This window comes from Heterodontus francisci, chromosome 38 (genome assembly GCF_036365525.1).
Source record: "Heterodontus francisci isolate sHetFra1 chromosome 38, sHetFra1.hap1, whole genome shotgun sequence".
Lineage (NCBI taxonomy): Eukaryota > Metazoa > Chordata > Chondrichthyes > Heterodontiformes > Heterodontidae > Heterodontus > Heterodontus francisci.
In genome coordinates, this window is record NC_090408.1 from 15,024,085 (window position 1) to 15,129,868 (window position 105,784).

The following is a 105,784-nucleotide window of genomic DNA, read 5'->3' on the forward strand; positions in this document are numbered from 1 at the left end:
CTAAGATTAGCCTGGGTATTCCTGGGTTCAAGGAAGGATAATTAGCTGGAGTTTGACTGCTGATGGGTATCCAATGACACACTGGAAAGTGAACACAGGATGATGCTCCACTGTTAGGCTGTTGTGGTTGATAACATATGAAAATGTCAGGGCTAATATACAGTAGTCAGCCCATGGGCAGAGTGTACTTGGTACCGTATCAGTTACTTAAGAATTAGATAAGGGGAAATACAATCTTATAAAGATTTATATCTATCCATTTATTCCGTTAACTCACATTCACTTCCTTGAAGAATGGATTATTGATTGGGCACGTTCCTTGCGGTGACAAACAAAACGATAGCTGGACAGGACGCACGTTGGTTAAAAGTAAGCGCGGTAATAGTGGAGCTCAGATTAGTTTTTGAATTTGTTTTTGAAATCTATATTCCTCACATCGTTTCGGGTTCAAGTGTTATTGCTGGTGATCTTGAACGTGTCGCTGCTGTTGCTGATCGGAATATTTTTTGACTTGTTTGGAGATAAGTTGGATTCGAGCTGCACTTTCTCCAGTACATCAGGGTTGGCGGGAGGCAAGAAGAGGACGGATCTGTGCAGTAACACCCACACAACTTCACTACAACTTCAGTATCCACTCCAACACTGGGGGAGCGCACGGTTTGAGGACTCGCCCCGGACCTCGGAGCTCCAATAGCCCAGTGTGCAGTTTGGACGGGTTGGTGCAGTTCTGGAGTAGCTGCAATGTAAAAGAAAAGGTGACAGTGATAGGTGGAGGAAATTTATTGCACTGCACTTTAGATAATTCGGCTGCGAATCTGTAGCCTTAGGAGCTGCTCAGTGAAGCCCCGAAAAATAAATGCATTGGTGGGAAAACGTCCTAACTCAATTGAAAGGTGAGAGTTTAGTGTTTTATTATAAAAATGTTTTTGTTTGCAAGATTTTGGAATCGGTATCTAGAATGCATTGACGCACGACTGGCGGACGATTAACATGAGAATTGATTGTCAAAGCCACATACATCTTGTGTACGTTAAAGAAATTTAAATAGTAAATTAATCGGGCAGTTTCACTAGGCATGAAGAGGCTCGGTGAGGGCGCTGATGCTTTACGAGTAGTTTCCAACCTATCTGATTATTGGTGGACAGTAAAACGTGTTGCGTACAATGTTTACTGTTAAAATGACAAATGTATTGTAAGCTTCTGAATTATCAACGAGATAATTGTTTCTTGTAAAAGACGCGCCTGCCAGTTTTGGTATAATTGTGCACAAACAGCATAGAGGCTGCAACAGCGGTTGTACACAACTGTAGTTAGCTTAAAAACAAAACTTAAAAAAAATAAAAGAAACAAGTTCGTAGATTTTTTTTTTTGGGGGGGGGGGGGGGACGTATTAATACCAGCAGGGATGTTATAAGTTGTAATCTTTTTAAGGATTTCGATAAATTGATTGACACACGCTTCCAAGATTTCCCCATATCAGCATTATTTGGCAATCTCACTCAGAGAATGTTTGGTATGGGAAATTCAGAAAAATGTCTGATATAATAGATGCTGAGTTTAAGGTATGCGGTTGAGGTTTATGTTGGATTTAATGTACAGTTGAATTGGGTGACCTTGATGGTGACTGGCAGATGCCTGAATAGATTATGATAGCATTTTGATAAAAATTAAAAATGATAACCATTTCAGTTTAATTGGAGGTGTTTCTTTGATCTGATAATGTTGCAGGCCCTCTTTTGGCACTAGTCCCTTACTTTGACTGGTCCAAGTTGGCAGCAGCAGGTTATACTGCTGGCTGCACATTGGGGCGGCGCAGTGGCGTAGTGGTTAGCACCGCAGCCTCACAGCTCCAGGGACCCGGGTTCGATTCTGGGTACTGCCTGTGCGGAGTTTGCAAGTTCTCCCTGTGACCGCGTGGGTTTTCGCCGGGTGCTCCAGTTTCCTCCCACAGCTAAAGACTTGCAGGTTAATAGATTGGCCATTATAAATTGCCCCTAGTGTAGGTAGGTGGTAGGGAATATGGGATTGTTGCAGGGTTAGTATAAATGGGTGGTTGTTGGTCGGCACAGACTCGAAGGGCCTGTTTCAGTGCTGTATCTCTAAATAAATAAAATAAAAATAAAATATTTTTTAATGCAGAGGAGTTTTCAACATGTACTTGAATGCATACGCCGAGCTCCCCTCACTGGTGTAGGGTTTTTTGAAAGAGTTGATATTTATTTAGTACTTTGGGATTTTCTCAGGTCACGAAAGGCACTTCACAGCCAATGAGCTTTTTCTTTGAAGTGTGGTCACTTTCAATGTAGGGTTTAAGGTCACATGCAAAAGACAACACCTCTAACAGTGCAACCCTTCCTCAGTACTGCACTGAAGTACCCGCCTTGATATTGTGCTCAAGACTCCGGAGTGGGGTTGGACCCAGGGCTTTCTGACTTAAAGGTTCTGAGTGCTCTTCTTTGGCCTCCTTGTCTCAAGAGACAATGGGTAAGCGCCTGGAGGTGGTCTGTGGTTTGTGAGGCAGTGCCTGGAGTGGCTATAAAGGCCAATTCTAGAGTGACAGACTCTTCCACAGGTGCTGCAGATAAAATTGGTTGTCGGGGCTGATACACAGTTGGTTCTCTCCTTGCGCTTTTGTCTTTTTTCCTGCCAACTGCTAAGTCTCTTTGACTCGCCACGCTTTAGCCCCGCCTTTATGATTGCCCGCCAGCTCTGGCGATCGCTGGCAAGTGACTCCCACGACTTGTGATCAATGTCACAGGACTTCATGTCACGTTTGCAGACGTCTTTAAAGCGGAGACATGGACGGCCGGTGGGTCTGGTACCAGTGACGAGCTTGCTGTACAATGTGTCCTTGGGGATCCTACCATCTTCCATGCGGCTCACATGGCCAAGCCATCTCAAGTGCCGCTGGATTAGTAGGGTGTATATGCTGGGGATGTTGGCCGCCTCGAGGACTTCTGTGTTGGAGATACGGTCCTGCCACCTGATGCCAAGGATTCTTCGCAGGCAGCGAAGATGGAATGAATTAAGATGTCACTCTTGGCTGACGTACGTTGTCCAGGCCTCGCTGCCGTAGAGCAAGGTACTGAGGACACAGGTTTGATACACTTGGACTTTTGTGTTCTGTGTCAGTGCGCCATTTTCGCACACTCTCTTGGCCAGTCTGGACATAGCAGAGGAAGCCTTTCCCATGCGCTTGTTGAATTCTGCATCGAGAGACAGGTTACTGGTGATAGTTGAGCCTAGGTCGGTGAACTCATGAACCACTTCCAGAGTGTGGTCGCCGATATTGATAGATGGGGCATTTCTGACTTCCTGTCCCATGATGTTCGTTTTCTTGAGGCTGATGGTTAGGCCAGATTCATTGTAGGCAGCCGTAATCCTGTCGATGAGTCTCTGCAGACATTTTTCAGTGTGAGATATTAATGCAGCATCGTCAGCAAAGAGGAGTTCCCTGATGAGGACTTTCCGTATTTTGGTCTTCGCTCTTAGATGGGCAAGGTTGAACAACCTGCCACCTGATCTTGTGTGGAGGAAAATTCCTTCTTCTGAAGACTTGAACGCATGTGAAAGCAGCAGGGAGAAGAAAATCCCAAATAGTGTAGGTGCGAGACCACAGCCCTGTTTCACGCCACTCAGGATAGGAAAGGGGTCTGATGAGGCACCGCTGTGCTGAATTGTGCCTTTCATATTGTCATGGAATGAGGTGATGATACTTAGTAGCTTTGGTGGGCATCCAATCTTTTCCAGTAGTCTGAAGAGACCACGTCTGCTGACGAGGTCAAAGGCTTTGGTGAGATCAATGAAAGCAACGCAGAGGGGCATCTGTTGTTCACGGAATTTCTCCTGTAGCTGGCAAAGGGAGAACAGCATGTCAATGGTGGATCTCTTTGCTCGAAAGCCACACTGTGCCTCAGGGTAGACACGCTCAGCCAGCTTCTGGAGCCTGTTTAAAGAGACTCGAGCGAAGACTTTCCCCACTATGCTGAGCAGGGAGATTCCACGGTAGATGTTGCAGTCACCACGGTCACCCTCGTTCTTCTCGAGGGTGATGATATTGGCATCGTGTATGTCCTGTGGTACTGCTCCCTCGTCCCAGCACAGGCAAAGCAGTTCGTACAGTGCTGAAAGTATAGCAGGCTTGGCACTCTTGATTATTTCAGAGGTAATGCCATCCTTCCCAGGGGAATTTCCACTGGCCAGAGAATCAATGGCATCACTGAGTTCTCATTTTGTTGGCTGTACGTCCAGCTCATCCATGACTGGCAGAGACTGGGCTACATTGAGGGCGGTCTCAGTGACAGCATTTTTTCTGGAGTACAGTTCTAGGTAGTGTTCCACCCAGTGGTCCATTTGCTTGCGTTGGTCAGTGATTGTGTCCCCTGATGTAGATTTGAGGGGGGCAATCTTCTTGATGGTTGGCCCAATATCTCTCTTCATGCCATCATACATTCCTCTGATATTTTCGGTGTCAGAGGCCAGCTGAATATGACTGCATAGGTGTTGCCAGTAGTCATTTGCGCAGCGCCTGGCTGTTCTTTGTGCAACGCTTCTGGCTGCTTTAAGTGCTACGGTTGTTAACTCTGAGTGCTGTCATTGAGCTAACACTGACAGCTTTAATAATTTTAAGAAAGGAATCTTATCAGCTGTTTATTGATAAAATGTATAGCCTGCTTAGCAATTTTCAAATGTTGGCTTTGCATTGTTTTGGAGTCATATTGCAATTTGATGTGACAAATACCTTTTAGAGGTAACCTTTCAGTGCTTGTCCAAATTTGGATTATACCGTGATCAGTGACAGATTAGAATTAATGTATCAATATATTCCATTGCGTTGCTGAAATTGCAGATTAGCTGCCCAATTTCTTTAGTTTGTCAGTTTGTCAATTTTCACACTTGAACAAGGGAAGGTGTAATTCCATGATCTGTGCCAATTACAGGATCTTGTGCTCCCAGTGAGTATGGGTTGGAGGCAGGAGGCAGGAGGCAATGTAGTTGTGACTCTCTTGACTCTTGGCTTCTCCTGCTGGGAGTCTATGGTGGCAAATTGTCCTTAAAATTATCATATACACATTTAAAAGTAGCAAAAGAGCACCAATTAGGAATAAATAGCCAGCAGAAACTGAGCAACTAAATCCCTCAATTTACTTTTCCAAAGCTGTAAACTAATAAATGTCATAAAACCGATTGATCAAATGAACATTGTCATGCAGAGAGTGGTTAGAATGTGGAACTCACTACAACAACGAGTAATTGAGGCGAACAGCATAGATTCATTTAAGGGGAAGTTAGATAAACACAGGAGGGAGAAAGGGCTAGAAGGTTATGCTGACAAGGTTTGATGAACAGGGGTGGGAGGAGACTCACGTGGAGCATAAATGCTAGCACAGACCAGTTGGGCTAAATGGCCTGTTTCTGTGGTTACATTCTATGTGAATTGTTTTTGTAATTTTCTCACGTTTTGGCTGTGATTTTCCCTTTTTTGCTCATCACATTATCCAACTGGAAGTAACATCGGTGAGATTAAAATTTAGGTGGATTAAAATATCATGACTTGCCTATAAAATTCTTCTTTTAACATGAGAAATTCCTGCAAGACATTTTCCCATGTAGGCCTGTGGTGCTGTCTGGAACCAGAGCTTGAATTGGAAAATTCACCTGGGCTCTGGGTTCCAGGGATTTCCAGTAACCAGAAAGATTCGGTGTATGTGAGAGGAATCATGGAAATTGTTGACTTTAATCCTGCTGCTGTGGAATGTACCATCTGGCAACCAGGTTGAAAAGACATAGAGAGTTCTACATTCTATTGGTAGGTTTGTGTGTATGTGTGTGTGTGAGAGAGAGAGAGGTAATCCTGGGCCTTTGAACTATGTTACCAAGGAATGCACTGTGATAACCAAACAAAATATTCACAAATAACAAATTCAAGGTGCATGTGGCTCAGTTTGGTCGCATTCTTTCCTCTGCGACCAGAAGGTTGTGGGTTCAAGCCTCATTCAAGTCCAGGGCTTGAGTACAAAGTGCAAAAGTTAAGGTTGATAGTAGTACTGAGAGAGTGCTACTTTCAGAGGGGGTGCTGTCTTTCCAATGAAATGTTAAACCGAGGCCCCATCTTCTCAGGTGGACGCAATAGTTCCCGTGGCACTATTTTGAAGAAGAGCAGGGGTGTCCTGACCAATAATTATCCATCAATCAGTGTCACTAAAACAGATTACCTGGTCATTATCACATTGCTGTTTGTGAGAGCTCTCTGTGTGCAAATTGGCTGCTGCATTTCTGACATTACAACAGAGATTACACTTCAAACAAAAGAGCGTGGTTGGCTATAAAGTGCTTTGGGAGTCTTGTGCTCCTGAAAAGCACTACATAAATGCAATTTGTTTTTAGTATTTTATATCATTTAAGCTATTAAATAAAAAGTCTGAGGTATTGGTGTTGGCTGGGATGCAGTTACTTTCTGCTCACAGGAAGCTGATTTTTGCCACAGGACAAGAGCAGGCTGTTTGAGCTGCTTCCTGCATCAGATGTAGTGACTCAGGTCAGTCATTAAGGCTGAGACCATGATTAATTGGTGAACTCTTCAGATAGTGGTCATTGGAGGCTTAACAATGGGGCAGAACCCCTTGGGCAATGCAACACCAATGCTAGCCCAACAATCGCTTCATATAGAGTTGTAAATCCAGTGTGGAAGTAGGCTGCTTTCGCTGACAACACAACCACCAGGTGGCACACTTACTGGCACATGCGCAAATGCAGCCTCATCCACTGAAATGTCACTGTCTGCAACGTCTCAGGCAGCTGCCAGTAATAAAGATGGCGCTGCTCAATTTGTCACAAAAAACAAATGAAACCCCCTCAATGGCTGCGATCGCCACCTCCATTCCACACCCAACAGTATCCCAATCCCTCTTGCCATCACGCTTCTCTTTACGGCTCTGTCCCATGCCTGTCTACTTGCCACTCACTCCCCGCTTCACCGCTGCCTTCCCTCAGCCACTTGCTCCCGTCCTCGCTGCTTCCCCCCCTCTCGGCCAGTCACTCCTGCATCACCTCGTCAGCCCTTGGCACCTCGCTTGCCTCCCTGCCGCTTCGGTGGCTCGTTTCTCGCTCCACCCCAGCCAACCCCGCTGCTTCTTTGGGTGCCGTGATGGCGAGCGATCACCCGGCGCTGGGGGGGTGGGTGGCGGGAGTGTGCGCTTGGGTGGAGGGAAGCGGCAATTACAGGAGTGAGTGGCCAAAAGGTGGGAAGCAGCGAGGCCTGGAGTGAGTGGCCGGGGTTTCGGGGTGGGAGGGGGTTGCTGTGGGAAGCGGGGAGCGAACAGCCGAGGGGGGGAAGCGGCGAGGAGCAAGTGGCTGAGGGGGGGGGGGGTACCGGCAATGTCTGGAGTGAGTGGCCAGGAGAAGCTGGGAGTGAGCAGCTGAGGGGGGGAAGCAGCGAGGGCGGGAGCGAGTGGCTGAGGGTGCTAGTGGCGAGGCAGGGAGTGAGCGGTGAGCAGACGGGAGCGGCAAATTGAAAGCGTCGATTGAAGCAGGGATGGCGGTAGGAAGTGGGGTACTATTGCGGGAATGGAGGCGGCAATCGGAGCTATTGAAGGGTGAGGGCATCATTGCATGGTGACATCAGCGTGTGCATGCACACATTCATACTGGCAAGCTGGCAAATGTTCGCACGCACTGATGACGTCCGCAATCACTCTGTGCATGCTCTGTGTTGTCAAGAGTCACTGGTGGAAGTAGTGGAAAGAAAAAGAGAGAAAAAATACCTTAAATTATGTAAATATGTGTCACAGAATCAGAGAATTGTTGCAATGTGGAAGGAGGCCATTCAATCCATCATGTCTGCACCAGCTCTCTGAAAGAGCAATTCACTTCATGCCATTCCCCCTCCTTCTCCCTGTAACCCTGCACATTCTTCCTTTTCATATAAAAGTCTAATTCCTTTTTGAATGCTTCACTTGAACCTGCCTCCACAGTCAGGCAGTGCACTCCAAACCTTTGCTTCCAATTTCCACCCTTCTCTCACCTTTACATGGTCCATCTCTGACACTTCCCTTCCCTTCCTCGACTTCTCTGTCTCCATCTCTGGGGATAGGTTGTCTACCAATATCCATTATAAGCCCACTGACTCCCACAGCTACCTCGACTACACTTCTTCACACACTACCTCCTGTAAGGACTCCATTCCATTCTCCCAGTTTCTCCGTCTCCGACGCATCTGCTCTGATGATGCTACCTTCCATGACGGTGCTTCTGATATGACCTCCTTTTTCCTCAACCGAGGATTTCCCCCCACTGTGGTTGACAGGGACCTCAACCGTGTCCGACCCATTCCCCGCACCTCTACCCTCACCCCTTCCCCTCCCTCCCAGAACCGTGACAGGGTTCCCCTTGTCCTCACTTTTCATCCCACCAGCCTCCATATCCAAAGGATCATCCTCCGCCATTTTCGCCACCTCCAGCGTGATGCCACTACCAGTCGCATCTTCCCCTCCCTTCCCCTGTCAGCATTCCGAAGGGATCGTTCCCTCCGCGACACCCTGGTCCACTCCTCCATTACCCCCACCACCTCGTCCCCGTCCCAGGGCACCTTCCCTTGCAATCGCAGGAGGTGTAATACCTGCCCATTTACCTCCTCTCTCCTCACTATCCCAGGCCGCAAACACTCCTTTCAGGTGAAGCAGCGATTTACTTGTACTTCTTTCAATGTAGTATACTGTATTCGCTGCTCACAGTGTGGTCTCCTCTACATTGGGGAGACCAAGCGCAGACTGGGTGACCGCTTTGCGGAACATCTCCGCTCAGTCCGCAAGCAGGACCCTGAGCTTCCGGTTGCTTGCCATTTCAACACTCCCCCCTGCTCTCATGCTCACATCTCTGTCCTGGGATTGCTGCAGTGTTCCAGTGAACATCAACGCAAGCTCGAGGAACAGCATCTCATCGACCGATTAGGCACACTACAGCCTGCCGGACTGAACATTGAGTTCAATAATTTCAGAGCATGACAGCCCCCCACTTTACTTTCATTTTTAGTCATTTTTAGTTATTTTTTCTTCCTTTTTTTTTACATTCTTTTTTACATTTTTTACAATCTTTTATTGCATTTATTTCATTTCATCTTAGTTTGTTCAGTTTGCTTACCCACTGTTTTTTTCAGGTTGTTTTTCTTCAGGTTTGCACTTGCTGATGTTCAATATTCAGTATATTCACACCTAATCTGTACTAATGCTTTGTCTTTCAACACACCATTAACATATTGTTTGCCTTTGCTCCGTGACTTTTTGGTCAGCTATGTGGCCTGGTCCAATCTGCACCTTCTCCTTTGTTATCTCTTGCCCAACCCCCACCTCACTTGTTTATAATCTGTGACTTTTCTAATATTTGTCAGTTCCGAAGAAGGGTCACTGACCCGAAACGTTAACTCTGCTTCTCTTTCCACAGATGCTGCCAGACCTACTGAGTGAATCCAGCATTTCTTGTTTTCATTCCAAACCTTAACCACTCACTGTGTGAAAAAGTTGTTCTTCATGTCGCTTTTGCTTCTCTTATCAATCATTTTAAAACTGTGCCCTCTCGTTCTCGGTCCTTTCACAAGTGCGAAATTTCCCCCGATCTACTATGTCCAGATTTCCCATGATTTTGAATACCTCTATCAAATCACCTTTCAGCCTTCTCTTCTCCAAGGAAAACGGTCCTAATTTCTCCAATCTTACTTTAGATGGGTCTGTTTTTGTCCAGTGTGTGCAGGAGGGTTTTCTGACACAGTATGTGGACAGGCCAACCAGGGGCGATGCCACATTGGATTTGGTACTGGGTAATGAACCTGGCCAGGTGTTCGATTTAGATGTAGGTGAGCACTTTGGCGATAGTGATCACAATTCGGTTAGGTTTACCTTAGCGATGGGCAGGAACAGGTATATACCGCAGGGCAAGAATTATAGCTGGGGGAAAGGAAATTATGACGCGATTAGGCAAGATTTAGGATGTGTAGGATAGGGAAGGAAACTGCAGGGGATGGGCACAAACGAAATGTGGAGCTTATTCAAGGAGCAGCTAATGCGTGTCCTTGATAAGTATGTACCTGTCAGGCAGGGAGGAAGTTGTCGAGCGAGGGAGCCGTGGTTTACTCAAGAAGTTGAAGCGCTTGTCAAGAAGAAGAGGGCGGCTTATGTTAGGATGAGACGTGAAGGCTCAGTTAGGGCGCTTGAGAGTTACAAGCTAGCCAGGAAGGATATAAAGGGAGGGCTAAGAAGAGCGAGGAGAGGACACGAGAAGTCATTGGCGGATAGGATCAAAGAAAACCTAAGGCTTTCTATAGGTATATCAGGAATAAAAGAATGATAAGAGTTAGAACAGGGCCAATCAAGGATAGTAGTGGGAAGTTGTGTGCGGAATCAGAGGAGATAGGGGAAGCGTTAAATGAATATTTTTCGACAGTATTTACAGTAGAGAAAGAAAATGTTGCCGAGGAGATTACTGAGATACAGCCTACTAGGCTAGATGGGATTGAGATTCACAAGGAGGAGGTGTTAGCAATTTTGGAAAGAGTGAAAATAGATAAGTCCCCTGGGCCAGATGGGATTTATCCTAGGATTCTCTGGGAAGCCATGGAGGAGATTGCAGAGCCGTTGTTGTTGATCTTTATGTCGTCATTGTCGACAGGAGTAGTGCCGGAGGACTGGAGGTTAGCAAATGTTGTCCCCTTGTTCAAGAAGGGGAGGAGAGACAGCCCTGGTAATTATAGACCTGTGAGCCTTACTTCGGTTGTGGGTAAAATGTTGGAAAAGGTTATAAGAGATAGGATTTATAATCATCTTGAAAAGAATAAATTCATTAGCGATAGTCAGCACGGTTTTGTGAAGGGTAGGTCGTGCCTCACAAACCTTATTGAGTTTTTTGAGAAGGTGACCAAACAGGTGGATGAGGGTAAAGCCGTGGATGTGGTGTATATGGATTTCAGTAAGGCATTTGATAAGGTTCCCCATGGTAGGCTATTGCAGAAAATACGGAAGTATGGGATTGAAGGTGATTTAGTGCTTTGGATCAGAAATTGGCTAGCTGAAAGAAGACAGAGGGTGGTTTTTGATGGCAAATGTTCATCCTGGAGTTTAGTTACTAGTGGTGTACCGCAAGGATCTGTTTTGGGGCCACTGCTGTTTGTCATTTTTATAAATGACCTGGATGAGGGTGTAGAAGGGTAGGTTAGTAAATTTGCGGATGACATGAAGGTCGGTGGAGTTGTGGATAGTGCCGAAGGATGTTGTAGGTTACAGAGGGACATAGATAGGCTGCAGAGCTGGGCTGAGAGATGGCAAATGGGGTTTAATGTGGAAAAGTGTGAGGTGATTCACTTTGGAAGGAGTAACAGGAATGCAGAGTACTGGGCTAATGGGAAGATTCTTGGTAGTGTAGATGAGCAGAGAGATCTTGGTGCCCAGGTACATAAATCCCTGAATGTTGCCACCCAGGATAATAGGGCTGTTAAGAAGGCACATGGTGTGTTAGCTTTTATTAGTAGGGGGATCGAGTTTCGGAGCCACGAGGTCATGCTGCAGCTGTACAAAACTCTGGTGCGGCCGCACCTGGAGTATTGCGTGCAATTCTGGTCACCGCATTATTGGAAGGATGTGGAAGCTTTGGAAAGGGTGCAGAGGAGATTTACTAGGATGTTGCCTGGTATGGAGGGAAGGTCTTATGAGGAAAGGCTGAGGGACTTGAGGTTGTTTTCGTTAGAGAGAAGGAGGAGGAGAGGTGACTTAATAGAGACATATAAGATAATCAGAGGGTTAGATAGGGTGGATAGTGAGAGTCTTTTTCCTTGGATGGTGATGGCAAACACGAGGGGACATAGCTTTAAGTTGAGGGGTGATAGATATAGGACAGATGTCAGAGGTAGTTTCTTTACACAGAGAGTAGTAGGGGCGTGGAACGCCCTGCCTGCAACAGTAGTAGACTCGCCAACTTTAAGGGCATTTAAGTGGTCATTGGATAGACATATGGATGAAAATGGAATAGTTTAGGTCAGATGGTTTCACAGGTCGGCGCAACATCGAGGGCCGAAGGGCCTGTACTGCGCTGTAATGTTCTATGTTCTATGTTCTAAGTTACACACCGACTTCCTCAACCACATCAGGACTGGGGTGACTCAATTCTTTTTTTGTGTGAAATTGTCCCATAATTTTACAATGGTATCAGGGAGGAAAGGTGAGTGTAGTTCTGGTCAAATTTAAATCTTTACAAAATTTTGTTTTAAAGTTACAACTAACACATTTCTGTAACCAAGGTCAACCTCATGATTCACCCCCTATCAAAATTCTAGGACACTTATGGAAAATATTACAACATTTTTTGAATTTTAATAGGTTACAATACTTAGGACAGTCAGTTCCAAGTAGGCATGGTCCCAAAGTGCCCCTAATTCAGTACTGATTTGGTAAGTTCACCCAGAAAGCTCATAGGCAGCTGCCGTGAAAACTGATATGATGGCAGTGTCCCAATGAAGATGTCGCTGAAACATATGGGTTGGGCTGAGTAAAACAAGCTTTACTCTGCAGCTGACCATGGCATCCTTGAAGTTGACAATGGTTGCACCAAGTCGAAAGTATTCCATTCCTTAGCAATAACTTGTATAAAAACAAAATACTGCAGATGCTGGAAATCTGAAATAAAAACAAGGAATGCTGGAAATACTCAGCAGATCGGGCAGCATCTGTGGAGAGAGAAGCAGAGTTAACGTTTCAGGTCAGTGACCCTTCATCAGAATCTCTTGTTTTTATTACGCTAGCAATAACTTTTGATTTGCCTAAAAAATTAATAACATTTATGCATTCATAGTACAAACTATTGGCAGTTCAGTCCTTCAAATAATTTTCTTGGCCTGGTTTCTCCAGCCTCATTATCACAATCTGAAAGAGCAACAAAAAAAAAAATCACATAAGTATGTGCTTTTAATGAAAAACTGTATATTTATTTGATGAACTTATTTTAAAATGGAGTTACAAAAGCAAAATAATGCAGCTGCTGGAAATCTGAAATAAAATCAGAAAATGCTGGAAATGCTCAGCAGATCCAGCAGTATCTGTGAAGCGAGAAACAGAGTTAATGTTTCACGTCAATGACCTTTCATCAGTCATCAACCTGAAATGTTAACCCTGGATCTCTCTCCACAGATGCTGCCAGACCTGCTGAATATTTCCAGCATTTTCTATTTTTATTTAAAATGGAGTTGTTAGTCTAAAGTTCAGTTAAAAGAGACGAGCAAAACTTTTAATTTGAAAATAATGCCAAAATAAAAAAGTTCATAATAGCTGTTAAGATTAGCGAAATCTTTTGCAGAGGCCAAGCAAGATAATCTTGGTCTTTCTACTTGGGAAAGTTACATTTTGTCACTGAAAGGCAAACCATACACTGCTCCTATTATTTACGAAATGCTTTGGGTGATTGATAGAGATCACATTGTTGCTAGCAGAATAGCAATGAATTACACCACCATCACACACTTTTCAATCCCATGCACAAAGCCAAAAACCATTGGACAAAACATGTTTTACAAAAATATTAATGTCAGAAAACAAATTGCTAAAATAAATCAATGTTCAATATAAATAATTTCAGCTTTTAACTATCATTCCTATTTTCTTAATAGCATGGGATGCTGGGAATGAACAGTGTATCCATTATCATCTGGGCAGGAGAAAATAGGTGTAAACTTGTGTCAGATTCCATTTCTGGCTAGTGGTCCACAATGTTAAGCAGTTTATTCTTTTGGGGGGGGGGGGGGGCGGGTGTGATGACCTGTTGCTTGGACCAACTATTTTTCTGTTTTTATTTCATATTTTCAGCACTTGCAGATCTTTTCATTTACTGTTTGCACATCTTTTGGTTCATTACTTTACCGAAATGTTTTCCAGACTTCCTCCACCTGTTACTAATGTTTTCCAGGTTTTCAATGAAAACAATTTAACCCATTAATCGTTCTTCACACAACCTCTTAATATGCACAAAAAATAGGCAAGTTCTATATGCAATCAATGAATTAATCCTTCTTGTTTACTGATTTGTTCTGTTTGCATTTTCTGGGTCTGAAGATTTACAAAGTGATGTTCTTAGCTTTGTTGCTTCACTGGCGATTAAATCCTACATTAGAACACCATCATAATCTATTTTCAGTGGGTGCAAGAACAGAAGGACCTGGGGGTGTATAGTCACAAATATTTCAAGGTGGCAGGACAAGTTGATAAGGTGGTTAGGAACGCTTATGGGATATTTGGCTTTGTAAATAGGAACACTGAACACAAAAGCAAGGAAATTATGTTAAACCTTTACAAATCTTTGGTTAGGCCTCAGCTGGAGTATTGTGTACAATTCTGGGCACCACAATTTAGGAAGAATGTCAGGACCTAGAGAGGGGACAGAGGAGATTTACTAGGATGATACCAGGGATGGGGGAGTTCAGTTACATGGAGAGATTGGAGAAGCTTAGATTGTTCTCTTTGGAGCAGAGAAGGTTAAGGGAGACCTAATAGAGGTATTCAAAATTATGAAGGGTTTTGCTAGAGCAAGTAGGGAGAAACTATTTCTTCTGGCAAGTGGGTTGGTAACCAGAGGTCATAAATTTTTTTTAAAATGGCAAACAACTAGAAGGGTTTTGTGAAAGGTAGGTCATGCCTCACAAACCTTATTGAGTTTTTCGAGAAGGTGACCAAACAGGTGGATGAGGGTGAAGCCGTGGATGTGGTGTATGTGGATTTCAGTAAGGCGTTTGATAAGGTTCCCCACGGTAGGCTATTGCAGAAATTACGGAAGTATGGGGTTGAAGGTGATTTAGAGCTTTGGATCAGAAATTGGCTAGCTGAAAGAAGGCAGAGGGTGGTGGTTGATGGCAAATGTTCATCCTGGAGTTTAGTTACTAGTGGTGTACCGCAGGGTTCTGTTTTGGGGCCACTGCTGTTTGTCATTTTTATAAATGACCTGGATGAGGGTGTAGAAGGGTGGGTTAGTAAATTTGCGGATGACATTAAGGTCGGTGGAGTTGTGGATAGTGTCGAAGGATGTTGTAGGGTACAGAGGGACATAGATAGGCTGCAGAGCTGGGCTGAGAGATGGCAAATGGAGTTTAATGCGGAGAAGTGTGAGGTGATTCACTTTGGAAGGAGTAACAGCAATGCAGAGTACTGGGCTAATGGGAAGATTCTTGGTAGTGTAGATGAGCAGAGAGATCTTGGTGTCCAGGTACATAAGTCCCTGAAAGTTGCTACCCAGGTTAATAGGGCTGTTAAGAAGGCATATGGTGTGTTAGCTTTTATTAGTAGGGGGATCGAGTTTCGGAGCCACGAGGTCATGATGCAGCTGTACAAAACTCTGGTGAGGCCGCACCTTGAGTATTGCGTGCAGTTCTGGTCACCGCATTATAGGAAGGATGTGGAAGCTTTGGAAAGGGTGCAGAGGAGATTTACTAGGATGTTGCCTGGTATGGAGGGAAGGTGTTACGAGGAAAGGCTGAGGGACTTGGGGTTGTTTTCGTTAGAGAGAAGGAGGAGGAGAGGTGACTTAATAGAGACATACAAGATAATCAGAGGGTTAGATAGGGTGGATAGTGAGAGTCTTTTTCCTCGGATGATGATGGCAAACACGAGGGGACATAGCTTTAAGTTGAGGGGTGATAGATATAGGACAGATGTCAGAGGTAGTTTCTTTACGCAGAGAGTAGTAGGGGCGTGGAACGCCCTGCCTGCAACAGTAGTGGACTCGCCAACTTTAAGGGCATTTAAGTGGTCATTGGATAGACATATGGATGAAAATGGAATAGTGTAAGTCAGATGGTCGGCGCAACATCGAGGGCCGAAGGGCCTGTACTGCGCTGTAATGTTCTAATTCTAATTCTATCTTCATAACTGAAATTCCTCATCCCTGGAACTATTCTTGTCAATCTTTTCTGTACTTTCTCCAGTGCCCTCACATCTTTCCTAAAGTGCAGCACCCAAAAGTGGATGCAATACTCCAACTGAGGCCAAACTAGTGTCTTGTATAAGTTCAACATAATTTCCTTTCTCTTGTACTCTATGCCCCTATAAATAAAGCCCAGGATACTGACTGCTTTATTAACGGCTCTCTCAAGCTGTCCTACCACCGTCAATGACTTATGAACATATATACCCAGGTCCCTCTGCTCCTGCAACGCCTTTAGAATTGTACACTTTATTTTATATTGTCTCTCCATGTTCTTCCTACCAAAATAAATCACTTCACATTTCTCCGCACTGAACTTCATCTGCCACCTGTCCGCGCATTCCACCAACTGATCTATGTCCTTTTGACGTTCTACACTATTTTCCTCACAGTTCACAATGCTTCCAAGTTTTGTATCATGATTAAGCTGCTGTGAGTTTGTGGTAAACATCAGTAACTGCCCTCCATGGGAGATCTATTGCCATTAGGAAGGTTTTATTCAAAAGAACTGACAGCAGAAGCAGTAACAGCAGAAACCCATTGAAATTAATATGTGTTGGACTTCATATGCATCATTTAAAACTACAAGTTTCAGCTACTCCTTTGTTAAATGTTAAAAATTAGGACTTTATTGAAGTGGCACGGAGATGAACTTAAGTTGTAACGTAGTTTTTCAATTCCCTTCCAACTGTTTTGCCATGGTTGAAATGTGCATGCCTGAGGCAGATGTAATATGGTCAGGGGAATTTTATATTGGCATCTGTTATGATTCTGACATCACAGTGATAGCCACCTTATTTAAATTTCCAGTCTGTGCAATGCTGTTCTGATGTGACACATAATTCCTTTGCAAAATTCAGTAGCAACCTGAGAAAGATAACCGTGAAAGAGAAACATTGCATTCTATACTTGTACAGCTACAGTCTACATTCGGTTCTTTGAAGAACCATTTCTTTGAAAATTAAATGCAATATTAAATATCAGCACATACAACAGATGTAACTTAAAACCAGATTATACTTGATACCGTGCGAACTAGCCCATTTCCCCCGCCCCCTCCAAGGTGTTGATATCCTTGCATCTGCCTTGTTGAGAACTGCAGTACTGTATTACATTTTTGGGTTGAGTTGATTTGTAAGAATACAAACTCTAATTTTACCTTGGCTGAAGTTGCCCCAAATGATGCTAGCACAAGGAGCAAATGTTGAGAAGATTAGACTATCAAACTATTAGGGAGGAGTCATTGTATCAATGTGAAAAATGATATGTTATGCAAACGATTGATAGCTGTTCATATTGTCCATCAAGGAGGAAAGTGAATCTTGTAAAAAATTTCTTTCAAAAAGAGGACTTGGATGAGGTCACCTTTTGGGTCTAATTTTTTTCATACAATGGTTGTGTAACATTACACTGAGAGTCACATCTGAAAAGAATAGCAAAGAGGTGGAATTGAGGTGCTAATTTGAAGGAACAATGACAATGTCAGTTGCCTCAAACATTCAGGGAATTGGTCAGGGCAAGGCATGTTGTGAGGAAAATCAGGAAGATGTTCAAGCTATGGTGTAGAAACTAATAGGATGGTACTTGATCTGTCACTTTTCGCCATGCCGATTACATGGGCTTGGAGGAGAAACATTGGTTGTAAATGGAATGTGAAGTGAGATGAGGATGTAGAAAGATCAGTACGATGTCTGGAAACAGTCTAACTTTATAAGTTAAAAGCAAAATACTGCGGATGCTGGAAATCTGAAACAAAAACAAGAAATGCTGGAATCACTCAGCAGGTCTGGCAGCATCTGTGGAAAGAGAAGCAGAGTTAACGTTTCGGGTCAGCGACCCTTCTTCGGAACTGACAAATATTAGAAAAGTCACAAATTATAAACAAGTGAGGTGGGGGTTGGGCAAGAGATAACAAAGGAGAAGGTGCAGATGGGACCAGGCCACATAGCTGACCAAAAGGTCACGGAGCAAAGGCAAACAATATGTTAATGGTGTGTTGAAAGACAAAGCATTAGTACAGATTAGGTGTGAATATACTGAATATTGAACAGCAGCAAGTGCAAACCTGAAGAAAAACAACCTGAAAAAAACAATGGGTAAGCAAACTGAACAAACTAAGATGAAATGAAATAAATGCAAAAAAAGATTGTAAAAAATGTAAAAAGGAATGTAAAAAAAAAGGAAGAAAAAATAACTAAAAATGACTAAAAATTAAAGTAAAGTGGGGGGCTGTCATGCTCTGAAATTATTGAACTCAATGTCCAGTCCGGCAGGCTGTAGTGTGCCTAATCGGTAGATGAGATGCTGTTCCTCGAGCTTGCGTTGATGTTCACTGGAACACTGCAGCAATCCCAGGACAGAGATGTGAGCATGAGAGCAGGGGGGAGTGTTGAAATGGCAAGCAACCGGAAGCTCAGGGTCCTGCTTGCGGACTGAGCGGAGATGTTCCGCAAAGCGGTCACCCAGTCTGCGCTTGGTCTCCCCAATGTAGAGGAGATCACACTGTGAGCAGCGAATACAGTATACTACATTGAAAGAAGTACAAGTAAATCGCTGCTTCACCTGAAAGGAGTGTTTGGGGCCTGGGATAGTGAGGAGAGAGGAGGTAAATGGGCAGGTATTACACCTCCTGCGATTGCAAGGGAAGGTGCCCTGGGACGGGGACGAGGTGGTGGGGGTAATGGAGGAGTGGACCAGGGTGTCGCGGAGGGAACGATCCCTTCGGAATGCTGACAGGGGAAGGGAGGGGAAGATGCGACTGGTAGTGGCATCACGCTGGAGGTGGCGAAAATGGCGGAGGATGATCCTTTGGATATGGAGGCTGGTGGGATGAAAAGTGAGGACAAGGGGAACCCTGTCACGGTTCTGGGAGGGAGGGGAAGGGGTGAGGGTAGAGGTGCGGGGAATGGGTCGGACACGGTTGAGGGCCCTGTCAACCACAGGGGGGGGAAATCCTCGGTTGAGGAAAAAGGAGGTCATATCAGAAGCACCGTCATGGAAGGTAGCATCATCAGAGCAGATGCGTCGGAGACGGAGAAACTGGGAGAATGGAATGGAGTCCTTACAGGAGGTAGTGTGTGAAGAAGTGTAGTCGAGGCAGCTGTGGGAGTCAGTGGGCTTATAATGGATATTGGTAGATAACCTATCCCCAGAGATGGAGACAGAGAAGTCGAGGAAGGGAAGGGAAGTGTCAAGAGATGGACCATGTAAAGGTGAGAGAAGGGTGGAAATTGGAAGCAAAGTTGATAAAGTTTTCTAGTTCGGGGCGGGAGCAGGAAATGGCACCGATACAGTCATCAATGTACCGGAAAAAGAGTTGGGGGAGGGGGCCTGAGTAGGACTGGAACAAAGAATGCTCGACATATCCCACAAAAAGACAGGCATAACTAGGACCCATGCGGGTACCCATAGCGACACCTTTTACTTGAAGGAAATGCATGGAGTTGAAGGAGAGGTTGTTCAATGTGAGAACAAGTTCAGCCAGGCGGAGGAGGGTGTTGGTGGATGGGGACTGGTTGGGCCTCTGTTCCAGGAAGAAGCGGAGAGCCCTCAAACCATCCTGGTGGGGGATGGAGGTGTAGAGCGATTGGACATCCGTAGTGAAGAGGAGGCGGTTGGGACCAGGAAACTGGAAATTGTCAAAATGACGTAGGGCGTCAGAAGAGTCACGGATGTAGGTGGGAAGAGACTGGACCAGCGGAGAAAAGATCCCATCTGGTCCCATCTGCACCTTCTCCTTTGTTATCTCTTGCCCAACCCCCACCTCACTTGTTTATAATCTGTGACTTTTCTAATATTTTTCAGTTCCGAAGAAGGGTCGCTGACCTGAAACGTTAACTCTGCTTCTCTTTCCACAGATGCTGAGTGATTCCAGCATTTCTTAACTTTATAAGTTGTTGCTAGATATTTTGCTGGAACAATGAAAATAGCTCAGATGGAAAATATAAGCCATTATTTTGATCAATATATGTGTGGATTCCACACTCCTAGTGGGACTCTGGATTTTGCTGCAACCCTGCAGTGGCATTTGTCTGCCAGGCATTCCCTTTGAGTGAAATGGGATGCATGGGATTTGTGAGTTTGCTTTGCAGTCAATAATAGATGGATTTATGGTCCTGTGTTGGTTTGGGGCAAAAATGGGATACAATTGAGACTCTGCATCGATAACCGACTCCCAATTAATTTGTATTATCACGTATCTCAACTAGTTTTTATCCTGTCTGGTTTGTGGGAAATACCTGTGTCAAAAGCAAGGTATCAGCACAGAAGAGAAGGTTGTTAGCAAAACACTGTAATGTGTGTGTGAAATCACAAGTGCAACTGCAAAATAAAGCACTGCAGTAGGAGGTGTAAAATTACAAGAAAACAATCTGCATGTTCTGACATTAGAAATAAGAATAACATGCACAACGTACTTTAACCAAAATACTTACAGAAATGTCGTAAAATGGAGGAGGAGGAGGCACCGGGCGTCCTTCCCGACCCACTCCCGCCTCCACTGCCACTCTATGCAGAGCGGCAGCGGTAAAAAACGGTCCGCCTACCCCAGGCCAATCAAGGCCCTTAAGTGACGACTTAACGGCCACTTAAGGGCCTTCGCCCACCTCCATGTGGATTTTACGCGTGGCAAGCAGGCGTCCTGGTGTCGGGAGAAGCTGCCTCACGAAAGCAGGTGGCTTCTGAGCATCCTGGGGTGGCCCTCATTGTCGGGAACCCTGTACCCAATGGAGGGTCACCCCCCACTACCCCACCGCCCCCAAGACCCAACATGCCCCCCTTCCACCCCTCCCCCCACAATCTAGCATCCTTGCCTTGTTGGGGCCCGACCGATTACCCCCGGCGAGGCAACCAAAACTTACCTGCCTTCCTGGCTCCCAGGCATCTTGGCTTCATGCTGGGCTGCAGTTTCAGCAGTGGCCACTGCTTAAGGTGGCGCTGCTGGGACTAAGAGCTGCTAGCCCACTGATTGGCCGGCAGCTCTATTAGGCGGGACTTCTTACCTCAAGAGGGTGGAAGTCCCGCCTCACGCCAGTTGAAGCCTGGGGACCCACAAAATACAGGTCAGATCTCCAGGCGAGGCAGATGTGGGTTCGCTGCTGACTTTTCTGTTGGGGGTTGGCTCCCTAAGGTAAAATTCTGGCCAAAGAAAGATAATTTTTAAAAAATGAATAAGATCTAAAGAAATGAGACTCCACTCTTATAAAAGTTAATTTTCAGTGCCAGAGAGATTGTTCGGCAGTAATTAAGACTTAAGCCATTAAAAATATGCCTACACTGAAATGGACATGCCCTAAGGTTTTCTGGTGAGTTTCATTGGTATATATCTTATAAGTAAAGCAACTTCACACTGTTCCATGTATTTCAATGCCATGTTTCTCAATGGGATACCATTCTCGTACAGATTCTACAGGAGCAAGGAAAATCCAATAGCACCATCCTGATTTCCACGTTTAACTCTACATGTGCAGTTGCTGGAAGTTGCTGTTTGATTTTCACTTTAGTTATGCTGGGCACTGTTAACTTCACCATTATTTCTACAGCTAAATTCAGCCCGTACAGTTGTCCTTTGTATTCCTGCTGATGTATTTTACTTGGACCTTTGTCTCTTGGTTCTATAATATCACATTCCTCACTGGGGTAGTGTTAAGATATAATGTAAAATAACATAATCATTATTGAGATAGTAGAGAATGTTGGAAATGCAAAGTTTTGGAAGTGGGGATATGAAAACCTTTTTTTTTAAATGAATACTCATCGATCTCCCATGGTGGATCAGAGATTACATTGTTGGATGAGGGTGCTGGGACATAGGAGAGGGCAGAATATATTTAGCTTTTGAAAGAATTTATAAAGAGGTGCAAGAAAAATTCTAAGAGGCAAGGAAGTAAGTATTTTTCATCAGCTAAAATTTCCCAGAAAGCAAAAATTATGAGAGCAAATGTGTCAGAAAATTGCCTGAAGTGATTGATGATCTAGATAGTTTTTGGCAGTGGAACTGAAGCATTTTTGATATTTTATGCATACAGTTAGTGTCAGCAGCAACAATGATGTAAGCATAGTTTATTTTTGAGTGGCCTGATTAATATTAATGAGACACTGACCTATTACATTGTGAATCAGACTTTTCACAAATGTAATTCTCCAAAGAAGACATAACTAGGCATTGCACAGCATGGAATTGGTAGTTTGAAATCAAAGTTTATTTAATAAAGTGTATCATGTAAAGTAAGGGAAGCATCATCAGAGAAGCAACTGACCTCTGAATGAATAATATCATTGAAATAAGCCACCATCCAAAAAATTACTGAGTATGTTATTTGATTCACCGTTAATTAAGTTTAGAGGAAAGTTGCATTTTAAAAGGCTAAGAACTATCTATCCCTTTGAGTTCCTGCACACCCGTTGTCCTCCTTATATCAACTCCAGATGGGCAGGACTACATTACCAGTAATTTGAATTGAAATGGTTCATACAAGGTAAATTCTGTAATGTAATGTGGTTCTTTTATGGAACAGATACATACCCAAAATTTAGGATGCTTGGCACTTCAAAAGGAATTTCATGAATGCTGAAATTGAATAGGAAAATTAAGTCTAGGTTATGCCCCCTAGTTAATCCTTAATTTATATTGTGACTCCCTTAGGACTTGTAAATGTCATGTCAGCATCACCTGTTGCTTTACATTCATAAGGCAATGTTCAAAGCTTAAGATTAGTCAAAAACAGCAGTATGAGGTTGGAGTACGTTCGTGAATAATCACCCTGGTCATATATTGTGCTTTGTTTATAATGGTCACGAAAAGAAACTAGAAGGAGAATGATATTTAAATTAGCCACAGCACTTTTTTCACATCCACCTTGGACAGGATTGCACTGTATAGCCTTTTTGCCCCATTGGAGTTGGCCTAATAGGGGCTGCATGTGTGCAGGAACTCATAAAGGGATAGTTTACAGCCCTTTAAAATTTAATTTTGAAGTACGTTTTCAGTTCTTTTGCACTTTTTTATGAGTCTAGTTAATGTATTATTTACAAACGTATTCTGAATGTTTCTGTGATAACACATACTATTTAATGACCAACCAAAAACAGATAAATATTTGCTAATTCAATGAAATGCTGACCAACTTTAAGAATTTTGCAGGACAGCAAGACTGAAAATAAAAAGGACCTGAAAAATGCAGCTTTTGTAGCATTATAAGATGCTAGTTATGCATGTATTTGTGTGGCTATGTGCATACTTGAGTACAAAGGCAGGTGGAAGATAGCATGAGAGCAGGGGAATCAACCATAGAGTGGGATGGTATGAGACCTGAGATTTGGGGAAGTGTGTGGCTTCACTTTCCCTTATTCCTTCCATGCTCTTCGATACATTAATGCCATGGGTTGGCACTTTCAAGCAAATTAGGGCTAGTAATTTCTGAGCCCAGCCCCATTTCAGGTCTGTTCCTTATATTATGGGCTATCCAGTCATGCAAGATGACAAATGATCCTTGTGACGATGCAACTAAGCATTTATTGCAATAATTTTGTGTGTACAAACCTTTCAAGATGAATGTGCCAAAGCTTTCAATTGTAAGTTGTATCTTGAATGTGTACCCTGCTGGAATATGAGTAAGCATGGTAAATAATGAAAGAGCTATAAGTTTGAACACGGACCTGATATGGGCCAGCATTGGAGCAGAGTGGCCAGCCGTACCTTGTGGCATGTAACTGGTATATGTCAATCTTGCCTTTTTGGTTTCCTTAAGGTGTGCCATCTTGTAGTCCGTGGGTTGTACGAGTAACATAGGAGACGCTGAGCCTGGAAGCCACCTTTTGGCAGGCATGTTGCCCCAGTACTTTGCGGGGAGGGTGTCAGGACTGGCAATCAGTGCAACCCTCACTCATCCACCTGTTGTAGTGGCAGCATCACAACATCGCCAACCATCGTACAAGGAGGTACAGGCACTGCAGCACTTCATCACTTACAAACAGACTTTTTTTCCCTCTACATTTATTTTGCCTTCCCTTGATTTTTGCCAAACACTTCTATTCCCAATGTAGCATTTGGAAAAGCTGAAAAATTAATTTAGTTTACTTGGAAATATCTTTTTCCCCCCATATGTGTCCACTTAACTATAATTGGCTGCATTTTAAAAAATGTTGCCTGCAGCCCTTTTAAGGGCTGATCAATTGTATAATTTGCTGTCCCTCTGTTTGGAGGGCTCAGAGCATCAGATCCAGTCTGGGACCCTGGCTTGCCTGGTTAAGGCCAGCTTTGGGAAATCTCATGTGTTTGGTCCTATACAATGTTGGCAAGTACGAAGCTCGCTGAGCTACAATATCCACTGGTACCCCATTGAGACTGGAAAATTCCCTCGACTGAAATGTGACTCAAATTTGGAACAATTCATAAAATATTAGGATTGGCAGTGAGATTTTGTTCATTTGCAGGAATATTTGAATTTTCAGGTAGAATTAGTAATACTGATTGATTACACATATAAGAAAATGTACTTTGAAATTGTTCTGACCGAGGCTGGAGGAGTGCACTGTTTATTCTCGACAGGTCACAACATACATTTTAAATTTTCCCACTTCCTGATTTAGTCAATCATGGGGCTGAATTTTACCGGGCTCCCAACCTCAGGGGTCGTGGCGGGGTGGAGGCCAAGAAAATACCTCTGGGAGAGGCCTTGATGCCGGGGAGGCCCTGCCCCATATTACTGGCGGTGGTGAGGCCTCATGGCAGCGCTCCACCTCCCCGCCCCCCGTGGCCACTTGGCGATAGGAGCCTCATTAAAATATTTTAATTAATTTAAGTAAAAGAATAAATACTTATCTCGTCACTCCGGCTGTCTTGCTGCAATATTCCAGCCGGTTGCCGGAACTCTCGCGGTGGAACACTGGTTGTGAGGGGGAAGCAGATAGGTTTTCAGGGCTGTTGGGGGGTGGGGGGGGAGGTGGTGGGAGCGGTGAAAACCATTGCGATTGGTGGAGGGGATGGTGGGAAGGGGTTGAGGGGGTAAGGTCGGGATTGTGAGGTTACTTTTTTAGGCTGGGAGAGGGTAATTAATAAACTGTTTAGTCATGGGGGGGTGGGAGAGGGGATTGAAACTTTCAATAGCTTTTTTTTCCGTTCATGTTACTTTAGCGGGAGGCAGTGGTGTAGTGGTATTGTTACTAGACTCGTAAACCAGAGACCCAGGGTATTTCTGTGAGGACATGGGTTCAAATTCCACCACAGCAGAAGGTGAATCCAATTAATAAATCTGGAATTTAAAGCTAGTCTAATGATGGCCATGAAACCATTGTCGATAGTTGTAAAAACCCATCTGGTTCATTAATGTCCTTTTAGGGAAGGAAATCTGCTGTCCTTAGCCAGTCTGGCCTACATGTGATTCCAGACCCACAGCAATGTGGTTGACTCTTACATGCCCTCTGAAATGGCCTAGCAAGCCATCAGTTGTATCTAGCCACTACGAAGACAATGAAACAGAATGAAACCGGATGGACCACCTGGCATTGACCTAGGCACCGGAAACGACAACGGCAAACCCAGCCCTGTCGACCCTGCAAAGTCCTCCTTACTAACGTGTGGGGGCTTGTGCCAAAGTTGGGAGAGCTGCCCCACAGACCAGTCAAGCAACAGCCTGACATAATCATACTCACGGAATCATACATTATAGACAATGTCCCAGACACTGCCATCACCATCCCCGGGTATGTCCTGTCCCACCGGCAGGTGGTGGCACAGTGTTATACAGTCAGGAGGGAGTTGCCTGTGAGTCCTCAACCTCGACTCCAGACCCCATGAAGTCTCATGGCGTCAGATCAAACATGGGCAAGGAAACCTCCTGCTGATTACCACCTACCGCCCTCCCTCGGCTGATGAATCAGTACTCCTCCATGTTGAACAGCACTTGGAGGAAGCACTGAGGGTGGCAAGGGCACTGAATGTAATTGGGTGGAGGACTTCAGTGTCCATCACCAAGAGTGGCTCGGTAGCACCACGACTGACCGAGCTGGCTGAGTCCTAAAGGACATAGCTGTTAGACTTGGTATGCGGCAGGTGGTGAGAGAACCAACAAGGGAAAAACATACTTGACCTTGTCCACACCAATCGGCATCTGTCCATGAGAGTATTGGTAGGAGTGACCACTGCACAGTCCTTGTGGAGACAAAGTCCCGCCTTCACATTGAGGATACCTTCAATCGTGTTGTGTGGCACTACCATCGTGCTAAATAGGATAGATTTTGAACAGATCTAGCAATGCAAAACTGTGCATCCATGAGGCAATGTGGACCATCAGCAGCAGCAGAATTGTACTCAACCAAAGTCTGTAACCTCATGGCCGGGCATATTCCCTACTCTACTGTTAACATCAAGCCAAGAAATCAGTCCTGGTTCAATGAAAAGTGCAGGAGGGCATGCCAGGAGCAGCACCAGGCACACCTAAAAATGAGTTGTCAACCTGGTGAAGCTACAACACCGGTCGACTTGCATGCCAATTTGCAAAAGCAGCATGCGATAGACGGAGCTAAGCCATCCCATAAACAACAGATCAGATCTAAGCTCTACAGTTCTGCCACAACCAGCCATGACGGGCTGTGTGGTTTACTCCTGCTCCGATTTCTTATGTTCTTATAATGCACCCTAAATAATGTTTCATTTGTGAGCGTTTTTGATGGTGCCACTGAAAATCTTAAAATAAATATAAGATTGCAATTATGTAACCAATTAAGCAAATGTAAAATGCACTATTGCTTATTTAAAGTGTGTTTTTGTGACCAGTACGATTGTCTTCAGTCTATTGGTATCTGTACAAGTAAAGTCACTACAAGCTGGTTACGTGGGATGATTTGGTGTGTCCGATAGCTTCAAGTTACTCTTTTCCTTCTGTGTTTTTTGTTAGGGAGAATATTCTTGGTCTCCTTAGTTCCCAAAGTAGTGTGCTGGTCAAAGTCTGGGATTTTTACAATGAAAGTCTGGCAAACTACTTGCCACTTGTTTCCTAATGAGCAGATATTAGGTTTGTTGCAGAAACATTTTCTTCATTACAGCAGCAACTGCAGATGAAGTCACTGCTGACTTATAGTTTTTTTTCCAGTGGCACATAAAACCACCCATTTCTTCCACTACTTCCACACCCTATCGTGCAATGATTTGTTTCCATAAGGAAATTCCATTTTATGTGGAGAGTTTGTTAGCCTGACATGCTGCTTCCTACCAGGAGGGCTGGCTAGACATAATAGAAGGGTCACAAGTCCACTGCCATTGGATGTGAGTATCCCACTGGATGTCAACCCAGAATTCAGAGACTGAAGCCTTGATGTCCTGCTCACTGGGCACTGATTATATTTATTACACCCAAGAACAAAATGGAATTAAACAAGTAATAAAAGCAAAATACTACGGATGCTGGAAATCTGAAATAAAAACAGAAAGTGCTGGAAAAACTCAGCAGGTCTGGCAGCGTCTGTGGAGAGAGAAGCAGAGTTACTGTTTCAGGTCAGAGACCCTTCTTCAGAACTGGCAGATATAAGAAATGTAAAAGATTTTAAGCAAGTAAAGTGGGGGTGGGGCAAGAGATAACAAAAGAGAAGGTATTGATAGGACAGCTACACCACTGGCATCTACCCTGCAAAGTGGAAAATTGCCCAGGTATGTCCTGTACACAAAAAACAGGACAAGTCCAACCCGGCCAATTACCACCCCATCAGCCTACTCTCAATCATCAGTAAAGTGATGGAAGGTGTCCTCAACATTGCCATCAAGCGGCACTTGCTTAGCAAAAACCTGCTCAGTGACGCTCAGTTTGGGTTCCGTCAGGGCCACTCAGCTCCAGACCTCATTACAGCCTTGGTTCAAACATGGACAAAAGAGCTGAACTCAAGAGGTGAGGTGAGAGTGACTGCCCTTGACATCAAGGCAGCATTTGACCGAGTATGGCATCAAGGAGCCCTAGCAAAACTGAGGTCAATGGGAATCAGGGGGAAAACCCTCCGCTGGCTGGAGTCATACCTGGCACAAAGGAAGATGGCTGTGGTTGTTGGAGGTCAATCATCTGAGCTCCAGGACATCACTGCAGGAGTTCCTCAGGGTAGTGTCCTAGGCCCAACCATCTTCAGCTGCTTCATCAATGACCTACCTTCAATCATAAGGTCAGAAGTGGGGATGTTCGCTGATGATTGCACAATGTTCAGCACCATTCGTGACTCCTCAGATATTGAAGCAGTCCGTGTAGAAATGCAGCAAGATCTGGACAATATTCAGGCTTGGGCTGATAAGTGGCAAGTAACGTTCGTGCCACACAAGTGCCAGGCAATGACCATCTCCAAGAAGAGAGAATCAAACATCTCCCCTTGACATTCAACAGCATTACCATCGCTGAATCCCCCTCTATTAACATCCTAGGGGCTACCATCGACCAGAAGCTGAACTGGAGTAGCCATATAAATACCGTGGCTAGAAGAGCGGGTCAGAGGCTAGGAATCCTGAGGCGAGTAACTCACCTCCTGACTCCCCAAAGCCTGTCCACCATCTACAAGGTACAAGTCAGGAGTGTGATGGAATACTCTCCGCTTGCCTGGATGGGTGTCGCTCCGACAACACTCAAGAAGCTCGACACCATCCAGGACAAAGCAGCCTGCTTGATTGGCACCCCATCTACAAACATTCACTCCCTCCACTACCGACGCACAGTGGCAGCAGTGTGTACCATCTACATGATGCACTGCAACAACGCACCAAGGCTCCTTAGACAGCACCTTCCAAACTCGTGACCTCTACCAACTAGAAGGACGAGGGCAGCAAATACATGGGAACAACACCACCTGCAAGTTCCCGTCCAAGTCACACACCATCCTGACTTGGAACTATATCGCCGTTCCTTCACTGTCGCTGGGTCAAAATCCTGGAACTCCCTTCCGAACAGCACTGTGGGTATACCTACCCCAAATGGACTGCAGCGGCTGAAGAAGGCAGCTCACCACCACCTTCTCTAGGGCAATTAGGGATGGGCAATAAATGCTAGCCTAGCCAGCAACGCCCACATCCCTGAATGAATGAAAAAAAGGTCACAGAATAGCTGACCAGAGGTCATGGAGCAAAGGCAAACAATATGTTAATGGTGTGTTGAAAGACAATGCATTGGTACAGATAAGATGTTAACGGACTGAATATTGAACAGCAGCAAGTGCAAACATGAAAAAAACATTGGGTAAGCAAACTGAACAAACAAAGATGAAATGAAATAAATGCAAAAAAAAAGAAAGATTGTAAAAAAGGTAAAATAGAAAAAACAAAAAAATAACTAAAAATGAAAGTAAAATGGGGGGCTGCCATGCTCTGAAATTATTGAACTCAATGTTCAGTCCAGCAGGCTGTCGTGTGCCTAATCGGTAAATGAGATGCTGTTCCTCGAGCATGCGTTGATGTTCACGGGAACACTGCAGCAATCCCCGGACAGAGATGTGAGCAAGAGAGCAGGGGTGTGTATTGAAATGGCCAGCAACCAGAAGCTCAGGGTCCTACTTGCGAACTGAGCGGAGGTGTTCCGCAAAGCGGTCACCCAGTCTACGCTTGGTCTCCCCAATGTAGAGGAGACCACATTGTGAACAGCGAATACAGTATACTACATTGAAAGAAGTACAAGTAAATCGCTGCTTCACTTGAAAGGAGTGTTTGGGGCCTGGGATAGTGGGGAGAGAGGAGGTAAATGGGCAGATATTACACCTCTTGCGATTGCAGGGGAAGGTGCCATGGGACGGGGACGAGGTGGTGGGGGTAATGGAGGAGTGGACCAGGGTGTCGTGGAGGGAACGAACCCTTCGGAATGCTGATGGGAAGGGAGGGGAAGATGCGTTTGGTAGTGGCATCACGCTGGAGGTGGCGGAAATGGCGGAGGATGACCCTTTGGATATGGAGGCTGATGGGGTGGAAAGTGAGGACAAAGCGAACCCTGTCACATTTTTGGGAGGGAGGGGAAGGGTTGAGGGCTGAGGTGCGGGAAATGGGCCGGACACGGTTGAGGGCCCTGTCAACAACAGTGGGGGGGAATCCTCGGTTGAGGAAAAAGGAGGTCATACCAGAAGCACCGTCATGGAAGGTAGCATCATCAGAGCAGATGCGTCGAAGACGGAGAAACTGGGCGAATGGAATGGAGTCCTTACAGGAGGTAGGGTGTGAAAAGGTGTAGTCGAGGTAGCTGTGGGAGTCAGTGGGTTTATAATGGATATTAGTAGACAACCTATCCCCAGAGATGGAGACAGAGAAGTCTAGGAAGGGAAGGGAAGTGTCAGAGATGGACCATGTAAAGGTGAGAGAAGGGTGGAAATTGGAAGCAAAGTTGATAAAGTTTTCCAGTTCGGGGCGGGAGCAGGAAACTGCACCGATGCAGTCATCAATGGACCGGAAAAAGAGTTGGGGGAGGGGGTCTGAGTAGGATTGGAACAAGGAATGTTCGACATATCCCACAAAAAGACAGGCATAACTAGGACCCATGCGGGTACCCATAGTAACGCCTTTTACTTGAAGGAATTGAGTGGAGTTGAAGGAGAAGTTGTTCAATGTGAGAACAAGTTCAGCCAGGCAGAGGAGGGTGATGGTGGATGGGAACTGGTTGGGCCTCTGCTCAAGGAAGAAGCGGAGAGCCTTCAGACTGTCCTGTTGGGGGATGGAGGTGTAGAGAGATCGGGCATCCATACTGAAGAGGAGGCGGTTGGGGCCAGGAAACTGGAAATTGTCAAAATGGCGTAGGGCATCAGAAGAGTCATGGATGTAGGTGGGACGAGACTGGACAAGGGGAGAAAAGACAGAGTCAAGATAGGAAGAAATAAGTTCAGTGGGTCTGCCGGGACAGTCCTGTTCGTAGATTTTGGGAAGGAGGTAGAAGCGGACTGTGCAGGGTTGCAGTACTATGAAGCTGTAGAGAGAAGATCTCCAGAGGAGATGAGGTCAGTGACAGTCCTGTGGACAGTCACTTGATGTTCGGTGGTGGGGTCATGGTCCAGGGGAAGTAGGAAGAAGTGTCTGAGAGTTGGCGCTGAGCCTCTACAAGGTAGAGGTCGGTACGCTATACAACAACAGCACCACTCTTATCTACAGGTAAATTAAACAAGTAGTGGTAATGTGCCATACCTATGTAGCGAGGACTGTATATTTACTAAGATGCCAGAACTAATAATTCCTAGTTTAAAGCTTAAATATGCAACAAATCTCTCTCTAGTTACAAGCCTATAGTAAATATTGATGCTAGCCGAGAGACTTGCCACCTGTTGTAGCTCAGCATGAAAGTAGAGACAGGCAAGTAACTGTTTCACAGCATCCCTCCAAATAATGCAATATAACCACTGTTAGATGCTGATACTAGAAAACTGCAATTTGAACTTGTTAGACCTCATGCAACTTAAAATTGGTTTTAAAAGGACATAACTTGAAATCATTTTGGAGAAAGAGCATTGGAAGCTTGAGGACACTCTGTCCATGTTGAGATTGTATTCTACCAGTTCCTTCATGCACAGCCGAACTGCAAGGTGTTGACTGAGCTATTTTATAGCTTGTATGAGGGAATCTTGTCAACTCACTCAAAGTTCTTCCAAAGCATTTACTCAGCTAGGGAACGTCAAAAATGTTTCTTACTATTTTTCTTTGAATCGCCATCCAATTAGAAAAAGAAGCCAGTCATACTTTCAGAGGTATGAAAGCATTTCGTGCAATGCTTTCTGTATGTTGATAGGACACTTTTGACGTAAGTGCTTAGGATATTGAGGAGTGAGCCTGCAGTAATAATTATGCTATATTAATGAATGAAAATATAAAGTTATGAGAAGTATTATTTTAAACTGCTGTAGGAAGGAGCAATTCAAGAATATTAGTGCCTGTATTTTTCAGCCCTTGGCAGTAGTTGGGGTGGTCCAGTGATTGTGTAATTTGTCCTTTCAACAAGGGTCTTGGCTACATGCTGCTGCTGTTAATGTGAGTTTCACTGATCTCAAGAGTGACTGTTTGTTTACTCTGGTAAGGCCTCCCCTGAAGGTTATAAGTGATATTTTTCTCTTTTGATTAAAGTTAGAATTTTTTAAAGTTCATTCAAGTTTTGTATTTGTATTGATTGTAGCACTTCAGCAATTTTCACTTTTTGAATTCTTTTATGGTTAAGTATTGATCCAGATGTAATATCACCCAGGTGATTGTGGATATTGAAAAATAACTGTTAGAAGAATTAGTAAAAGAATCCATTAAAATACATGAAACTATTCATATCCCAGGAATAATACAGATAAGTAGCAAAGTTTTTATGTAAAAGTTTTCTCCATTTACTTTAATGGTAAATCCGATCAGCAAACTTATTGTTTACAATGATTATCAGTGGGAAAGAGGTTTACACTTTTCAGGGAGGCATGACCCTTGGCTTTTTCAATTGGGGCTTAATAAACATAATGCAACAGCTGCACAACTGTTATGAAGAGCTTACAGCTGAGAATTTTCTACATAGGCAGAAAATTTGCTGTGGAAAATGCAACTGTTAAAGCTTACAAAGTATTTCAAAAAATAAGTTTTAACAGCCAAGATGACCAACACATAACCTTTCGTAAGTATAATTTTACTGCAATTCTATCAGCTCTCACATGGCATTGCTCACAGGAAGTTGAATGATGTGCTGTTTTCTGAGGATTTGTGTTCTTCCTTTTCATGCACATTGTATAATTAAACTAAGGTAAATATATCTCATTAAAGATACCATACTTTAAAGTATGCGCAGGCTCGGGTTGCTCAGCATTAAATTGTTTGGTCAGGGAACTTTGTAGATTGAAAACTGCTTGCCCATTTCAGGTGGGCAATCACAGGTTCTCAATTTTTGAAGATGGTTTTGCTCTGTCATGGGCCATAGAGGGAGTGCAACGGCAGCTCACCAGACTAATCCCTGGGATGGCGGGATTGTCTTATGAGGAGAGATTGAGGAAACTGGGCCTGTATTCTCTAGAGTTTCGAAGAATGAGAGGTGATCTCATTGCAACTTACAAAATTCTTTCGGGCGTGACATGGTGGATGTAGATAGGATGTTGCCTCTGGCTGGTCAGTCTAGAACCAGGGGACACAGTCTCAGAATAAGGGGCAGGCTATTTAAAACTAGATGAGGAGGAATTTCTTTAGTCAGAGGATGGTGAATCTGTGGAATTCTCTGCCCCAGAGGGCTTTGGAAGCTCAATCATTGGGCATGTTCAATACAGAAATCAATAGATATCTGGATACTCATGACATTAAGGGATATGGGGATAGCATGGGAAAGTGGCATAGAGGTAGATGATCAGCCATGATCTAATAGAATGGCAGAGTAGGCTTGATGGACTGAATGGCCTACTCCTGCTCCTTTGTTTCCTAAATTGATGTTTGAAGTGTGACTTCTATGTGCCGTGACAATTTTTAGCATTTATTACTGGCCATTATAATTATAGATTAAGGATTTTGTATAGGGTTCTCACTTCCTGTCTGGTACCTACTGAGTGTGTTCGCAGACGCACATTAAACTACTGTCTACTCTGTTGCTTTCTGTCCAGGAGCAAGAGAGTTTTGACTCCGGCCTGCAGATATGCAATTGGGGAACTATCTTTATTGGTCACTAAATACATATTAAACTTGCTGCTATCTCTTCCCTTCGATCATTAAAATATTAAAAATGATGTTTGAAAGGTCCCTAAATGGTCCAGTAGATGGTGTGGCAACTTTTTAAACATGGCTTTGCATGGTTCTGCCATTATAGTGCAGTCAATATGAAGCCTAATCTGTCTGATATGACCTCCTAGAGGTTGTCTCACAGCTGTTGCTTGTGGCTACTTCAGGTGACTTTGTTGCAAAATTATTCTACACATTTTGGATGTATGGGTGTTTTAACAGTGTTATAGCACAGTTAACTTGGATAACTTTTCTTTCAAATGGCTGCACTCTATGGTGTAAATGATGACATTATCCTTACAATGTTGTAGACCCATTAGAATGTGGAGTTTTCAATTCTGCTGTCAGGAGATGGGAGGTAATTGTAGCAATGTAAATGAAGGGAGAGGGGCATGGCAAAGGGAGAGATGGGCTGGGTAAAGGAAGGAGAGTTTACAAGGGGCACCAGTGTACCGACATCAGTCTCCTGCAAATTCAGCTAAAAGCAACAAACCTCCAAGTGTGTGATTTAACAAGATTTTTATGGTTTGAATAAGTAATGACCAGTAAAATTACTATGGCTCCCTGAAGGTTCCGTGACCTTTCCAGTCAATCACTGAGCCACATGGACCAAGATATTCTCGGGTTTAATCCTGGGTAAGATACACAAGGCCAAACAACACATGTGGGACATAATTGAAATAGGAATGAAAGTTTTCAGGAGGGAAGAGTCAAAGTGAAAATAGTTGTCACTTTCCTGTTTGCCGTAAATAATACTGTCATAGTAACATACAGTACCAAAGCTGATAAACTCTTAGGAAATAGAGTGCATTCTCAAGTAAATGAGAATAGAATGATAAATCTTCTTCTTTCTTTTGGGCCTCCTTATCTCGAGAGACAATGGATACGCGCCTGGAGGTGGTCAGTGGTTTGTGAAGCAGCGCCTGGAGTGGCTATAAAGGCCAATTCTGGAGTGACAGGCTCTTCCACAGGTGCTGCAGAGAAATTTGTTTGTTGGGGCTGTTGCACAGTTGGCTCTCCCCTTGCGCCTCTGTCTTTTTTCCTGCCAACTACTAAGTCTCTTCGACTCGCCACAATTTAGCCCTGTCTTTATGGCTGCCCGCCAGCTCTGGCGAATGCTGGCAACTGACTCCCACGACTTGTGATCAATGTCACACGATTTCATGTCGCGTTTGCAGACGTCTTTATAACGGAGACATGGACGGCCGGTGGGTCTGATACCAGTGGCGAGCTCGCTGTACAATGTGTCTTTGGGGATCCTGCCATCTTCCATGCGGCTCACATGGCCAAGCCATCTCAAGCGCCGCTGACTCAGTAGTGTGTATAAGCTGGGGATGTTGGCCGCTTCAAGGACTTCTGTGTTGGAGATATAGTCCTGCCACCTGATGCCAAGTATTCTCCGAAGGCAGCGAAGATGGAATGAATTGAGACGTCGCTCTTGGCTGGCATACGTTGTCCAGGCCTCGCTGCCGTAGAGCAAGGTACTGAGGACACAGGCCTGATACACTCGGACTTTTGTGTTCCGTGTCAGTGCGCCATTTTCCCACACTCTCTTGGCCAGTCTGAACATAGCAGTGGAAGCCTTACCCATGCGCTTGTTGATTTCTGCATCTGATAAATAGCACCATTAAATTACTTGATAAAATGCGAAACCTCTATTATTTAACAAGTTGATTATCCAGGAAATGTGTGTTCCTTCTGCTGTGCTTTCTGAATCCTGAAAGGAGCTTAATTTAGAAATAGGAACCCAAACGATAAATATTCAGTGTCTTTTACATGAGAAGTGTATTTTTTCCTTCCTTTTCTTTCCCTTGCCTCTCTTTCTCAAGCCAGCAAATTATATGCTTATGTTGGGATACTTGGCATGGGAAGAGGTATTTAAACTTAAGGTGCATCTATACTGTCACCATCAATCTCAAATTAACCTTGTTTGTACTGGCTAGCACAGGTGGGAGAGTACACACACTCAATAAATTTAAATAAGCTCTGGGTACATTTGAAAAATGAGCACGGCCTTCATAATTTAAATTATAATTCATGTGCTGTGAAACCCAAGTGGCATGACATTCTCTTCTCTAGGAGTTGCAAAAGTGCTCCCTTGGAATTCAGATCGGTATCTGACTCTCGAGTTATACTGTATCTTTAGCATTGGTGAAAAGTATGAATATGTTCTTTCTTAAGTGTTCTCATTTGCAAAGGAAGTTCCATTTCTTTTAACAGACTAGATATGAGCCAAGAACTTAATTGTGGCTTCTGTTTTACTCCCTTATCTTTTGAGATATCTCTAGAAAGCAGGGGATTTTATGTAGTTTTTGTCTCATTCGTTCACAGCTTTTTTGTGATTTTGATATTGGTGTTTTCAAGTTAATTACACAATAAACTTCAAATATATAACAGGTGTATGTTTTATATATTACATATATATAATTTGACCAGTGAAAAATTTCAGAGTACTCCATCATGGATAATAAATATTCCAACTAACGCTGAATGTGAAAACTGAGCCTAATGAGTGTGTGGTTCCATTATATTACCTCTTCTTGGATAATTTTTAGACAAAACATCCTTAATTAAAAACTGATGCCACTGGCACTTGGCCTGTTCCTTGGCAACACATTTTTATTCCCCTCATGACTCTTTCCTGTGAGATCCTGTAATAACCAAGGGCCATTTCACTGAGTGTCCAAAATAAGTTGCCAACTATTTTAGCACTTGTGCTTTCGTACCCAGATGTTTCAAAAAATGTCAATTAATTGTGTTTACATTCTGCTACTAAGGTAATATACAACAGCTTACAACCATGGGTTGCTTTGCTCCATTTTGTGTTAAATCTTCTGTAAGTTGTACATTTTAAAATATTATTTTTGCCATTTACTTGGATTGTTTTACATTGGTACCTTTACTTTGAGAGTACAGGTAGGCTCCCAGATCCCAGGTCTCTGTATGTCGTGATGCCAGTTCTGGATTTAGTCAGTGGTGGGAAAGCTGCAAGGTGGTGTCGCCGCCCTGAAGTGACAGGACTGCCATTTGAATTGCTGAACAGGTAGTTGTAATACATTAGCGTGCAATTGATCACGATTCATTTGGAGGGTTTGGAATTAAGTGAATGGTGGCAGCCCTCAAGTGCCTTTGGAACCTCAGCCGTTGAAAGGTGACAGCACCAAGGTGAGGCCTCAGTGCTGCGATGGAAAGGCAGCCGAGATGAGCACTGGATAGGGGAAGAGGGGAGAGCAGAGGCAATTGTTGGCCTGCAGTGCTGTGCACTCTGTACGGGTGGGCTTGGTTTCGAGTGGCAGGACCGGGTGGGCTTAGTCTGGGGTGTGAGGGTTGGGTGGCCACAGTACTGGCTGACACTCAGCAAAGGTGGGCACTGAGGGTCATTAGCGCATAAGCCGAGGAGAGTAGCAAAGGCAAAGATGTCAAAGCCACTTCATCTCTGCAAGGACAGTGCTCTGGAGGCCTACTGATCAGCTGGCATGAGTCTCCTGCACCCAGCCTTTGTGGCTCCTCGTGGCGTGATGCAGCACCTCCAAAGGAGAGGGGCCTGGAGGCAGCTGTGCCCGCCCGTGAAGCTTCATGACGAGAGCGACAGCAGCCGGCCCTGCCAAGAAGGGCCCACCTGCACCTGAGAATGTACCGGGCTCAACTCAGCTACCTCCAAATGCCTGAGTAGCAGTGTCAGTGAAGATTACATCTCTCCAGGGAGGCTGTCACAGACTTATGCACCCTGCTGCAGGATGAGTTGTGATTCAGTGGTCACCCTATGCCAGTGCCCCTATAGATCACCATGGCAGTCGACTGTTATGCGTTTAAATCTTTCCAGGGAGCTGTGTGGGGTCACGCAGGCAGCAGCCACTGCTACATCCAGGAGGTGACCAAAGCCATGTTCAAGAGGGCTGGCAACTATGTGCATGACCAGATCAACCATGACAGTCAAGCAGAGAGGACCATCGGCTTCGGGGCCACTGCTAGATTCCCCCAGGTGCAAGATGTGGTAGATCGCACGCATGTGGCTTTCAAGGCTCCTATGGACCAGCCAGTCACCTTCATCAACAGGAAGGGTTTCCATTCCATCAACGTTCAACTGGTCTGAGACCACCAAAAGCATTTCCTGCAGGTGTCTGCCTGCTGCCCGGGAAGCGGCCATGACACCTACATACTTCGACAGTCTCAGGCGCCACAGCTTTTCAGACCCCCCCGCCTCGCCTTCAGGGATGGATTCTTCGGGACAAGGGCTACCTATTGAAGATATGGCTACTGATGCCTGTGAGGAACCCTCGTACTGCAGCAGAGGAGAGGTACAACACTTGCCACAGCTCCATCTGAGTGACCATTGGCTGCTGAAGATGAGATTCCAGTGCCTCGATTGATCTGGCGGAGCCCTGCAGTTTGCCCCAGCAAGGGTCTTGTGTATCATCGTAGTCTGCTGTGCTCTGCATGGGCCTTGCTTGAAGAGGACATGATTGATCACCAGTCCTCAACTGACAAGGAGGATGTGGAGGAGGCTAATGAGCAGGATCTTGAACCCCTTGCACTGGAGGCCAGGCATATTGACCAATGAGCCAGGGAGGCAAGAGACAGTCTCATAATTAGCTACTTCCAGCCACCATGATGGCCTTTCAAAGTGAACTCAATGAAGACTCACCTCAATGGATTCACTTTGTCGCCTTCTTTCTGTTTGGATTCTGTGTCTAGAGCCCAGATTAAACACACACTCTGGCACATCTGAGACGATTACCAAAGGAGGGCTGTGCATACACTGGCAACCTTATGAGAGAGGAAGGATGAAGACAGGATCTCACAATTAAGTTGTGAAAGAATAAGCATTTTTCAACAGTGACTATGAACTGTAATACTGATAGAACTTTATAACACATTGCAAATGGCAAATGTCAAACACCAAACGTGTCTAGGTGCTTTTCTTAATATGTTTATGAGTACTTCTACGAAGTGTGACCCCTGTGACAGCAGCTGGGCTGGAGACAGGCTGTTGATCAGGCAGCTGCTTGGCCTGTGATGACATCAGCGGCCATCATTTGGCTACCTGAAGCCTGGAGGGCCCTGGCTGCCTGAGGGTTTCCTGCACAGGTCCATGACTCTCCTCGGGTGTCGTGCTAACTGGCGGAGGGGCTGAGGAGCTGCTGTCCACACTCACAGTGTCCTAAGGGGAGTCTCCAGCTGTGGAGGTCAGCCGCTCCTCCACTCTTTCATGGCTGGCTTGAACCATCCTGCTGAGTAGAGAATGATGAGGACCTGGAGAAGATTCCAGGTACCTTGTCCTTCTCTTGCCTTGCCACTGCTGTGTTGAGCTCATGGCCAAGGCGATGGTGTGCAGGTCTGCGCGCATTTGTGGGATCTGGCTCTCCAAGAAGGTCGCCAAACTCTCTGGGGGAAGCCGTGTGCACACATGCCTAAGGCATGGCAGCACTCATGGCAGGGATGGACTCCTCCATTGTCCACTCATGGCTGTGCATGGCCTCTGGTAGCTGCGTCAGATGTTGCCATACCTTTTTCTGCAATTCCAGCATTCCCTGTGCTGTCAACATGGGGTGGGGGGGAAGGAGGGGGATTGTTTGGGGTGGGGAGTGCTGGTGGTTAGGGATTGGGTTGATAGTGGGTGGGGCGGGAGTTGGTGGTCCCAGGAGCTACAACTCCAAGTCCAGCAGCAATCCGTAACTCTCTCAAAGGCTGCAATGCGAGCAGGGTTGGCAGTGCTTCAAATGTGGCACCAGCACCTGTGCAGAGTCTTCTGACAATGCAATCCGTGCCTCAGTGCCCACCCCCGTCAGGTAAATGGATGGGCCCCGTGCCTCCATTATGGTAAGCATGATCGTGGTTGGCTGGCCGCACATGTCTCAGGCGGCGACGGCTCCTGCTTTCGGGTCTGCCGCCAGGACCCACAACGGGAACACGAAATTCAACCCAACATTACTAGTTGGTACATAAATGTAATCAGGCAAATTTAGTCAGCGTTTTTTACTAATCAAATATATTCTGTAAAGATTTTAAATATTGGCAAAAAATGGATTCAGAATTAAGATATTTATTTCCACTGCAACATTTAGTTGACCAAATGTGGGGATAAAGAGTACCAAAATTTGAATAACAAGTAACAGAATCATTTGGTTCGGATGTCTAAAGTTTTTCCGCTAAAATCCATTTTTTACACCCTGAAAAACTATCCATCCAAGAATGTCCAGGGAATTTTGCCAAGTTTGAGTGAGTCATTTCAGTTTATTCATGTTCCATAGTTATCTGCACAGTCAGTGAAGTTGAAGAAGCCTTGAGCTTCTGACACAATTCTCTTGGATAATTATTATCATCATCTCTATCCAAGTGGAATTAAACCTATTCTGGATTTTCTTGGCATTGAATGTGCAATATGAATTACTCAAATGCTGCTTATTATATGATCCATTAAAGGAATTGCCACTGCCTGTTGTGTTTCTGTCGGAAGAATGAAAATTGAAGATACCTTGAAGGGAGCTATCTTGTTAATGGCCAGCGATTACAAATGATCCTAATCCCTAATAGGTCCTATCAAGTCACTTGTAAAGACTGTCAAAATTATCTAACATGTTTTCTGTGTCTGCATTTCTTAACCCAATGTTTCATAAACAGTATTGGGGTTGAGTTATTTTCTTGGCTAAATTTAAGGCTAATGTTTAGTGGAATTTGTAATGTTTGTTCAAAGCAAACAGCTGTGTGAAATTTAAATAACAAAAGAATCTGTAACTGTCAAATAAAAGCAGCTTTAAGTAAAAGAAGAGCAGCCAATTCACCAAAACTGGGCTTCAACAGTTTATCCTTTTTTTCTCTAAATGACTGTGTATCTCACAAAAATATTGCAATGTATTTAGGAATACAACCTGTCTAAGCAAACATCACAAGAAAAGAAAAATCGAAGCAGTACTTTCCAACACTTTCTCCAGAAAAATGTGGAATCAAACCTAAATTTTCTTTGTTCATCCTTCGATTTCGGTTTGCCATTTTTTTTTCTCTCAAATTTGTAGTTTTGTTTTTTGTTGCTCATCAAGTTGAGCAGCATGTATGCTGGGGAAAGAAAACAGTTTCTACTTTGGCCACCCTGTGTCAGCACCGTGCGCTACCAGATCAAACATAACGCAGACAGAATCCCTCGGAAAACTCTCTGAAGTCTACCCCAGCATTTGGGTTGACGTTTTGAAGTTTGCTTATCTAGCTCGATGGAACAGTACTTCCTGCAACACATTCCTTTCACACCCCTTCCTGTTGTGCTTTTTCTGTCACATTGTTTCCATCTTATTGAAATATTTCACTTTGATGCAATGATATTTGCCTCTGATTTCATCCTGCAAGGCTGGTTTCCACAGTGGGCACAGCTGTTCCTCACTTAATTCTGACCCCGCTGTTGCTACCTGTGACTTCTCCTTGCTGCCACTCATCTCAGAACTAAAACTTCCCTCCACACTGTACTTCCCCATGAAACTCAGTCCATCCCCCTCCTACTGTGGGCGGCACAGTGGCGCAGTGGTTAGCACCGCAGCCTCACAGCTCCAGCGACCCGGGTTCAATTCTGGGTACTGCCTGAGTGGAGTATGCAAGTTCTCCGTGTCTGCATGGGTTTCCTCCGGGTGCTCCGGTTTCCTCCCACAAGCCAAAAGACTTGCAGGTTGGTAGGTAAATTGGCCATTATAAATTGCCATTAGTATAGGTAGGTGGTAGGGAATTATAGGGACAGGTGGGGATGTGGTAGGAATATGGGATTAGTGCAGGATTAGTATAAATGGGTGGTTGATGGTCGGCACAGACTCGGTGGGCCGAAGGGCCTGTTTCAGTGCTGTATCTCTAAACTAAACTAAACTACCCCCACTGTAAACCCTAATCCAGTCATAATTCTGAGCCCCCAAGTCTGCAAGCTCCCCATCAAGAAGATTGAGGCATGGAATATTGGTTTTAAAGTGCTTTGGGACATCATGAGGTTGTGAAAGATGCTATATAAATGAAAGTTAATTCTTCTGTTTGATTTCCCTTCTCATTGGGATGTAATGGTGCAGGAGTGCTATCTTGCTCATTGAAGGAGTAAAGGGACTAAGTGCAGTTCACACTGGTGTGGGGCTGGTAGGTAGAATTCTTGCTCTGAAGGTGGGGTCTTGAGTGTTGAAAAGCTGCTCAGTGGCCAATGGGGGATGGCATGAGCGCTGAGATCCAGTTTATTGGAAGTGAGGCGACAATATTTAGCTGCTGTCTTGGTGTCTTCAGGTGACCCGTTCTCTCACGGAAGTTATCTTCAAAGTGCTTCATAATAGTTCACAGAAGCTTTAAGAGCCTGGATTTTTCTCTGCTGCTTTATAAGGTTTATTCTGCTACACTTGTGCACTTGGATTAATGAATTTACCAAGATGTCTACTGATACAAAAAGTTCATCAGTTGCTCTGCAATCATTGAACAATTGTCATTATAGGCAATTTATAACATTACAAGATGATAATGTCTCAAAAGATACTTCAATGTAATTAAATTTACATGTAAAATTTCCATTTGTATTCTTGAGTGCAATTGTTACTTCTTTGCTCAGTCTCTGGGCCTGATTTTAACTCTATGCAAGTGAGTCGCTTTTGAATGAGTTAAAATCTCATCCTCTGTGTCTAAGAAGCTGATGCATGGATTCACCTGAGGCATAGTTCAACTCTACTGTGCCATACATTTTAATCCTTTTCCAGACCACCATTTTCTATACGTGCTCCTTACTATACTGGTCTTTGCCACCTTCTACTGCTGATCCCAATTGCTTTTCATTGCTCCCTTACAATCCACCATTTCATCTGGTTCAAGGCAGACCTTGCTTCTGTTTGCTGCTGTCCCATTGTGTTCTCTCCAGTTGAACCTCCTAATTTTGTTGTCTTTTCCAGATTCCCCTACTCACTTTCCCAGGCTTGCTTATGCTTCCAATAATAGTTATTCAGCCCTCTCTATAATGTACCAAAGGTGCTACCCTACTCCTCAAAATGATCAGACCCCCATGCCCCAGTTTGCCATACTCAAGAATGGCCACACTTAATCTACAACCCTGAGAGTTTCAGATTATGGCCACAGTCTGAAGCCTTCTGCCTTTTATAGGAAGCATTGAAAACTCCCTCATCGCCTCCAGACCCAAGGGTGTGACTTCTGCACCCCATTCCCCCTCACCCCACACCTTCATAATTCTCTCTCACCCTGAGATTCTTCATCAGGAATCTGATACCCTAGGACTGATCTCCCCCAACAACCATGATGATGATGATGACAATCACCACAGTGACAAAGACAACCACCACGATTTCGAGGTCTGCACCCACATTTAATGTAGAAATATGTCCTAAGGTGCTTCGCAGAAACATAATCACATAAAAGCCATCACTGAGCCAGACGAGGTTTAGGAAGTGAATTCCACTGCATGGTGTCCCGAAGACTGAAGGCACAGCAGCCAGTGATCGGGCCAGTGAAGTGTGCGATGCACAAGAGGTCAGAGTTGGAGGGACACAGATGTCTCAGAGAATTGTAGGAACAGGAGTCGGCCATTGAGCCCTTCAAGCTAGCTCTGCCGTTCAATCAGATCATGGCTGATCTGTAAACCAAGTAAATTTACCTGCCTTTAATCCGTATGCTTTAGTACCCTCCCCTAACAAAGATCTATCAATCCAACGCATGCAAATTTCAGTTGACCCAGCACCCACAGCCTTTGGGGGAAGAGAGTTCCAGATTTCCTCCTTTTGTGAAAAGGTGCTTCCCGATTTCATTGTTAAATGGCTTATCTCTAATTTTAAGATTATGCGCCATTGTTATGGATTTCCCACCATAGGAAATGGTTTCTTTGTATCTGCGATATTGAATCCTTTTAACATTTTAACCACTTTGATTAGACCATGCATCACCATCTAAGCTCATGGAAATAAAAACATTTTTGCAAACAGTCCTTGTAATTTAACCCTTTAAGCCCTAGTATGATTCTGAAGAATCTTGAATCCTCCAAGGTCATCATATTCTTCCTGAGTCATGTTTATTGTTTATTGTTTAGAGATACAGCACTGAAACAGGCCCTTCGGCCCACCGAGTCTGTGCCGACCATCAACTACTCATTTATACTAATCCTACATTAATTCCATATTCCTCCCACTTCCCCACATGTCCCTATATTTCCCTACCACCTACCTATACTAGGGGCAATTGCTAATGGCCAATTTACCTATCAACCTGCAAGTCTTTGGCTTGTGGGAAGAAACCGGAGCACCCGGAGGAAACCCACGCAGACACAGGGAGAACTTGCAAACTCCACACAGGCAGTACCCAGAATTGAACCCGGGTCACTGGAGCTGTGAGGCTGCGGTGCTAACCACTGCGCCACTGTGCTGCCCCATCCTACAGGTTTTCCCCGTAACTTCCAGCAGTCAGCTTGGCAGTGAACTGCCTTGTTATAGTGGAAACACATGGGTCTTTGAGTCTCCCTCCTGCTCTCATCACCGTCTTTTTTGGCTTGAGGAGGGCCCCATGTGTGTCAGGCTTTCCTTTCTCGCCCAGGGCTGCTCGGGCTCCTATCACCCTCCCACCTTTTAACCTTTTAGGGGTTGTGTGGGTGACTAGGGAGGAGTTTCCCTTGGGGTATGGACTTATATATGAGAACAAATTCATCAGCCAGAACTGCGGCCTGCCTGGCTCTTTGAACCTTTTGTTCCTCTACATGGATTTTAATAGAAAGGAAGAATCACCTCTCTGAGGTTTTCATATGTGGGCGGTACCTTAAGGACCCTTAGCCACTGGTCAATAGCCAGTTGCTTACCTCTTTCAAACTCGTGGTAAGTTGTGATCAGGCTGCTTCCGGAGGGTTTGGAATTTCTGGCGGTACGCTTCCGGTACTAGTTCATATGCCCCAAGGATAGCAATATTAGTCAATTCATAATCGGATGAACTTTCATCTGGCAATCGTGAATAAACCTCATGGGCTTTTCCTGTTAGTTTGCTTTGTAACAACAGGATCCAGCTTTCGACCGTCCATTTCAAGTGTCTTGCAAGCTTTTCAAAAGTGATAAAAAGTGCTTCCACATTTACCTCATTGAATTTCAGCATCAACTGGGAGAACTTTAACAGCTCAGCACATGGCCCTGAGCTGTTTCCTCACTGGCTATGCTTTCACTGGGGTTACCATGTCACCCCCTAGTTAATTCAAGCCACCTTGTCTCTCTTTCCTCCTTCTCCTTCTAGAAAATCCTCTCTTTTTCCCTCTCTCCCTCTGGAATTCCAATTCGAGTTTCCTGTGTTCTAATTGTATCTTAGCCAACATTACCCTGTCTATTTCTGACTCTAACCCTGTTTGAATCTTCAGGTTCAAGCGAAAAATGGTTGGCCATAAGTCTTAGGGTTTTGGATTTCTTAGCTTTTGCACGGAAAGTAATCCCAAACTGCCCAGCTACATTCCTCAACTCTTCAATAAATAGGGCCAAGAACTTATCCCAAGTTACTTCACCCTGGCTTGGGAAAGTACTGGCCTCCAATGCGGACACGTTAGTATTCGATCAGCAAAAATCACAAGAAAACCTGACTGAAATTTTTTTTTTTAATAGGTATCAATTTGGTTTCCCCCTTCCAATTTCTCATTTATCTTTGGGTTACAACCCCGGATGATACCTCCCAAATTTCTGTTAGGGCCAGTTGAGGAAGGGGTTTCAGGCTCCCCTTTCGCCCCTGCTCATGTTTGACCACAACAGCATTTAACCTTTTTTAACACATTGGTTGAGCTTACCACTTCAGTGAGCATTTGCTCCTGTTCCTCTAACGTGATTTCAAAAGAACCAATCAGACAGGCTTTCTTGAGTTTAAACAAGAAAGAGGGAAGTTTATGACACTGAACACTCTAACCCGGTTAAGACATAAGAACTAGGAGCAGGAGTAGGCAATTCAGTCCCTCGAGCTTGCTCTGCCATTCAATATGATCATGTTGCCCAAATTTGAATGCAATACTCCAGATGCAGGAGGCATCAGCCAATTCGATTCACTCCACACGATATCAAGAAATAGCTGAGTGCATTGGATACAGTAAAGGCTATGGACCCCAACAACATTCTTGTTAGAGTGCTGAAGACTTGTGCTTCAGAAGTAGCGACACCCCAACCAAGCTGTTCTCGTGTAGCTCCAACACTGGCATATAAATGTCAAAATGGAAAATTGTCCACTTAAAGCAGGATAAATCCAATCGGGCTGTTATTGTCCCATCAGCCTATTTTGAATCATCAGCAAAGTGATGAAAAGTGTCGTCAACAATGCTATGAAGTGGCACTTACTCAGCAATAACCTTCTCAGAAATGCTCAGTTGGGTTCCACCAGCAATAACCTGCTCATCAGTGCTCAGTTGGGTTCCGTCAGCAGCATTTGGCTTCAGGCCTCATTGCAGCCTTGGTCCAAACTTGGACAAAAGACCTGAATTTCGTAGGCGCAGTGCCCTTGACATCAAGGCAGCATTTGACCAAATGTGACATCGAGGAACACTTGTAAAACTGAAGCCAATGGTTGGAAAAGCCTTCACTGGTTGGAGTCATACCAAGCACAAAAGAAGATGGTTGTGGTTGCGGGAAGGCCATCATCTCAACCAAGGACATTACTACAGGAGGTTCTGAGAGAATACTGTCATGCAGGCCTCCACCTACCAAGACTGAGCCACACATTATTTCGCTACATGAGCATTAAAACTTAAAATTGTGGCTGGGAAGAAAAGAGGGCCTATCACAAGGAATTGCAAAGCCCTCAACTGGAAAGACATTTGCATGCTAGCACACAGTGTTGGAACAAGGGACCCAGTCCTTTCTTCCCCATTATATAGAAGAAGTGGTCAGACCGGTTTAGTCACGTGACTAACAGACTTGGTGTTTTTTGAGTTTGAACTTGCTGAGGGAAAGAAACTCAGAAGGCTGTTTGCTCCGAAACTGAGAACATCTCTTTCCCCTCTGCTCATCTCTTTCTCACGGAACTGAAGCCCCATTGAAGACACATGAACCCCTGAGAGAAAAGTCTCCTAAAGTGAACAAGGTTTGAGAAGAATACTGGGCCCCAACGAAAAGCAAGATTACGTACAAAAGCACTACAGTGAGCTCGAAGCACAGTAAAAACCCCTCTTCAGAGATTGCATCAAACCATTTTACTTCATTTTTCTTCTCTCTTCTGTCTCCATTTGCATGTGTGTATTGCGTATGCATGCTAGTGTGGGGTGTGGTGTTTTTGTGTTCACCGAATTAGAGTTTAAGTTTAAGGTTTAACAAATTTCCCTTTTCTTCTTTTAAACCTAAGAAAGCCTGTTTATGCTCATTTTGTTGCCTTATAATAGGATAGTGGTGAACAAGGATTCACCAAGGGGGAGTTCAGAACAGAGTGTGCTTAAAAATTAAACCCTGTTATAATAAGACCAGATGAAGACAGTAAAAGACCCCTAGGCACATTTCTCACCTGGTCGTAGCAATACAAATACACAAATTAGGAGCAAGAGTAGGCCACTAAGCCACTCGAGCCTGCTGCGCCATTCAACAAGATCACAACTGATCTGATTGTAAACACAACTCCACATTCCCACCTACCCCCAATAACCTTTCACCCCCTTGCTTATCAAGAATCTATCTACCTCTGCCTTAAAAATATTCAAAGACTCTGCTTACACCGCCTACTGAGAAAGAGAGTTCCAAGGACTCTCAACCCTCAGAGAAAAACATTTCTCCTCATCTCTGTCTTAAATGGGCTACCCTGTATTTTTAAACAGTGACCCCTAGTTCTAGATTCTCCCACAAGAGAAAACATCCTTTCCACATCCACCCTGTCAAGACCCCTTAGGATCTTGTACGTTTCACTCAAGTCGCCTCTTACTCTTCTAAAGTCCAGCGGTTACAACCCTAGTCTGTCCAACCTTTTCTGATAAGACAACTAGCCCATTCTAGATATTAGTCTAGTAAACCTTCTCTGAACTGCTTCTAACGCATTTACATCTTTGCTTAAATAAGGAAACCAGTACTGTACGCAGTACTCCAGATGTGGTCTCACCAATGCCCTGTAAAGCTGAAGCATAACCTCCCTACTTTTGTATTCGATTACCCTTGCATTAAACAATAACATTCTATTAGCTTTGCTAATTATTTGCTGTGCCTGCATACTAACCTTTTTGCGATTCTTGCACTAGGATACACAGATCCCTCTGCATCTCAGAGCTCTGCAATCTGTCACCATTTATATGATATGTTTTTTTTATTTCTTCCTGCCAAAATGGACAATTTTACATTTTTCCACATTATACTCCATTTGCCAGGTCTTTGTCCACTCACTTAACCTATCTACATCACTTTGTAGCCTCCTCATGTCCTCTTGACAATTTACTTTCCTGCCTATCTTTGTGTCATCGGCAAATTTAGCAACCATACCTTTGGTCCCTTCATCTAAGTCATTTATATAAATTGTAAAATGTTGAGGCCCCAACACTGATCTCTGTGGCACACCACTTGTTACATCTTGCCCATCAGAAAATGACCCATTTATGCCTACTCTCTGTTGCCTGTTAGCTAGCCAATCTTCTATCCATGCCAATATGTTACCCCCTACACCATGAGCTTTTATTTTCTGCAATAACCTTTAAGGTGGCACCTTCTCAAATGCCTTCTGGAAATCTAAGTACAGTGCATCCACTGGTTCCCCTTTATCCACAGCACATGTTACTTCTTCAAAGAACTCCAATAAATTGGTTAAACATGATTTGCCTTTTACAAAACCATGTTGACTCTGCTACTTATCTTGAATTTTTCTATGTGCCCTGCCATAACGTCTTTAATAATGGCTTCTAATATTTTTGCTATGACAGATGTTAAGCTAAGTGGCTTGTAGTTTCCTGATTTCTGTCTCCCTCCCTTTTTGAATAAAGGAATTACATTGGCTATTTTCCAATCTAATGAAACCTTCCCCAAATCTAGGGAATTTTGGAAAATTAAAACCAACGCATCAACTATCTCATTAGCCACTTCTTTTAAGGCCCTAGGATGAAGTCCATCAGGACCTATCAGGACTTGTCAGCCCACAGCTCCAACAATTTGCTCAGTACCACTTCCCTAGTGATTGTAATTTTCTTGAGTTCCTCCCTCCCTTCCATTTCCTGATTTACAGCTATTTCTGGGATGTTACTTGTATCCTCTATGGTGAAGACCAATGCAAAATACCTGTTAAATTCATCTGGCGTCTCCTTATTTTTCCTTATTAATTCCCCAGGCTCACTTTCTATGGGATCAGCACTCACTTTGTTAACTCTTTTCTTTTTCAGTATCTATAGAAACACTGTCTGTTTTTATATTTCTATCTAGCTTTTTACCGTACTCTAATTTTCCCCTCCTTATCAATTTTTTAGTTATTCTTTGCTGTTCTTTATATTCTGTCCAATCTTCTGACCTGTCACCCATCTTTGCGCAATTAGAAGTTTTTTCTTTAAGTTTGATACTACCTTTAATTGTTTTTGTTAACCATGGATGGTGGGTCCACCCCTTGGAATGTTTCTTTCTCGTTTGGAATGTATCTATTCTGTGTATTCTGAAATATCCCCTTAAATGTTTGCCACTGTATCTCTATTGACCTATCCCTTAACCTAATTTGCCAGTTCACTTTCACTAGTTTTCATAATTGCCCTCATTTAAGTTTAAAATACTAGTCTTAGGCCCACTCTTCGCTCCCTCAAACTGAATATAAAATTCAATCATATTATGATTTCTACTGCGTAGGGGCGCCTTCACTATGAGGTCATTAATTAATCCTACCTCGTTGCACAATACCAGGTTTAGTATAGCCTGCTCTCTAGTTGGCTTCAGAATGTGCTATTCTAAAACTATCCTGAAAACATTCTATGAACTCCTCATCTAGGCTACCTCTTCCCATCTGATCTTTCCAGTCTGTATGTAGATTAAAATCCCCCATGATTATCACTGTACCTTTCTGACAAGCTTCCATTATTTCTTCCTCTTTACCCTGTCGTACCATATGGTTACTGTTAGGGGGCTTGTACACCACTCCCACAAATGACTTCTTGCCTTTAGTGTCCTAGGTCCAAACATCTTTGGCTGCTTCATCAATGACCTTCCCTCCATCAGGCCAGAAGTGAGGATTTTGGCTCATTGCACAGTGTTCAGTTCCATTGGTATTCCTGAGATAATGAAGCAGTCCCTGCCCACATGCAGCAACACCTGGAAAAAATTCAGGTGTGGGCTGACAAGTGGCAAGTGACATTTGTGTCACACAAGTGCCAGGAAATGACCATCTCCAACAAGATAAGAGTCTAATCATCTGCTGACATTCAGTGGCATTACCATTGTTGAATCCCCCACTATCAATATCTTGGGGGTGACTAGTGACAAGAAACATAAGTTGTGTGACTACAGGAGTAGGTTAGAGGCTGCATATTCCATGGCAAGTGACTTACCTCCTGTCTCACCAAAGCTTTTCCACCATCCATAAGGCACAATTCAGGAGCGTGATGGAATGTTCTCCTCTTGCCTAGATGGGTGCAGCTCCAATAATACTCAAGAAGCATGACACCATTCAGGGCAAAGCAGTCTGCCTTTCTGGCACTCTATCCACCTCCTGAAACATTCATTCCTTCCACCACCGATGCACAGTGGCAGCAATGTGTACCATCTACAAGATGCACTGCAACAACTCACCAGGCCTTCTTTGACAGCACCTCACAAACCCATGACCTCTACCACCTAGAAGGACAAGAATAGAAAATGCACGGGGACACCACCACCTGCAAGCTCCTCTCCGAATTGCACATCATCCTGACTTAGAAATATATTGCCGTACCTTCATTGTCGCTGAGGCAAAAACCTGGAACTTCCTAACAGAACTGCGGGAGTGCCTTCACCATACATACTGCAGGACGTTCAAGAAAGCAGCTCAACAGCACCTTCTCAAAGGCAATTAGGGATGGGCAGTAAATGCTGATGTTGGCAGCGAAACCCACATCTCATGAATGAATTTTCAAAGAAGATAGTTTAGAAAAATTATGACTAACATATCCATGTCTGCCCCTACCAGTTCTCCCAGACTATGAACCCTGCCTTGCACTCTAAATAACCCTGTTACCTACACACCGTGAGACCTCCCACCTCTGACACCTCAACACTTCTCCCCAACCTCCCTCCACCTGTAGTAGCTGCAACATGTTCCTCAGAAAGTCTTCAAACTCTAATTAAATGAAGGTTCTGCATAAAATATTAAGAATTAGACTTTGTGGCCTTGAAGAAACAGAGCTCCTTCTTAGCTGAATAATGTATTATGCATTTCATGGTATGATGTTTTTATCCTTCTTCCTTCATTTGTTGGTGTCAGCTTCTTCCCAGAAGGTTGACTGTCATGGATCTCCACCTCTGTCTCTCCTGTTCTGCCCTTACACATTCTGCATAAGTCAACTGCATCCAGTCCATTATATACATTCATTTTCTCCTCTGCTTCCCTCTCCTAAGTTTTCCATCGATCGTTCCTTCCAATAATTGTCTCTGTCTACCTTCCGCTCTAATGATGTAACTGGAATATTGCATCTTTATTTCTTTGATGTTATGGACTAATTTCCTCTTTTCTCCAGCCATTTTCAGTACTTCCTCATTAGTCTTTCTGTCTGAATATGATATGCGGAACATCCTCCAATATGACCATATCTCGAATGCATTCAGCTTATCAATAGTCTTTTTGTTGTCCATGTCTCCATGGCATATAACATCGATGACAAAATGTAACATCTCAGCATTCTTTTCCTAAGATTCAGGTTCGGTTTCTTTGATCTTAACATGTCCTTCATTCTGACAAAGTTGATCTTAGCGATCACAATTCTCCTTTAGATCTCGCAATCACATCTCCCATCGTCTGTGATAATCTGACCAAGGTAGATTAACATTTCAAATCTGTGACTTTTCATCAGAGCATTCTGATGAAACATCACAGACCTGAAACATTAATTCTGCTTCTCCCTCCACAGATGCTGCCAGACTTACTGAGTATTTCCAGCACTTTGTTTTTTAAAATTTTTTTAAATTTTTTATTTATTTAGAGATACAGCACTGAAACAGGCCCTTCGGCCCACCGAGTCTGTGCCGACCAACAACCACCCATTTATACTAACCCTACAGTAATCCCATATTCCCTACCACCTACCTACACTAGGGGCAATTTACAATGGCCAATTTACCTATCACCTGCAAGTCTTTGGCGGTGGGAGGAAACCGGAGCACCCGGGGAAAACCCACCCGGTCACAGGGAGAACTTGCAAACTCCGCACAGGCAGTACCCAGAATCGAACCTGGGTCGCTGGAGCTGTGAGGTTTTAATATGTGAACATTTTCAATTGTTCCAGGACTTGTCCATCTACTTCAATTTTCACTTCTGGGGTTAGGCCTCTGCTTATTGCCACTGTCTTGGTCTTCGGATTCATTCTTAATCCCTGTTCCATGCTCCTTGCATTCATTTTGTTCACAATCCTTCTAAAATAATATATTTTCTGATTCACTCTGAGTAATGACATGCAAGATACACTCTTGTGTCTAGTTTTGAGTCGATCATAATCCAGTGTCATACTTCAGATGTCACACTTGAATCTGTAACAGAATAATTTTTTTTCTCCAAATGCCAATCCTGCTGATTTTCCTGACCTTTGGGTGAAGCCAGGAATTTTCAGCCACCTGCCAATCTGCAGAGAAATAACACCTTAGGATGACCTTAGGATATGCCTAAATGGAATTGACCTGCAACTGACTTGAGTATTTAATTAAGTACGTCTTGTGCACTTAAAGGGACACTGCTGATGCTAACCAGCAGAATAATACATTTGTATTTCTTGGTTATAGTGCTTCTTTCCTTATGAATTAGTGTATTCTCTAATTTACCATGCACTTTTAAAGGAATGTCGGCTAGTGTGCCTGAATCTAACCTTAAAAAATAGCAGCACCCATATTATACCCCATGAATATTTTTCCAACACCAACCGTCCTTAATGGTACATTTTATGATTTAATGTTGGCAATGCAGTGCTTTACATGGTTTTACATATTAGGAATTTGGCTGCAAAAGTCAATAAAAAAGATAGTCATTCCACTAGTGCTTGTGTTTGGGTTCTGCTGGTATTGGGATCCTTTTGTTATTTGGCAATGGCTGTTTTATGCTGAGTCAGCCTAGACTGGAAATCTCAACATTTTCAGCTCATTGAAGGGTGTTGTAGTTGCGCCTGATGTCTTCACCATGCGCAGTTTCTAGAAAGGCTTGTTGTAATTTAGGAGCAGAAATTCTGGTTGATTTATTACTCATCCACCAATGTGAGAAATATAAAACACGTTAGATTGTTGGATAGGTAAACATCTGAAGGTGATGTATGTATTTGTAATTTTTAAAAATTTCATTATAAAATTAAATATTGCTATGGAATGTTTATATTTTTCCCATAAGACTCAAGTTGAATTCATATAAAAGCATACCATAACCATACAGGGCTGATGATAACATGGTACTTTGGTCTGACGGCGGTTTGGGATGGCAAGAGAAAAAGCCACAGTTTCATTCACAATTATACAGTTATATTGCAGAAGAACAGCCTGTTGGTTCTCAAGGGCAGGAGTGATTAAATGACATAAGGGATGATGGTGTTATTCCCAACTACTTTTGCCTTACAAGTACAGAAAAAAAAGATGGGTCTAGAGGAACTGTCAATGACAACAGCAGAGCCATTCCCAACACCTGCTGTCCAAACAAAATGGGAGCAATGGTTATGTTTTAGTGCTAAAGCAGCACTGAATATAATGCCTAAATAACATTTACATTGCTGTAAGGTGTGAAATTACCATTGTTTTCTTTATCCTTCCCCTGCTTGGTCTCTTCTGTTTCCCTTGTGCTTTTTGCTTGCACTCTTTTGCCCGCACTCTCCTTTTCCCCTTCTGTACTACATTTCTTTCACTCTTTCTCTCCCTTCTCTTTCTTTATCTCTCTCTTTCTCCCCCTCCTGTCCCTTCCCTCACCTTTGCTACACAGACTCACTCACTCACTCTAGTGGAACGAGTTGTTTCAACCCTCACTAAGAATGAAATAAACATGTCTGCTTTGGAAGGAACACAGATTGTTAGTCAAGAGAATGTGGTGTTTTATTGCTGAACATGGTGTTCAATCCATCGACTAAAGTAAAATAAAAACACATTTTGGGCATGACCTTCTGAATTTATTTCCAAAAATCACAATGGTGTAATTTGTTTTTTTGGATACAATCAAGTAAAATATTAGCTGTTTGTGGTATACCTAAGGCCAGACATTTGAAGCCTTTTTACAGGATAGGTCTTACACAGACATAGTAAAACAACTAAAAAAAAAATCATTTGGCAAGGTATTATTTAATATTTTCACACACAGTTTTATTGGTATACCTTTCATCAAGTTCTTTCTGTTTTGGGGAAAGAAAATAATCATGATAATTTTGCCAAAGTACATTGAGATATAGAAATGCGATTCAAATTACTTTTATATGACAGCATTGTAATGGTGATTGGCTTTTTTTGATGATTTAAAACTACCAAGCAAAGCTGTGTGTGTATATATATATATATATATATATATATCCTTTTATTTAAAAAAAAACTTGCATTGTCTGGATTTATTAGATGATCAGCTTTATAACTATTATTTTGAAAAGCAATGTCCCAAAGAACGGGAAGATTTTATGCATTAGCGCTGTGGATGCAGAGGTCTGTGTAATGGGAGCATGTGTGGGAAATTTGAGTGCAGAGGTGAGTCTGCCTTGCACAGTTTTCCACCTGATAAAGATAGTGGATGGAAAATTATATACAGCGCATTTATATAGTGCTTTTCACAACCACCAGATGTCTCAAAGCGCTTTACAGCCAATAATGTACTTCTTGAAGTATAGTCACTGTTATAATACAGTGCAATGACCTCCATATCTGAATTCCCAGTATGTGGTCTCATTGCACCAAGTGTTGCATTTGGAATATTAATTTGTAAAATTTTATCTGGATATGTATGTGCTGCATAAAGGAGCTTCAGTTCAGTCTTGAAATTTGTTTTAAAGACTGCTTTGCCTACATTTGGATTAAACTAATAGGATCTTAGTACTCTTTAGCTAGGCACAGGAAAAGAATATTTGTTGGAAAGTCAGGACAAAGCACGTTTCTCTCAAGAGTGCAGGTATAGGTGTGGGGATCTGTAGCTTCAGGACCTTATGAAACGCCATCTACTGGTAGAAATGTCTGGCTGCTGATGTGGCTGACTGACAGACTGGTGATGCCCAAATAAGGACATGACAGACATAGCAAATTGAATATATTGTAGCTTAACTTTCCAAAAAGAAAAATGGTGAACTATTGAACAGTGCAGGGAAGAACATCATGGGGAAAATGTTTGTCTTCGACACTGGGGATTTAGCGTGAAGGAAATTGGTCAGGGTCCGACACTCCTAGTCACTGGTCAGTTTCTACTGGAAATTTCTATTGGAATTATGCCTTTGTGAACCTTGTGCAAGGACAGAGTTGGGTATAACTGTGAGGCCCCTAGAGTTAAATAGTTCGCCTAAGACACTCCAATTGGATTTGTACTTTTAAAAAAATGCCACAATAGGAAACTATTTAGGTATTTATAACCAGCTTTTCTAACCAGACAAAGCTTTCCTGTTCAGAGTGCTTGTTATAACATATGGAATGCTCTAAAACTATTCCACTGTCTTACTCTAAATATTAAGGTGTTCTGGCATTAAGGTTTTACATATTCAGGAATGAAGGTCAGATTTTCTTCTCATAACATACTGATTTATGGAATGACTTCCTATAGGAACAAAAATGATGTATCCTCTTTTTAAGAATAATCAATCTGCAGATCAAAGTATTATGATATGCTAATCACAATTGAGCAGTGGTCAGAATACTGATATTGGAAATTCTCGGTGTAATTAAATTTTTGAGTAATTGCAGCTTGTTTCAATGGAAGACTATTGCAAGCATGTCCTGAAAGTAACAAAGCACAAGGTTTTAGTAGAACAGAAGCTCTGAAAAGAGTAACTCAAAGGTTGAGAGGTTTTTGCCCTGCCTCAGCTCATCTGCTGCTGAAACCCTCATTCGTACCTTTGTTACCGTGAGAAAGGACTATTCTAATGTTCTACTGACCAACCTTCCCTCTCCCATCCTCCATAACTTGAGCTCATCCAAAACTCTACTCCCATATCCTAATTTGCACCAAGTCCTGTTAACTCATTATCCCTGTTAACAGTGATTTATGTTTTCTCCTGGTCTGACAATGTCTTGATTAGTAAAATTTCCATCCTTGTTTAGAAATCCCTCCATGTTCTTGTCCCTTCCTATCTCTGCGCCCTCCTCCAGCCCACAGCACTCCTCGATCTCTGCACCATTCCCTGTTCTGGCCTTTTCTGCATCCCGGATTTTCAGCGTGCCACCATTGGCAGCTGTGCCTTCAACTGCCTCAGCCCTAAACTCTGGAATTTTCAGCCTAAACTGCTTTGCCTTTTCCTCCTTTAAGACGCTTCTTAAAACCTACTTCCACCTGTCCTAAAATCTCTTTATGTGGCTTGGTATTAAATTTACTATATAAATGCCAGTTGTTGTTGTTTAACTGCCCAGTTTGCATTTCTGATAACTTAACTTGGGCAGATTGATTTGAGCTAAGTCAGCAGTCATTGGGCTATAACTGGCCTCTGTGCCCTTGGTCTATAGAAGAGGTTTTCTTTCTTATATATTCAATCACTGGCTGTGGACATCACTGGCAAGGCCAGCTTCATTGGCTATCCCTAATTGTCCTTGACAAGGGTTGGTGAGCTGCCTTCTTGAACCGATACAGTCCATGTCGTGTAGGTTACACTGACATTACTGTTAGGGAGGGAGTTCCAGGATTTTGACCCAATGATGCTGAAGGAATGGCGATATATTTCCAAGTCAGGATGGTGTGTGATTTGGAGGGGAACTTTTAGATGATGGTGTTCCTATCTGTCTGTTGCCCTTGTTCTTCTGGGTGGTAGAAGTCTCTGTTTGGGAGGTTTGAAGAAGTCTTGGCAAGTTGTTGCAGTGCATCTTGTGGATGGTACACACTGTAGCCACAGCATGCCTGTAGTGGAGGGAGTGAAGGTTTAAAGCTGTAGATGAGGTGCCAATCAAGTGGGCTGCTTGTCCTGGATGGTGTCAAGTTCCTTGTATGCAGTTGGAGGCAGGGCAGAAGGCAAGCAGCCAACTTGCTCCCAGAAGGCAGGTTCCATTTAAATATTATAATGAGGTTGGGAGTCTCACATTGAATAAAAAAACATTTTACATGAATAAAAAAAAATTTAACCTATCATACAGGCTTAACGCTGGCCAGCCAGGTTTCCCAGACTTCGGGAAATCTAGCAGCTCAGGGGAGTTGAGCTCATCTTTTAGAGAACTGTTAAGCAGTTTACAGCACTGCTTGTGGGCTAGGAGGAGTGGGAGTGCTTATCCCCTACCGCTAAACAACCTCCCCTCTCCCCACTCCCCAAGCTTCCCTACTGTCAGACTCTCACACCCTCCCACCACTCCCTATGCACCCCCTGAAATTGGACACTGCCACCGCATCCACTCCTTTAGGATCAGTCAGACTCACTACCCCCACCCATGCCCCCACTAACACAGCAGAAGGTTCCTTACCTGTTCCTACAGCTGCGACGTACTCCGGAGTCCTCCCCACCTGACTGAGAGCCAAGCCTGCCAATCAGGTTGACTTCCAGATGGTGACCTTGTAAAAAAAAAAAGGCACATTCTGTGGAATTCAACCTATGGGGATTCCAGACTCCCCTCCCTCACTTACAAAACTGGCTCCTGTCAATATCAGGGCTTCTCTGATAACTTATTGCACTTAAGCTGAATTAAAAGAAACTGGGGATCAACAGAAACATAATACATCTGCGAGAGCAGCAGAAAGCTGGGCTGAAATGGACCTTTTTTCCAGCCTCGATTTTTCTGCATTTCTAGGTTAAGACATAAATACTCAGAATGGTAGAAGAAAGCATTTAAAATCAGACAGTAAACAGACCATCAACAAAACAAACCCTGCTTTTTCTGTGTTATGGCTTATATTTACTTCACTGGGGACCCTCTAAAATTGATATTCTTAAATTTGTTTGTAGTATATAAACCATCACAACCAGCTGGTGTGGTGGTAAGTGCACATTATTCATCATCATTTCTCACGGGGCAGATCTTCTTTTGACATAAGTGGCTAAAAATGGGTGCAGATCTCTCCAAGACTTTTTTTTTCTTCTTCTGGGATCAACTCAATATCATAGTTATACACAGGTCCTGGTGCAGATTTGAATTGGTACATGAAACACACTAGTGGCGGGAGCAGAAAATTACATGAAAGTGACATTTAAAGGGATGAGGACAGATTAGGGAGGCAAAAATTCTGAAAGCATTTGGAAAGGCACAGAAAGTTTCTTAACCCCATTGGCAGCCTTTGCTAAGTCTGAAAAAGGAGAGGCAAAGAAGAGAAGGCAAAAATGAAGGATGAGGAAACCTTCTGTGCAGACATGCATCGAGAGGCAAGTGACAGAGTAGTTCAGCGCCCCACATTCTTGTTGGATGGCTGCTGTAGTAGAGGCGATCATAGTTTTATAGGGTATAGCCCTGTTCACCATTTCATGGCACCATAAAAGAGGCCCGTGCCTGGCCATAGCTGAAGCCTTGGCCAACTTGAAAATTGGCGAAGGTGAAATGGCACCTGGTGGGAAAGGAGCGACCTCAGGTTGGCAAGTAGACTCGGCCTAATTTTAATACCCTCCCATGCACCATTATCACTAGGCGGAGGAATTGGTGGCATGGGGGGAGGGTTGGGGGTGCTTGTTAAAATTCTAGGGGTCAGAAGCTCAGGGGATTTGGGAGCATTGAACTAGCATCTCTCAACTGCATTTGGCATTGACCAATAGAAGCATAGGAAAAGCCTGATTCAGCACTACTTTTATTAGCTGAAGTATAAAAATGGAAGATGATCAATCAATATGTTCCAAAAATGAACTTCAGAGACTATTTATACAAAGAACTGTCGGTGTCTCAAATTTTGGGTTCAGGGTAAATTAAATACGTTCCGCTCAGACAGGAACAGATGAGGCCCTTTTTCAAATCCAGGTGTTCTGGGTTACACATAATCATCTTGTCATCATTTTTCCATTTTCTTGTAATATTCCTTGGCTTATACAAGGAACTGTCTGTGCAAAGTAAAACATCTGTGATTTTATAAATAACTTTACAGAATGTAATTTATTAATTTTTTTGGCATCTATTCTGTTACAAAAATGTAATATGGTTCAAATAAAATAAGCCAAGTTTTTTATTCTTTCAGGGAAGATTGTTTCAAACATTCAAAGCTATAAACCTGTGGATTGTTTCAGAGCTCAATTATCAAATTCCAAATTTGGCTTGATATATTGGCCAGTAAAATGCTGTATTGGAACAGAATGTCCATTTCCAGGAGAATAATGTTGAAGAAGAAATACTTGTGCTGGACTTTGTTAAATGAGGATTTTACCTCCAAGTTCAGAGCAAAGGAGATTGCTTGTTGAGACTTGTTCAAAATTTTATTACCAAGAAATTGAGCACCTTGAGAGGAATGTACATGTTTAATGAGAGGTTCACTGTGCCCTTCCTTCTTTCATTGTGCAAAGAATTGTTCTTTGATTATGTATAGAATTTGACTGATTTCAGCAAGTTGGGGTGTATTACCACATTAAATGCAGGCAGAGTCTATGCACTGGGAATAAACCTTCTTCCCCAGGTGTTGTATTTACTCCTGCAGTTGATCCAGTGTGTGTACTACCTTCAAGAATCTTGATGCCAGATTTGGAAAGGTAGGCACCCATGAATTGACCTTAAATGTTTGTAACTTCCTCAAAACATGGAAGGAGTTGCCTTTCTAAGTGTCTTTTAATGGCAGATCAAATTTGTACTATTTTTAGTGTTATGTGTTAAACTCCAGAAAGCTTGTTGTGGAAGGATAATGCTGGAGCCTATCTTTACCCAGTTTTACGTTTATTGTGCAGATTAAAAGGATTACAAACATGTAGCTCCTCACTCGAAACCTCCACCAGTCCCAGTGAGTGTCTGCTCATAAGTGCTCAAATAAGACCTCAATTAACACCCTTCACCTGCATATAATCAACCATTGATACACAATTAACAGATTAACATTATGGATCGTCAATGAGTTGGGAGTATTGCTGCTTCCGTCCCATCTGAAATCATTATTTTTAATCTAATGCCAGTATCCTTAATGACCAATACAGTCCCTCACTGGTTTGGGCTGGTTGGATTTGTGAAATATACACTTAGCCTCAAGGCAAACAATCAGGTAATTCATCACAATGCAACAGTACTGACATCTCAGCTGGGTGTTCCTGAGAGAGTGACCTGAAATTTACACCCCCCTTACCCACCCTGGGAGTGGACTGGGAGGCAGCAGGGGTGCATAAAATTGGGTGGGATGGCAGGGGTGCAGTGCCCGTCGCTACCCTCCCCCACTGGTATTTTACCAGCAGCGGGGGAGGTGGAAAGCACCCCACCTGCTCTTAGGCCAATTCAGGCGCTTAAGTGACCAATTAATGGCCACTTAAGGCCTCTTGCCGCTGCCACTGCTATTTTACCACCACGAATTGGCACCTCACCACCTGGGGAGGCTGCCTATTTAAACCAAGAGGCCTCCTTTTGGACTGAGGAACCCTCCTGATCAGGCACCCTGTGCCCCATGGAGGGCCACCACAAGTGACACAAGCCGGCCACATTGGAAGGCCCCCCCCGCAACAAGCCCCTTCCTCACTGGGGGCCTGGCTGATTGGCCCCGGCGCATCCCAACCCCATTTACCTTCCTTCAAGGCCAACATCCATGGTTCCTCTTCTCGCTCGATGTAGTTCCAGCATTGGCTCCTGGTGGTGCTGCTGGGACTGAAGAGCCGCCGACCCATTGGCCAACAGCTTGTGGAATCGGGGTATACTGCATCAGAGAGGTGGAGGCCAGCAGTTTATTGCCTGAGTGCCATTAAATACAGGCATGGTTTCTAGGGCCAGTGGAGGCGGCCTGGCCCCCTGATTTTCCAGCTAGTGGGCGGAGCCACTGCCTCCTCGTAAAATGCCAATCGGTGAGTTAAAATCTGTTGATTAGCATTTGAAAAAAAGTATTGCGGTCATATGAGACTTTTCAGAATTAGATTCATATTGGATGCAGTGATTTTACCATCATCTCAATATACAATATAAACAGAATAGGAGCAAAAGTAGATAATATGGCCCATCAAGCCTGCTCAGCCATTAAATAGGATCATGGCTGATCTTGGATTTCAATTCCACTTTCCTGCCCACTCCCCATATCCTTTGATGTGCATGTCGGTGAAATAAAGTTAGAGCTGGTGCCACTAGGCCTGGAACAACACAAAGTGATGCCCTTCAATGCAACATTTCTACTTCAGTGAAGTCAGTGAACAATGGTGGGCGGGTAACCTAAATATTGAAATTTCAGAACAATAATGGGCGACAATATCCATGGCTTTGAACCAGATGTAAAAGCAAGAGTAGGTCTGCCTGGTGATTATTGTGCTTCACACGACTGCAGCCCCTTGCCGACTGATGCATGCTGGAAGTATATAATATGCATATTTCCTGGAATAACTGCACATTTATGCTTATCCAGCAGCTACTGTTATGTGAATTACAATCCAAATTAAAGGCCAAATTATTGCAGTCTTTGGGAATCCTCACAGGTCACTTTAATACCTTGCTATCATACTCCATGGTGCTGTACAGAGATTATCTGACTCTAAAAAGGGATTAGCAATTCGACCTGACTGTTCTATTGTCCCTGATTGTGAAGCTAATCAATTTTTAAAAATGTAGTCGTTGCGTTTAAATAGGATGCACTCCACCAGACCCGAATCTTTTTCTGAGATAGTGACAGCAATATAAAAAAAGTAGGGCATTCCTGGCCCCACCAGATCTCAAAATACTCTCCGAAGACACCAGGACAAATGAGTTGAAGGATTTTTTCACTGAAAAGTTATATTTCCTAGCCACCTCCCTTCACAACGTTGGCTAACCTCCCCCATTGTGCTTTCATGACTGTCTTGTGAGATTTTGTCACTTAGATTGTAATAAGAAGCTTTTATCTTGCATTGTGAACAGTCTGGCTCAAACTTCAAGTGAATCCCATTCTCCTAACTATCATCTTAGGCACCCAGGCATCCTACATATTCAATCAATGTCGAACCAGGAACTTTAATCATCCAATGCAGGGATTTATGATGCATCGTTCTTTGTGATTTGATGATGTGTTAAAACTGCATTACATTTGCCTTAAGTATAAATTTCCCTGTTGTTCATTATTCTGTGTTATGTTTATAGGGGGGAAAAAAAGTTTTAAGATGATTAATCTGGCTCGATATATGACGTGTCCGTGTCAGTCTCTGGATCGTCTGAAATCCAACAAAAATGTGAGTACATCAAAAAGCCAACTCCAACCCATCAACTTCCACGTTTAACTCAAGCGTGTTAGGCTGGCTGTGTGCATAGACCCCTCAGGAGAAGCGGCTTTCCTATGAACGTGGGGTAATCACTCAACTGGAGTGTTATTAAACTTAAAGCTGTGTATTGAAATATAACATCCTTGGGTTTCCCGGGTTTTGTGAAACTTGGCAGTAAAAGCAAGGCAAGAACACAATGGCAATTGAGAGGACTGATTAAAACGCATGCAAGTACTGCAATAAATACTCAGTACTCGCAGCTGCTCTCTTACCCAATACTAGTGGGAAAAGGTTTGTTCAAAGCACTTCTGCTGAGGGTTTTCTTTCTACACTTTGGAGGTTTTCTTTAATCATATCAGGATAGGTGGTGCCTTGACTGAGATTGGGTCTCAGACAAGGTGTCAATATGATCAGTACCAGCAACCTGGTATTCAGAGACCTGTAGCTGGACAACAGAGAGGGGAGGAGCAGATGGGTGCGACTCACACAAAGCACTGCGTGTGACGCAGGGTGTGCAGCCAGAGACTGAGGTTCCTTGACATGCTGGAACAGAACAGCATTGTTTCAGGAGGCTCAGGTTGTTGTGTCAGGTAGTGGCAGACATCTTCAACCTCCTAGAAGAAGACCTGCTCCCTGCTTGACCAGTTGCCAGTGGCTGTCAAAGTTGCCACCACACTCAACATTTTTGCCTCTGGATTCTTCCAGGACTCTTCTAAAGACACATCCAGGATTTCCCAGTTGGTGGCCCACAAATGTGTAAGATGGTGACTGATGGTTGGTTGCCAGGGCGGGCAATTGTATGAGCTTCATCTGCAATGACGTCAGTCAGAATGAGTGGGTGCTTACGTTTACAGTCTAGCTGGCTTTCCATTGGTTCAGGGCATTAGTGGCTGTATGCATACGGCAATTAAGGTACCCCAGAAAAACCATAAGAACAAGAATATAAGAAATAGTAGTTGGAGTAGGCCATTTCAGGTCTGCTGCGCCATTCAATAAGATCATGGCTGATCATTTACCTCAACTCCACCTTCTCGCACTATTGTCGTTATTCCCAGAATTTTTTGTCTCTTGTAGCGTGAAGACAGATTCAAAGTATTTATTTAATAGCACACCATTTCCTTATTCCCCATTACAATTTCGCCTGTCTCTGCCTCTAATGGGTCCACATTTACTTTCACTAATCTCTTCCTGTTTGCATTCCTATAGAAACGTTTGCAATCTCTTTCTATGTCTCTTGCTAGTCTACTCTCATAATGGGCAGAATTTTTGTTCTGATGCCGAGATCCTGACACTGGGAGCATTTCCGAGTCTCCACCCTGGCGCCTGACGCGATTTTAAACAAGCAGACCAATTAGTGGCCAGTGGCGTGTTTACTGTCTGTAATTAGGGCGGTGTGGATTGGACAGTGGGAAAGCTGCCTATTTTTAAAAAGGAACCGACAGCCATGATTGCGGTTGCCAATTTAGTGGGAGATGACAGGAGAGGAACAGCGAGCCAGCAGCAAGACAGGTACCCATGCCAGACGTGACATTCTATTCCCGAAGGTCAGCTGGCCAGACTAAACAGTCTTGGCTGGAGGTGGCAGAGGAAGCGAGTTGGATGTAGTGTGGTGAGGAGGACCTGGATTCAGTATCGCAAGCGCTCTTACGACCTTATGCAGACTTGGTTCCCCGTTATTCCCAGAATGTTTTTGTGTTTTCTACCATCAAGAGAAATTCAAAGTATTTGTTTAACGTCTCTGCCATTTCCTTATTGCCCATTATAATTTCTCCTGTGTCTGCTTCTAATTGGTCCACATTTACTTTCACGAATCTCTTCCCATTTAAATACTTATCTCATATTCTCTCTTCTCTTTTTTCATAGCAATTTCTTGGTCTTCCTTTGTTGAATTCTAAAATCCTCCCAATCCTCAGCCATACTACACTTTTTGGCAACATTTTCAGCCTCTTCCTTTGATTCAATGCCAGTTTTAACTCTTTTTACTGACAGACCACTTTTCCTGTGGGATTTTTGGGCCTTTAAGAAATTTATATTTGTTGCAAAATATGTATTAGTTCTTTAATTGCTAGTCATTGTAATCTACCTTAGCCAACTCACCCTTCATACCTGCATAGTTTGCTTTGTTTAGATTTAAGACCCTAGATTTGGACTTAACTATATCACTTTCAAACTCTATATAAAATTCTATCATATTACGGTCACTCCACCCCAGAGGCCCCTTTACTGCAAGGTTATTAATTAACCCTTCTTCTTTGCACGAAACTAGATACAAAATAATCTGTTCCTTAGTTGGTTCCTCGATATACTGATCTAGAAAATTATTCCATGAGCGAATTTGATTTTCTCATTCTAAATAAAGATTAAAGTCCTCCATGATCACTGTATAACCCTTATTACAGATGCCTCTAATTTCCTGATTTATACTCTGTCCTACACTACAACTACTGTCAGGTTATAAATAACTCTGCTATTGTTTTCTTAGTTCCACCCAAATTGATTCTACTACTTGATTTTCTGAGCTAATATCCTTTCTCTCTATTGTCTTTATCCCATCCTTTATTATCAGGGCTGCCCCTCCTCCGTTTCTATTTTACCTATCTCTTCTAAAAGTTAAGTATCCTGGAATATTTAGTTCCCAACGTTGGTTATTTTGCAACCATGTCTCTGTAATGGCTATCTATTGTAGGAATATTTGTTACCCACAAGGGCTTCCACTTCACCAATGTGCAGTTGGTGTGAAACTACAAAAAGATGTTTCTACAAGTGTGTGCAAGATTCCCAGGGAGCTGCCATGATGATTTCATACTGCAGCAGTCCAAGCTCCCTGCTGTCTTTGGACACTTAAGCGGTGGCAGGAAGGAGACGAGGAATACCCACTGCAAAATTTGTTGATGGCACGCGTCACATCCCCAAGAAATGAAGCCCAACAACATTGCAGTGAATGCTACATGACCACCAGATATTTGATTGAATAAGCCATTGGCGTGCTGAAGATGTGCTTTAGGTGCCTAGATAGATCTGGAGGCACCTTTCAGTATGCACCAGACGGTGTCCAGGATAGTCATCGTTTTGTTGCGTCTGCACAACATTGCACAGCAGCAAGATTTGAACCTGCAAGAGAAACAGGTTGCAGAGCGCAGGTTGTCTGCTGATGATTTCATGGAGGAGGAGACAAAGAACAACAAAAGGTGATAAAACAGTAAGAGCTATAAAAAAAAGTGTGAAAATAAACTTGCAAGGGATATCAAAATCAACACAAATTTCTTTTACAATTATATTAGAAAAAAAGTGATCAAGTGCTGTGTGGGCCCCTTAAAAACTGATAATGCTGATAGTGTAATTGAAAATAAGGAAATGTCAGATATGCTAAATATTTACTTTGTTTCGCTATTTACAGTACAGAAAAAGGATAGTTTTCCGGATACCCCAAAGAAATTTGTTTTGAGTCGGGGATGGGGACTCGCCAAAATTAAGGTAAATAAGTTACCAGTAACAAAGAAAATAATGGCACTAACGAATGACAAACCCCCAGGACCAGATGAGAATATTGCAGATGGCCTAACTATAATCTTTCTAAGTTTTCTCGATTCAGGAACTGTTCCTTTAGATTGGAAAATTGCTATTTAAGAAAGGGGAAGAGATGAAAACCAGGGAATTATAGACCAGTTCGCCTAACATCTGTTATCGGGAAATGACTAGAGTCTATAATTAGGGATTGAATGACTGAACATCTTTTCAACTGATTAAAGAGTGCCAGCATGAATTTGTAAAGGGCAAGTCATTCCATTTGCATCTGATTGAATTTTTTGAAGAGATGACTGAAGTAGTGGACAGGGGAATGTCTATAAATATATATAGTCTTCCAAGGCATTTGATAAAGTCCCTCATAAAATACTGTTAAATAAAATTGAAGCTCATGAAAGTAAGGACAAATTGAGGACAAAGCTGTCAAGGACATTGGCTGAGCAGCAAGAGATAGAAAGTTGGGATAATGGGCAGTTACTCTAATTGGCAGGATGTGGCTAGTGGTATCCCACAGGGATGTGTGTTGGTCCTCAAATATTCACTGCATTTATTAACAACTAGGATGATGGAATGGAGAGCCACAAACCCAATTTTGCTAATGACACAAAAATACACGGCATTGTAAGCAGTGTAAGTGGGACCTTAAAATGACATAAATATATTAATAGATTAAGTGAATAGGAAAAACTGTAGTAAATGGATTTCAATGTAGGCAAGTGTGTGGTCATCCAATTTAGACTTAAAAAGCATAGATCAGAGAACTTTCTAAATGGTGAGGAGCTAGAAATGGTGGAGGTCCATGGAGAATTAAGGATCTACGTACATAGATCATTAAAATGCCATGGGCAGGCACAGAAAGTAATCAAAAAGGTCAATGAAACATTGGCTTTTATATCTAAAATCCTTGAATACAAGGTGGTAGAAGACATGTTGAAGCTACACAAAAGCCTGGTTAGACCACACCTGGAAACTATTCCGTTTTGGGCACCACACCTTAGGAAGGATATATCGGCCTCGGAGAGAGTGCTGCACAGATTGACTAGAATTACTACCTGAATTCCATGGGTTAAATTACAAGGAATGATTACATAAACCAGGGATGTATTCCCTGGAATTTAGAAGATTAAGGGGTTATTTGATCAAAGTTTTTTGATATATTAATGGGAATGATAGAATAACTAGAGAAATTATTTCCACTGTTGTGTAGTCTAAGACTAGAGGGTCATAGTCTACAATTATGCCAGGTCTTTCAGGAGTGAAGTTAGCCAACACTTCTATGCGCAAAGGATGGTTGAAGTTTGGAACATTGTTCTGCAAATGGCAGTTGATGCTACATTAATTGTTAATTTAAAGTCAGAGATTGATAAATTGTTGTTAACCAAAGGTTTTAAAGGATATGGGGCAAAGGCAGGAATATGGAGTTAGGTCACACAGCAGCCATGATCTCATTGAATGGCAGAACAGGCTCGAGGTGCTAAGTGGCCTACTCCTGTTCCTGTGTTCCTAAGATGAGGAGGATGGTGATAAAGGCAAAGCAGCATCAACTTCTCACATTGTTGTCTGGAATTCCAGGAATCCCATTATTATTGCAGAGTTCGCTTAGATTGCACCAGGGGACCAGAACCACATGCAATGTCACAATTACAGCAGTCCTGCAAACAACCAATCACCCCTTTCACATCCCCCATCAATTCTCATTTTCCCATTCATCATCAAGCAACTGAAAAGGCGACTTACAATCTAGTAGCCAAAAATGGGTAAGGCAGGAAAGTGATACAAACTAATAAAACTTATGTGATTCTACCAAAGACCAAAAACTTTGCAGCGTACCATTTTATCATCCACCCATGTGCACACCCTTCTGCAACTACAAAGCGTTACTGTTCCTTTTCCTATTGCTGCTGTGTGGCGCAACCCCTGTGATTTCAGCAGAGGTAGGGGTGGGCTGTTTAGATCCCTGCTCTGACTACTGAGGTACTCTTGGCTGTTGACCTCTGTTTTGGAGCCCGTGAGGGCCCTGCAAAAGACCACTCCACCTGCACCTGTGCAGGGACAGACTCGGCCATTGGTACACATGCAAGCATGTCAGGTACTGATTGAGTGTGTGTTAGCAACAGATGAGATGTGAAGCACTTTGAGTCGTCCCCATTTCCATGTCCCCTTTTGTCATCATCCCTCTCATGGCCCAGCCACACAAACTGCTATTACTCTGTTGGAGATAGATACTTTGATGCAGATCAGTATGGTACTGTAAGGCCAAGGACATGGTACCTGCCATCCTATTTAATGTGGAGTCAAGTTGGTGTCCAGAGTCTGCATGACTATGCATGGACTCATTTGATTGCAGCATTTGATATTCAATGGAGGTGGCCACGCTATCCATGCAATTTTCTGCAGCATCAACACACTTATGTTTGAGGTTGGCTGCTCCATTCTTTCTGAAGTTGTTCTCAGTGTATTGTGGTGGGCCTGTCAGTGCATCACACTTTCACTACTGCTCTTCATTGATTCTCCTTTTTATCGATGGTCCCCAGAAAAGAGCATCTGTGTCCAGCTGAGCAGAGCTTGGAGAGTTCTGCGCCCTCTGATGTAGACTCTCCACTGCCTGCTCGTGCTCACTTGTGAAGTGTGAGTCACCAGGTGAAAACCCAACTATCTGTGTAACCGGTCCATTGAAGTACAACTATCTGAGCTGGTGCACAGTAAGCATGAGTTCCGTTGCATTGCACCCTCAGTAGTAAGCAGACTCTTTGAGGATTTATCATCCCTGAAGTCCATGGACACCTGCTGCACATGAGGCCCTGGCAGGGAGAAGTGATAAGAATTAGTACCAGCAAGGTAAGTATGTTGAAACGTATCATGAAGGTGATTGTATTTCTCACTCATGAAATCAAGCCAACGTGCCCGAGTGTTGTATAATATGTGTTGCTGATATTTAATTGTAGTACCATGCAGTTGCGAGATCCCTGTCTTCTCATCTCTGATGTCCAGGGATGTTAAAACTCTGCTGATCTCCAGGGTCTGGTCCTCTGCAGTTGTGATCTTGGAAATCTGTGGAGGACTACCTCTGATTCTCTCCTCTCTTGTGTTCTATGCTCTCTTCTTCAATGAGGAAAAGAACTGACCTAGGAGTGACTAATAGTTTATGTTCACCAGATGGATGCATTGCATTTGGTGGGGATGACTAGCAGGGAGAGGCATGAAATTTCAAAAGATGAGCGTGAGTGGCAGCAGTGGATGGATAAACAGGGTTGTGAGGAGTAGCATAGCAAGAAGGATGGGTGAGAGTGAGGCGTGATCTGATGGAGTAGCTTGACAAAGCAGTATGTGGGGTTGGGGTGATGTGCACAGCAGGATGTAGGTAAATGTGCAACTGTACTCACCTTTCCTGACCTGGTTAGCTCGTTAAACTGCTTTCTGTGCTGAAGCCAGTAGCAAGGGCCAATACTGCTGCTGACCTCCTGGGCCACCTCCAATTACACCATCTTAGTACTAGCAGCAGGTATCTCTTTCTGACTCCTTACGAACCCAGCAATACATAAAGGGAGCCGTCATTGAAGCAGGGTGCAGCCTTTGATCACCTTGATTCCATTGTCAAAGCTCTTCATCTCTTGCCTCCAATCCAAACTCCTCCAAATTTGATTTTTGTGTTAGCCCGTTAAACATTGGAGTTCAGATCATGTTGACCAGGTCCTCGTCACTCCTGCTGATGAGCTGGCTCCATTAAAATGCCTTTGACAGCCACGCTGAACCTACCTACAGGTTTTCCATGCAATATCGGACCCGTCCACCCTTTTCCCCCACCCCCACCACTTCTAACATGTCTCTATACAACCATACGAATTAGGAGCAGAAATAGGCCACTCGGCCCCTCGAGCCTGCTCCACCATTCAACAAGATCATGACTGAAACAAAAACAAGAAATGCTGGATTCACTCAGCAGGTCTGGCAGCATCTGTGGAAAGAGAAGCAGAGTTAACGTTTCGGGTCAGTGACCCTTCTTCGGAACTGACAAATATTAGAAAAGTCACAGATTATAAACAAGTGAGGTGGGGGTTGGGCAAGAGATAACAAAGGAGAAGGTGCAGATTGGACCAGGCCACATAGCTGACCAAAAGGTCACGGAGCAAAGGCAAACAATATGTTAATGGTGTTTTGAAAGACAAAGCATTAGTACAGATTAGGTGTGAATATACTGAATATAGAACATCAGCAAGTGCAAACCTGAAGAAAAACAATCATGACTGATCTGATTGTAACCTCAACTCCACATTCCCGTGTGCCCCCAATAACCTTTCACCCCCTTGCTGATCAAGAATCTATCTACCTTTGCCTTTAAAATATTCAAAGACTTTGCTTCCACTGCCTTTTGAGGAAGAGAATTCCAAAGACTCATGGCCTCTGAGAAAAAACATTCTCCACAACTCAGGCTTAAATGGGTGAACTCTTATTTTTAAATAGTTACCCCTAGTTCTGGATTCTCCCAAAAGAGGAAACAGAATGTGGTCTCACCAATGCCCTGTATAGCTGAAGCATAACCTCCCTACTTTCCTATCCAATTCTCCTTGCAATAAATGCTAACATTCTATTAGTTTTCCTAATTATTTGCTGTACCTGCATTCTAATCTTTTGCGATTCATGCACTCGAACACCCAGATCCCTCTGCATCTCCGAGCTCTGCACTATCTCACCATTTAGATAATATGCTTTTTAATTCTTCCAGCCAAAATGGACAATTTCATATTTTCCTACGTTATACTCCATTTACCAGATCTTTGCCCATTCACTTAACGTATCTATATCTTTTTGTAGCCTCCTTATGTCCTCTTCACAACTTACTTTCCTACCAATCTTTGTGTCATCAGCAATGTTAGCAACCATACCTTCAGTCCCTTCATCCAAGTCATTTATATAAATTGTAAAAAGTTGAGGCCCAACACTGATCCCTGTGGCACACCACGCGTTACATAGTGCCAACCAAAAAATGACCCATTTATGCCTACTCTCTGTTTTCTGTTAGCTAGCTAATCTTCTATCTATGCCAATATGTTACCCCCTACACCATGAGCTTTTATTTTCTGCAGTAACCTTTGATGTGGGACCTGATCAAATGCTTTCTGGAAATCCAAGTACAATACATCCACCAGTTCCCCTTTATCCACAGCACATGTTAGTTCTTCAAAGAACTCCAATAAATTTGTCAAACATGATTTCCCTTTCACAAAACCACATTGACTCTGCCTAATTACCTTGAATTTTTCTATGTGCCCTGTCTTTAATAATAGCTGACAACGTTTTCCCAATGACAGATGTTAAGCTAACTAACCTGTAGTTTCCTGCTTTCTGTCTCCCTCCCTTTTTGAGTAAAGGAGTTACATTTTCTATTTTCAATCCAATGGAAGCTTCAACAAATCTAGGGAATTTTGGAAAATTAAAACCAACGCATCAACTATCTCACTAGCCACTTCTTTTAAGACCCGAGGACGAAGTCCATCAGGACCCAAGGACATGCCAGCCTGCAACTCCAACAATTTGCTCAGTACTACTTTCCTGTTGATTATCATTTTCTTGATTTCCTCCCTCCCTTCTGCTTCCTGATTTACAGCTAATTCTGGCAACCTTTGCCAGTTCTGATGAAAGGTCACTGACCTGAAACTTGAAATCTGTTTCTCTCTCCACAGATGCTGCCAGACCTGCTGAGTATTTCCAGCACTTTCTGTTTTTATTTCAGATTTCCAGCATCCGCAGTATTTTGCTTTTATTAAAGGAAGTTAATATCCTTCACTTTTAATTAAAATTTTCGAATAGCAGAAAAAATGATAAAGACCAGATTAAAAAGAAGATAAAATAAAGAAACGTTATTTTAAGAAAAATGAGTTAAAAAATATATGGAGCATTTTATCATTATGGAGAAATTTAAGATTCTACAAATTAAAATTAGCCTTTCAGGGCCAGTGAGGGTATTTAGCAGTAATTATGAAATTAGTGTGCCATTTAAAAAAAAACAGTTACCTCATTCAACAAGGTATAACTTTTTCAAAGGTTTTTGCAGTGAAGCTAACAGGATAAGAGTGGAAGTTCTCGTCAGCTCATAGATTTCCCATTGATTGCAGTCTGGGTTGTGTGAGTTGGTGCTTCAATAGCGCACCCTCTGGAGAAGTGTAGAATCACTGACAGCAGCTTCTGGATTTCCACTTTATTCTGCACGTGTGAACTCCAGAAGTTGCTGTCAATTTCAGTGGAGTAATGACGATGAGCACTAACAGTTTCTCCATCATTACTGCTACAAAATCAGGGTCAATATGAAGCTTTATGAGGACTGGATGTTGGAAATACATTTCAGTGCTGTAGAAAATCTAATTCTTAAATACATATACAATTAAGAATCTTGAAAAAGTTTCACATTTCCTGGTGTTACAATTTTTGTTCATGCTTTGTTGTCAACGTGTATCAAGGCAAATTACTAGAGACTTGGCTCAAAAAAGGGCAGGCATGTGTACTAAATATTCCTGGATGCAAGGTGTTTAGGGAAGGAAAGAAAGGAGGAGGGGTGGCAGTATTCATTAAGGATAATTTTACAGTGGTGGAGTCGGAGGATGTCCAAGAGGGTCAAGGACAGAATCTATTTGGTTACAACTAAGAAACAATTGAGGTACCATTATACTACTGGATGTATTCTATAGGTGATGAATTAGTGGGAAAGATATAGAGGAATAAATTTCCAAGGAAATTACAGAGAGATGCATAAACTATAGAGCAGTTTTAATGAGGGACTTTAATTATCCTAATCTAGACTGGGATAGTAACAGTGTAAAGGGCAGAGCTGGAGAAGAGTTTCTGAAGTGTGTTGAGAATTTTCTAGATCGGTATGTTGCCAGTCCAACGAGGAAGGAGGCATTGCTGGATCTGGTTCTGGGGAATGAGGTGGGACATGTGGGTCAAGTATCAGTAGGGGAACATTTAGGGAACAATTATCATAGTATCATAAGGTTTGGGTTAGCTATGGAAAAGAACAAAGAGCAATCCAGAGCAAAAACAAGTAATGGGGGGGTGCAATTTCAATGGAGTGAGAATGGATCCAGCCCAGGTAAATTGGAATCAAAGATTGACCGGCAGAACTGTAACAGGCAGAACTGTTACTTCTTAAAGGGCTGCCTTTAAAAAGGAGATCGTTCAGATACAGTCACATAAGCCACATAACAGACTTGTCAGCAAAATTGACGTCCACGGAATAAAAAGCACTGTGACAGCATGGATACAAAGTTGGCTGAATGACAGTCATGCTGAACAGTTGTTTTTCAGACTGGTGGACGGTATATAGTGGTGTTCTCCTGGGCTTCAGTATTAGGCCCAGTGCTTTTCTTGATCTATATTAATTACCTACACTTGTGTGTGCAGGGCACAATTTCAAAACTTACAAAAACTTACACAATTACAAAAACTTCTTTGTACGTGGGAAATCATGCCTCACGAATTTGATTGAGTTTTTTAGGGAGGTGACCAAGAGGATTGACGAGGGCAGGGTGCTGGACATTGTCTACATGGACTTTAGCAAGGCCTTTGACAGGTCCCGCATGGTAGGCTGGTCCAGAAGGTTCGAACACATGGGATCCAGGGTGAGCTAGCCAATTGGATACAAAATTGGCTTGGTGATAGGAGGCAGAGGGTGGTAGTGGAGGGTTGTTTTTCAGATTGGAGGCCGGTGACCAGTGGTGTGCTGCAGGGATCGGTGCTGGGCCCTCTGTTTGTCATATATATTAATGACTTGTATGTGAATGTAGGGGGCATGATTAATAAGTTTGCAGCTGACACCAAAATTGGTGGTATAGTGGACAGTGAAGAAGGTTGTCTGAGGTTACAACAGGATATAGATCTACTGGGAAAGTGAGCAAGGGATTGGCAAATGGAATTTAATGCAGACAAGTTTGAAGTGATGCATTTTGGGAAGTTAAAACAGGGCAGGACATATACAGAGAATGGCAGGGCCCTGGGGAGTGTTGTTGAGCAGAGAGACCTTGGGGTGCAAGTACATAGTTCCCTGAAAGTGGCAACACAGGTAGACAGGGTGGTGAAGAACGTGTGTGGCATGCTTGCCTTCATCGGCCGAGGCATTGAGTACAAGAGTTGGGAAGTCATGTTACAGTTGTGCATAACGTTGGTTAGGCCACATTTGGAGTACTGTGTGCAGTTCTGGTCGGCCGCACTACAGGAAAGATGTGATTAAGCTAGAGAGAGTGCAGAAAAGATTCACAAGGATGTTGCCTGGTTTGGAGGGCTTGAGTTATAAAGAGAGATTGGATAGGCTGGGTCTGTTTTCCTGGAGTGAAGGAGGCTGAGAGGGGACATGATAGAGGTATATAGAATTATGAGAGGCATAGATAGGGTAGATAGCCAGAGTCTGTTTCCCATGGTAGGGGTGAGTAAAACTAGAGGGCATAGATTTAAGGTGAGAGGGAGGAGGTTTAAAGAGGATCAAAGGGGTAAATTTTTCACACAAAGAATAGTGAGTATCTGGAATGAGCTGCCAGAGGAGGAGGTGGAGGCAGGAACAGTAGCGACATTTAAGAGGCATCTGGACAGGTAGTTGAATGAGCAAGGCATAGAGGGATATGGAATTAATGCAGGCAGGTGGCATTAGTATAGATAGGCATTATGGTCGGCATGGACACGGTGGGCTGAAAGGCCTGTTTCTATGCTGTACGACTCTATGACTCTATGACTATGTCAGCATTTCATATTCAGTTTTGAAATGTCAGCTGTCACAATGGTGCTTTAAGCTGTAGCAAATAGCGAATGAGTGTCTGAAGTCTTTATCAGTTCTGTTGCCATCTCTAGATATAAAAAAGTGTCTTTATAAACTGACCATAAACAATACCTCAAGCACTATATTGGTATAGTATCTAACATCTGCACACTTACTATCTACAAAACTTTTCCATTGTCATTATTTATGTTAGAGTTTATGCCCACTTTTTCCCATTGTAAGTTCCTGTGTTCACATTTATAGTTGCCTATTGTTCCGAAAGTGCTCCTATTATTTTTTTTTATATTTTATTTTTGGAAAATTGTGCAAAAACTGAAAAGATTCCATGGATTTTTTTTTACCAAGTTCGCCGATAGGTCTTGAGATGTGGGGCTGAATTTTACCGGCCCCTCGATCCGATGGGTCGCGGCACAGGGCCGGTAAAATTCTGTGGGGAGAGGCCCACCTCGACATCAAGAAGGGCCCGCTGCATGTAACCGGTGGGGGGAGGGGGGACTTTGTTGCGGCTTCCTGCCGCCTTCAACTGCATATGTAAATTAACATTAATAATATGTAAATATACTCACCTGCAGGTGGCTGCCATCCCACGCCAATTTTACGGCCGCCATTTGTGCTTTGCGTCCTTCGGAACTAGTTCCGAGGCGAGAATCTGGTGGGGAGGGGGGAGGAATAAAATTTTCAGGGTGGGAGGGATTGGGGAGCGGGCAAAACAATTTTGATTGGTTGTGTGAATGGTGGGAAGGGGTTGAAGGGCAAAAGTTTCAAGGTCGGGGGGTAAAGTTCGGTTAGGGACAAAGGCATTTTTTGGTTATCCTGAGCAATGAAATGACCATTGTGGGGCTTGGGGAAGGGCCTCCATCACAAGAGTTTTTATGTAAATAAAAATTAATAATGCCACACCTTTAACAATTGTAATTTTTGCTGAGGGCTTAAAGCCCTTTAAAAATGGTCCCGGCACCTGCGCAGTGGTGCCGGATGCCGGGGACATGGTGGCCACTCCAACCCCTCTATTTAAATGAACCCCCACGCGTAATATCGTGGGGGCTCCTCGGCGGCACTTCCGTGTTGGAAGACTGCCGAGTTGAAAGCGCGCGGCACGCAATTAAAATTCAGCCCGTGGTTTGAAAGCCACCTGTGCTGGAGGCCACCTGTGATTTGGGCTCAGAAAACAGCAGAACCCTCGGTGACCTGGGAAAAATGGTTACAGAGAAGCCACATGTCAAGGTTTGTGGAGGTCAGGAGGTTGACCCTCTGGGGTTTGAACATTGTTTTCAATTAGTTGCAGTGTGAACTGCAAGACAGTTGGTGTTTTCCTGCCAAGGAAAAAGAAGTCACCCAGCTCACCTCTTTCTCTACTTTTTTGTAGAAATCCTGCCAAGATCCAGTGTGGGGAACAAAAAATCCCTGGTGCCATATAACTCCTGAGGAGCTGAAAAAAAATTCTGCGATTCAAGCCTGTGCTGGTGGAAAAACCTTGATGCCACATTTCTCTTAGAAAGCCGACTAGAATAACTCTGGACATCTCCAGAACGGACAGCTTCTGAAACGATCCCAGTGACCCGTCTCTGTATACCCGGATGGCAGACCAAAAAAAGGGACAACTGACTTCCTTCCATATCTTCTTTCTTTGTCAAGAATTAGCAAGTATTTGGCCAAAGTAGTTTTTTTTTGTCTTTTTTTTGTAACAGACCTCTGCAGAGTGAACTATAGTATTTTTTCCCAGTGTGTGTGTGAGTGTAATTGCAGAATTTTTAAAAAGGGAACTTTCATATTTTAACCAGCGTGTTAATGTTTTGCTTTGTTACTGGTTAAGTCTTGTTTTATAATAAACTGATAATTTTGTTTAGTAAAGAAACCTGGTTGGTGTATTTTATTCTGGGATAAAAAGTAGAGCATATAATTGGCTGTATCGATAACTGGGTAAACATTTAAATAAAGGCAAAATACTGCAGATGTTGGAAATCTGAAATAAAAACAAGAAATGCTGGAAATACTCAGCAGGTCTGGCAGCATCTGTGGAGAGAGAAGCAGTGTTAATGTTTCAGGTCAGTGACCCTTCATTAGAACTGGAGTCTCCAGAGCAGACAGGAGGGAGAGACTTCAGTGGAACATGGAGAGGTTGGCAGAACAGGCAGACAGATAACTGATGCATTGTAATGTGAATATGTGCAAGGTAATACATAATGGAAAGAGAAACAAAGAGTGAGAGTATACTTTGAATGGAAAGAAGTGAAATATAGACAACTCGGGATCAAATAAATGAAATAGGAACCATCATTTATGGGAAAATTGGATAAATATTTGAAGCAGATGAAGACAAGGGAAAGTGTGGGCAGTGGCATTAGGTTTGGACTACTCTAGCAAAGAGCTAACACAGACACAATAGGACCAATAAATAGTCTTCTATACTGTAAAAGTATATAGTGTATTACGGAAATTACATTGCACAAGGAAATGAAGCAGTCAAACAGCTCTGGTATCTTAAACTTGTCAAAAGAACCCTGAGGTGGAATTGCTACCATAAATATCTATTTGTCATCTAAACAATTTTGAAAAGCTGTTATCATTGTGTTGTGAGCACATTGAACAATATAAAGGCTGTGTGACACAGGTGAAAGGGCAAGAGGGATGACAGTGACATAGAACTCACATATCTATGACATCATCTGATTGATACTATAGCAACAGTGGGCCTATCAACAGACAGGAGAGGAAATACTGGATAGATAGACAATCTCATCAAGGTGCTCAGGTGATCACATAGCCTAGCCTTGCATAAAGGTTTATGATTATCATTTAAGCTTTTAATTACCACTTTGTCAAATTCTGATTTCTATATTGAAAACTGAAATATAAGGGAAAGGTTTAATCCATTTTTCAATATGTGACAGTTTGTCTCAGTGGGTAACACTCTCACCTCTGAGTCAGAAGCTTGTGGGTTCAAACTCCATATCAGGACTTGAGCACCAAAATCTAAGCTGACACTTCAGCGCAGTACTAAGAGAATGCTGTACTGTTGGAGGTGCTACCTTTCAGACAACATGTTAAGTGTTTCAAATGGAGACCTCATGCATTTATTCAAGTGGATGGAAAATTCCCATGGGACTAAGTGAGTTCTTGTACCTTGGTTGACATTAATCCCTCGACGAACACTGCAAAAACAATAGTTGTTTATCTCTTGTTTGTGGGATCCTGCTGTGCATAAATTGGCTGCTGCAGTTAGAGTGGTACAGCACTGAAACAGGCCCTTTGGCCCACTGAGTCTGTGCCAGCCAACAACCACCCATTTATACTAATCCTGCATTAATCCCCATATTCCCTACCACATCCCCACCATTCTCCTACCACCTACCTACACTAGGGGCAATTTACAATGGCCAATTTACCTATCAACCTTCAAGTCTTTGGCTGTGGAAGGAAGCCAGAGCACCCGGTGGAAACCCACTTACAAACTCCACACAGGCATTACCCAGAACTGAACCCGGGTCACTGGAGCTGGGAAATTGCGGTGTTAACCACCGCGCCACTGTGCTGCCCATTGTCTATATTACTTCAAAATAAATCATTGCCTGTGAAGCACTTTTGAAAATGCTGAGAATGTGAAAGGTCCTATATAAATGCAAGTTATTTATTGTGTTTCGTTTGGCAGCTGTGATGTCCTAGAACCTGATGTCACCTCCCAAATCCATGCCGATTTTTCCTATAATGCCATATTTGAATTCCTCCAATCAGGCTTCCACCCCTGACGTAGCACTGAATCAGCCTTTATCAAAGTCACAAATAACATCCTATGTGTCTGTGACCTGGCATCCATATCCTTGTGGACCAGTTTGCTGCCTTTGACACAGTTGAACACACTATCCTCCTCCAATGCCGGTTCTCCGATGTCTAATGGGATGGGGCTGCCCTCACCCCCATTCCATTCTTATCTATATGTCACAACTTAGGTATTCTACTTCATCCTGAGCTAAGCTTCTGACCACATGCCCACTCCATCACCAAGACTGTCTACATCCAACTCTGTAACATTGCCCGTTTCCAGCCAGCTTCAGTTCATATGCTGTTCAAAAGCTCATCCATGCCTTTCTTACCTGTGGACTCAACTATTCCAATGCTTTACTGGCTGGTTTCCCACCTTATGCCTCCTGTAACATTAAGCTCATCTAAAACTCTGCTTCCCGTATCCTAGTTCATATCAAGTCCCATTCACCCATCATAGCACCGCAGCCTCACAACTCCAGGGGCCCGGGTTCAATTCTGGGTACTGCCTGTGCGGAGTTTGCAAGTTCTCCCTGTGACCGTGTGGGTTTTCGCCGGATGCTCCGGTTTCCTCCCACCGCCAAAGACTTGCAGGTGATAGGTAAATTGGCCATTCTAGATTGCCCCTAGTGTAAGTAGGTGGTAGGGAATATGGGATTACTGTAGGGTTAGTATAAATGGGTGGTTCTTGGGCGGCACAGACTCGGTGGGCCAAAGTTTCAGTGCTGTATCTCTAAATAAATAAAATTAATAAATCTGGAATTAAAAAGCGATTCTAATGGTGACCATGAAATCATTGTCAATTGTTGTAAAAACCCATCTGGTTCACTAATGTCCTTTAGGGAAGGAATTCTGCTGTCATTACCTGGTCTGGCCTACGTGTGACTCCAGATTCACAGCAATGTGGTTGACTCTTAAATGCCCTCTGGCACAGCAAGCCACTCAGTTTTATGGCAATTAAGAATGGGCAATAAATGCTGGCCAAGCCAGTGACGCCCATATCCCATGAACAAATTAAAAAAAAATCCTTTTCTCACTGGACTACATTGGCTCCTGGTGCAACAATGTATCAATGTTAAAATTCTCACCCTTGTTTTCAAATCAATCCATGGCCTCAGCCCTCCCTATCTCTGTAACCTGCTCCAGCCCTACAACCCTCTGGGATCTCTGTGCTCCATCAACTTTGGCCTCTTGCACAATCCAGATTTTAATCACTCCATCATTGGTGGCCCTGTTTATTTTTATTCATTCATGGGATGCGGGCTTCACTGGCAAGGCCAGCATTTATTGCCCATTATTTATTACCTTTGAGAAGGTGGTGGTGAAGTGCCTTTGTCAATTGCTGCAGTCCATGTGGTGTAGGTACACTAACAGAGCTGCTAGGTAGGGAGTTCCAGATTTTAACCGAGTGACAAGTCAGGATGGTGTGTGACTTGGAGGGGAACTTGCAGGTGGTGGTGTTCCCATGCATCTGCTGCCCTTGTCCTTCAAGGTGGTAGAGATCACGGGTTTGGAAGGCGCTGTTGAAGAAGCCTTGGAAAGTTGCTGCAGTGCATCTTGTAGATAGTACACACTGCTGCCACTGTGTGCTGGTGGTGGAGTGAGTGAAAGTTTAAGATGGTGGATGGGGTGCCAGTCAGGTGGGCTCCTTTGTCCTGGGTGGTGTTGGAGCTGCACTCATCCAGGCAAGTGGACAGTATTCCATTGCACTCCTGACTAGTGCCTTGTAGATGGTGGACAGGCTTTGGGGAGTCAGGAGGTGAGTTACTTGCCACAGAATTCCCAGTCTCATTTTGTTGAGTTGGCTCTTGTAGCCACTGCATTTATATGGCTGGTCCAGTTAACTTTCTGGCCAATGGGGCTGAGATGATTCGCCTTTCATAACCACAACAATCTTCCTTTATATTGGGTATGACTCCAGCCAGTGGAGAGTTTTCTCCTTGATTCCCATTGACTTCAATTTTACTACAGCTCCTTGCTGTCAAGGGCAGTCACTCTACCTCACCTTTCAAATTCAGCTCTTTTACCCATATTTGGGCTGAGGCCATAAAAAGGTCTGGAGCTGAGTGGTCCTGGGGGAATCCAAACTGAATGTTGGTGAGCAGGTTATTGGTGTGTAAGTATTGCTTGATAGTACAATCAGCAACACCTTTCATCGCTTTGCTGATGATTGACAGACTGATCGGTGGTAATTGGCTGGATTGGATTTGTTTTTTTTTTGGATGGGTCGTACCTGAGCAATCTTTCATTTTGTTGAGTAGGTGTCAATGTTGTAGCTATACTGGAATAGCTGGGCTAGAGGTATGGTTTGTTCCAGAGCAGAAGTTTCAGTACTACAGCTGGGATGTTGCTGGGTCCTCTCCACTTATCTGTCCAGGCAACGAGGCCTGGACAACATATGTCAGCCGAGACCGCCGTCTCAACTCATTCCATCTTTGCTGCCTCCAGAGAATCCTTGGCATCAGGTGGCAGGACCATATCTCCAACACAGAAGTCCTTGAGGCAGCCAACATCCCCAGCATATACACCCTACTGAGCCAGCGGCGCTTTGAGATGGCTTGGCCATGTGAGCCGCATGGAAGATGGCAGGGTCCCCAAGGACACATTGCACAGCGAGCTCGTCACTGGTATCAGACCCACCGGCCGTCCATGTCTCCACTTTAAAGACATCTGCAAATGCAACATGAAGTCCTGTGACATTGATCACAAGTCGTGGGAGTCAGTTACCAGCGTTCGCCAGAGCTGGCGGGCAGCCATAAAGGTGGGGCTAAAGTGTGGCGAGTCGAAGAGACTTAGCAGTTGGCAGTAAAAAAGACAGAGGCGCAAGGAGAGAGCCAACTGTGTAACAGCCCCGACAAACAAATTTTTCTGCAGCACCTGTGGAAGAGTCTGTCACTCTAGAATTGGCCTTTATAGCCACTCCAGGCGCTGCTCCACACACCACTGACCACCTCCAGGCGCTTACCCATTGTCTCTCGAGACAAGGAGGCCAAAGAAGAATATAGCACCATAAAGATAAGATAATCAGTAATAAATCCAATAAAGAATTCAGAAGAAACTTCTTTACCCAGAGAGTGGTTAGAATGGGGAACTCGCTATCACATGGAGTAAATGGCATAGATGCATTTAAGGGGAAGCTACATAAGTACATGAGGGGGAAAGGAATAGAAGGATACACAGATGGGGTTAGATAAAGTAAGGTGGGAGTAGGCTCGTGTGGAACATAAACACCAGAACAGACCAGTTGGGCCAAATGACCTGTTTCACAGAATCACAGAATAATACAGTGCAGAAGAGGCCCTTCGGCCCATCGAATCTGCACCGATGCATTAAAGACACCTGACCTGTCTACCTAATCCCATTTGCCAGCACTTGGCCCATAGCCTTGAATGTTATGATGTGCCAAGAGCTCATCTGGGTACTTTTTAAAGGATGTGAGGCAACCTGCCTCTACCACCCTCCCAGGCCGGGCATTCCAGACTGTCACCACCCTCTGGGTAAAAAAGTTCTTCCTCAAACCCCCCTTAAACCTCCTGCCCCTCACCTTAAACTTGTGTCCCCTAGTAACTGACCCTTCAACTAAGGGGAACAGCTGCTCCCTATCCACCCTGTCCATGTCCCTCATAATCTTGTACACCTCGATCAGGTCACCCCTCAGTCTTCTCTGCTCCAGCGAAAACAACCCAAGCCTTTCCAACCTCTCTTCATAGCTTAAATGTTCCATCCCAGGCACCATCCTGGTGAATCGCCTCTGCACCCCCTCCAATGCAATCACATCCTTCCTATAATGTGGCGACCAGAATTGCATACAGTACTCCAGCTGTGGCCTTACCAAAGTTCTATACAACTCCAACATGACCTCCCTGCTTTTGTAATCTATGCCTCGATTGATAAAGGCAAGTCTCCCATATACCTTTTTCACCACCCTATTAACCTACCCTTCTGCCTTCAGAGATCTATGGACAAACACACCAAGGTCCCTTTGTTCCTCGGAACTTCCCAGTGTCTGGCCATTCATTGAATACTTCCATGTCACATTACTCCTTCCAAAGTGTATCACCTCACACCTTTCAGGGTTAAATTCCATCTGCCACTTTTCTGCCCATTTGACCATCCCATCTATATCTTCCTGTAACCCAAGACACTCAACCTCACTATTAACCACTCGGCCAATCTTTGTGTCATCCACGAACTTACTGATCCTACCCCCCACATAGTCATCTATGTCATTTATATAAATGACAAACAATAGGGAACCCAGCACAGATCCCTGTGGTACGCCACTGGACACTGGCTTCCAGTCACTAAAACAGCCGTCTGTCATCACTCTCTGTTTCCTACAGCTAAGTCAATTTTGAATCCACCTTATCAAGTTACCCTGTATCCCACGTGCATTTGCTTTCTTGATAAGTCTCCCATGTGGGACCTTGTCAAAGGCTTTGCTGAAATCCATGTAAACTACATCAACTGCACTACCCTCATCTACACACCTGGTCACATGCTCAAAAAATTCAATCAAATTTGTTAGGCATGGCCTCCATCTGACAAAGCCATGCTGACTATTCCTAATCAAATTTTGCCTCTCCAAGTAGAGATAGATTCTCTCCTTCAGAATTTTCTCCAATAGTTTCCCTACCACTGACGTGAGACTCACTGGTCTGTAGTTCCCTGGCTTATCGCTACAACCTTTCTTAAATAGTGGGACCACATAGTGGGACCAGTCCTCTGGCACCTCCCCCATGGCCAGAGAGGAATAGAAAATTTGGGTCAGAGCCCCTGCAATCTCCACCCTTGCCTCCCACAGCATCCTGGGACACAAATCGTCTGGACCTGGAGATTTGTCCACTTTTAAGCCTGCCAAAACCTCCAATACCTTGTCACTCCCTATGACAATTTGCTCAATAACCTCACAGTCTCTCTCTCTGAGTTGCATAACTACATCCTCATTCTCTTGGGTGAAGACAGATGTGAAGTATTCATTCAACACCCTACCAACGTCCTCTGGCACCACCCACAGATTTCCCCCTTGGTGCCTAATGGGTCCTACTCTTTCTCTGGTTATCCTCTTCCCATTGATATACTTGGAGAATATCTTGGGATTTTCCCTACTTTTACCAGCCAGAGCTTTCTCATATCCCCTCTTTGCTCTCCTAATTGCTTTCTTAAGCTCCTACACTTTCTGTACTCCACTAATGCTTCCATTGATTTGCTCTCCTTGTATTGACTAAAAGCCTCTCTTTTCCTACTCATCATACCCTGAATGTTTCTGGTCATCCATGGTTCTCTGGGCTTGTTGCTCCTACCTATTACCCTAGAGGGAACATGTTGGGCCTGTACCCTCCCCATTTCCTTTTTGAATGCCCCCCCACTGCTCTTCTGTAGATTTCCCAACAAGTAACTCTTTCCAATCTACCTTGGCCAGATCCTACCTTATTTTACTAAAATTTGCTGTCCCCCAATCCAAAACCTTTTTTTGCAACTTGTCTATTTCTTTCTCCATAACAAGCTTAAATTGTACCATGTTGTGGTCGCTATCACCAAAATGATTCCCCACCAACACATCAACCACCTGTCTGGCTTCATTCTCCAGAATTAGGACAAGCACTGCACCCTCCCTGTTGGATCCTCTACATATTGAGCTAAAAAGTTCTCCTGTGTACATTTTAAGAACTCCACTCCATCTAAGCCCTGAACACGATGACTATCCCAATTAATGTTGGGAAAGTTGAAATCACCTAATATAATTATTATTAACCTATTATTTTTTAAATTATTTTTTTTATTTTTTGTCTGTCACTCTAGAATTGGCCTTTATAGCCACTCCAGGCGCTGCTCCACAAACCACTGACCACCTCCAGGCGCTTACCCATTGTCTCTCGAGACAAGGAGGCCAAAGAAGAAGATTATTATTTTTATACACCTCTGCAAATTGCGCACATATTTGCTCCTCAATTTCCCACTGACTATCTGGGGATCTATAATAAACACCTAGCAATGTGGCTTTCCCTTTTTTATTCCTAAACTCTACCCATAAAGCTTCATTTGATGCCCCCTCCAAGATATCATCTCTCCTTACTACAGTAACTGACTCCTTAACTAATATTGCAATGCCCCCTCCTCTTTTACCCCCTCCGCTGTCTCGCCTGAAGATTCTATATCCTGGGATATTGAGCTGCCAATCCTGCCCCTCCCTCAACCATATCTCCGTGATGGCTACTATATCACAATTCCATGTGTCAATCCTTGCCCTTAACTCATCTGATTTACCTGTAATGCTCCTGTCATTAAAGTAGAGGCCATCCATCCTGGTCTTACTCCCTTGAAACTTATTCCCTCCGACTTGTTTGCTTTCCTGTGTTGAGCTGTGTCCCTATTCTGTGCTGTAAATTCTATCTAGTGGGTCAAAAATATACACTATTTCAACAATTTCATATGGTGAATAATAGACCTCTTCAATGCACTTTTATTGTTTTAAATTCCACTGCCATCAGGGTTTAACCTTGGCTAAGAACTAATGAAATCCAGCTTCTGCTTGTTGATATCCCAATGTTTTTATGGCAAAATAGTATGGTCATCCCCCATCCAGGCCCCAAACTCTTATCCATTTTTGCATTCTATTAGTCATTTTGACAAGAAATTGATTGCAAGGGAAGTTGGAATAGCCCTGACTTCAGCACTCTCTCTGAGTCGTATTAACAGGATGGGGCAGCCATCTTAATATTTGGTCACAGTAGAAACCAGGAGCTCAGGCTCAGAAGCACAATGTGAAATTGTCCATTTTGGCAGGAAGAATAAAAAGAAGCATATTATCTAAATGGTGAGAGATTGCAGAGCTCTGAGATGCAGAGAGATCTGGGTGTCCTAATACATGAATCGCAAAAGGTTGGTGTGCAGGTACAGCAAGTAATTAGCAAAGCTAATAGAATGTTATCGTTTATTATGAAGGGAATCGAATACAAAAGTAGGGAGGTTATGCTTCAGCTATACAGGGCATTGGTTAGACCACATCCAGAGTGCTGTGTACTCTATTGGTCTCTATTGGTATTGGTCTCCTTATTTAAGGAAGGATGTAAATGCATTAGAAGCAGTTCAGCTGAAGGTTTACTGGACTAATACCTGGAATGGGCAGGTTGTCTTTGAGGAAAGGTTGGACAGGCTAGGTGTGCATCTGCTGGAGTTTAGAAGAGTAAGAGGCGACTTGAGTGAAACGTACAAGATCCTGAGGGGTCTTGACAGGGTGGACGTGGAAAGGATATTTCCTCTTGTGGGAGAATCTAGAACTAGGGATCACTGTTTAAAAATAATGGATCACCCATTTAAGACAGATGAGGAGAAATGTTTTCTCTCAGAGGGTCGTGAGTCTTTGGAACTCTCTTCCTCAAAAGGTGGTGGAAACAGTCTTTGACTGTTTTTAAGGCAGAGGTCGGTAGATTCTTGATAAGCAATGGGATGGAAGGTTATCGGGGGTAGGCGGGAATGTGAAGTTGAGGTTACATTCAGATCAGCTATGATTTTGTTGAATGGCAGAGCAGGCTCATGGGGCCGAGTGGCCTACTCCTGCTCCTAATTTGTATGTAGGTAGTGATAGGGAGTACTATTGGGCAGATCTGGAGCTGGGAGATGCATCTTGGAGCTGTACTAATAACCAGGAGGTGGGACATTGGTTACTGGAAGGTGGTACTCAGAGTAAACAAGGAAAATAGTAAATCAGATTTTACATTTATGAAGTACTTTCATGTGTTGGCCATGATTATACTTCACTTTTGAAATTAAGAAAAAAAAAGTTTTATTATTCATTTTATTGTACGAAATATGACTTGGTAAGAATTGACTGTTTCTTCCATACTGACAAAATAAAGCTTCCAAAATGCCATCCATAACAATTTCTAAGAGGATAGCGTGTCATGTCATGATATAATTATGTAAATGAGATCCTCCTTTGTTCTGTTACTAAGTATAAGAAAAGGTTTGCCGAATATATTTCTACAAAGATGCTTTTCCATTTAATTCAAAATATTGTATTCAGGTCAGTTCAATCTTTCCATGGTCATCTGAAGGACTGTTATATAGGCTAAGAAGTGAACAATCACACTGTTTCATCTAAGTGTCTTTTTCTAAATTTTCTGTCCAATTGTCTTCCCCTCCACCCTCTGATTAGAGCACGATTCAACAACTGCCGTCATTCTCAGATACCTGGTCCAAATGTCATGTGAGTCCAAACAGTAAGTGGCGGAAAATTGTTCAATTGTTAAAGATACCACAGCTGAGCCCAAACCTATGCACATGTGCAAAGTCCCAGTAGGGGATCGCTGCATGATGATCAGGAAAAGTCAGACTAGCCAGTTATTGCATCTTTACCAATGTCCTGGATGAGATCAGATAACTTTAAGTACCTCCCTGGTTTATTTAGCTCAAAGGTGCAGCCTTTTATTTTACCTTTAAGTCATTGGGATGACTTCTAAATGTCTCGGTAAGGATAAAATTATAGCAGTCCTCCTTGTTGCCTTGGCAAATTATTCATGCCGTATCCAAGATATTTTTATGCAAAGATAGTGGTAACTGTAGCTAAAGATAAGCAATCCATTCCACTATCCAACTATCAAAAATTAACAGGACAAACCCTAATGCTGATCTCATCAATCTATTAACAAATATCAAAGTTTGTCATGCTAAAAATTGCTTATCCTATAATATCGTATCTCAACCCTATTCCCACTAAACTGTTGACCACACAACTTCCCTCCCTGATCCCCATGCTTGCTGATATAGTACACCGTTCTCTCTCTTCTCTTTCAAATCGGCTGTCATAACGCCCCCACCCCAAAATTTAACAAAATCCACCTTGACCTCTTTGTCCTTGCAAAGTATTGCTCCATTTTGAACTTCGCCTTCCTCTGCAAAATTCTTTAACATGGTGTCACTGCCCAAATCTGTGCCCATCTTTCCTGCAATTTCATATATGAACATCTCTATAATCAGGTTTCCAATCCTGCCACTGCACTGGAACGGCTCTAATCAGAGTCAAAAATGATATCCAATGTGACTGTAACCATGGTGTGCTATCCCTCCTCATCCTTCTCCAGCTTTCTGTAGCCTTGGACATGGTTGACCGCAATATCCTCCTCTAATGCCTGCCCTCCATTGTCCTGCTAAGTGAGACTTCCCTTCTCTGCCTCTACTCTTATCTATCCAGTCGTCACCAGAGAATTTCCTGCAATGGCTTTTGTTCCTGCCCCCGTTCACTACTTCTGGAGTCTCCCAATGCTCTATCATTGGCCGTTCCTATTTGTAATCTATATGCAGTTCCTTGGTGACATCATCTGAAAAAATAAGTTTGATTACACATGTATGCGGAAAACACCCAGCTCTACCTCACCACTACCTGTTTCAATCCTTCTACTACCTCTGTATTGATAGGTTGCTTGTCTGGCATCCAGTCATGGATGAGCTGAAATATCGTCCAAATAGTCATTGGGAAGATCAAAGCCATTGACTTCCGCCTCCACCACAAACTCTGTTCATTAGCCACCAATTCAAATTCCCTCCCTGGCCACTACCTCAGGTTGAACCAGACTGATCAGAAGCTTTGCACCCTATTTGACCCTGAGCTGAGTTTCCGACTCCATACCTTCTCCATCACCAAGACTGTTTACCTTCACTTCTGAAATATCATCTGTCTCATTTCCTGCTGAAACTGTGATTCATGCTTTTTTTTACCTCCAGACTCTACTGCTCCAATGCAGTCTGGGCCAGCCTCATGTCTTTGACACTCCCTAAATTTAAGCTCATCCAAATTTCTGCTGTTCATTTCCTAACTTGCTCCAAAACCTATTCACCCATCAACCCACACTGACAGACCTACATTGACTCCCAGTCCATCAACACCTTGATTTTAAAATTCTCATCCTCATGTTCAAATCCCTTCATGGTTTCACCTTCCCTATCTCTGTAACCTCCTCCAACCCTACAACTCTGAGTTCTATGTGGTCCTCCAATTCTGCCCTTTCGTGCATCCCCCACTTCCTTCACCCCACCATGGTTACCTGTTTCTTCACCTGTCTAAACCCTAAACACTGGAATTCCCTCCCTAAACCTCTCCATCTCTTCACCTCTCTCACCTCCTTTGAGACGGTCCTTGCAACGTACCTCTTTGACCAAGCTTTTGTTCATCCTCCTTTGGCCCAGTGTCCAGTTTTGTCTGATTACACTCCTGTGAAGCCTTGGGACATTCTACTGCATTAAGAGAGCTATGTAAGTACAAGTTGTGACTGATTTTATACTTTTGTTCAATAAAATGTGTGCTCAAATAAAGTTGAAAATGCACGTATTTAAATGTGGTTGGAATTATACATTTAGAATAGACAAAACGAGAAATTTCTGTTTTTTCCCCCTTAAGGTGGATACTATATTCATTACTTCAGTTCCTACAATTGGAATAAAAGGGAACATAATAAATTGGACAAAATGCTTTTGACATATGGTTGTCATGAAGACTGATAACTTGCAGGCATCAGAATGTCACTTGAAGGATGCATGTTACAACCCACCAATTGACAGGTCTGTGGATCTGTTGTCAGAGAATGGACAGAGGCCACAATGTGTGATGGAGGTTTCAGGCAGTAATGGACATCCCCCACCATCAGTAGTCATGACTAGCAGTACTTCTAGGTTCGTTTCTGCAGTTACTAAATACTTTCAGTCTCAGCATGTAGAAAAATGCCTGCCAATTGTTGGAGATTACTATGCGATATAATGTTCCACCCCTGATTTCACTGATGGTAACTGGGTGAATCCCAAACTCACAAGCTTCCAGCCTGTTTTGCAAACCTCGTTTCCCACTGCCATTGAGCTGAATTTTACCAGCCCCTTGACACCATGGGTCTTGGCAGGGAGGCCCATAAATGACACAACCCACAACGGCGAGAAGGCCCCACCGGATATTAGCGGTGGGGCCTTCGTTAAAATATTGAAATTAAATAAACTAAAATGCAGATTAATCTACCTGCCGACAGCAGCTGTTCCATGCTGATTTTACGGCCAACCAGCCACAACGTATGCACCTTCGGAACTCCATTGGAGGAGGGAGGAATAAAATTATCAGGGCGAGAGGGGTGGGGGAACAGGGTAACCACTTTTTATTGGCTGTGGGAATGGTGGGAAGAGGTTGATGGGCAAATGTCACGAGTTTGGTGGGGGGGGGTGGGAAGTTTGCAATGGCAATAGAGTTTATTCAGGGACAGTGGCCCTAAAACAGCCATTTGTTTGGGTTGCGGGAGGGAGGTTGAAAGGGTCTCCAGGTTTCAATAAAATTTTATGAACAAATGTGCACAAATTCTCTTTTAAATATTACAATTTCATCAAAGGGCTGAAAAGCCTTTAGAAATGGCGCCGGCACCTGTGCTGTGGTGCCAGACGCCATTGTCGGGGACACGGTGACCGCCCCCTTTACGTCATCGGGGCGGCCACTCTGCCCCCTCCATTTAAATGAGCCCCTGCACGAAATATCATGTGGGCTCTGCAGCGGCACTTCCGTGTTGGAAGGCCTGGAGCTCGGCGCACTGCGAAAATTCAGCCCAATGTTTGTTCTCTACGGAACATGCAAGAGCTTTGCTGTTATATTGAAAAGACGTACAAATTAATATATTACGATGTAGCCCTCAATTTTTTGCAAAGATACTAAAGGTCATAAAGGTTACTCAGTCAAGAAGGGAGCTCTTAAAAGATACACTGTCATTCTTTTCAAACAAGATATGGGGATGGCAGTTAGAGCACTCTTATCACACGACTTCATGCAGGATGATGAAAAAGATCTAAGGAGGCCTGGCACAGAGATCAGATAGCACCAAGACTGCTTGGACCAGCCTTTCTTCCAGCAGATGCATCCCCTGGCAATAAACAAGGGAAATTGACTCCACAGACTGTTGTGCAGCAAGGAGGCAGTTGTAGAGCTGTGACATCTGGTACAAGAAGACCTGCAGCCAACCTCCTCTGTAAGGTCAGCATTGCCAGTGTCAGTCAAGGAAACATCCTTCAGTCTTCCTGCCTCCACCTCTGTCCAGATTAGCATAGCAATCACATATGGTAGGTCAATTTGTTGTTCACAGGTGTATCAAACCAGTGACTGATTCAGCTGGGACAACAGGGCGGCGCAGTGGTTAGCACCGCAGCCTCACAGCTCTAGCGACCCGGGTTCAATTCTGGGTACTGCCTGTGTGGAGTTTGCAAGTTCTCCCTGTGTCTGCGTGGGTTTTCGCCGGGTGCTCCGGTTTCCTCCCACAGCCAATGACTTGCAGGTTGATAGGTAAATTGGCCATTGTAAATTGCCCCTAGTATAGGTAGGGGAATATCGGGACAGGTAGGGATATGGGATTAGTGTATGTAGTGTAGGATTGGTATAAATGGGTGGTTGATGGTCGGCACAGATTTGGTGGGCCAAAGGGCCTGTTTCAGTGCTGTATCTCTAAATAAATAAATAAATAAAAACCTTCATCGTCTTTTCTGCCTAATAGCAACAGAAAGATTGCAAGTAATATTTCGATATCCTGCTGAGGTAAGCCACCAGCCTCACCTTGCCTGATGCTGCTTGCTCTGCCTGGGCCAGTACTCTCTAGGATGTCCTGCTCTGCTTGGGTGAGAATGATTGAGATTATGCATGGTCTTGTCTGCAGAAGGAGAGGGTGAGCATCTGTTAAAAAGCTTAAGTAAAGATGTGTAGGATTAGCGCATGAGTTAAGAGAGAAGAGGAATGATGATGGGGAGGTGATGAATGTAAAAGCGTTTGGGTAATGTGGAATGAAGAAGTTATGTTGGAAAGAATTGGTGGTTGTTGAAGTAGGATATGAGAGGAGAATGATGCCAGTATGTGATGTGAAGAGAGGAAAGGAAGAGTTGAGTGCATTTGGAATGAGAAAGAGAGGTGTTACAGCCTGCCTTTGTGATTGTATGTTGAAGGATGTGATGGAGGGGAGGCAGTTGCTGAGAGTGGTGGATGAGGGGGTGAAAGGTGTGTTGTAAGGTATATAGAAACAAGAAATGCTGGAAATACTCAGCAGGTCTGACAGCATCTGTGGAGAGAGAAGCAGAGTTAACGTTTCAAGTCAGTGACCCTTCTTCAGAACTGTGTTGTAAGGTGTTGAGAGAGGTGACGATCTGTACTCACCTTTGCTGCTGTGAATCATTGAATCTCTTTCTATAGTGAACCCAGGCCCTGGGTGTGATGCTGGTGGCACTGATCTAACCCGACACCGCCGTCCAGGCATTCTTCTTTCTGACATTAGAGGCGCCCTGGTGGAACAGCTGCTCCCTCATTTACCTCACCACCTCCATTAGGATGCTCAGGGGAGGCTTCTGAAATGTGCCCCAGAAGGGTTGGGGGCAGCACCCCTATGACTTATTCATGTCCTCAAAAACTCTTCATCAGTTCTTTGAGGGTAAATGCAGTCAGAAGATGCAACCTCATATAAAGTCTGCCTCCAGAGTTGCATCGGAAATGGAATTTGTCATGTCGACGAGTTGCCTGATAAGTAAAACAAGCAGTGGTGCAGCCAATCAATCATGTTAAAATGAGGCCTTGGAGCCAAAAATGTCAGTTGGGGGTGGGGGTGCTTGCTGCTCACATGCCCGATTATGCACCCCAAGTGAATATTGGGACTCCTGTAATTGAAGAAGAAATGAATGGCATCTTTATTACTGGAGTGTTTGACACTGGTTTATATTGTTTATTCACCTGTCTTAAAATAATAGAACCAGATGTTACTTCAGAGCCATTCTCAGTCTGGCAGGAATGTATGTTCAGTATATTTTTGTAGAGATGAGAATCGGGTGGCAACAGGTGGTACATTCCAGTAGCCAGTGCAGACAGTAGGGTTCCCTGTTACAATCTCTGGGTCTTACTGCGTTTGTTTAAAAAAGGTGCACTTCAAATCATAAGGGATGTGAGGCCTACTGTGGAGAGTGGTCAGTGACGCTGACCACAACATCCATAACTTTTCTATTAAATCTCTCTGATCTGTGCTACATTAGCCGATCCTCTTGAGTTTTATGGAGGCTAGAGCTAGTTATTAAGAGATTAAATGTGTTTCTACTCCTGATTGCTGTTCAGTGACCATGCTGTGGTAAACAAGTATGGATGTTGGGTGACGACAGGAGAGGATATAATTGCACAAAGATGAGCGGCAGTTCAGATGATTGGTCAGAATATAAAGAACAGCAGAGAATGACTAAAAGGTTAATCAGGAGAAAGAAATTAAGAGTGTGAGAGGAATGTAAAAATGGACAGCAAGAGTTTCTACAAGTATTTAAAAAAGCAAAGAGTAAGTAAAGTGAGTGTTGGTCCTCCAGAGAGTGAGAATTGGGAGTTAATAGTAGATAATAAGGAAATGGCAGATGAAATGAACAAATATTTTGCTTCTGTCTTCACTATCTTGGATACAAAAAACATTCCGGCAATAGCTGTAATTTAGGAGGTGGAAGGAAGAGAGGAAATTGGTGAAATTACAATCACCAGGGAAGCAGTACTGAGCAAACTGATAGAGCTGCGGGCTGACAAGTCCCCGGGTCCTGATGGACTTCATCCTAGGGTCTTAAAAGAGGTGGCTAATGAGGTAGTAGATGCATAGGTGTTAATTTTTCAAAATTCGCTAGATTCTGGAAAGGTTTCATCAGACTGGAAAGTAGCTAATATAAGTGGGAGGGGGGGAGGGGAGGCAGAAAACAGGTAACTATAAGCCAGTTAGCTTGATGTCTGTCATGGGGAAAGTGTTAGAATCGATCATTAAGGAGGTTGTAGCTGGGCATTTAGAAAAACTCAAAGTAATCGGGAATATTCAGCATGGTTTTGTGAAAGGGAACTCGGGTTTAACCAATTTGTTGGAGTTCTTTGAAGGAGTGACATGCCCTGTGGATAAAGGCGAGCCCGTTGACGCACTGTACTTAGCTTTCCAGACGGCATTTGACAAGGTGCAACGTAAAAGGTTATTGCGCAAAGTAGAAATTCATGGCGTAGGGGGTAACATATTAGGATGCATAGAAAATTGACTGGCTGGCAGAAAACAGAGAGTATGCATAAATGGGTCCTTTTCTGATTGGCAGGATATGATGATTGGAGTCCCAAGGGGTTTGTGCTGGGGCCTCAACTTTTTACAATTTAATATCAATGACTTGGGTGAGGGGACTAATGGCATGGTAGCTAAACTTGCAGATGACACAAATAGGTAGGAAAGTATGTTGTGAAGAGGACATAAGGAGCTTGCAGATGGACATAAATAGGTTGAATGAGTGGGCAAAAATCCGGCAGATGAGTATAATGTGGGAAAATCCGGGGTCATAGGAATCTAGGGTGTCCTAGTGCTGGAGTCACAAAATATTAGTATGCAGATAAAGCAAGTAATAAAGAAGGCTAGTGGAATGCTATCCTTTATTACAAGAGGAATTGAAGATAAAAGTAAGGATGTTATGCTTCAGTTATACAGGGCATTGGTGAGACTACATCTCAAATACTGTGTGCAGTTTTGGTCTCCTTATTTAAGGAAGGATGTAAATGTGTTCGAGGCGGTCCAGAGGAGGTTTACTAGATTGATATATATTGCCACACTACCAGAAGAACTTGGAGGCTTTGGAGAGGGTACAGAAGAGGTTTACCAGGATGTTGCCTGGTCTGGAGGGCATTAGCTATGAGGAGAGGTTGGATAAACTCGAATTGTTTTCACTGGAACGACGGAGGTGGAGGGGCGACATGATAGAGGTTTACAAAGTTATGAGTGGCATGGACAGAGTGGATAGTCAGAAGCTATTTCCCAGGGTGGGAGAGTCATTTACTCGGGGACATAGGTTTGAGGTACAAGGGGCAAAGTTTAGAGGGGATGTGCGAGGCAAGTTTTTTACACAGAGGGTGGTGAGTGCCTGGAACACGCTGCCGGGGGAGGTGGTGGAAGCAGATATGATAGCGACATTTAAGAGACATCTTGACAAATATATGAATAGAAAGGGAATAGAGGGATATGGGCCCCGGAAGTGCAGAAGGTGTTAGTTTAGGCTGGCATCAAGATCGGCGCAGGCTTGGAGGGCCGAATGGCCTCTTCCTGTGCTGTACTGTTCTTTGTTCTTTGATACCTGGAATGAGTGAGTAAGGTTGGACAGACTGGGCTTACCAGGAAAGAAATCTTGGGGGTAAAAATCCAATTTTGCATTACGTCTGTGCAAAAACGAGTTATTGTCTTGCACTAATATGTTTGATGTGAAATGAAAGTCTTAAGGGAAGTTGCAATAGAGCAGACAAATTAATGCCTGGAGGCCTTGTTTATGAAAATTCAGATCCAAAGGTATTGGCTCCCATGTTCCAGGCTCAGCAATACTTGGAGATTCTCCATAAAGTAACTCCTACTTCAACTGATATAGTATGATCTTTGTTTGGATTCTTCTAATTGGATGACTTAGTTAAAATGGCCAATCATTTGAGGTCACCTCCCTAAATAACATTAGATCCAGTATGGGCAATCAAATTGAAAAGTCATTGAGCCTGTTACACCAGGTATTTAGTCTTAAGATCCCATGAAACTGTGGATATTCCCTACCCCTCAGGTAGCTTGCAAAGCCATTTAGAATCATTGAATCATAGAGCACGGAAGGAGACTATTTGGCCCATTGTGCCTGTACTGATTTTTTGAAAGATCTATCCAATTAGTCCCACTACTCTGCTCTTTTCTCAGAGCCCTGCAAATTTTTCCCCTTATATATAGTATATATCCAATTCCATTTTGTAAGTTATATTGAATCTGCTTCCACTTCCCTTCCAGATCATAACTTGTTGTGTAAAAAAAAATTCTCTTCCTCTCCCGTCTGGTTACTAACACTTCTGCCAGTGGAAATAGTTTCCCCCTATTTATTTTATCAAAACTCCCCATGTTTATTAAATCTCCCTTAACCTTCTCTGCTCTAAGGAGAACAATCCCAGCTTCTCCAGTCTCTCCTTATAATTGAGGTCTCTTATCCCTGGTACAATTCCAATAAATCTCCTTTGCACATCATATCCTTTCAGAAGTGTGGTGCCCAGAATAACATGCAATTCTCCAATTGATGTTCAACCAGTGATTTATAAAGGTTTTTTAAAGTAACTGCTTGAAAATAATTTCAAATGAATGGCAATCCATTGCATTGGGAATGTGAGGTTGGGGAAGGGGATTAGAAATTGGTCTGCTGAAGGCTACCAAATCGACAGTACATTTTACACAGTCGCCAATTTCCTTTTTCCATTGAATCAGGAGTATTGTAAAACTGGCCATCGATTTACTATCTCCTGTTTTGCCGAAGACTGATTTTATCCCTGAAGTTAATGGAACTGTTGGTGGAAGATACATGCCGAAACATTCAGTGTTCTAAACAAATAGATTGTGAAACCTAAGTCTTAAGTAAAAGATAACAACTATTAGATTTTCTCTCTTCCATTTTGTGCAGTGATATTCCAATCTGTAGAATTTGCCATGAACCTAGTGATAAGGAGAACCTTCTCTCCCCATGTGAGTGCTCTGGGACTTTGGAGACAGTTCATCGCAGTTGCCTGGAGCAATGGCTGGCAGCTTCCTGTTCCAGCCACTGTGAACTATGTCACTTTGAATTTGCTTTGGAGCGAATGCTAAGACCACTAACAGAGGTAAAAGGAACACTGCTGCATTGCTTCTTAAAGAAAAATAGAAAAGACTATAAAATGTGAGAGAATTACTGGCTCAGCAACCTCATATTAATATTAAAGGCTTCGTAACTTGGTGTTTTTTTTTAGAGATACAGCACTGAAACAGGTCCTTCGACCCACCGAGTCTGTGCCGAACATCAACCACCCATTTATACTAATCCTACACTAATCCCACATTCCGACCAAACATCACCACCTGTCCCTATATTTCCCTACCACCTACCTATACTAGTGACAATTTATAATGGCCAATTTACCTATCAACCTGCAAGTCTTTTGGCTTGTGGGAGGAAACCAGAGCACCCGGAGGAAACTTGTGGCTACCTGAACCTTTGTCATGTTTCAGTTGTGTGAGGTTTGCTAGTTGTCATCTGGAATACTGGGTGGAATTTTTATGCTTTGGAGTATGTGCAACATCTTAATGGATGGGAAAGCTCAGACATTGCCTTGGCTGATTGCAGTCATTGCTTCCTTTTAACCAGGCACAAAATGATGGTCATGGAGAAATTTATGATTTACTATCCATTTGACTGAAGGATATTTAATGGAAGTGAAGAGGTCTCATTGATAAGAGCCAAGAAAAATAAACAGGGGAGTAAAAAGATATTTATTGAAATAAAAGATTTTTGGTAAACGAATTTTCTGAAAAGAATTGACTTTTGATAGTCCATTGTTAATCTACTTGTTTTTTTAAATATTTAAGTCTAACTTTGTTGTCTTCCATATAACAAAATGAAAGGTGTAATTGAACAACAGGAAATACTATATGTAGATATGAAGTGTAGACATGTACGTGGGACGTACAGGAGGGAATTGAAAAAGTTAACACTGAAGGCAAAGAGAGGTAAAGAGAAATAATTTGTAGGTAACATTAAATTGAACCCTGAAACATTTTCTAAACATACAAAATGTCAGTGGTTAGCTGAGAAAAAAGTTGGTCCTATTAAGGACCCAAAGGGAAATTTTTACGTCGAGGCAGAAGACATGGCTAAAATACTAAATGAGCACTTTGCATCTGTCTTCGCAAAAGAAGTGAATGATGTGACAGTTACACTAAAAGAGGAGAGGGAAGTTATGGACAGGATAGTAACAAATAGAGAAGACATAAAATGATTAGCATTACTTAAAGTTGGTAAATCACCTGGTCTGAGTGAAATGCATTCTAGGTTGCTGAAAGAAGCAGAGGAATTAGTCACAATCTTTCAATCCTCGTTGGATACAGGAGTAGAACTGGAGGGTTGCTAATGTTATACCATGGTACAAGAAAGAGGAGAGGGATAAGTCAGGGAATTACAGGCTAAACATTGGTGGTGAGAAGTTATTGGAAACCATAATCTCACATTTGGAAAGTCATGGACTAATGAGTGCTAGCATAGACTTCTTAAAGGCAAATCATGTCTGTCTGACTTGGTTCAATTCTTTTATAAGGTAACAGAGAAGGTTGATCAAGGTAGTGCGGTAGATGCATATATGGACTTTCAGAAAGCATTTGATAAAGTGCCTCACAGGAGGCTTGTTGAGAATATGAAATTATGGGGAAAGTGATGGTATGGATACAGAATTGGCTCAGTGACATGAAGCAAAGTGTGGTGGTGGATGGATAGTTTCCAGACTGGGAAGTGGTTTGCAATGGTATTCCCTAAGGGTCAGTTTTAGGTCCATTACTTGTTCCAATTTTTTATAAATTCAGGTATAGGGAGAAGCATTAGAAAGTTTGTAGGTGGTACAAAACTTAGTAAAGTAATAAATAGTGATGAGGGTAGATGCAGACTTCCATATGACATTGACAGGATGGTGAAATGGGCATAAGCATGGCAGATGTGAAGAAGTGTAAAGTGATTCACTATAGGCGGACTAATATAGAAAGACAGTATACTATAAATGGCATAATTTTAAAAGTGTAGATAAACAGAGAGAGCTTGGTATCCATATACACAAATCCTTAAAGTTGGCAGGGCAAGTTGATAAAGTGGTTAAAAAATATGGTTTACTCGTGTTTCTAATATAAAATAAAAGCAAAGAGATCATACTGGAACTTGGTATATCATTGGTTAGGCCTTAGCTGGAGTATTGTGGACAATTCTGAGCACCAAACTTCAGGAAAGATGTAACGGCCTTAGAAAGGGTACAGAGGTAGGCTGTCACCAGGGAAGAGGAACTTCAGTTATGAGGAGAGGTTGGAAAAGTTCGGATTATTCTTCTTGGAAAAAAGATTAAGAGGTGACCTAATAGAAATATTCAAGGTGTTGAGAGGTATTGATAGAATAGATAAAGAAAAGCTATTCACTCTGCTGAGTGGGCCAATAACCAGTGGTCATAGATTTAAAATAATTGGCAAAAGATTTAGCAGGGAGATGGGGATCATTTTTTCACACAGGGAGTTGTCTGGATCTGGACTGAAAAGGTGGTGGAAGCTGATTTCATAAATAAATAAATCAAAAATAAGATTCTTGAGAATGAGGAACTTACAGGTTCATGGCCAAAAAATGTGAGACTAAGCACAACTGCTCTCTCAAAGAGCCAGCACAGACACAACGGGGCAAATGACCTACCACTTAGCTGTAAGTTTTTATGAGTTTGTATGTTTTGTTGATGTAAAGTCTTGTATCCTACATGCAACTGTCACACTTCACAAGCTAAACTTCAAATACTAAACTTCAGATGATAAACTTCAAATGCTTTTTAATAGATCATAATTATCTAGCCATTCTTCAAGTGTAGGAGCCAGATATTTAGAAACAGCTACTCATCTCCAGAAACTTCCCTCAGCAATTAACCTACAATTGCAATCTACAATTGCCCATTGAGACCTCTTCTCCACAAGGAGTGCCTTAAAGGGATAGGGTGCTTTAAACACACCTCTATTTTAGCAGCGAGACGTCATGTGCTCCCTGCTCCAGTCCAGAATATCCAATTTATACTCCTGATGAAGTAGCATCGAGCAGAAGTTTTCAGATGATCTAGTTCTATAAATAATTGACTTGAAAGAATGATTTAGAAAATGTAAATTTTTTTAAATAGGGTGGTAGATTCATAATTTCATTTTTCCACTTGCCACAATCATTCAATGTTTGAGCCCCTGTAAAAACTGAAGTGGCACATTGCCTCGAGTACTTTTTATAGTAGTTTTATTTTAAATCAAATTCTGAGAGTTCAGCATCATGTGAGTCAGCTACCATTATTTATGCTGATCGATCTGCTTTCTGTCATCTGGCAAAAAACTCATGGACCTGGATAAAATTGTTTTCATTGCAAGTGAAACAATTCAAGTCAGTACTAGCTTCTATATTTAACATTATAAGATTTGTCATCACTTCCTGTTTGGCACATGTCTTACACTTCAGGCATTGGAAATTGGCCAATGCAAAGTTCTCTATCAACACTTTTCAAATGTCTGCATTCATCTAAATAAACTCTCTATGCACAAAAAGTTACCAGAACCAAACTGGCTGAAGGCTCTTTCAACCAACAAAGCAAGGGTTGTAATCTCTCGCCTCACTGTCAACTAACTATTCAATAAACTCCCCCGGTGATGACATATTATATCAGTTGAACTTTGTCGCCATAAAAGGGCACATAGCTAATCTGCAGCAGCAGCGTAATGCATGATGTTTCACATGCTAAATGATCTCCTATTCTCATGAAACAATGCATTGTTTCCCTTAAGATGAGCAGCAGCCTGGGAAATTCACAAGTATTTTTTGCAACAGTTGGGCAACAGGCTGGATGGTTGTGAGAATTTGTTACTGATCTGAAAACTGCATAGAACAATCCACATAGCACCAATCACAGAGTATTATAAGCACACTGGTAGCCTGAAAAAGGTAACTTGATACAGATTTTTTTAAACCTATATACATATCCATTTTTCCAGTGGCTCAAGGATCCTGCACAGCAACAGAAGAGGAGGATACTATGTGGAGACATTATTTGTTTTCTTTTCATTACCACCTTGGCCAGTTTGTCGGGCTGGCTGTGTGTCCAAGGAACAGTTGACCATTTTTACTTCAGTAGCAGTATAGAAGCAGTTGGACTTCGTATCCTTTCAGTTGTCCTAATTGCAATTTGCCTATCTGGACCACTGTGAGTATCTTTTATACATGCATGTGCAATTCATTTAGAAGTATATCTCCATACATATAGTACATTCATTCTAGAGCTTAATGTTTTGAGAGCCACTGACACAGGTTTATAGAAGATGCACAAATATCAAATTGCTAAGTCGGAGTTAACAGGACACAACTTACAATTACAAAAATCTACTAAACTTATAATGTGCAAAACTGATTTAAAACCTAATATACCTTTCTTACTTTCGGCTACAGGCTTCTTTTCGATACCACATTCGACTGCTCAAAGAATGGAGACGGACCAACCAGAATGTTAAACTGCTTATTCCAAAATCACAAGGCCTACTTAGCAACCAACCCAATTTTTTGGCTCGAAACTCAAGCATAATTGTTTCTAAAGAGACTATTGTCTAACTTTTTAAAGAACTGCCTTGAATGTTGAAGTGTACTATGCCTGAAAGAGGGAGCAATCTTCTGGATAGTTACAGAAAATAATAAGGATGGATTTTTGTCAGTATGAAGATGGGTGAAGAATGTAGACTAAGCAGTTGAACTGTGACTTTTCAATGAACCCTGCTAGTTTTAACCAGCCTTTCCTCTGCTGTATTTGTATTGATTTGTATCGGGGATTGTTTGCTATTACCATTTAATGGTAACAAAGGCAAAGATGGATGTTAGAATTGGTGGGAAACCATCAGTTCCTTTTTTCTTTAGTGCACCAGTCCATGTTTTCCACCTACCAAAAATGGAAGTGAAATTCTTCATGATTTTTTGAGAATACTTATTTTATTTGATCAAGCTTATTAAGGTGCAGTGAATTCGTTTTCCAAGTGAAGTAATTTTCTCATGGGGGTAATTAAAATGACTAGGTAGGAAGTAGCTTTCCACTGGTGTTAATTTAAATATGGAGCCATTAAATTCTGGCATGATACATGGATTTTGCTGCAACTGGTATGTTGTCTGGCATAGGCTTAGCAATGGTGGGAGGAGCTGTCAGGGACTGCAATGCTCCATTAGACACTAACCACCCATCCACAATTACCTTTGAGGCTTTTAAACAGTTTATTGAATGCTACACACTGGCACTTTAAACAAATGAGCAAAAAGCTGTTTATAAGTCCAATGCACTTCTCAGCTGTGTATTTTCCTTCAAAATGAAAATGTCAACGTTTGCTTGTTTGGATGAATCATAAGCACAGAGGAGGCCAAGTCAAATAAGTTAAATATATAATTTATGTGAACCATACAAGCAACTGATATACAATTGTTAATATTTCATTTTTATCCTGGTTTCAGTTTTCCAAGCTCAATAGTTTGGTGATAACAAAAGAAGAGCTATTTTAGTTTCAATGCCTGTCGTTCTATAAAAGATACTTTCAAAGTCTGGAAATGGTTCACGCTGCTTAATTTCCTAAATTCTTCAGCTAGATTCTAGATGATGGATTAATGACCTTGTCTGCTTTTTGTCCACTTAAGTGATTGCGAAGCCAATGAGGCAAATAAAGTCACATCAAATGAGCACACAGCACTGGGCATTAAATAATTAGCATTGCTTTGCTGTTAAAATTAAATATTGAGAATGGTATCCTGGTTTAAGAATAAAAAAAGTAATGTGATATGTGGACTGGTTTTTTGGTATGTTTGAATAATGTTAACTGGAATGTAAATATACTAGCTATAAGGACAAGGAACAACCCAGAGTAAAAAATACTTAATTGGGGCAGGGCCAATTTCAGTGGAGTGAAAACAGATCTGTCCCAGGTAAATTGGTAAGATTGGCAGGCAAAACGGAACAATGGAGGAGGAGATGGTTCAGGTACAGTTGAGGTACATTCCAAGAGGGGGAAAGATAGGGCAAACAAAGCCAGAGCTCCCTGGATAATGAAAGAGATAGAGAGTAAGATGAAGCAGAAAATGCGGGTGTATGACAGATGTTAGGTTGATAACACACGTGAGAATCAGGCTGAATATAGAAAGTTCAGAGGGGAAGTGAAAAAGGAAAAATTAGAGGCAGAGAAAGAGTAGACAAGAGACTGGCACCGCAAATGAAAAGGAATCTAAAGTCTTCTCTGGGCATATAAATAGTAAAAGGGTCGTAAGAGGATGGGTGGGGCCAATTAGGGATCAAAAACGATCTATGCATAGAGGCAGAGGGCATGGCTGAGGTACCAGATGAGTACTTTTGCATCTGTCTTTGTCAACGAAGAAAATGCTGCCTAAGTCATAATGAAAGAGGAGATAGTTGAGATACTGAATGGGTTAAAAATTGATAAAGAGAAGGTATTAGAAAGTTTGACAGTGTTTAAAGTTGATAAATCACCAGGACTGGATTAGATGCATCAAGGCTACTGAGGGAAGTAAGGTGGAATTTAAGGAGTCACTGGCTATAATCTTCCAATTCTCCTTAGTGGTGCCAGAGGACTGGAGAGTTGCAAATGTTACCATTGTTTAAAAAGGGTGCAAGTATAAACTCAGCAACTGTAGACCAGTCAGTTTAACTTCAGTGGTGGGAAAGCTTTTAGGAACGATAATCCAGGACAAAATGAACACTCTCTTGGACAAGTATGGATTAATTAAGGAAATCCAGCACTGATTTCTTAAAGGCAAATCATGCTTAACTAACTTGATAGAGTTTTTTGATGAGGTAACAGAGAGGGTTGATGAGGGTAATGCAGTTGATAGAATATATATGGATTTCCAAAATGTGTTTGATGAAGTGACACATAAAAGACTTGCCAGAAAACTTGAAGCCCATGGAATAAAAGGGAAAGTGGCAGCATGGATACAAAGTTGGCTGAGTCACTGGAAACAGAGAGTAGTGGTGAAGATAAAAGCAAAATACTACGGATGCTGGGAATCTGAAATAAAAACAAAGTGCTGGAAATACACAGCAGGTCTGGAAGCATCTGTGGAGAGAGAGAAACGGTTACCATTTCAGGTCTGTGATCTTTCATCAGAACGGTAGTAGTGGTGAAGAATTGTTTTTTGAAACTGAAAGACTGAAAGTGTGTGTTCCCTAGAGGTAGGTATGAGGATCATTACTTTTAAAAAAATGAAGTCAAGGGTCCAATTCTAAAGTGGGTGCAGGAACAGAGAGAGCTGGGGGTATATGTATGCAAATCATTGAAGGTGGCAGGGCAGGTTGAAAAAGTGGTTAAAAAGGTTTATGGGATCCTGTGCTTTATAGATAAAGGCACAGAGTACAAAAGTAAGGAAGTTATGATGAACTTTTATTGAACACTGGTTTGATCTCAACTAGAATATTGCGTCCAATTCTGGGCACTGTATTTTAGGAAGAATGTGAAGGCTTTGAAAAGCTGCAGAAAGGTTTTATGAGAAAAAATGAGGGATGAGGGATTTCAGTTACGTGCATAGATTAGAGAAGTTGGTGTGATTCTCCTTACAGAAGAAAAGATTGAGTGTAAATTTGAAGTGCTCAAAATCATGAACAGTCCAGACAGTAGATAAAGAGAAACTGTTTACATTGATGGAAGGGTCAAAAACCAGAGGACACCGTTTTCAAGTTTTTGGCAAAAGAAGCTGTGGTGAAATGACAAACCTTTTTACACAGCGACTGTTTAGGATCTGGAATGCACTACATCAGAGTGTGGTGGAGGCAAATTTCAATCATGACTTTCAGAAAGGAATTGGATAAGCACCTGAAGAGAAAAAGTTTGCAAGGCTACGGGGAAAGGTGAGGGAGTGAGGCTGGCTGAGTTGCTCCTATAGAGAGCCAGGGCGGGCACAATGGGCTGAATGACCTTCTGTGCTGTAATCGTTCTATGATGCTATGTGTTTATTTTCAGTGGGCCATGAATTTAAAATTATGGAAAACTTAAAAACAGTATATCAGATTTTATTGCAGAAGGCCAGGCTATACTTCACCTAATCTGCAGTTCATTCCAAGCAATTTCAAAGCAACCATTCAAGACACTTCTCCTCTGCATCATCTCACTATCCAAGGTGGTCGCTCCACATACATTATGTGCTTTTATATCTATGGGTTCTTGGATGACTGATTCAACAGGGCTGAAACAACTTGAAGCTAAAGCCTGCTACCCATTCGTCAACTAGGCCAAATCCTTTTAAGTCAATCACAAATGGGGAAGAGAGTTGTTGGGGAACTTCAAAACTTTTGGGCAGTTGAGCACTGCTGCAAAGATGATGTAATACATCCTTTAGGAGTGATGCAGTGGTTAGCACCGCAGCCTCACAGCTCCAGCGATCCGGGTTCAGTTCTGGGTACTGCTGTGTGGAGTTTGCAAGTTCTCCCTGTGAGTGTGCGGGTTTCCTCCGGGTGCTCCGGTTTCTTCCCACATGCCAGAGACTTGCAGGTTGATAGGTAAATTGACCATTGTAAATTGCCCCTCGTGTAGGGAGGTGGTAGGAGAATTGAGGGAAGGTGGGGATGGGAGAGGGAAATGGATTAATGTAGGATTAGTATAAATGGGTGGTTGATGGTTGGCGTGGGCTGAAGGGCCTGTTTCAGTGCTGTTTGACTCTATCCTGAGGCTGATGACCATTTGGGATACATTCGTCTGAAAAGGCTAATAATGACACACAAATTATCCCAAGTTGTTTTGTTATTGCTTAAAAGTCTTTTATCATTCATAATTGATAGGGTTGATATGACCAGTGGGAGTCCAGCTCTTTACAACAAACTCACAAGAGTACCCTTAAGGTTCGAAGAAAATATTATGCCAAGTTGGCATGACACAACACCCTGTCGCAAGAAACATCTGCATCAAGGTTGGAAGGTGATGTCTTGCCTAACTGGTGAGGTAGCAGGCATGGATGCTGCTGAACTCAAATTCCTTAAAATCTGATGCAGCAAGATGAACAGTAATGGTCCAATGAATTATACCAGGAAACATTGAGTCACCGTACAACTGACCTTCTGAGGCTAGCAAATAAGGTTCTGCTTGAGGCACGTACAGCCTGTGTGCTCCAAAGTACAAGAAGGGTTCCGTTACAATCCCAAAATACACCACAGAAGCTCAGAAATGAGTAGCCCACAAAGTAACTATTTGGGTTGTCATGGCAGGTATATCTAATGTTTGAGAGGCAGACAGTAACCAGAATTCAACCAATTGGATTCCATTCATATGGAATGTGTAGTGGCTTTATTTGCAGAGCACAGAATGACTCTTGGGAAACCCACTTAAAATCATTTCTTTCATTTTCCCAAGACTTTCAACTCAGCCCTGGAATCTATGTGAGTACACAGGGTGATCTTTGATTTATCTGAACACCAAGGCCTGTGTAAAGGTGGATGGGAGGCTCACTAAACTTAGCTTTCCTGAAAAAGGGGAGAGGTGAAGTTGTTCAATGTTGCCCAACCTATTCAATAAATTCACCAACAATGTATCAGATGGTATCATCCAGGAACAGCTTACAGTGTCTCCTCCAGACATTTCTGAAAGTTATGTAAGCACTTTTGCTCATTGCTGAAAATGTTAATGGACCCACCTGGGGCTCCTGTACACTCTACCTGCCATCTTGAACAGGCTAACTAGTAGGATAAGGTGGTAGGCATTCCACTTGTGGTGAGTACCTCAAAGGGTTTTCTTTAAAGGATACAGGGTTCTTTCATTTCAGCACACAGGTCCAGGCGGATGCCAACTTCAGCCAGGAATTGCACTAAATTTTTTTAATTCATTCATGGGATGTGGGCATCACTGGCTAGGACAGCATTTATTACCCATCCCTAATTGCCCTTGAAAAGGTGGTGGTGAGCTGCCTTCATGAACCACTTCAGTCCATGCGGGGCAGGTACACCCACAGTGCTGTTAGGAAGGGAGTTCCAGGATTTTGACCCAGTGACAGTGAAGGAATGGTGATATAGTTCCAA

The 105,784-nt window shown here is 43.0% G+C and overlaps 1 protein-coding gene and 1 long non-coding RNA gene across 2 annotated transcripts; both read left to right on the forward strand.

Moving 5' to 3' along the window:
- The first annotated feature begins 632 nt into the window (after window positions 1-632).
- Window positions 633-76,062, forward strand: LOC137352310 (uncharacterized). The gene is made up of 4 exons (XR_010969673.1): window positions 633-893; window positions 62,011-62,099; window positions 65,527-65,603; window positions 75,785-76,062. It is a non-coding gene; the product is annotated as an uncharacterized lncRNA (long non-coding RNA).
- Window positions 76,063-88,654: 12,592 nt separating this feature from the next.
- Window positions 88,655-100,347, forward strand: zgc:158785 (uncharacterized protein LOC791214 homolog). The gene is given in 5 exon segments (XM_068017596.1): window positions 88,655-88,845; window positions 95,629-95,824; window positions 99,738-99,933; window positions 99,936-99,946; window positions 100,189-100,347. Coding segments are annotated over 5 exon segments (753 nt in total).
- The last annotated feature ends 5,437 nt before the right edge of the window (window positions 100,348-105,784 follow it).